We start from the raw sequence: 144,179 nt of genomic DNA, 5'->3' as shown, positions 1-144,179 counted from the left end.
CAGGCAGAGTATGGCACACACAGGCAGCATAGGGCAGGCAGAGTATGGCACACACAGGCAGCATAGGGCAGGCAGAGTATGGCACACACAGGCAGCATAGGGCAGGCAGAGTATGGCACACACAGGCAGGGTAGGGAAGGCAGAGTATGGCAGGTTTTTTCTGTACTACCGCCATTAATATGGGTATGGTCATGTGATAACACGGGTGTGGTTTCAAGTGTGTGTGGGTTAAAAAAAAGGAGTGGTCAAAACCGGCTTCCATTATCGGCCCTCCGCCATGTAGGCCGGAAAAATTCCGGCCCTCGGTACCACAGAAGTTGGACAGCACTGCCCTACATCATACTAAAAATTAATTTAAAGGTGAACAACCCCTTTGAGGAAGTGTTCGCTCTTTAATATCTATAAAATACTTGCTCTCCAATGGGTGATGTTAATTTATCATACAGACAACCATAGGTCTTATGTACTAGGGACCTACTGCTTTATCAGATACAGCCCACCTGCATCTCAACATTGTCCTTTCTACATAACAGCACCTATCTTATCTAACTTATGTACTGCTCTACTTATATACTATCAAAATTACCAGTCACACAACATAAAAAAACCCTTGTCATGCTCTATGACTTGGATACCCTCCTAAAGCTTAAAAAACTTAGCTGTGATTTACTTATTCTCTGAGACCTGGCAATGCTATATCATTGATTCCACCCTTACATGATAAGCCTTTGTAACTATGTAGTTTTTTATTGGAACTAACTGCAGAAGATAGGGTCTACATCTTAGGTCAGGAAATAGAAAGCTTTCTTGCTTCTCAAATAAACAGACATGCATGGAAATCAGGGTCCTTATTGACCCCTAAAACTGTTTAATTCAGGTGTATCTCAGTAAACCATGTTGAAATAGCATAGACATATTCTAAAAACCTTTAAAACCATATTTATTTTTGTTACATAGTTGTATATCCAAACAGATGTCTAAATGAGTTTACCTTGAGTGAACTATGAGCACAGTTTCAGATTCATTTTTTTTTTATTTATTCAACTTATAAAAAAACATAGAAAAAAAGATTCTCTTTACTGCTTGAACAACTGGAATGAAATGTGTTGGAACAGATGGCCTGGGAGCCACTCAAAATCAATTTGTGGCTTGAGTTTTGCCCATTGGCTGTGAAGTGAAAATCTACAAATGTTGCAGAAACTTGGTAGAAGGGCAGGACCTTAGTTCCACTGTGACCCCTAATGAATCATAACATCTTCTTTTGCAATAAGCTGCCACTAGTGCTTTTAGACTGAAGCCAATTAATAGGGGGATTTTACAATATGTTTGTTTTTTATAGAGAGGAAATAACATTTCTTAGAATGTTTGTGTTCCGTGAATGTGAAAGGGTAAGTAGATCAAATAAGCACACTTCTAAGAAAATGCATTCTAAAATGGTCAGTATATCTATTAAAGATGGATATATATATATATATATATATATGTGTGTGTGCAATGCTTGTTTTTTTGGTCCCCTGTACACATGCTGCTTGCTCATTGTTTCATATCATGTACTTATAATGGGGGGTTTTGTTTGTTTTTTGTTGCTATTGTGCCCGCCATGTTAGACTGGTAAATAAAGAGGACTAGAAAACTAGGGCAATATTAGTTTTTAATAAGACCTATATCTTACTAATAAGACATATACACAGGTATATACAGTATATATATAAAAAGTTGGGTTTTAGCAGACAAGGTGTTTAAATCACCACTATCCAGCCTGCAATTGGATGGGCAACACTGCAGGTCAGCTGGCACTTGCAATTACTACTCAAAACCATACCAATACACAGCCCATCTCCATCTGTAAAGGGATATTTTCCATTCCCTTATTATTGGTTCTTTTCCTTTGTATACATGTGACTGAAAGAAACACAAGATAATAACAATGTTGTTGATTATGTATTTGAAATCCCAAAACTCTGGTGAATTCTTTAGAGGCATGTGTAAACAGAAGTTTCTTTTCAGGTCTTCTGATGCTTAGCCCCAGAAATAATAGCTAACTGCAGAAAGATTAAAATAGCTGCTGACTAGTACACAGCTTCGTGCAGGAATTACAGTCTTGGGTGTGATAGCCTTTCATTAACATCAGCACCCCAGATAACGATACAGAAACACTGTTGCACTTTATTACATTCTTGCTGTCATTTTAATTGCTTCATAATAGGCTTCCATAATAATACATGCCCTCAGAAAATTAGAGCGGAAATCCCTACAGTGGCATTCTCAAATGCAGCAAATGTGCCACATCTAAACTGGTTTGTTTTGGGAGGTCATTTGGAGCAGATGACTTTTATAATCGGAGCAGAGGAGAGGCACCTTTTCTCGAGAGATAAAGACAGCTTCCTGTCTACTAGTGATCCATAAAATCATTAGAAATCTTATCTTGGCGTCAATCAATTGTAAACAAAATGCGTAAGCTACACAGGAGGAAGGGTATAAGTGAATTACACATGTTTTATTGGGTTACGTTTTCTTGTAAAGACCATATCAGAAAACAAAATAAGATTAGATGGCAGAAAATAACTGTTGCTGACATCTCACCGAGAACTTCCTTTGGAACAACGATGTCTAACCTGTGGCAATTTTGCTAGGCGTAAAAAGAACTCCCAGCATCTTTTGTCTTTAATCAAATGGTAAATAATGTAGTTCAAAGATTTTAGTTTTGGCAAACACATACATTCTTCAATTCCCATTAAAATCACCTATTGTATGAGGAATTTGCATTGTTTTAAGCCTATATCATGCTTTGTACTACTACTATGCAAAAGTGTATGCTGATTATTTAAGCACTTTCCTAGATCTCCAGTAAGTGACACTGAGTCAAGGGCAGAATAAGCCTCTGTTTATAAAACAACAAAACAGTAATGTTGGCTACTTTGAAGCTTTATTCCAGGTTATTCAGTACTGGAAATATATCTATACATTGCTTCAAAATGGTTTCTGTTAGGAAATGTGTCATAACATATTATAAAAGTTGTCAATGTGGTAATGGAACTGTATTCAGAATAGAAAATGGTATAGAAATTGCATTATTGTTCTTCATCTTTCCATGTAATAAGAATAACACATTTTTACTAGGTCAGAGCTTGTGAACAATTTGGTTGTAGAGGAAGTCAAAGTCCTTAATAAATAGGGTTAAGTAAGAAAAAATGGTTGAAGTCAATGTTGCATCACTTTAAAGCGAAGTTGGGAAAATATGGTAATAGTTAAACAGATTCAAGGCTTTATAAGTAGGCTCTGAAGTGACCTGAATAAAACCTAAAGTTGAGGATAGAAGTCTTATCACCAGGAATTGCCAAATAACTAAACTATTTTAGCTACCATTATATAATGCAGGCATGACCACTATTTCAGAGACAAGGCCAACAATATGACAAATTTGCTGACAAATCTATTGCTGAAATGGTTGGTATAGTATTCCTGTGTGAGGAATTATAGGAGGACTTGATACTCCTACTCTTAGCATACCCTGTGTCAATATTTTATAATTGTAGCTCCTTGAAATGTTTTTTTTTCTTTCTGAACACCCAAAGTCTCCTCATCTAGCTACATTAGACCTATCCATTATTATACATGTTTCATGTAATGACTTAATGTGCTACATTATCTTAGCAACCAAGCGAAAGCACCTGCTTTTACTGTCTTCTCTTTACTTGAGCAAAGGTTAATTATTTGTAGGAAGTGCTTTCCAAACTGTGAGGCTGCCCCCCCAGATAGGTCCAAAGCAGTGGCAAGGGGGTCCGACATGAGTGTCAGTTATGGAGAGATTTCAAGGCACTCTTGCAAGCCCATCTTTCAAATCAGATAGCATGAGATATAAGCTGAATATTTAGTTAATAGCCTAGATATTCATAGCCTTGATATTCTTTAAGCTACAGAAGATTTGCTGTCTTATATTGTAATCGTGTTATGAGCTAAGTGAGGGGCCCTGACCAGATTTTAGACATGCACCATAAAAATATAGAAAACACTGTTCAGTTTGAAGGCTCCTTCAAAATAAATACTATAAAACATAACATCAGTGATAGCAATATAATGTTTATGTAGGAACAGAAGCTGAGCGGCCGATGTACTGCACACTGGCATTATAGGAATTTGTGACACTGCAAGAAGCCGAAGGACAGGTAATTCAGTCTTTAAATGGTTTTACTGCTTTTGTAGTTTCTTGGAAAGCAGTGAGAACACAGATGAAATAATAATAAGAAAAAAGCTTTTCCAAGGTCTCTAAGTAAATGTATTGTCTTTCACTAAATTGAATAAGACAGCTAATTCCCAGATTTCAGTCAGGCCTTGCAAGAGTTGATGCATTTCTAGGCCAGTGTTTTAACTTATTGTCAAGGTTTCCTCCTAAACATTTAAGTCCTCCTTCATTAATATCTGTGAGTAAGGAGACTTGCAAAGCCACACAAACATTGCCTTACATTGCCTACTTCAAAGCAGCACTAGTGAGAAATATCACACTCAGCTCAGAACCAGATGACCAGATTCTGTAAATAGCAGACACTTATTCTTTACTGAAATTTCTTTATAGTTGAAGCCCATATTTTTATAAAATGACTGTTAACACTAATAATGGCATAGAGTTACTAAGGGTGTATATAGCTGAGTCAGTATAGTTTGTTTAGCATTTGCTCAAAGTTTAAATTGCAAGCTCTATGAGACAGGTCCCTTTCATTCAATAGAAAGCTCTATGCAGATTATTAAAATTTATAGGGACTGCATTCCATATACTGACTCGCAAATGGTGCTGTAACTATTAGCACTCCATAAATAACTGTCGGTGCACACTGGGTTAACACATACAGTAAATGCCCACTACCAGCAAGACAACAGACCCAGTTAAAAATGTGCACTCAGGCATAGTCTGGGCCTTTAATTGCAACTTGTGGATACACTGCAAGCCCCCGTAAAACCCCCATAAAACCCATAAATCAAAAACTGGCAGTAGATACCATCCAGAGTGTGGGTAAGTTGGGGCTTTTCTGTTGTGGGATTTTAAAACAGTTCTCCTGCCCGCACATCTATGATATAAATTGCAGGTACAATAACAGTTCTCCGGATGTATGGAAAGCCCACATATCTGTAATGTAGACAGGAGATGCTGCTGATAGTAACTGTGCACAGTACTTAGCATTATCATTCCATCTCACCACTCCCTGCAAAGCAGCATCATCTGTTTGGATTGTTAGCACCTCAGCATGATGGTATTACAGATCCACAGCCAGACCCACTGGAATATTTCCATCACTGCCTGTTTAAATTGACATAGTGCTGATGTGCGTTTTCTCCAGACACCTGGGACCCTCAAGGTACAATGATTCTGCATCACCACAGCAGTGCCTATCAATATGGGGTCTCTGTGCATACTTTAGATACTCTTCTATGGAGGTTTTATGTCACTTGCACTTTAGAGGAGGGTCTTGTGGCATACCTGCCAGTTGCAATTAGGCCCAGATATGGGCACTATTTTCCATTAAGACTATGATTGAATGCACTTTTTTTTTACTGGGTCTGTTAACTTGCTGATAGCGGATAAAGCTCTATGCAGGCATCCTATTTGCCACTATATACAGCATATAGCATTTCTAAAACCAGGAAACCAGCACATTTTTACTGTCTTCGGATTCAGCAATTTGCAAGAAAAATGAAATTCAAGCCTGCCTGGAAATCTCTGCTGTATCACTAAACAAGGCAGGGTTAAAAGGTTGCTCCAACATATTGACAGAGCTAGGAAGTACAGGATCGTTTAACAGACTGGGTTAAATGAGTTAAACATGTATCGCAAACTGTTTACAGTAAACATGTTGAGTATACTTAATAAGATGCTTCTTAGAAGCAAGCAGTGCAGTTAATTGGAAAGAGGATGATGTGCAAGGCTTTTATTAAAGTAGAAAAGGTGCCCTGGCCCAGGTGTATCTTCAGGTTGTCACTGCCAATGTCCTGCCATAGTCTATATAATTTCTTTACTTTATCATCACACATCTCTTGCTATCATGATTTTGCAAAAACCCTTAAGAATTTGCTAGAATATAGTTTCATTTTAGGGATAAAATAAGAATTGTCCCAATAGTCTTTGTCCAGAGGTTGACTGTAGCCCATCACAGGTGAGCAAATGAGAATTATGAAAACACTAGGGCATTATATGGGGTGCAGTTTTATTTTATAGAAACCACACAGCTGCATATATTTTGCCTTCTGAAGCCCACAGTTTCCTTTTAAAAACAGTGCTATGACGTCTGTGGTTGTTGCCTCTCCAAAGCACCCACTGGTATGAACCTGTAGCACATTCCCTGAATCCACACACATGCCATTAATTAAACTAATTGCCCACTTTATTAACTGTTGTATCAAAGCAATCTGATAATGGATCTGTATAGGCAGCCTTAATCTCTTATATACCTGTGCCTGCCCTGCCCCCAGTGACTTCAGACATGGGTGTGTTGGAAGCTGCAATATATAAACTATTGCAACATGCTGATTTGGCTAGGTCTTAGCTGGAGGAGGGTTGGGGCGGACATGTCATCAGCAAAAGCTGCCCCAGTGGGCCTCAGATACCCATTCTGATGCTGAAACTGTATGACAAGCTAATGGTCAGCATAGGGGCTATGTAATAAAGCACATAAGGGGTCATTTACTTCACCTAGAGGACTTAAGAATCACTTGTGCGATGGGGTAAGATACGTACTCTGCTTCTTTTCGCCGGATTGAAAATTCAGAGTTTAAAGCAGAGTTCAATGTCAGGAGGTGAAGTTAGTCCTGCCCATACCACTTGCACTAGGGCTGCACCTCCTGCTCCTTCTAACTTGAATGATGTAGTTGCCTGTGCCCATTCTTCAAAATCACCACACAGTGTGCAAAGTGCAAAAAAATCCTATTTCTCATGTATAACCAATAGCAGCTAATCAGGTGTTAGTATTTAAACAACTAACTGTTAAATGCAGCATGCTTATTGGCTGCATATAGGTTACTAGACATTTTTTTAAACACCCACCCTAGGATTTCCACATTAAAAAGTTAGTTTTTTGGGGGAAACTCTTAAAGGAGAAGGAAAGGCTAATAACGAGTTAATCTCAAGCTGTAGGCATACCTTCAGTTCTCTCAATAGTGCCCTTAAGGCTTGCCATATTTCTCCCGTTCAGATGATCAGAAGCTTCATAGAAAAAACGCTGAGCTCTGTAAAGAAAATTCCCATAATGCCTCACTCCTGCACCAAGATGAAGACCGGTGTACATACTCAGTTCGTAAGACTATGAGGAAACTGATTGGCTAAGGGGGGGGGGGGGGGCGGAGGGAGTTCTTAGCATTCTTGAGGGAAGGGGGAGCAGTAGAGGGGAGAGAGCTGTTTGTCTCTGGCACAGGAAAACAAAGAAATTCTGTTTCTTTTGAAAGAGTGCAGCGTTTCTGTGAGTGCTTATGGCTGTATTTACATTGACCTTTATGATAAAGCTTACTTAGTTTTTACCTTTCCACATAACACTGGTTCCAATTTCTAGTAAGGGACCATTTATTTAATTTTCTTTGACCTTCTGCCAGTAATGAGAAAGCCACCAGTGTTTACTATGAACCCCAAGTCAGATGATCTAGTAACCCTAACTCATATACGCACACAGAACACTAAAAAAGGGAACTTCAATACTTGCAAATCAGAGAGGATTCAGCGAATTACAGTTCTGCATCAACTATAGCACAAAGGTTGCCTGTCCCTAATCTGAACATAAAAGCTACTGTAAAGGGAATGACTAACTACTTACTTGGAACGTCATTTCTTGTTATGGTGTTTCATTTTCTAAAGAGAAATTGAATGAATAAAAGATACTGTCGTATGTGTAATATCTCTAACCCTCTGTGACACTGCCATTCACATGAAAAGCATTTCCATAAGGTTAGAGCAAGCTAGTTAAAAAGTAATTAGTAGGAATATGTTGCTTTGTGCTTTCAAAGTGACAAAATCAGATCAAAATCTTTAAGGAAAATTTTTTATGATGCAAATGGACCCATGTGTAATTGGAAAATGTATTTCTGATGCGATAAAATACTTCAGAACCACAAAGTATCTCCAAAGCATTTAAATGAAGATGAAATTTTGCATATTTTGCCAAGGCAACATTTAAAGGTACAATTCCGTATAGGAACCACATGTTTCATCAGGCCAATGTCTAATGTCTGTCAGTGGGAATTTTTTTCAGACATAGGCCATGCAACAACTGCAGATACAATGGCTGCTCAGGGGCCCAGGGGTACAGAGTGTTTGGTGGGGGACTTAGCTGCTGTGCAGATTGATTTTGTGTGAGAGAAACAAATCATCTTCAATAAGGCTTGTTTTGGGTTGTGTGTCTGGGGGGGAGAGTAATTCTGTTATGGGGTTCAGTAACAGGACAGGTAGTAAAAAAAGCAAGCTGCCTGTATTATTATAATGTTACACTGATAAGCAGTCCAGGCAACTATTGGCAAAGGCAAGCCAAGCACACTAGGCTTGGCTAGAATAGGCTACATGTCGCATTGGCCTTACAGAAATGTTGCTGTAATGGTGAATATAAAAAAATGTAACCTACTTTCCCTTTAAATCTTATTGTTTTTTTTTCTGTGAATAACGCAAATGACACAACAGATACCATTGTCTTTCAGCCTTTGCAGGAAGGTTCACTTTTAAAACCAGGGACACTTTTAAAACCTATGGCCAATTACAGAACTAACCTGGAAAGGGGTGTCTATATTTAATAGGGTTGTATATAATGTTCTTAGGGTGTCAGTACCTGCTGCCTCTCACTGTATGCAATGTGCTTGGTGTATCAGCACCAACCCTGTCTCTCTGTATATAGTGTGCTTGGCTTTCCTTTGCCAATAGCTGCCTGAGGGCTCTGGCACACGGGGAAGATTAGTCGCCCGCGATTAACTCCCTGTTCGCGGGCGACTAATCTCCCCGAGTTGCCTAGCCCTGCCATCCCACCGGCGAACATGTAAGTCGCCGGCGGGATGGCAGACGCGGCAGGGCGATTTCCGGAAGTCGCCGAAAAAGACTCGTGAGTCTTTTTCGGCGATTTGCGCGAAAGTTGGAGTTAATCTCGGGCGACTAATCTTCCCCGTGTGCCAGAGCCCTGAACTGCTCAGCAGTGTATCATTATAATAATACAGGCATCACAAGCAACTTGCTTTTTCCCAATAGATAACTGCCTTAATTATAAAAAAAAGTATTGTTTCAGCCACAAGAGAAATTGTATCTTCTGCTGGCTTTATCTTAATCTAGCGATTACACACACAGGCCAATCAGATAGCAGCTTTCAAACCCTATAAGTAAAGCAGGTGGGAATAGATTTTAAAGTATTCAGGCTAAAGCCAGCAGAAACCAACAAAGCAGCAATGTTTATGATAAAAAAGGGTAACAATTTCGGCAAAGATTCTCCTAGTTTTCGCGCCTGTGGGTACTCTTGATAAAGTTTTATGACCTGGAGACCAAACTCACAAACATCAAAAAGAACAGTTAAATAACTGAATTTACTTGATAAATTCCCAGTGTAAATCAGAACTGTGTCCGAAGCCCTGCTGTTCAAAGTGAACCCAAAGAGACTTAAATATATTCCATTACCTAATCTGGATGCTGCAGAATGTGCGTAGCTACTGAAATCATTATTCCCATATGCCGCTTTTTATTTGAGAAGTTTGATAAGCTGAAAGCTTATCTTTTTGCTTTGCATCTCTACTGAATCACATCTGTGATATTGTGGCCCCTCTGGGCATTCTGAGGAAAAGTTCAGAGACACTGGGATGAAATTGAAGTTGTCAAATAAACACGCATGTTTCGACTGATTTATCTAGAGATGTGCACATGTTTAGGTGAAATATATATACATAATCTACATATTTATGAATATGTATGAAGGGGCCTTGGAAAATAAACTACGAGTTAATATTTGGCCAGACATTCAACTGGTTCCTGTTCAAAAATGCAATCCAGGGCTCCATTCTGGTTTCCTAGTTCCATTTTGAAAATAAAAGGACTACAAAAGGGAAATAGTGCAGTAATTTAAACCCCAGGCATATAATGAATAATGAAGAGCGCCAGGCTTGTTTATCTACTATAATAATAAGGCCAAGAGAAGAATTAGCTTTATTCTATTCCATGACAGGAAACTCCTCCCACTTTATACAGTGAACAGCCCTGTTTTTAGACAATCTGATAGCAAGACCAATCAGACTGGTCAACTAAACCCATAGCTGTTCAATCTGGTTAATTTTGGACAACTGTTTTGCATGTGTAGCCAAAGCACAATCATTTTAAATGACAAATCTGATATTGCTCATAAACAGGACGTTGTGAAACAATCATATCTGTATGTACATTTTTCTTGCAGATGATTTGTTCAACTTGATTTGATCATTTCCCCTGTGGGACCCTGATGGTCAATGTGTATTAATATGGTAAAAATTAAAAATTGTCGGTGAAAAAAAGCTTTACCTCCTAGTTGTTGCTCTGTGCTGCAACCAAATACAATTGTAGACATCCAAAAAATAGGAAAAAAACACTTGATAAAGGGTATTGACCCAAAACGTCCTGTTACCACTACCCATAATAAATGTTTTGCAGCAAACCTGCTGAAGCTTTTTTCTTATTTTTTTGGATTTCTACAATTGTATTAATATGGTAATTTTTTGTGTGTGATCTGAAGTAAACTGCTGCCTCGGGCAGTGCTGACCAGTGCCTCCATGTCCCGCAGTCGCCCGAAGTTGAAGGACATTGCAGTGACACGTATGCCATCCCACCGGCGATTTCATTCTAGCCGGTGGGATGGCATTGCGCGGAGATTAGTCGTCCGTGACAACGAAGATTTGTCGCTGGGCAACTAATCTCCCAGCGTTCCCCTGCCCTTACCTACCTGAGCCCAGCAGTGCCAGGTGTTTCTCTCTAGAGGCAAACACACCAAAGTTGTTTTCTTCAGGTTTTGCTGAAAAATCTAATTTATCTATGCCTACACAAATTAGGAAATACAACTAGGGACTTCTAGAGAAAGGCAGAGAATAAAACCTCTCTCTTGCCCTTGCTGTAACTTGATGGAATACAATGATATATTGTCTTAATTGTTTGAATTGACATTGGACGTAAATTTTTTGGGGCATTCCCATTGGTTGATGTTCCTTTAAATATGGTTCTTGTTCTTAGTGTGTACCGCCTATAATTAAGTGTTTGACAACACAAAATGTGTAAGGTTTTATATGGGCTTGTAATTTACCTTAAATAAAGATATTATTATGTCGAAATTGTACTCATTATGTACCTACACGTTTTTGTGCTTGTGGTTTAATCAATTCCCCTGGCTGTAGTTTGGGGCTCTGACACCCAAACCCCACTTCTCTACCGGTGAGTCCACTGGTTTATACACATCTACGGGGACTTTCTTGGGTTTGCAGAGAATGAATACTAACTAGAATATGGGTGTTCTTAATGTCTGTTTTCGGTATCTATCCTAGTATGCCATTTCTGTATGACTGGTTTGGATTGTCCCAACGAGCAGGGACAATTGAAGTGGTTCTCATAGTAGCACTAGTACAGGGACCCTAGTGAGTATGGTTGTATGGTTACAGTGGGAAAGTTCTGAAGAGATTTTGCTTATGAAAATAGAGAGTGAAATTGTGAAACTAAAATCCATCCATGGGAAGTTGAACTGTTAAGTATCAGTATAATGTAACAGCTGTGGGTAGTGCTTTTTGTGTTTTTTTTAACAAAAGTTTTGTATTTGTTCAACAAAGGCTGACTCCCTGCAAAAGATGAAGAAATGTAAAACACACCAATGCATTATGATGATTTACCATCAGATCACTTGATGGTCAATGTGTATTAACCATCAAGTCTATCTCCTCTGAAGTGAGTCTGAAAATGAACCTGAGCAGCACTAGTTTAGATAGAAAGGTAAGTGAGCAAGTACTGTATAGGAAACATCATACATTGTTCTTAGGTTCAAATGCACAGATTATCTTTTGACAATAAGTTATTGTTAAATAAATCTGTGCTTTTTTTGGCTTGACTATGTTCCTAAGGCAAAAACCTACCTCACCTTGTGGCAGAATTCCCCTTGGATTAGGTTAAAATGGGTTGCTACTGCTACTGCGTGCATATAACTGTTAATGTTTTTGGAAACACGCAACAAACAAATGGCTTTTTTTATCAAGCATGTACAATTATTTATGGTGAACTAACAGTGTAAAATAAATGATGAATCTATAAATCTGTGTATTTCCATGCAAGTCATGTGAAATGTCTTCCATCTGGGAAATCCTTTAGTACAAAAAAAACTGGTCACACTTAGTGGGTCATTTATCAACACTGAGCAAATTTGCCCATGGGGAGTAACCTATGGAAACCAATCAAATTGTTACATTCATTGTTCCTCCTGCATCTGACTGGAAAAAGCCAATCGCTGATTGGTTTCTATGGGTTACTGCCTGTGAGCAAATTTCCCCAGTGTTGATAAATGAGCCACACTTTCTAAAGGTTTTTTTTTCACATTACTAGATTGTTTTAATTTACTTCATTATTGTTAACCAACTCTGAGTGGCACATAAGTCTGCAGCAATGAATTTTAGTGGAAGTTATCAAAGCAGCTAGGGCTAACAGATGATTTTATATTGCATTTTCCAAGTGGCCTGGGCTTTTTACACTGGAATTTTACACAGAGTTACAGTGTGTTATCACCAAAAATTAGTACAAAACCTTATGAATATGGAAGACCTGGGGGCTGATTTACTTACCCACGAACGGGTCGAATGGAGTCCGATTGCGTTTTTTTCGTAATGATCGGTACTTTGCGATTTTTTCGTATGTTTTGCGATTTTTTCGGATTCTTTACGAATTTTTCGGATCCAATACGATTTTTGCGTAAAAACGCGAGTTTTCCTATCCATTACGAAAGTTGCGCATTTTGCGTAGCGTTAAAACTTACGCGAAAAGTTGCGCATTTTAACGCTACGAAAAATGCGCAACTTTTCGCGTAAGTTTTAACGCTACGCAAAATGCGCAACTTTTTACGCAACTTTCATAATGGATACGAAAAACTCGCGTTTTTACGCAAAAATCGTATTGGTAACGAAAAATTCGTACAGAATCCGAAAAAATCGCAAAACATACGAAAAACATACGAAAAAGTCGCAAAATGTTCGTTTTCAAGTCGGAACTTTTCCAATTCGGGTCGGATTCGTGGGTTAGTAAATCAGCCCCCTGGTGTTTAGATGGTGACAAATGAGTTTGCATTAACTTACTGAGGCACAGTGAGCAAAGTGCAATTTTGAGCACTATGTTTTTTTCTTACAATACACCATTTATTCCCAGAATTGTGACATCATTGTGGACGCAAATGGACCATTAAGTTGTGCTGTGCCTACCGCAGTTGGATGCAACTGTGCATGTTCTTTGTTGCAAATTGGGCACAATTGCACCAAATATTTTCGAAGTCTGTCACTTCTTGTGTTTGATGGTGTAATATCTGGTGTTTGGAGTGCCCTATTCATTTGATGCAAGTGTGCTGTGCCTATTGATGCTGGGTGCCGAGGAAACCCTGGACCTATCCTGTGCAGCAGCGCTCCATTTGGAACAAAAGGCAGGAAGGACTGATTGGTGCAACTATACAGAAGTGCAATGAGTGCATTTTGATATAAGTACCTTTAGGGTGAAGACACACAGAGCTACTAGTAGCAGCTACTTGTCACGGCTACTAAAATAGACAATGCTGATCATTTATTTTGTGTATTTTGTGTTTTAGAAGAGGAAATTCTCAGTATTGTCTATGGCCTATGGTGTATTCAAGTGATGTTTTGCCCTGCCATACTATAAAAAGTTTTCAGGGTGGTTAAAAAAAGAGACATTTTAGGTGTAATTACTCACCAATCCACAGTGTGCAAAGGCCTATTTTAGGTGCAAATAATTTTTACCAGCAATACAGTTTTTTTCCCCACAAGTCTGGCGTAATTGCAGCCGCAAGGTTATTTACATGAATTAATAGTAGCGATGCATTAAAACTTGCAAGTGCAAGTGATTTGATGTAAATTAGATGCTACTGCACTGGAAAACTTTGGTGTTTGCCTGTTATCATCTCTGGCATCAAAATGACTGCCCAGTTCTTTAGGCAATGTGGGAAACCCTGGCTCTACCATGATCGTTGAGATGGCAGTAGCTCCAGGGTTTAAATGGTAATTATAAAATTGCATGAGCTGACATCATGACATAAATTATTGCAGTTATAAATCGCCATGCCATTATCACAAACTCAGTAAAAACCCTTGTGCTATTTAAGCAATATTATTGAAAGGGGTTTTGGATTAAGGTTATGGCCCTGAATAAGCAAATAATATTGGCTTATTAATACTGAGTGTAAAACATATAGAACAAAATAAACATGAATAAAGTAGATCAAGTCCCAAAAGCAAATAGTCTTTTGGAATCCGTCTTTGTTTCTTACACTATATTGCTGTTTTTATGTAAGAGCAAAGCAGGAAATTGATACTGAGCACTTTAAAGTTAATTAAGCTTAAGATATATTTCAAGTATATTCCTCCTCTGATACCAGTGTTAGCAACAATTTCCTAGGTATTAGATCCCTAAAAGAAAGGCAAAAGAGTTTACTTATTTTACGACTTTGTGTCTTGTAAAATTAGATGAAATCGAAACTCATTCTAAATGTATGCAGTGGGGACTAAATTAATTAGAAACTTGCAGACAGGCTGCTGTTATCATAGAGCCACTTAATCACAGCAACAGCTCTACAGAACACACGTAAATCATGAACCAAATTTGATATTTACAGTATGGAACTGCACTGTTTCAAACCTTTAGTACATGATAGATAGATAGATGATAGATAGATAGATAGATAGATAGATAGATAGATAGATGATAGATAGATAGATAGATAGATAGATAGATAGATAGATAGATGATAGATAGATAGATAGATAGATAGAAAGATAGATAGATAGATAGATGCTAGATAGATAGATAAAAAGAAAGATAGATAATAGATAGATAGATAGAAAGAAAGATAGATCGATACTCGATAGACGCTAGATAGACAGACAGACAGACAGATAGATGCCCAATAGATTCTAGGCAGACAGACATACTTAGATAGATAGATATAGAATGCTTTATTATTAAGAGGCAATATGAGAAAGTTTACTGTATGTATAAACATAAGTTCAGTAACTAAAGTTGGTTTGTAATATTTGCTTGTCTCGTTTCAAATATACAAAGGCAGTCATGAGTGTTTGGCTCCCTGGCTGTGATTGCCATTCAGTAGCATGTGCACTGGAATCCAGGAGCAGATCAGCTTCCAGTGGTAAGGCTTGGTAATGACCACCATTGAGCAAGACACTGGATATGATGCATTTAACCATGTTTCCCATAAAAATGATCAGTGCCCCAGAGGCCACCGCTTTAGATTAGAGGAACGAAACTTTCATTTGAAGCAGTGTAAGGGGTTTTTCACAGTGAGGGCAGTGAGGTTGGGGAATGCCCTTCCTAGTGATCTTATGATGGCAGATTCTGTTAATGCCTTTAAGAGGGGCTTGGATGAGTTGTTGAAGTTCTTGATACTAAAATCTACAGTTAGCATTGATGTTGGTATATATGGTATATGTATAAATAGGTCACTATAGGTTTGTGTGTGCTGGCTTTTCTTGGAAGGGTTAAACTTGATGGGTTTTTTTTTCAACCCTATGTAACTATGTAACAATGGCAGCCAATGGACAACACTATATGAGTCAAGTTTTGAGAGGCCCAGGGTGTTTTACACAGTTGGCCCATGTGTTTGGGAATGGGGAAGAGGCATGGGTTGCCTTTACTTTTAAGAGGAGTTTGTGGTTTGTCCCACTCTGCCACACACTCTGTCTTACACTGGATCTTCAAGAAGATCTGGTTTGGGGCGCATTGGTGAGTAAATTGCATTTTTATGGTGGTGTTCCTCTAGAATGGAACCAGTGAATATGGGTCCCTGGTTTAGGTAACAAGCAAGTACATTCTAGTAATGCGCAGAATTAAGTATGAATTAAAATAACTCTCCATTTATAGATTTGACTACCATTTAATGAAAAGCACATATTGCGTTTGTTTGACATGTTTATTTAAGAAAAAAAAACTCCCTACTAAATGAATAACTGTATTATGTAGAATCACTGTGGGAGGAACCACCTACTTAGCTCATGAATCCTTGTATACAAACTCCTCCAAATGATTGTGCATGAGAACACAAAAAGCACATAAAGGAAATGAATGGTACAAAGCTGACTCCCCTTTATAGAATTTGGTGTAAGAAGAGCATTAAAATATGTCTTCTGCAGTATTTATTTTTTCTGAACAGAACACATATTCAGAGGGCACCTTGTACTGATATTATTATATGCTAATCCCCCCCCCCCCCAAAGCTTGTTAGGTTAATTAACAATTTTGTAGGTAACTGGGGCTCATTTATAAACAATGGGCAAAGTTGCCTAAAGGCAGTAACCCACAGACACCATCAGTGACTGACTTTTTTCAGACAGCAGGTTGAACAATGAAAGCAAACATTTTATTGTTTGGCATCTGTTACGGCCCAGATGCAAATTTGCTCAGTGTTTATAAGCAGTGTCGGACTGGGGTGCTGGGGGCCCACCGGGGCTGCTACCCCTGTGCACAGCATACTGCTCTCCCCCACACACATAGTTTAGACTACCAGACAGGGGGGAGCGCAGGCACAGGGGTGGCGAGGAACGAGCTGGCTGGGGCTGCAGTTGGGGAGTGGGCTGGACCAGCAGGGGCCACAGGGTTTTTTCCCGGTCTCGCGTTGGCCCAGGCTGACCCTGTTTATTAATGAGCCCCACTGTTGCCCTAATACACCAAAACAGCACCGCTTTCTGTAAAGTTTCCTCTGGATCCTTACCAAAGACATTGCTTGCTCAAACTCTCAAACTCTTTTGCTGTCTTGCTGTCACTGATTCTGAACTATATGCATTTTTTCTTGAACTAATGACCGGGCATCACAGCTAAGACTGCGGAGACTTGTTCCCTCCCTTACCGACCTATTACCCTTATGCAGACACGTGACACAGGAAGAAGTACACTGACACCAACATTTTTTGTGGGTAGGGTTCGGCCACAGCTTTATTAAAAATAGATACAACCGCAAAATAGTCCTCGCCATGTATTTCAAAAACTTTTCAACTTCACAAGAAACTTAATTGTTATTATAACGGATGCCGGCCACTGCAAACGCAGTGGGCATGTGGAAAACACTATCCCCGCCTTTGCTGTGACATATTACGATTTTTCAATCATATACCGATCTACATACCCTCTATATAAATATATATATATATATATATATATTTTTTTATAACACAACCTGAAAAGCAAAGCATGAACATGCGAATTAAGCAAAATACTGGCCTACTGATACGCTAACTAGATGCGCTAAAATAGGGTGGGTGGGAGGGAGATGATCCTACAAGCTGCAGCTGCTGCTGGTGAGTGAGGCTCTGCAGGGTGAAAGGTAGAGCAGGGGAGGGGGAGCAGTAGGCGTTTACCATTCTTTCCCGCCTATAACAGGAACCTTAACCCCTTGAGTACTGGAGGGAATTTTGGCCCCTTGCTATCTCCTCAGTCCCTCAGCGCTTTCCTTAGTCACTTCAGCACTGTCCAGGAATATACACTTGCAAACACAGTTGCCCCTAGTTCATTTCTCCATATCACTATAAACTTATAAACTTAGCTTCCCTATCATATATCAAAACAACAAAGTCTTGACCCTTGTCAATGCTACAAAAATTATGACAATTTAGGACAAAGGTTTCTTTCTATATTCAGGGTGTCTAATATTGGAAAACTGCATCTGACCACTATTTTTATGCCAAAATGTTTCAAATGCTGCTATATGCACCCATATCCTTAACTTTCCTGCAGAACTCTGTTTAGTTCCAGCTTTATTGGCATTGTTTTTAGGGACTGATACAAACACAAAAAAGGCAGTAAGGGTATAAGCTGCCTTACTTTACAAAAAAGAAAGGCAAAAAGTTAAATGAAAAAAGTAAAATCTCTCATCTCAAACCTCAGTCCAGGTCACAGGCAATAGCCAATCCAATATCAAATAAGGTGAGAAAAAAATCAAAATAAAAAATAAAAAATCACAACAGCAGCAAAATAAAATTAAAAATTGTAAATTTTATTAGGACATATTACATTTGTAGCAAGTGAAAAAACAATCAAAAACAAAGTGAACAAATATGCTGACCCTTGCAATGAAGAGAGAAAAAAAAGGGTCAGCATATTTGTTCACTTTGTTTTTGATTGGTTTTTCACTTGCTACGCTTTTTAGATGTATTTGTATTATTTGTTGTATTTTATCTTGTGACTGGTCAAACACCCCATAAAAACTTTTTAGTGGGGATGTGACCTTTAGATTATGAGTAAGTGCCCTTCAGGCATGAAACGCGCCAGGTAATATGTCCTAATAAAATGTATAATTTTTATTTTTATTGTGCTGCTGTTGTGATTTTTTCTCACGTTATTTGATATAGTTTTTAGGGGAACCCAATCTTTGGCTATAATCCTGCTATTGGGGGCAAAATGGCCAATGGACTTCTTTAAAAGAGATTATAGCACAAAATAAATACTAAGGGTCAGATTTATCAAAATGTTGTTTAGAGCTTAATACATAATGAGCTTATGAGTTTAGAGTTTAATACATAAAAACGCACCCATGTTCTGTTTATTCCTATGGGATTTTAAGAAGCATATTTATTAATTGGTGAGTTCTAACTTTCAACCAATGATAAATATGCTTCTAAATCTCCTATATGAATGAATAGATTGCAGGCAAGTTCTTATGTATTAAGCTCTAAACTCACATTTTGATAAATCTGACCCCTAGCCTTTTTTAAACCTGCAATCTGCATTAGTTACACCTTCTTAGAAAATGCAGGGAAAAACAATGGGAAAATAATAATATCACTTTTTATTGTATGTTAATTCATTATATTAGTTATACTGATATTTACATGTTCACTGCTTTAGCTCATTGCATCCCTTACTGGTATAGCTGGCACCCTACCTTTTGGAATGAGGATCATGCTGACATTGCAACTGTGCCTTGATTTGTATGTTTTATAGACATGACACATTGTAAGAAAAGCAGCAGGGTAGAAATACACAAATTAATTCATCATGTTTCGATATTTTAGAAAATGTTCCATGTTTATGTGTAGAATAAATGTTTTGAGTGGTTTTGTAGGTGCTTAAAAATAAGTAAATAGGGGATTTGTCATCTGGTTTTATTAAATTACTATTATATTATGTAAATAGCAGTGAAATGTGATGCTGATTAGGTCATTTGTTTTTCTTTGAAGGCAATAACTAGAGGGTTGTGCAGGGCTTGTGGAGCTTTATAAGGCTTCCTACTGCAGTGCTTGTGGGACCATGATTGGCTAGATGCTGCAGTGCTTGTGGGACCATGATTGGCTAGATGCTGCAGTGCTTGTGGGACCATGATTGGCTTCATGCTGCAGTGCTTGTGGGACCATGATTGGCTTCATGCTGCAGTGCTTGTGGGACCATGATTGGCTTCATGCTGCAGAGCTTGTGGGACCATGATTGGCTTCATGCTGCAGTGCTTGTGGGACCATGATTGGCTTCATGCTGCAGTGCTTGTGGGACCATGATTGGCTAAATGCTGCAGTGCTTGTGGGACCATGATTGGCTTCATGCTGCATTGCTTGTGGGACCATGATTGGCTTCATGCTGCAGTGCTTGTGGGAGCATGATTGGCTTCATGCTGCAGAGCTTGTGGGACCATGATTGGCTTCATGCTGCAGTGCTTGTGGGACCATGATTGGCTTCCTATGGCAGTGCTTGTGGGGCTTTAATATGTGTCTTTCTGCAGTGCTTGTGGGACGTCAATAGCCATCTTTCTGCAGTGCATGGGGGGTTACAACAGGCTTCCTGCTGCAGGCTTACAGCTATACTGCCACAGGCCTTGCCAAAGCTGGGAAAGGTTTATACTGCTTGGCTGGTGTTTAATGATTCTTTTTTTTTTTATATAAATTCTTTTTATTTTAATGCAGTAAAGAATACAAAATACAGAAGAATAATATGTTACAGCGCATGCAACATTTAGTGGATGTCATGAGCAGTGTAAAATCGTTGCATCACAATTTACATTGTCACAATGTTCAGCTGAGTTTAAAATAAAACATACTTAAAATGTATAGGAATAAAAAATTTGCACCCGAGTTTCTTGTCTCGCACTCCCCTTTATTCTGCAGGTAGATTAATTGGTGGATACCAGGAGGTGGTGTGAAAGCAGTTATGTATTTGTGCTTTATTGGTAGTGTGTCAATGTAATTGAAAAGAGTGTTTTAGTATAGTTTTTCTTTTGTAATGATGTCTCTATCCTTTCCACTGGTATAGCTTGTTAGGTGTTCAAGAGAAACTATATATATATATATATATATATAAAAGTTCTTAATGTCAAAATTAATGTTAAGGTAAAATAAAAGATCTACAGCAGTATGGGAATAAGTACTACTATGCTGGGAGCAAAAAGGGAATTACTTTAACTGCTAAATGCAGCTGCAAGAAGAAAGCATAGAGAACCGGGCAGAATATAATGCAAGGTATATACTAGAGAATTCTTCTGCATATAAATAGAGATTCCTCACAGGCTCTGCTAGGCTACTACTAAGCTGAAGGATGCATATCAATGAATAGCATAAACACCAGCCAGAATATTACTGTTTGCATTTCATAATCAGGTGTAAAACATAACTGTATTAAAAAAAATTGGAATTACATCATGTACATTAGGAATACTTACACAGCTGTTCACTTTAAGATAAAACTATTGCATTCAACAGGCATCAAAAAATAAAGCATGACTTCAACTGGTCAGTGGGTCCATTCTCCTTTTTAAGATGGATAGTTACAGTCCTGGCACTTTTTAATTATGAGCTGCAGTGGTTGGTACCTGACAGAAGTCAAAATCATTATATAAGATTACAATGACATATAAGTGATTCAAACCAGTTGCAAATATCCTGTATTTCCTGATGTGTATGAAATGCTGCCTTCAATGTACAGATAAATATCCCCTTTAAATGAAAATATCTATATTTGCTGTACTAATGTTTTGCTTCTGCTTACTTTTCTGAGTTCTCACAAAACTATGAAATGCAAAAATCTTTCACATGCACAGAAACAAAAAAAAACCTACTTGAGAATCAGACAAGGACAAATACCAAACTATATTTATAATAGCTATTCATGAATAACTAATCTCTGAGGCCTTATTCTAAAGGGGAAATCCAATGCACCTCTACAACAGCTGGTGTGCATAGCAGGTGTGCGCCAGGCCATCTGAAAGACTTTGGAAGTACATTATCCAAGTAAATTACAAGGAGAAATCTAAATCCTCACTTCAAAACTGGGAACAGAGGAATAAAAAAAACTGCACAGCAGCAAAACATTTAGATTGCACAGATGCAAATGAATAACGTTTGTATAGAAGAAATGGAAAATGGAAAGAAGCATGATTGCTTGCTCCACCCAGGCAGTAGATGGAAATTCCACTCTCTTATTTGAGCAAACCAGTGGCATCAATGAAACCATGTCATTCCTCAAGAAATTCTCAATTCAAATTTACCTCAAAAAAGTGTCAATGAAATGTTACCCATAGTATAAATTCACTCGGGTAAATACCGGTTGATAGTGAACTAATAATAGGGAAATAATAACACTCGCAAAAACTCTGGGATTGAATCTATCCACTGCCAGGATGGATTTCATAATAATAACACCTACATGGAATTATGAAGCCACTCCTGAAGGAACATGGTTAAAGGGAATGTAAACCTAAAATAAAATTACATATGCACATAAATTCAAAGGAGAAGAAAAGGTAGAATCACTGGGGGTGCCAAAATATTAGGTATCCTCACTCATTGTAATCCCTTACCCCGGGCTGGTGCTTTTGTTAAAGGAACAGTAACACCAAAAAATGAAAGTGTTTTAACGTAATTAAAATATAATGTACAGTTGCCCTGCGCTGGTAAAACTGGTAAGTTTGCAACAGAAACGCTACTAAAATTTATATAAATAAGCTGCTGTGTAGCCCCGGGGGCAGCCATTGAAGCTGGGAAAAAGGAGAAAAGGCACAGGCACATAGCAGATAACAGATAAGCTTTGTATATAATGGGGTTTTATCTGTTATCTTCTAAGTAACCTGTGCCTTTTCTCCTGTAAATGGCTGCCCCCGTGGCTACACAGAAGCTTTATTTATATAAACTATAGTAGTCTTTCTAAGGAAAACACACCAGTTGTACCAGTACAGGGCAGCATTACATTATATAGTAATTACTTTTATACACTTTCATTTTTTGGTGTTACTGTCCCTTTAAGAGAAAACTGAACCAGCCAAGGGAAACGGCGAGACAGTGATCATAGGCGGAGGGTGAATTTTTTGTTTGGGGAGGCTAAAGATGGGCCATACACAGACTGACCTACAGCTAATGTGAGACTTAGTGGATTCACTGCTGGTGTAAAAAATTAACCTCCCAACTACCTATTGTGGTTCCCACTGACTTCCAGGAATACTGCGCAAAAGTGCGGGTTCGAGGGCTTTTTTTAACCCTAAAATGCTTAGGATGTAAAAGTATTCATACAGGCTCTTCTGTGAGGGGTTCTTAATACATTTGTGTTTGTGATCATTTAGCTTAAAGGGGTAGTTCACCTTTACTTCACTTTTAATATGATGTAGACATTGATATTCTGAGACAATTTGCAATTGATCTTCATTTTGTATTTTTTGCAGTGGCCCCCACCAGCACATCTGAGTGGTACAGCTCTAGCAGGTTGTACTTTGCATGAATGGCTGGACCTAGTGGAGGAGTGGCAGGAGTGCCGAACCGAAGCGTCAGAGCAAAATCAAAAGGCGAGAGAGTAGTCAGGCAGGTGATGAGTCAGTTCAGGCAGCGAGGTTCAAATCCAAAGTCGGGCTCGGTCAAAATCAGAGTCTTGGTAACAGGAATAAGTGCTTGGTGTTTTTCAAGAGAAAAAATCAGTTCACAGTGATTCCAGGCCTCAAACGTGCTTTGAAGTGCAATGCGCATGCGCAGAACGTCAGGCGCACGCCCGCCTGTGGCATCACAACAGCCGCGCACATGCGGCAAACAGAAGAATGTCCAGAGGCGCCATTGTGGATCCTGGTGGTCGGCCCCGGAGGACAGCCCCAGGTACCCTACAAGTTGCCACCCGAATTGTACAAAGAGAGGGGTTCCCTACTCCCAGTTCCTTCGTGTTATATAGAATAACCCAGACCCAGCATGCAAGGAAATACAGCTACAAAAATTGCGTAATATACTTATCGAACGTAGTTATCACCCCAGAAAACAAGATGTTGCCAATTGAAGACACTCTCTCAAGATGTTACTTTATTGTCACAAACGTTTATTTTTCTCTACTTCATATTTTCCTAAACACCCACTAAATCCTCCATCTGTGCTTTACGCACCCTGATTGTACTGCATGTCACAGCTTGCTGACTGAATCCTCCTTTCCACATTTTTATAGTGGTAAAAGATACCACATACAACATCACTTAACATGTCTTTCAGACTATGTTATTTATTTTATCATTTGCCCCTGTGGACTATACTATATTGGTAAAACCATCACCTCCTTCAGGGATCGCATGGCAAACCATTGCAGCTCAATCAGAGAGGTATTGGAAAAGGGTAAATGAGACAAACCGGTCGCTAGATTTTTTTCTTGAAAAGGACACTCACCATCAGCTCTGAGATGTATGAAACAAATGCACGCCTTCAACCAGGAAGGGCAATAGAGCACAGCAAATTCTACAGATGGAATGCAAATGGATATTCACACCAAACACTCACACCAAACGCCCCCTCTGGCCTAAATGAAGGTAATAGCTACCGCTGCTTCTTGTAAAACTGTATTGAACTTTATAAACTCATAGTTGCCCTTTTTACAATGGTTACAAATTGGTGCATTAGTTGCTGGCAAGATATTGTATGTCATATGAAACCTAACCAAGTCCTTTTAGACTCTGAAGCTGGCCATGTACTAAAAGAGGTGGGCAATCAGATGATCTGTTCATTTGGCCCAATATTTGACTGATTTTCACTCAGATATCTGTTGGGCAGGCATGTTTAAGGGCCCCATACATGTGCAGACAAGACTTGGTCTGAAGGGGCCAAATCAGCAGCTTAAATATGCCAATATAGGTCACCTTTACACATCAAAAGCCACACCTACTTTCTGGTTAGCCTCACAATTCAGGGCACAAACTGTATAAATAGTTTACCATTAAAGGGAATATAAAGCCAAAAAATCAGTTGATGTAAATTGAATCAGGGTACATTTCTGAGCACTTTGGCAGTATACATTCATTTTCTATAGGTTTCTCTAGGTTTCTGAAAGCATTCTGAGACTGCTTATACCAGGCTTTTGGCTCAACTGGGAGCCAGCAATGCTTGGGCTAACTGAATCCAGGAAGTGCATAGACAGTTGGGGTCTCTCTGAAACTCTGGGCCTTAAAAAAGAGCTGTTGAGCCAAGCCTGCCTAGCAGTATAAACTAGACAACCGCAAAAGATCCTCTGCACTCACCCATTATCAATATGTATATATAGAACATTAAGACATTCTGTGCATTAAGCTACCAAGAAATGCCCTCCCTTTAAACAAAACAGGGATTGTTTGTCCATATATTGCAATATACTTCAAGCTGCCCAACTACATCAAAGTCATCCCTTCTGGCCAGTCCTACACTGACTTATATAAGTAATTTAAGATTAGTACTGAGCCAAGGGACTAAGTTTTACCATTAGGCGGGGGTGGTCACAACCTCATTGCACCCCCGCCTAATGGTTTACAATTTAGTGGTTGAGCACAACTTTCCCCTTTTTTCCCCCTTCGTCACTTGTGTTATTGTTTATACAGGAGCAGTGGCCAGCTCCATGTTGTAGCCCCCACTCTTGCCAATAAAAGGGCAACCATATGGGGGTTTTAACCTTGAAAGCAAGAATGTTGCAGGTAAAACTTAGTCCCTTGGCTCAGTACTCAGGACTAAGGTCCAATCTCTATCAGAGAATTCACCAGACTTTAATGTTCACTTTTTTATTTAAAAACAATTGAGTCTCAAAAACTTGATTGCTTAACAACATGAGAAAGAAACTTTAACACAGCACAATCACATTCTACTAATCATCTAACAAAGGACACTTCATATTGACTTCTACATGAACTCGCCTTTATAGATGCTGATGCCATCTCTAACCCCCTGCAGTATCCTCTCATTGTGACAAAAAGCACATGTTTGCTAATGGGCAGTGTTTTCTGGCGTATTGCCATCTTCAACCATATTTGCCTGGTTAGTTTCTAATTTACTGTTCTACTCTTCCCAAGAAGTCAATCATTTCTTCTGAGATGAAATCTGTGTTGGTACATTCTCGTAGTGACACTGAAAACATCAAGGCTGTTATATTCTGGGAAAGCCTATTACTGCGATTTATTCCATTCATACTGATATTGATCTCCTTTATGTACATCATTTCTGCCATATTAAAGATCCATACTTCAGCAGGTAAGCTCAATACCTTCTCCAGTTGCTCTTCTCATCTCACAATATTCGGTCTATTCTGTGGAACAACCATAGGCTTCTATGTGAGTCCAGAGATTGAAGAACTCAGAAGAGCAAAAGAAGTTTCTTTCTCTGCTGTACACTGCTCTGGTTCAACCTGAGGAACCAACCATGTTGGTAGAGCTATTAAAACATTCTCTCAAATGTAGGTTTAAAAAGCAGGCTAGAAATATCTTTCAACTTTCAAATAATTGTATTTTAAAAATTGGCGTTAAACTAAATATTGGGGTTCTAGTTTTCACTAGTAAGAATGCCTTTGCTTTGTTCTATGTTCTATAATATGTATTCATAAATTAACATACATTGAGCTCATCTTATTTGTAATTTCAAATATAATTACCTCTAACATATACAGCCTCTGTATGAGGCTCAGGAAGGATAGCCGTGGTAAAAGAGCACTTAAAGAAGAGGGGTTGTCTCTGAAAATTTTGCTGGGATCTCAGCTTCAATAGTTTTTGCGCAATGCATTGAAGTGTGAATGCCATTTCAAAATATTTTGTATTGGACTAATAGTTTTTGTTAATGCAGTTGGAGTAGCAAATAGAGCTCCACTTACAGAAGGAAACATTTTTGACTGTGTGTAAGGATTTATGTATTGTAGCTGCAGTGAAAGGTTTGCGCAGGAGACAAGAATAGTCAAATGGAGCCAATGAAAAATTACTGTATTGATAACAAGTGTTCTTATGTTGTAAAAAGGAAAGCCACCATCAGGGGTGAGAGGGGGTACAGTTGTGCTGGGTCAAATGAAGATTTTTTCCGTAAGGCGGCCTGTTTATGTTGGCAAAGTTAAGCAAATACTTTATGTAATTTACATAACTTCCACAAAGCTGCCTAGAAACTTACGTAACTTGTGTATCAAGCTAATGACAATGCAGAGAAACTTGACAGGGGCAGACATGGGGCAAATCCCATTTACTCCCATGAATTAAAGGAGAAGGAAAGTAATTTTGGCATTTTACTGCCAATAGATTTGCCACATTAGTGTCAGCTAGAACGCTATAGTTATTCAGCAGAAAGCTTTATTATACCTGAGTAAAGAGCCCTAGAAACTCCTTCGATAGCAGCTGCCATTTCAGCTTGGTCTTGTTAGCTTCCTGCTGTAGTTATATCCATTGAAGGCTCAGATCACACATTCCTAAGGAAGGGGGGAGAGAGATCTTATGCATTCTTATGGGGGGGAGCAGAAGAAGGGAGGGGGAGAGGGAGAGAACTGAGTAGAATCAAGCCCCAAACCTGAAGAAGCCCTAAAAGAGAGGAAGTCTGATACCAAACAACAGAGTTCACAAAAAGGAAAAAAGAAATCCTGTGTTTCTTTTGGTAGAGGACTTAGTGCAGTTTCTGATAAAGCTTTTTACCTTTCCTTCTCCTTTAAAAAAGTTTAGGTAAATTCCACTGCCCCATTATTGTATCTAGTAGAATTAAGTCTAAAACAACTGGACTTTTCTGAGTTTTTTCCTGTAGTACAGTCACAGACTACCATCAAGAGTTTAAACACCGTGGAATTCCCTACCAGTCATTTGAACTGAAGAAGCCACTTGAGTGGTGAAACGTTTTCAAGAAAAAACTCGGAAAAGTCCAGTTGTTTTAGACTTAATTCTACTAGATACTGTATATCATTAGACATTAGACATGGGAATGAGAATCTTCCCATGAATGAGAATCTTCATAGACATATTGCCCCATTATTATTTATTTTAACTATTTATATAAACTGCTTTTTATAGAGTAACATCAGCTGTTTATATTGGGAGTTATTTTACTGAATGATATGACTTGATCCCAACTAAGATATAGGGGCCCATTCATGAAACCACACTTTTTTTTTAGAAAAAAATTGTATTTTTTCAAATTTTTAGAGATTTTCATATTGACCACGATAATTTTTCGCAAAAACTACGACTATTTCGGAATTCATTCAAGCTTTGGTATCGTGACTATCTTTTGGCCAGGTTGGAGCTGTAGAGTGCCATTGAGTCTTATGGAAGGCTTCCAGAATCATGCTTTGAAGTTTTAAAGCCAGAAAGGTTTTCATGCCATTTATGATCGTTCAGATATGAAGATTTTGTGACTTTCATATCGCAACCACAATATTTTCGTATGACCAAGAATTTTCATGCAGTTTACGCACATCAGAAATTATTGTTGTTGCTCCAGTTGTGCTTTTAATTAGTGAAAATTTGTGGTTCAATGAATGGGCCCCATAATGAATCCTTATTGATAGAAAAACAATCTTATTGGGTTTATTTAATGTTTAAATTATTTTATTAGTAGACTTAAGGCAGGAGATCTGAATTATGGAAAGATCCCTTATCCCCCAGGTCTTGAGCATTCTGGATAATGGGTCCCATACATGTATGTCACTTTAAGAAGCAACTTAAGTTTTTTTATATGGTTTTTGTCACTGTATTTTATTTTTGCACTTTAAGAAGCACATTTATCCAAATGTGAGTTTAGAGCTTAATATATAAAAACTAACTCAGGTTCTATTCATTCCTATGGGATTTTTAAAAGCATATTTATCACCATTTGATAAAAACATTTCTAAAAATCCATAGGAATCAGATTTCTTTCATTAATTTCAGTGGGGAAATTTTAACTGCAGCCATTCTCATACATTTAAGCTCAGGGTCCCCAAACTTTTAGGTGACTATGTTTCAAGTTTAGAAAAGTAGGTGGAGCCAACAACAGCCAATCAGATTTTACTTATTGATTTTCAATGGGGAAATTTAACCTGCTGCCATTTTCACAGTATTAACGCTAGACTCCTCAAACTCTTCATAGATGGTCACTAGAGGACTGCAGTTTTATGTTTAAAAAAGTGGGTGGAGTCACAAACAGCCAATCAGATTTTAATTGAGTTTCATTTTTTTTTAATTTAAACAGCTGCCTTTCTTACAGCATTATTAGCATGGTTCCCACAAGTTAGTTAGTGGTGGACTGCAGTTCAAAGTTAGTCAAAGTGGCCGGAACCACCAACAGCCAATCTGATTTAGTGACTTCACATTTTTTTCAAACCAACATGACGTGTGTTCTCAAGCTTCACTTTCTAGTTACTTTTATTATTTCCTAAATTGCTTTACAGTGTAAGGGAATACAAACTAAACAAAAAGGTTTTTTGAAGCCTGGGATAAGTAAATACAATTATAAATGGCAATAGTGACATATAAAGTATACAAAATTCAAAACCACAGTAAATGTACCTAAAGAACTTGTTGGCCCGGGTGTGCAAACCCCGGGCCCGCCACCAATACGTACACCGCCAAAATATGATCAAATGAGATTAAGTCTCACCAAATTCAATGTGTGGTCCGGGTGCCTCCAGCCCCGAACCCGTAGCCTGGGGAGCAAAGTCCAATCCAAAACAAAAATAGCTTTAGTCAGCACACCGGACGACCATGGTCTAAAACAGAGCTGTCCAACTGGCGGCCCGCGGGCCGCATGCGGTCCACGACCCCCCTCTGTGTGGCCCCCCACCTGTCTGGCTGCTTTGATGGCTTACCTTTGTGGAAGCTTTAAATGGTATCAGTACTGAGATTAAATGGCCCCCTGCATGGTTCACACCTCATATTCAGGCTGGAATCCCCCTGTATTATTTAAATATGTAATCTCCTGTGTTGTTCACACCTTTTAATCCTTGCATTGTTCACCCCCTGAAGTGTTCACACCTCAGGCTCAGGCTGTAATCACCCACATTGTTCCCCTGTTCACACCTCAGACAGACAGTAGGAGCAGTGCCAGCATTGTGTCAGTGTATGCTGTCTGTGTGTGCCATACACACTGACAGCATAGGGCAGAGAGAGTATGGCACACATAGGCAGGGTAGGGCAGGCAGATTATGGCACATACTCTGCCTGCCCTACCCTGCCTGTGTGTGCCATACTCTGCCTGCCCTATGCTGCCTGTGGGAGGTGAACCTGGCAGGGGTTTGTTCTGGGAGTTTGTTAGCATTTGAAAATAGTCATTATATGGTCCCTAAGATGTGTAATTATGTGCTGGGGGTTGCTGTGCTATCCACAGGGGAAGAGGAGGCATAGGGATTTAAGGTTGTGTCTTAATATGACATAATATAATGCTTTCACATATGAATGAAGGGTGATATCCCTACAGTGAGCACCAACCATTTGGGGTTTTGCTGTGTTATCACCATTAATGTGGGTATGGTCTTAAAAGCTCTTGTGATAACATGAGTGTGGTTTTAAGTGGGTGTGGTTTAAAAGGGGGGAGTGGTCAAACTGGCTTCCATTATCGGCCCTCTACCGCGTTGGCCATAAAGATTCCGGCCCTCGGTACCACAGAAGTTGGACTGCGCTGGTCTAAAACATCAGCCTTTATTCATTCCCTTTAAAAACATTAAGTCTAACGCGTTTCGTGCGCATGGGCACTTAATCATAGGCCTATGATTAAGTGCCCATGCGCACTAAATGCTTTAGGCTTAATGTTTTAAAGGGAATGAATAAAGGCTGATGTATTAGACCATGGTCGTCCGGTGTGCTGACTAAAGCTGTAAGGGAATACAAACACTAGAATCAACACAAACATGTCAACATGTTGAAATTACATAGACAATAGCTCTTTAAGAGACCCTTGCTCATTGTAATAAGGTAACGGTAATCTATGTGGTAGAGTTCCATTAATCTAAATATATTGGCAGCAAGTTTGCAGTGAAAAGTTCAGTAAACCAGTACAGTGTGTGAGAGAGACCAGAATAAGGTCATTAGGAAGATGGCAAGTTGCTGTGGGCTTAGGTTATAAGTTTAGGTGAAAATAATCAGGTTTAAATGAATGTCTGAAGGCATATACATTCTGACAATGTCTAATTGGATGGAGAGAGGACTCCAGAGGACTAATGTCTAACATGTAAATGACTGAAAGTGTGTAGTTAAAGAGGTAATATATAGTGGTGTGGCATCAGTGTTCATAACATATTGGAATGGGATCAGTTTAGACAGGGGGGTCCGCAGACCAGTCATTCTGTATGCTGTTATTTTTTTTAATCATTTTCATATGGGTTTTTCATATGGGTTTGTATTATACAGAATATGTAGGAGAACTAATAAGTACAGTCTAACAGATGTTTTCTTATTTTTTCCAAAAATCAAGGAGGTGGAAGAAAGCACAATGCAGATGTTGTGTATACTTTGCTGCGACGCCCAGTATCTCTCAACAAGTACTGAAGGCCCTTTGATATAGTGTAATTGGTTGCATCCACTAAAAACATTTGGTTTTTTGGAGAATGTTCAAGAAGTGTTCAGCTTTAGTGGTACTGTCACATTGTAACTTCATTTTGGTGTTGCCATTCTCTGCTCAGTGTTGGTCTGAGACTCCCAAAATCTCCCTGTGCTTCTTTTCTCTTGGACAGTTCTGAAGGATCTCAGCTTGGATTTACTGTTTTCTATTATGCTTACAAAAACTACATCCCACTTGATGCACCTATGCAAACAACACCTCAGTTTGAACCAACAATCTAAACATTGACTATTACAAAGCATTTATGCTCTTTGTGCTCTTTATATATTGTTTACATTTGTTTATACAGGAAATCCTTGTGTAACACATCAATATTTCAGCTAAACTCTGTAGCCCCCCCATCTTGGTTCTAGGTCATGCTACAATATATCTACAGTAAAAAGAGGTAAAAAACTACCAGTGTTCTCCATAAATTTTCTTCACACTTGGAACACTGACATCAAGCATAGAATGAAATGCAGGCAAAGGTACATCAGTGGGTTTCTAACATCTATAAAAAGAAATATGCAGGGCATCTACGCTGATACTGAGTATAAAGTAATGGTGATAAATGATTATGACACACTTTTCCATAAACAAAGAAAATCAAAGAAATGGCCTGTAGCCAGGAATCCCTAATGCATAAATGTTCCTAGGAACAGTAAGATTAACACTCGAGAACATTTGTCTGCAAGAAAATAAATACAATCTCTGGGTGGAAGGTCAATTAAGGTATATGGTAATGTGTGCCTTTACAGCATTGATCTTAAGAGCAAGATAGATGAGGGAGCAAGTTGGCCTAGACATTGGGCTGGAACAAGGAGCCCAAGGCTTTGCCCAAGGCAAAGCACTTTATCTTTCCTATCAATGATAAAACACACTGCTATAAGCTCATAAGGGAAAGTATTCACATTGGATGCAAAAATGTCCTAAGAGAGTAACAGTAACCACAGTGTTTATCCTCATATTATAATATAAAAACATATAAAGATTTAATATTCTTTTAGAATGTGTTTAGAATATTATTTCTTAATGTTTAGTGCGCAATGATTTCTATTTCTCCAGGTGACTCCTGTTATTCTATCCAGATGTAGCTTGGAGAGAGTCTATGGGGGAGATTTATTAAGACACAAACGCTCGGAGCGTTCATTCCAACGCTCAGAGCGTATTTTCGCCGATTTTTTCGTGCTTGCGCGACTTTTTCGTACACTTGAGCAAAAAATTCGGAAAGGTTCTGCCGCTGTTTACAATTGTTCGGTGCAAAAATTTAATAACTTCCAGATCGCCAATACGATATTATTGTGACTAATAAGATTTTTTCGTAAGCATTTTCGTGATATTTGCGATCTTCAGAAATTTTCCTATCCAATACGAATTTTTCCCATTCGGGATTCAAACTCATGTTTTAATGAATTGGCCCCTATGATTGTAAGTGCAGTGTCAGAGCAGCTGGGGTAATTTACTTATGCCCCTTATTCATTCATTGATAAATCCACTGATCACTTCTACCTGGGGGAATGGCTCTGCTGTGTGTAATGTCACAAAGGGAGTGCTATTGGATTTGGCTATTACAGTCCCGGCACCCAAGGGGGTTAAACGAGGAATTTAATATGACATGTTTTTTGTAAGTACAGGTTATTTATTATTGTATGCTTTTATTACAGATAAGTAATCCTTTTGGTTGTGCCTCAGGGATAAAAACTTTCTTTCTGCTGCATGTAGGGTAAGATTCCTGTTTCTTTGAAATCAATTGATACATGAATTGAAACATGTTTTTAACTGTTACAATTTTAGCTTAATGTTAAAATGTTTTGTATTTTAGTATCCAGTGGGACCTGCTATTCTTTTCAACACTTGATTTCAGTCGGGTTAGGAGACCTGAATTTTGAATTATGTTGTGTTTATATGCACTATTGCACTATGTATACACTATTTATAATTGGTATTGTTTATTATGTTGGAACATGGATTTAAATGTGTTGGTAATTAATTATGCTAATTATGTAAATGATTTGGATATATATGTCGTCACTTTCACAGATCTGTATGCTTGATAAAGGGGTTGTTGTGCCCCGAAACGTTGCACCTCCGCATTAAAGATTTTTATAGGGCTTGTCCCTTTTTTGCAGCTTTGAGTGCCAGTGCTTTTTTGTGGCTATTGGAATTGGGAGGGTGCCGATCCCTCCAAGCAGTGTGCACCGAGCGGGAAATTTTTGGAGAGCTAGGGTGTGCGGGTAGGATCTTCTGTTCTTCTCTGCTGTGTATCTCACAATACCAGCTTCACATCACAGTGTCAGGGGGTGCAGGCCAGCCCTGCACTTAACGACTGCCATAGGGCTCCCTAACTTGCTTGTCTGAATGATGCACAAGATAGGGGATGTGTAGGGGTGGAAGGGGGAAGCCTCCCCTTTCCCCATACCCTGTCCCCAGTGATTACAACATTATTAAATGCAGGCAGCACTGGCTTGACAAATGCAGCAGCAGGTCTCTGCACTCTGAAATTAAGTACTGACACCTGTGGCAATTTTGGAAAACAGTGTGGAAATTGCACTTTGGGGTTGGCTATATGTAGAAAAAGCCACACTCATTAAGAACTATTTCTGAAATTACATAAAAGAATGGAGCTTATCAACTAGTAATAATAACCAGCACCAGTGGAATACGTCTAAAACTCCACAAAAATAAATGGGCAGCCCACCATGCTGGCCCTCCAGTTAAATCAAGGTAAGATTTATTCCAAACCCCTGACATCAGTTTCCAGTATTCCATCCAATCCCCTGACAGCAAAGCTTCTGACACCAATAACCAAAGAGCTACCAGCTGAACTACCATCTAAACTACCTAGCAGGCCCTGTCCACATCAACAAACATTTCCTGTTTCCTGACTAAGATGTTCATTCTGCCAATATGTTGGCAAGCCCAAACCAAAGTACACTAATTCAGTTAATAGGACATGAGGGCAGGATGCTTCTCAACCTGGTGCCAGATTGGGAAGGGACCCACACTTCTACCAAGTATCTATTTTGACACCTGAATAAAGGTATATGTCCCATCTCCAATATCCTTGCACTTAACATTATAATCTTTGCATGGCCATTCTAATGTGGACAAGGCTCCCAGACCTTAATCCTTGGCATTTAGGGAGTTCCTTACTTTAAAGTAATCTACTTTGTACCTGCTGTCTTTCATTACACCTAGTTTAGAGCAATCCAGATGTAGCCTTCATCTTATGGAAGAAATATGCCATATAAATTTAAACTGCCAGTAAATGCCTTTACAGCAACCATCCCCCCTAAGGCCTAGGCCTTTTTATACAGTTTACATATTTATTAAGGCACATTCTTTAACAATTTAAGCCTAATTTTTCATACTGTATCAAAATTCTAGGTCTTAGGAAATGAATTCTTATGGAAAATATCTATAATTCTATGTTGTGTAATAAAAGTGTAACAAAGAACTAGAAACCTCTAGTGTTGCTGAAAAGCAAGTCAGGCATACAACGGAAAATTCCTTAAGGTCATATATATGCTAGTGTTTAGCCCTGTGTTTATGTTGCAGTAACTTCCAGTGCATTTAAACTCATGGCAGATGGACAGATAGCAAAATAAAAAAATAAATGCATATGCTCAATTAGATCTTTACATGCAAAAACAGATCCAGATTTGCCTTTTCCACCTGATGCAAGATCTTGTCTATTTGCTATGGCAACATTCTAGTTGCTGTGCTAAGCATATAATAAGCATACAGTAACTTTTACTGTACTCCCTTTACATTCTGCTCTGCCTGAGCACTGGGGTGTCCGGAGTCTGCCACCTTAGGGGCCTCCATCCAAGTTGCAACTTTCTTTACACTGAGCCCGATGCCGCTGCTGTTATGCCTGTGTGTGGATGTGCTGCCTAGCTTCTTCCATGAGGCACACCAGGCTGTTAGGGGAGCACTCACATTTCCCAACAGGAATAGTGTCTGGGTCAACAGAGTGTTTTTTCAGCACCAGTCAGACCTTGTGTCTGAGAAACACATCTGTATTTTACAGATTTTGAGGCCTAGCATATCAATAAGTTAACCTTTTTGGCCATGTGAATTGTGCCTGTATGAGAACAGCATGGTGAAAATACTGATGTAGCACTATGTGGGGTTGAGTGGTGTGTATGTTCTTAACCCAAATAACAAGTAGTGACAAAAAACACTCTTTTTTTATTGCTATATTAAATCATTACATCAAAATTTTGTTGGTATTGGTTTCCTTCCTGAAAATAAAACATTGGATTATTGAAACATTGCATAATAGTTACATAGCTACATTTTTAAGTTGGGTTGAAAAAGACCAAAGTACATCAAGTTCAACCCCTCCAAATAAACCCAAGTGCACATAAATATACATACTTACACCAACGTATCTATACACTATAAATAAATGAATAAAAATAACTAATAACCAATATCTGTACTAATTGTAGATTTTAGTATCACAATAGCTTTGGATATTATGCTTGTCCAAATAGTCATCCAAGACGTTTTTAAGTGCATTTATAGAATTTGCCAACAATATCACCTGGCAGGGTATTCCACAGCCTCACTGCCTTCACTTTGAAGAGCAACTAGCGCTGTTTCAAAGTACTGTTCCTCCAGCATATTGTACTTCACTGCAATGCTTTCTCATGCATAATAGAGAACATCTACCCCACATTGCTTACCATTGGTGTGTGATTTGCCTTGAATTAAACAGCAGTGCAAAGTTCTTTCACAGTATCCAAGGTTTGTAAGGCAGTCAGTACCCACTGCAGGTGCAAATACCTTTAATGAATAGGAATATGAATTAATACACAAATGGAAAAGTGCGGGAGTACAACTACACTTATGATTTTGCCAAAAGACTCAAATCTCTTGGATGGCCACAACAATCAACTTTTTGGTATTTATAAAGCCAACATATAGCAATTTTGAATACTAAAAACTCAGTCCAGTGGTTATTTGCTCTTGAAGATGAATGCATTTAGCATGTAAGCGATGACTATTCATGTAACATTAAATACAGTACAGAACAGTAGAGAATATAATGTATTTAAACTATGTGAGACTTATAATGTATATAAACTGACACTTAACACCAGGCTGCATCTTAATCACATTGATTAATTCAGTGGCATAGACAGAATTAAGGTTGGGCGTTGTATCCTATTCAGTTGATAATTACAGCTGCATGAGTCTTTTGACCAAGGTCAAATAAATTGGGGCCGGTGCTTTTGCTGTTTATTTTGTCTGGAAGATAGCTGAATCTCTGTGGAATGGTTGTACACATATAATAAATATTTGAAAACCACTGATCATTTTTTAAGGTGCTCAGTAGCAAACTGATGAGCCTGCTATATATACCTATCCTCAAGGTATCATTTATTATTCAGTAAATAATGAATGCTACCTATATATTTAGCATAATTACTGATTCCTTGTGAAAAAGGGAAATGATTACAATCCTGGCTGGGTGCTAGAAGCCTGTCTACTGCGTCTGCTGCGTATAAATGACATTAGGATACCTTGGCAGACATGTAACATGGGATGGCATATTTACAGGTAGCAGTTGTTCTGGGTCATCGTTGCAGTCACGCTAGAAGATATGATGTGATGAACTTAACGTGCTTTTGAAAACATGATGTGACAGCGTGACGGCCTCTGCTATCCTGATTCAGTCACTCACACATATCACAGAGCAGAACTGACAGAGGAACATACAATGCCCTTTTTAAGTTTAGAGACATCTGAAATGGGTTAAGAGCTGATATTGACTGCTTAACCATTATATAACCTTCCCATCATATTTCTTTGAGAAAAGTAATGATGGAGTTCACTGTGCGCATTTGAATACAGTATTAACTATACACTTGTTATTGTGTTGTTTTGCCTTATGACCAGTCATTGGTCCCAAACATTTCTCCTCTTTTTATTTTACTTTTTGCTTCATCAAAATAATCATTCTGCAAAAATATAGATATCTACAAAGCACCAGACATGGACCCTGGAATGAGTTATAAAGCTATTATTCAAGTTATTAGTGGGAAACTATATTCAACGTGCCAGAATAAATAGTTTCATTTATAGTCAGATATGGATTTTTTTTATCACTTTCTTCACCCCCTACCTCTTAGTAATAATGTAGAAATCCCATCACCAGAGTAATATTTTCTATCCCATTCTACATCTGAAACCTTTCAGATACTTGCCAGGCACAACATCATTCTGGCCCCAAACAAGGACCAATCAACTGCCAATTTTGGTCAAAAAAAGGTTAAAGCAGCAGTAAATTATATCAGTCAATGCCTCCTTGAACCTGTTGATGAATAATGATTCTAATTATAATACATTTAAAGGGAGCATACACGATTGAGTAACTGTATCCCGCAATGAAGGGTGTTTACTCTCAAACTGTTTGCATTTACCTGTCATGGGTTAGGTCTACTTATCTGCTTAGAGGGTAAGTTAAATGCCAATATTAACAAAATCATTCACAGTGATGGTCTTTATCCTGAACTGATGCATTTTACTCCTTATTGGACAAATCCCCTATCCATAGGGCTTGATTGATGAATGGACTAATAGACATCATACGTGATATAAACCATGTCATGGCATAATAAATATTCAGAAGCTAAGCAAGAGGCAGAGATCCATCTACACAACACAAATGACTTTTCCCTGGACAGAGATTTTGTGTCTTTCCTGCAGAGATCTGGACACTTTAAGATTTTTTTCCAATGTGTAATGAAACAGAGCATCCAATTACGTAAAGCCATTTTTCCTATTGTAGCATTTAAACATTAAGGGGGAGGTGGAGGAGGTTGCACAAACTGGACCCATATAATTTCTGCTTAAGTCTATGTTCTGCTATTTTACAGTTGTGTTGGATGTCAAAATGATGTAATTTGGGTTGCGACAGCAAGAAAAGAATGACAGGCTGTACTGAATGTGAATTACACTGCAATGCATTTCAGCATTATTATATCTTTCTGCCCATCCAACAGGCCACCTTTTAATATCCATCAGCTAAAGATGTGCTATAATAGTTAAAACTCATAAAACCTGCCTTGAGCACAGATGTCAAGGCCCAGAATTAAAAACCCTGGTATGTGGGGTTGTTGCCTGTTTATTATGTTACCAACCTGCCTGGCAACAGTAATACTTAATGCCAAAACTGGAAAATAATTGACACAGGCTTATATTTAAAATGTGAAAATTATACTGTATTTGATATAGTCTGTAAATCTATTAGCAAAACATTAAAATAGAATTGAAACTAAACAGAACGCTCAGTAATGTAATGGCTTGTGGCTGTCTAGGCAAGTGTCTACACAAATATTGTTACATTGATAAATATGATTTTTCTGTATTGTTTTTTTTTAAATTAATTTATTGTTTACAGCCCTTAATGTCAACTGCCACTGACTGAGATTATACTCTAAAGAGAGAAGAGTAAAATGATGTTTCAGGATACCTGAACTGAAGCCATACACTGACTCACTTATTCTGTAGCTTGTACATTGCATACAGTATACAACCTTTCACATGAGACATATGGGTTTTTCCCTGAATGGGTATCTTACTGTAAAATGTAATGTCAGTAAATGATCCTCAAATGATATTTTGCCTGTCAAAGTTCACTTTACACAGCTACATAAAAATACATTGGGATTGGCTTTGCACAAAAGGACATGGTTTTCAGTGAAATTTACTCAAATTACTGACATTTTCAGAATTATATATTTTTCTATTTACACAGTTAGGACTGAAAAGAAATGGATTTGCCCTCCAGGCAATCCGTCCTCTGAAACTGTAGAGAGGTTATGTGTAAGTGGAAACAAGGGACTGCTTCTGTAATGTTTTCCTATACAATCCTGACTAGCAGGCCAAAGTGTGCAAATGGAATATCAGCAATAACATTCTGCATTCATGTATTCACTATACAGGGTCATACATATTAAAGAGCAGTTGGCTTGTGAGAAATTCCAGCTTTTTTCATTGAATTCTTGCCTAGTGGAGGGCTTTTTGCTCCTCTTAGCCCTTCTCACCTTAATCCACTAGATTTTCCATGTGGTTGCTTCTACTTTCTCATGCCTCACGCTCCATGCAAGGTTAGAGTTATCCTTCCACTAACAGTCTCATAAGATAAGCTGGAATTTCTCTGTGACATTTTTGTCTTGGTGACTTTTTTTGTGGCAAATTTTTGCTATAGTGTTGTGAAAAATTTGCAGAATCTGCAGATGGTAAAATGTGGAATTTCTCTGCCTGGCAAAAATATTGCAGGCATGGTTGACAATGATAGCATGCAGAAATGGAATAAGGCAAAGTCCAAAAAAGGGTTAAGAGGAAACCAGGTCCAATTCCGGCCTTGGACACAAATCTTTGCACCAAAAAGTGCCAATGTCAGCACCCACATCTGCTGTATGTATTTATTAAAGGATATTTTAGGCACCAATTTATGGGTACAAATCACAGTTTCTGTTGAGAAAACAGAAACCCTCTCAAAGTTTGCACCAAGTCTACCAAACCATATGCGTTGTTTGACTTATTAGGTAACTAGTAAACACTGCTCAGTGAGTGGTAGCTATGGTTTACTAGACCCTTGTGATCTTTATTACATTTTCCTTAAGCGCATGTTGGTTTTTAACTTCAGTTTAAGAATATGTCTTAATTTGCTAACATTCAGAAATTCTGCAGTTTAGCAAGATGGCTTCTGTATATCTATGAGCTGCTGAATAATATGTCTTTTTTTAGGAATAACTAACAATAACTCCAGTGTGAACATATTGCCCCAGATACAAAAAATACATTTGGCATAAAATATGATTTGTTTGATAGCAGCAAATGTTGCATAGTAGGCATAGGGCGACATTTTGGCAGAGGCTGTACATCATCTTATCTTTAACTAGGCTGGAGTTTTGGGTGTTAATGAAATTCACAGATTTATCAAACGCTTCCATCTGTTGACTGACAGCTTTTAAAACACAAATCAGATTGGCTGAATATACTTTGCTATGCAGTCTTTTCAAGGGAATTAATTAACTCCAAAGTTGCTATGGAAAGTTCAGAAGTATTTCTGTATTATAAAGGAACAATTTTCTAAACTAGAAAGGGAAGTTTGAGAATAAACTTCATGTTGGTTTGAAAAATGCGAAGTCACTGAATGAAATCTGATTGGCTGTTGGCTTCACCCAGTTTTTCTAACACAGTTATATAGTAAAAACCACTGCAAAGTTTGGGGGCCATGGTTTTAATAGTGTCTAAATGACATCTGATTGGCGATTGGTGGCTCCATCTACTTTTTCTAACCTGGAACTGCAGTTTCCCAGTGACTAACTCTGCAAAGTTTAGGGACCCTAGGATCAATAGTTAAAAAAACTGCAGCAGTTTAAATTTAACCTAGTAAAATTCAATAGGTGAATTGTGATTGGTGGGTGTACCCCTTTTTCTAAGCTGTCGTCAAAGTCACCCAGTGACAAACAATGGGCACCCTGGCATATATAGTGTGAGAATGACAGCATTTTATATTTAAATCAATGAAATTCAATGGATGAAATCTGATTGGCTGTTAGTGGCCCAATCCATTTTTCCTATGTTTGAACTGCAGTCCCCCAGTGATCAACTCTGCAAAGTTTGGTAAATTGTGATTAGCTGTTGGTGGCTCTGCCCACTTTTTCTAACTTTGAAACGCAAATATCCAGTGACGAATGCTGCAAAGTTTAGGGATCCTGGCGTTATTACTGTGAAAATGGCAGTAGGTTTAATATCCTCCACTAAAAGTCAAAAGGTAAAATCTGATTGGCTGTTCATAGCTCCGCCCACTTTTGGGTGTCAAGGAAAAACTGTTGGATAGGCCAGTTTGATTGTAGCTACATTTTATTCGTATGTACGAAGGCAGTATCCAGACATTCTTAAATGAGAATTGTCTATGAGCTGATACTACTCTGAATAACCCAAAGCATGTTTGTCTTATAGTCCTGAAACAGTCTTATCAGTAGTTAGCTTTGTTATCTCTAAGAACAGACAAAGAGGCCCAGTTGACCAACACCCAACATGCTTTTCACAAGTTTGCGGACTCATCATAAATGTTTTTACAACAGCAAACAGAAACATTCTTATACAATGTATTTCACAACCCTTCTAATATTAAATGATATGAACAAGATGGAGAAAAAAACAAGATGGTTTCTTTTTTCTCTGACATTCCTCCCTGTTGTTCAAAATCTTGAACATATATATTCTTCTTACCCAGAACTCTATTCCGCTCACCTATAAAAGGTTAAGTGGCAGTACTGAGTTGCCTTTTTCGGGTTCCCATCTAAATCAGCAAGTTCTTCATTACCCTATTCATACAGGAATTGGGATCCTGCTATGGATAAGGTCGGCCAAACACAGAAGGTTGCTGATCAGAAGAGGCTGTTGTATATTTGATCCAGGAGCTAAATGGGTGAGCGCCCTCCCTTCAGCTGCCCCTCCATGTAACCTCTGGATAAAATACTGTATTTGCAACAACACAACCTTGCTATAATATATAACACAAGGCCCATTGCAATCCCACACATTTAGTACCATAAAAACTTTTAAACATTTGATAACCAAATCCTTATGATTCCCATAAATGAGAAAAGGTTCTGTAGGGCTCAATTGGGTCATGTGAGTCCCCAATCCAGGTACAACTCTCCTTACCTGCGATTGTATAAACCCCACCCTCATCTATTAGTAGGTAATCTAGGACCATTCTATTCTATAATGCCATCTTCCTGACTTAGGCCAATTTCTCATTTATTATTTTGATGGAACTTATAGTTTCATTTATTATACCATCCCTTATACTAGCATACTTAATTAATCTATTGACTATTCTATTCCTATCCAGGCAAGGAACCACATCCATCCTTTATCTGAGGTGGAAAATAATTCCTTTTTTTATTTATTACCCTGGAATGGATACCTTGATTGTCTATGTATGAGATGTTCAGGTATTGTCTGATAGCAGGTACAACTCTTCCAATTGTGCAATTTCCCTACGCTCCCATAGGGAGCCATGAGTAAGCTCACAAATATAATATAGTTCTTATCTAAGTACCCTAGAAATGATTGTACCGTGATACCCTGGCCAATATCTGAAACCATCTCATATTATCTGTCACCTTAGACTTAAACTCTTATCTTTATCTTCTCCTCGGTCAGGGCAGGAACACCTGGAGACATAAGAAGTATACATTTTTCCCACACCAACATAATCATTACAATTACCCTGCATCTTATCACATTTTTTTCCCATAAAATACATGTAGAAATTCAGAATAGCATTTTCACAATCTGTGTTTCCTACATGAATCTTAGGTAAGTACATTAAGTGATTATATGATTAGCAAACATGGATCCTACACATATGGTGGGTGTATCTAGTAACCCTGTTATTTCCAAATATGTTCCCCAATCTTTAATTGCATTTTAATACTTATGCTTTGTGTCTATTGCAACTTCATAGCTATAATCTGTAAGAATAAGATCATTGATAGAGATAGGTATCCCTACTAAAGGTATCCCCTTGTTGTTGACTGGAACATGTGAACATCTCCAGCAGTCAGTAGTATTTAACTGCTTTGCAGCCTGCTGGTGTAAGAACCATATAGAATTTGCCAACCCCCCTTTACTGGTGTAAAGCAATGATAAGGACCTTTACCCAGAATAACAAACACAGAGTCATTATTTTATAAAAGTCCTTTTCTTCCTGATGGTTCCTCTTCACCCAGAGTAGGCCCACGCTTAGTGTCAAAACCTGAAACTGGGACCGTTGGTTAACAGACTAGTGGGATTATTATTACCACTCTCGTCTGACTTACTTTAAAGATGATTTTTATCCTCTTGATTCTGGAAGAACTGAATCAGTCTCCTTAGTTGTCTTTCTGTTGATGTGATCTCGTTGGGGGGGTTGAGTGTAGGGACAGGCTCAGACTCTGTCACTGGAGATAACACTCTGCTCAGGCTCTGTCACTGGAGATAACACTCTGCTCAGGCTCTCGCAGGACTTCGTAGGGGAAATACCTTCTTACAGTGTCAGATGTGTATTCAGTTTGGCTCACAAATCTCTTTATCACCACCCAATCTCCTGATTGGAGAGAGTGAGTTCCAAATACAGTCTCTGAATCTGATAAAGAATAGAACACTTTTCCATACAAGTTAGTGAGCTGCTTATACCATTGCTTAACATAGTCAGTAAGAGAAACATATTCTTCCTACCAATATTTGAATAAACAACCCAGTATTTGGTGGTCTACCAAAAAGCAACACAAAGGAAATAACTGTTGGGGACCCTTAGGGGTGTCTCATAGATGACAATGCAAGGGACAAAGCTTCTACCCAAGTTAGCTTTACCTGTTATTAGTTCTGTGGCTTTTGTTACTGCCCATGCCTCAAATCACCCCAAAACATATCTATGCATACAAATACATAAAAACATTTAAATAGGTGAATACAATCTATCTGTAACCTTTGAAACTGATAGAATGGTTTAACCAGGTGTTATAAATATGATTTTTTCACAAATCCAAAAGCAAACCATAATTTGTTTACCATAAATATAATTTCCCCCCTTTTGGAGACATGAGATGGGAGGTGCAAAGTGTTTTACTAACAAATTAGATAAACGGGAGGTGCACACAAACAAACATAATCATGTTTCCAAATATCATCTTATCTCTTATAACATTTACTGGTCCATTTAATATGGACTTGTGCTCCAGCCTTACTTTTGCAGCGTTTTAAAAATTTCTAAAGACTGTGTGACTGGTGTATGTGGCTGTCAGTTGGTGTCCCTGTTAGAACCATACAAGCAGCCTGTTTGTCAGCAGTTTTATCTGCCTTATCATTCCCTGCAGTAATGTTATCTTTCCCTTTGAATATGCCTACAGCCTTTTCTAACAATTACTTAAAGTGACATTGACACGTTTAATTTTGTGAATCTATACTTACTTTGATAGCAATAAAAACTGTTATCCACAAAATCACTGACAAACATACCAGTTTAGCAATATATATATATATATACCCATACATACATACACTTTCCATGGGTGTCTATATTTCCCTTCACCAACTGAGTGTTAAAGTTTATCCCACTTAGCCCTCAGTCTGGTTCTTAAAGCTACTACTACTGTCAGAACTACTCCCTTTATTTCTCTCATTTGGTCATAACCCTCTACTTCTCCCTCACTCCATGTCTTCCTAATCTTAGTTACATTGATCCCTACTGTGTGTCCCAATTCTAATAGAATTTCAGCATCCATCTGTTCCAATAAATTTTGACTGAATTTGTATAGGGTATCCCATTTGAGTGTACACCATCACATGGGATAGCCATACCAATCTGTTTTGTTAATTTAGCCCATTTGTCTATTTAGCCACTTACCCACTGGCCATCTTTCATCACTGCCTCCCGGTGACAGTGATGACTCAGGAGCTCCTTTTCTCTCTCTGTTCCCGGAACAGAAAAAAAATCACAAGTCGGGGTCTGGCCACCCCTCGGTTTTGGGTAAAATGTTCCCATATGGAACTGGGCTGGAGACGATCACGCTCCCCCCTTTTACACAAAACAAAAATCTATATATTCCCAATATACAGATTTTCACAAAAGTGGGTTTCGGTGGCTAAAATTCACATACAGGTTAACCCTTCATTTGTTCCCGCCAAAATTTCCAAAACAGATAGATACAAACAAATCCCATAAGAAGTGTTAGAACTAATTTCATTTGTATAACCATAACCAATGACTACACTCTATATCTGATGGTAGGCAATCCTTACTAGTATCATTCTACAGTAAATCCTTATTAATATAGTTACAGTGAGAGATTAATTAAAGAACAATTATCCCATGAAGGGCAGAGAGAGAGTTCTTATCATTAAACAAAAAACACTTTCACTGACACATTAGTACATTCACAGTTACCTAAACATGAACACAACATGTAACGGGTTATGCACATCTGTTACACTAACTCACAAGGGTTAGACACAGACTAACACACTAACTCACAAGGGTTACACACAGACTAACACAGAGACAAACAAACAACTTACGGCTGGCCTATCCAAGGTTCGTAGAGTGGGTTACTCTTGTAGATACAGCCAAGCGAGGGAATGAAAGTGATAGCGAGAGCTTATCAGAGACAAATCTTGGTCTCACCTTTATTGGCGCCTAAGGTCTCGGTATCCAATCATCTCCTCCTGTATGGCTGTCCTCCAATTTCTCCACTCCCAGGTTTACTTCGGCACCAAAGCTGTCAAGGAAAAACTGTTGGATAGGCCAGTTTGATTGTAGCTACATTTTATTCGTATGTACGAAGGCAGTATCCAGACATTCTTAAATGAGAATTGTCTATGAGCTGATACTACTCTGAATAACCCAAAGCATGTTTGTCTTATAGTCCTGAAACAGTCTTATCAGTAGTTAGCTTTGTTATCTCTAAGAACAGACAAAGAGGCCCAGTTGACCAACACCCAACATGCTTTTCACAAGTTTGCGGACTCATCATAAATGTTTTTACAACAGCAAACAGAAACATTCTTATACAATGTATTTCACAACCCTTCTAATATTAAATGATATGAACAAGATGGAGAAAAAAACAAGATGGTTTCTTTTTTCTCTGACATGGGCATCCAACTAATATCATATTTTCATATCATATTTTCATTCAGGCTCATTCAGGCTGACCTCATGACTGTGTGATTCAAGTTTGGTGAGTGTAGCCTCAAAGCTGTAAGTGCGGCAGCAGTTTCAATTTCACCATTAAGCCAATGGGTGAAATTTGATTGGATATTGTTGGCCCCTCCCACCTTGGGTGATCCAACAAATGTCACTGTTTCATTCGGGGTGACCCCATGATTATGTTATTTAAGTTTGGGGAGTGTAGCTTCAAAGCTTTAAGTGTGGCAGCAGTTTGAAATCTTCCCTGTCAAAGTCAATGGGAAAATTAAGGTGTCACAAAAAGACGGGGCGGGATCGCTTAGAAAAGCACAAGTAACCTGCTCCGCTATAGGGCGAAGAAGTGTGGAGAGTTTGGGTGTTGTACCCCTAAAACTGTAGGAGGAGTAGCGTTTAGAAAATGGGAGGCGCTAAGAATAAGAAGAAGAAAAAGCTAAATAATAAGTTATTCGACCCAACATAATTAAAAAGTACCCGCCCCTTTTAGTTTAATGTGAGTTCCATAGGGCTTGAACAAATTTTTGCCTATTGTTATAATTAAGAAATATGTATGTTTTGTTTTTGTTATTTCTTGCACTAAATAGGGAAGAGATTGAAAATGAAAGTACTGTTGGAGGAAAAAACTTGATTAATCATATTTTAAGTCCGCTGTATAAGGAGCTGCACCTTGTCATAAAGCCTATCAAAGTCTGCAGCTGGGAAAAGGAAGGGGTTTGTTTATTCAGAACTTGTTATATGTCTTTAAACAAACTCTCCTGATTAAGAGGGAGTAGTTACTTAAGGTAATAAAAATCTGCCTGAAATATTTGGCCTTAACTACCAACAAAACTTCCATTGCTGTTCATTAGCTTAGAGCAAATAATACAACTTTATGTGGCCAGAGGGGCCTAGATATTTGGGTGGCTGTAAAACCAGTTGTAGCCTGCATATCATCCTGAAGAAATATTTTTATGTGGTTGACATACCAATTACTTTAAAAACAGTGTCAGTATACCTTTAAATTACTGGGTAACATACTGTAAGTCAACAACTGATGGTAAGATCTTAAGTTGGCTGCAAATGGCATTATTGATGTCTAAATTTAGGCTAACAGAAATCTTCTTTCAGGTCAAGAACATAACATGCTTAATAATACTAAGATATGAAACACAATCAATATTCTTTTCAGACATGTCTGCTGACACGTTATCAGAGAGATAATGATCCGGTCAGGCTATTTGCTACTTTTTCCTATTAGTCCAATTTGGAAAATTAAATAAGGGGGGAATGCACCATTTTTTGTGCACTTTGAGCACAAGAGATTGTTTAAGGCAGGGTGCAACATGCAAAAATGCTGCCCTTCTACCCATAGTCTTCAAAAATGATCCTCATGGAGTCTGTTAGCACCTCTGTGTTACACGCAAATATTGCAAAGAATCCTCTCTCACTTGGTTAGATGTGTGAAATGTCTCAATCTACACAAATAATTTTTTGGTGTTTTGCATTATTTAACGGTGAGTTTCCGTATAAGGTAGTCCATGACTATAATAGATTGGGGACTACATTAGTACACAGAGTGTCTCACTACTTTCTGGGAGGACTCTGGGTCTTACCCTAGAATAGTATGTAGAAAGTATGTGCAGCAGTTGTGCATAATTTAACTGTACAATCTGATTGAAATGTATCAGCAATATCTTGGAGCATATCACATGGTCAGTGTGTAACCAGTTTAGCCCAGCAATAGGAAAGCATTAGCAACTGTAACCAAAATCATATTCCAAAATTAGTATTCTGCTGTATAAAGTCTCTCTGCTGCCTATTCTCATATTGCATTAGACTATCCACCTATGGATATATTCTGATTATGGAACTCACTTAGCAATTGCACATTTTCGTAACTGACTGACATATCTATGACTTCTGCCTTGAAACACTGATGCATTTTAGTCACACCATTTTGTGGATGACTGGTCTTGGATTTAAGAAGATCTACAGTATCTTTAACTCCAATTTTGATGCACCCACAATACAACATATTGGATGGTCCGTTGCAGCAGGACACAAGTCTCCTATAATTCATTGTAATTGTCGTTATGACTGAAGCATATTAACCATGGCATTTTAAAATCAAGGGCATAGAAATACTTTGTTTTACTCTTAGTAGAGGGCAACATTTCTCCTGTCCTTTTTATTTGTAAACGTAAGAAATGTTATTGGTGTCGTTAGTAGAGGTGTCAATGATGCAAGGAAAAAGGCAACACTGCCATGAAATATCTCATAAATTGTGTCCAGAAATGAGAAGGGTAGCTGCAGTTAAACTCTGGGATGTACTCCAAAATGTATGAAGCCAGAGAGAGATTCATGTATATGCCATTGATACTGAGCAGTTTGTGACAAGGATGTTTTCTAATTTTACATATTACTACAATATTTATGATCTTAAAGATCTCAGTGACACATGCACAGTTGTTTTATTAACAGTGTGTGGGGAATAAATTGAATAAATAGAGCTGAAATGACTGATTGCATTGACTTTCAACTAAAAGCTCTAGTGATGATGCACAAAACAAGGCACCAAGTTGTCAATCCAGCGATTAAGGCGTTTAATTTAGCGCCACAGAACTGGCAATAAATAAGTATAAAATGGGTTATCTTTTTCATTAGGAAAATGGGTAATGTACAAGGGATCTGTGGGAGGTAAATCTCCACTGGAGTGTATTTTCTCCTGCTAGTATGTATCTCTGTATGCTTCCACATAACGTTTAGTCTAGGTTCAATGTTCATATTGAGTAACTTATAATATTAAGCTGTGGAAGAGTCACAGTGCTGCTATCTGATAGCATTTGCCATTTAGGTTGCATTGGATGTAAATTGAGTTGCCTTTAAAAGGTAGCAGACTGATTGATTAGAGTTCCCCTGCTCACGTGTCTTTTTATCATTTATGTAAACTACTTGCTTTTCTTCTAATATTGAGCTGGTTCTGTTTATACCAACCTTGGGTTTCAAATTAGATTGTAAATTTGGGTAACTGGCCAGTTCAGGAATAATAAAACATTCTGCATCTGGATGACCAGTTTTTCAGAGCTGTCTTGGAATGTGTGAACTATGCAATCCTTATGAATACCACAGCCCTGCCCCCTTGACATCACGCCCCCCCCTTGATATCATGCCCCACCTCCCTGCCCAGAGTTCCCGGGCACGTGAGGTGGCAACCTATTTTGAATATTCCATTCACTCCTGAAGGCCCTTTTACGAAAGACACACTATCATTATATGGCAGCTAAAGAAGCACAGTCAGGCCCGGATTTGTGGCGAGGCCACAAAGGCCCGGGCCTAGGGCGGCAAATACACAGGGGCGGCATGCCGCCCCGCCGCAAGCAAATGTTAACATTTTGCTCCCATACGGAGCAATGGGGACATCTCCCCACTGCTCCGTATGGGAGTTCTAAGTTAGGCGCTTGCGCATGCGCATTAGCGATAGGGGTTGTTCGCGCATGCGCAAGTTAGGCGCATGCGCATTCGCGTTTACGCGGCGGGGGTGGGGGGGCGCCGAATGGGGGCGGCCTTGGGGCGCCCCAAGTAGAAATCCGGCCCTGAGCACAGTCGCAAATATATCCCATCTTAATACTAGTTTGGAAGGCAAAGACCAGGGATGCTATAAAAATTCAATGAATTTAATGTTCACCCAGTGAAGAAAACAGCAGAAATTTTTAATAGTAGATTAATTTTATAACATAAGCAGCAATATCTGTATAAGGGATCTTTCTGTAATTTGAATGATTATACATTAAGGGGCCATTTAGGGCTCTGGCACACGGGGAGATTAGTCGCCCGCGACAAATCTCCCTGTTCGCGGGCGACTAATCTCCCCGAAATGCCATCCCACCGGCGAAAATGTAAATCGCCGGTGGGATGGCATACGCGGCAGCGTGATTTCAGTGAAATCGTGGAAGTTGCCTTGAGAGGCAACCGTGTGCCAGAGCCCTTAGTTGAGATTTTTTCAAGATTGCCGAGATCATGTCGAAGTCAATGGCAGATGTCCCTTCCCTTTCCTGAAAGATTCTTCTTTTGCCTTGTAATTTTAGAGGTTTCAGATATTTGACTCTGGTTTTTGTGCGACAATACATAAAAGTTTTAGTTTCAGCAACTTTTTCAGATTTTTTAGTAAATGTTAGACATTCTTGAGTGAGTAGTCACTTTTTCAAAACTAAAAACTAAATCTGCCCCTAAGTCGACAAACATCTTTTAAATGTCACATAAACCCAATAGGATTGTTTTGCCGCTAGTGATGAGCGAAACTTTACCGTTTCGCCTTGCTGAAAAATTTCCAAATTGTTCAAAAGATGTGCAAAACGGCAGAAATGTTGCACGGCAAAAAAACTGTCACACGCATCAAACATTTGTTTTTAGGCCCGTTATGCGCAAAAAAATCCAGCAATCCTACTGAAAAATTTTGCCTATCACTATTTGCCACCTATATGGATTCATACAGCTCAGTTACCATCAATTACAAGGCACTGTTTTATTATTACAGAGAAAAAGGAAATCATTTTTCACATGCACAGTAACATGCAGGGTCAGACAGTAACCTTATATATATATATATACATATACAGTAATAAGGAAAGCATTCACATGCTTTAGGTAGGTTTATCCTTTATTTTCTGAACACATTTCCTAATTATGTTAATAGAAATCCACTTGTCATATATTCATTCAGTGACCCCAAATAATTTCATTAAATTGTTGCCTGATGTTATCTACCAACAGCTCAGTCACTAGAAGGTTCCTCATTCACTACAAAGGGCTTTCTGCATGACCTTTCAGCCAGCTATACAGTTCTTTGCTCTGAGAGGGATGAATTAATCAGAAATGTGTTATTTTTACAGAGCAACATTAATACATTATTCAGTTGCCATCCATCCATCACTTGGTGAACCTCGCGCTAAATGTCCCAGAAGAGGAGAAAGTGACAAACGTTATATGCATCTGTAATAGTTCCAGGGAGTGTTGTATTCGGCTCCTGCCCTGTATATTTTGGATTATTCCCAGATTCCTTCCTTTTCTGTTGGGGTTTTAAAATATTAGATGCTTACAGTATTTGGCTGTATAGATGATACATGGGTGACATGTCCATTTCAGACATGACCTTAGAGATCCTTGATATAATCATGTATAACAAGGGATAACATAAAAGAGTATGACTACACTGACTAACTGCACGGGCCTTGAAAATATGTGTGTCCCCAGTTTTAGTGTATTTGTGGATCATTCAGCTTCTCCCGTCACTCTCTGTCACTTGGTAGTACACACTTTAACTGACTACATGACTATTCTCTGTGCTGTAGGCAATGCAGTGACAGGTGTGAATTTATGATTCAGCTCTAACCTATAGCAACCAACCAGTACCATGTTATGGATTAATAGACCCAAGAGAACCTTGTGTCTGTTATTCCATTATTCTCCATGACTTTTCTATGGGATTTTGTCACTCTCTGCTGTGTTTAATTTGGAGCTATATTTTTATCTTATTTTTCATGCATGTATAACATTAATAAAGCACTGACAGGACTTCAGTTACTGACCCGTCAAGCAATGTCTTTGGTTTAGGAAGTTACAATTATCACTTTGTGCTTTTTTCTTCCAACATAATCCTGAATCTATTTGCAGAATACACAAATCCAGGGAGAGGAAGAACAAAAATATGCAGCACTTGGCAATGTAACAGCAAGAACCATTGGGTAGGTATATATATACATATATACAGTATATATTTTCATATTAAGCACTGTCTTTGTGTCAAGATTTCATAATATGTGCTGTAATGCCAAACTGTCACAAATTTAACACAAAAGCTTTGGAACTCATGTGACACATCTGGTGAACACTATAAACTAGCACCTTGATTCTAATGCCACCATTGCCATGGTTTCAAATGTGCATCAGCCCACAGAGGCCTATTTATCAACTTTCATTCAAAGTTTCATTGATAGAGTTTAATTGCTTTTTTTTTAGTTAATAGTATATTCATTAAAAAATGGAAATAAAACTCAATAAATACATTTGGCATTAGGGAAAAACACAATCTTGGTATTAGGGAAAAACACAATCTTGGCATTAAGGAAAAAACACAATCTTGAATCTTCATAAATAGGCCCCTTAGTGACAGGGTTGATGCAACTTATCTGCATGATGTAAGGTGTGCTTTTCCCCAGGATAATATACTGTATAAAGCATGCATGCACAGACAATTCATATAGAGAGAGCACAAACTCTAAAAATAACTTTGCTCACTTTGCTTGTGCAAAACTGGATGTTGAGGAAGGGATGCATTTTAATTAAATGTTTCCCTGTACATAGCTTATAGTTTTGGTCTTGTACAAGTTGTAATTAAGCAACATAAAATAAATGAATAATGAACAAAAAAAAAAGTGGATGAATAATGAACAGCTTACATCTACAAAGATCACTCTAAAACTAGGGAAGTTTGAGAACAAACTTCGTGTTGGGTTGAACAACGTGGTCACTGAATGAAATCTGATCTGTTGTTGGCTCCGCCCACTTTTTCTAACCTTGGACCACATTTATATAGTAAAAACCACTGTGCAAAGTTTGGGGCCCCTGGTTTTAATAGTGTCTGAATGGCAGCAATTTAAATTTCCCCACTGAAAGTCAACGAGTGACATCTGATTGGTGGCTCCACCCACTTTTTCTAACCTGGAACTGCAGTTACCCAGTGACTAACTCTGCAAAGTTTAGGGACTCTAGGATTAATAGTTAAATAATGGCAGCAGTTTAAATTTAAACCAATAAAAGTCAATAGGTAAATTGGTGGTTGGTGGGTGTGCCCACTTTTTCTAACCTTGAGTCGAAGTCACCCAGTGACAAACAGTGGGCACCCTGGCATAAATAGTGTGAGAATGACAGCATTTTAAATTTAAACCAATAAAATTCAACGGATGAAAGCTGATTGGTTGTTAGTGGCCCAACCCACTTTTCCTATTTGAACTGCAGTCCCCCAGTGACCAACTGTGCAAAGTTTGGGGACTCAGGCATAAAAATTGTGAGACTGACAGCATTTTACACTTCACCATTGAAAGTAAATAGGTGAAATGTGATTGGCTGTTGGTGGCTCTACCCACTTTTTTCTAACTTTGAATGGCAAATACCCAGTGACTAACTCTGAAAAGTTTAACAACCCTGGAATTAATACCTAAAAAAATGGCATCAATTTAAATATAAACCAATGAAATTTAATGGGTGGAAATGGATTGGCTGTTGGTGGCTCCGCCCAATTGTTCTAACCCTGAATATGTAGTCATCCAGTGACTGACTGTGCAAAGTTTGGGAACCCTGACATAAATAGTGTGAGAAAGGCAGCTTTTTAAATTTAAACAAAAAAAAAAATACAAAAAAAAAAATAAAAAAATAAAATCAATAGGTGAAGTCTGATTGGCCCCACCCACTTTTAAAAACCTAAAAATGCAGTCCCCTAGTGACCCTGGTATTAATACTGTGAGAATGGCAGCAGGCTGAATTTCCCCATTGAAAATCAATAGTTAAAATCTGATTGGCTGTTGGTGGCTCCCTCGGAACCGCAGTTACCTGGTGACTAGTTCTGCAAAGTTTAGGGACCTTAATACTAATATTTAAAGAATGGCAGCAGTTTAAATTTTAACATACAGTATGAAGTCTATAAGTGAAATCTGATTGGCTGCTGTTGGCCCACTTTTCCAAACTTGGAACATAGTCACCCAGTGACAAACTGTGCAAAGTTTGGAGACCCTGACATTAAACAAGTGAGAATGGCAGCAGTTAAAATTTTCCCCACTGAAAACAACGAAAGAAATGTGATTGGCTTATGGAGGCCCCACCTACTTTTTCTAACCTTGAGTGCGTAGTCACCCACTGACTCGCTGTGCAAAGTTTGGGAACCCTGGCATCAAACCAAATACAATTATTATTTAAATACAATTTAATAGGTGAAATCTTATTGGCTGTTGGTGGCTCCGCCCAACTAACACTGCAGCCCCCTAGTGACCAACTGTGAAAAGTTTGGGGACCCTGGTGTTAGTACTGTGAGAATGGCAGCAGGTTAAATTTCCCCATTAAAAGTCAATAGGTAACATCTGATTGGCTGTTGGTTGCTCTGCCCACTGTAAAAAAACCCAAAAACCTTGAATACGTAATCACCCAGTGACTGACTGTGCAAAGTTTGGGAACTCTGGCATCAAACCAATAAAATTCAATAGGTAAAATTTGATTGGCTGTTGGTGGCTCCGCCCACTTTTCAAAACTAAAACTGCAGTCCCCTAGAGACCAACTGTGAAAAGTTTGGGGATCCTGGTGTCAACACTGTGAGAATGGCAGCAGATTGGATTTCCCCATTGAAAGTCAATAAGTAAAGTCTGATTGGCTGTTGGTGACTCCGCCCGCTTTTCTTTAAAAAAAAACAAAAAAAAAAACTTGAATGCGTAGTCACCCAGTGACAAACTGCAAAGTTTGGGGACCCTGACATTAAACATGTGAGAATGGCAGCAGTTAAAATTTCCCCACTGAAAACAATGAAAGAAATGGGATTGGCTTTTGGCAGCCCCGCCCAGTTTTTCTAACCTTGAGTACGAAGTCACGCAGTGACTGACTGTGCAAAGTTTGCGAACAATGGCACCTAACCAATAAAATTCAATAGGTGAAATCTGATTGGCTGTTGGTGGCCCGCCCACTTTTTCAAAACTAAAACTGCAGTCCTCTAGTGACCTACTGTGAAAAGCTTGGGGACCCTGGTGTTAATTCTGTGAGAATGGCAGCAGGTTGAATTTCCCCATTTAAATTCAATAGGTAAAATCTGATTGGCTGTTGGTGGCTCCACCCACTTACAAAAATACAAAAAACCTTAAATGCGTAGTCACCCAGTGACTGACTATGCAAAGTTTGGTAACCCTGGCAACAAACCAATAAAAATCAATAGGTGAAATCTGATTGGCTGTTGGTGGCTCTGCCCACTTTTTCTTACCCCTGGTGTTATTACTGTGAGAATAGCAGCAGGTTGAATTTCCCCATTGAAAGTCAATAGGTAAAATCTGATGATGTTATTACTGTGAGAATGGCAAGTAATAGGTAAAATCTGATTGGCTGTTCACAGCTCCGCCCACTTTTGGGCATCCAACAATCATCATATTTTCATTCAGGCTGAACCCATGACTATGTGATTCAAGTAGTTTGGGGAGTGTAGCCTCAAAGCTGTAAGATTGGCAGCAGTTTCAATTTCCCCATAAAAGTCAATGGGTAAAATGTGATTGGCTATTGTTGCCCCTCCCACTTTATGTTTAAAAAAAAAAAACAAAAAACAAAACTTGAATGTGTAGTCACCCAGTGACTGACTGTGCAAAGTTTGGGAACCCTGGCATCAAACCAATAAAAATCAATAGGGGAAATTTGATTGGCTGTTGGTGGCTCCGCCCACTTTTCAAATCTAAAACTGCAGTCCCCTAGTGACCAAGTGTAAAAAGTTAGGGGACCCTGGTGTTAATTCTGTGAGAATGGCAGCAGGTTAAATTTCCGCCAAATCAATAGGTAAAATCTGATTGGCTGTTCACAGCTCCGCCCACTTTTGGGCATCCAGCAATCATCATATTTTCATTCAGGCTGAGCCCATGACTATGTGATTCAAGTTTGGGGAGTGTAGCCTCAAAGCTGTAAGATTGGCAGCAGTTTCAATTTCCCCATTAAAGTCAACGGGTGCAATTTGTTTGGCTGTTGTCGGCCCCTCCCACTTTGGGGTCATCCAACAAATGTTGCTGTTTCATTTGGGGTGACCCCATGATTATGTTATTCAAGTTTGGGGGGTGTAGCTTCAAAGCTGTAAGTGTGGCAGCAGTTTAAAAATCTTCCCTGTCAAAGTCAATGGAAAAATTGGGGTGTTCAGAGAGGCGCCACAAAAAGACGGGGGGCAGGATCGCTTAGAAAAGCACAAGCAACCTGCTCCGCTATAGGGCGAAGAATTGTGGGGAGTTTGGGTGTTGTACCCCTAAAACTGTAGGAGGAGTAGCGTTTAGAAAATGGGGGTGCTAAGAATAAGAAGAAGCGGAAGAATAAGCCAAAGTCGAAGAACAGTATGTTGGGGTTTTCATCCCAACACAATAAAACGTAACTAGATGCATAATGAGGCACAAAATACTGACACGCATTAAAAAGTGATATAAACCCAGTTCTTTGATAGTAAGACATAGGACAGGTAATTCAGTAACAAGTGATGCCTTTCTTAAACTCAGATTTTAATAGATATTTGGAAACAAGGAAGTCAAAATTAGTACAGGTATAGAATATACATGGAACTTTATGTAATGTGGTGATTGTATGAGTATCATGGTTTCTTTTTAATATGTGGTTTGTTTGTGTAGAAAAAAGACATTTAAATGTATTCCTGGAAGACCAGAGTTTTTCTACATAACTCCATTTGAATGTATTTTAAAAGTACAGGTATGGAACCTGTTATCCAGAATGCTTGGGACCTAGGATTTTCTGGATGAGGGGTCTTTCTGTAATTTGCATTTCCATACCTACAAAAAAATAATTTAAAGATGAGATAAACCCAACCAGAGTCAGACTGGGGGACTGTCCTGCAGGTACCTCCGCTGGCCACGTCCTCTAACCCACCCCCTCACAGGGGCTCCCACCCGACGTCCTACCCTGACCGCGCAGAAGTTTAACGCATCAGGGGAGGACCGGTCGGCAGGGGGAATGCCGGCAAGGGTCGGGTCTGGGCCGGGGCCCACCGGAATTTTTTCTTGTTGTCCCGGCAGCCTAGTTCGACTCTGAACCATTTGTTGCCAATAAGCATTATTTATATCTTAGAAGGGATCAAGTACAAGGGTCAGTTTTAAAAATCAGTTTTAAAAATGTGAATTATTTGATTAAAACAGAGTCTATGGGAAATGGCCGTCCCATAATTCAGAGCTTTCTGGATAAAGGGTTTCCAGATAACTGATTCTATACCTGTACAAGGTTAGGCCTTATTAAGACAGAGAAAATGCACATTAGTCAAAAAGGAAGAATTGTTTGTTTAAACAGGACCCTATGGGAAACAACAGTCCAATTCTGTAATTTAACATCCACAAATCATATACAGGCTAATAAACACTATTCAAATATGTACTCAAGGCCCGAACAACTAAATAAATATATGTCCTCATATCCCTTAAAATAAGGGGCAGATATATTAATTAATAAACTGTTTTTTTCCGTGACTGTGTTATTCCCTAATTGTATATTAAAGAAAATAGTCCAATGGGTTGACCATAACTGTAAACAAAAATCACATTTTTAAAATCCATTTTCAATAATGCTGAATATATAATTTCTGTTGGCTTCTATGGCATTTTGAGAGGTGGCAGAGTTTTCCATTTGAGTTTTTCCATTTGTTTTTCTTTGATAGATTTTGAGTATTCGAATTTTAAAAACTCAATCACGACAATGTTTTTTTGCCGCCTAATGTCCAGCTAAAATTTGGATAAATGAGCCTGTAAGCCAAAGTTTGCTGAATTTATCACATCAACAAGGGGCAGGTTTATTTCAATCGATGTTCATATAATCAATGGAAGAAAACATGAAAGAGAGCTTAATCTGGCAGACGCTTTCTTCCACTGGTTTCAACAATCACAAACAATCTGCCCCCATCTCATAACCTTGCCGGAGGAAAAGACTGCTTTGCTTTTTCCCTAAATAGAAGCTGACCTGGCAAGACACCATGATTAGAATATGTTTGGGAGCAAGGATTTAAACCAGCAAAATTTCCCATAAGGCCAGAGTTAAGATATGTATAACAGTAAATAAAATTGGCAGGTCTGGGCTACTTGGAGAATAAGTCAACTGGTAAGGTTATAAAAACTAGATAGGCCAAGCTGAACCCAATATGAGCCAAATAACATTAAGGGCCAATCCATTTGTGAGACTCTGCTTAAATAAATCATAGCTTCCTGCTAAATGTAACAATGGATATTTTTATTTGGTCATAAAAATGAACTGGCTTTAGGGTATCTATGGAGTTAAAACAAAGTTTTTTCTGAAGTGTAAATAAATATAGATAAATTAGGCTTAATTGATGCATATAGTCATATATCCATTCCCAGATATATGTGTTCTTGAATCAATAGCACCCTCAGCATGAATGACAGTAAAAAATAAAAACGTATCTACCCAAGTACAGCTGTACAAAAATAAATATATACATGTGTGTATGTATTGGGATGATGAAGGTTTTAGTAGTTTGTGCAGCAATTATTTTCCCAGTGAAAGCAGTGGTCAGGGGTGCAGTTGCTAAATGCAAGTAACAGTAGTGTTTACAAGTTGCCTTCTAGTAGATCACTCGGCGACTTTGTAGACAGTAAGCATGAGAGTGTTGCTGATGACTCGATATTTTAGCTGTTAAGGATAATTCATCTTCTCAACCTGTCAAACAGCTCTCTATGTATCCATGTAGTGTGTGCAGGCTTGTGGATTAGCCCCTCTGCCCTTTCTAGGCCACGTGGGTGCACCTGTCCCTAGTGTCCTGCTTACACTGATTATGCTGTCATTCTCTTCCTATCTATGCACAGCGGTGTCAGCTGCAGATGGAGCAACTCCAGGAAAAGACTTGTCCTTTCCAGCTTCCAGTAATGCTTGGAGTTAAAAAAAAAGAAAATCACTTGTTCAGTCTTTTTTTTTTTTGCTGCTGCTGTTCCCGCTGATCATCTCACCTTAATTAATTAAGGAATTTATCTAACTGTTGCTATGGGAGCATCCCAGCTTTATTCACAATAATCTGTCAAATTAGACAGCTATCCCACTTCCCATTTGCCCCGATGCTGAACCTAATCTTCTGTTGTATAAATTAAGTTTGTTTTTCTCATTCGGGATTGCCAACTCATCAATGTTGCAGCCAGCCAATGAAAGCTAAGACAGAAGCGAGATTGCATAACAGGATTTATTATACTCCTTAATCTTAAAAAGCCCTTTTTAGACCCTCAGTGGCTTATTTGTAGTTTATAATGCATCTTTCTGAATACTGTAAAAAAAAAAAAAAGGACGCATATCTTCAGTTATGATGAATTTGGTTAGATTGGTAGTTTCATGGCTGAGACATAAAGACACACATTCAGTGTGCAAAGTGCAATTTTGGACACGAATCACCATGGTTTTTTTTACCCACAATGCAGTGCTTCTTTATACAATTCCAGTGTAGTTGAAGCAGTGTGCCCAATTCTTTAGGTGCAAGTATGCTTTGTCTTTTGATGCCAGCTACTGTGGAAACCCTGCAGCTACCATTGCCTTTGAGGTGGTGGTAGCTTCAGGCTATTCCTGCCTAATAGGCACCTGTACACAGTTTGCTAGAGGAAACCATACAGACCCAGCAGTGCCAAGTGCAACTACGTGGAAGTACAAAGAGCTGATTTGGTTGCATCTACCTTCAATGAGTTGCATTATTTTGAGCAAAGACTTTGGCCTACTTTGTGTGACTGCAACCATGGTTGAGCTTCATAAATGAGCCCTACAGGATCCCAGTTCTGTCAACTGGCCAATGTGATCTACACAAGGCAGGCAATTATGTGTAAAATCTTGCATGACATTGTGGGTTGCTTATGGTGCACATTTCTAAAGAAGTCTTCCAAATTGCCTTAAAAGGACCATTTTCTGTTGTGGCCAAGAATCACCTTATTCAATATACATGTGGTATTATTTAAAGGAACAGTTCAGTGTATTGGTAAAATGGACAGACTGCACAAAATAAAAAAATATTTGTAATATAATTAGGCAAAAATGTAATCTATAAAGGCTGAAGTGAGCAGATGTCTGACATAATAGCCAGAACTTTACTTCCTGCTTTGAGCTCTCTAACCTCTTAGTTAGTCAGTGACTTTAGGGGGGGGGGGGGCACATGGGACATAACTGTTCAGTTAGTTTGTGAGCACGCAGGTCAGATTCAAATGCAAACTAACTGAACAGTTATGTCTCATGTCCCCCCCCCCCTCAAGTCACTGATTGGCTACTGACTACTTACAGCTTAGAAAGCTGTAATGGGTGAAGTAGTGTTCTGGCCATTATGTTAGACATATGCTCACTCCAGCCTTTATAGATTACATTTTATCTATTATGCCCATTTTCATTTTACACTGAACTGCTCCTTTAACCCCAATAATGTTGGCAGCCAGCTATTTCACCTGTGCAATGCTTGCCATGAAAATGTCAGACTGGGCACAACCTTGATTGCTTCTTAAGACTCCCCTATACATATTCTTTATCCCCTGTTGTTTCTTTTGGGGCACTTGGAATTACCTTTTTATGTTATCTCCCCTTATGTGAGTCAGGTAAACAGAGTAGACATCCCCTGTAACATATTTTTTGTTGCAATAAAGTTGCAGCTACAAAGTCAGCCATATAAACAGGACATGACTGTGGCTGAAGATGAGTCATTTTGTATTGTAGCATTCTGCATATGTAACTTAAATATAGGAGAAACTGCCTGGGGAACTGACAGAATCAGTGATGCTCAACATTATGTTATTTTGCCCTACGGTGCATTCATCCTTAAGACAGCAGCCTATCTCTTTTCAGACCTACAGTGTTGCTTTAGGCATTGCATCTTTATTGAAATTGAATGTGAAAAGCCTGGTATTTGGAAGCAACTGCTGCTGTCCGGAGAAGGATTACAATTTAAATTGAGGTGTCAAAAAGTTGTAGATTCATATCAGACCTTTTTTTTCTATTTTGCACTGGGAAGGAAGCCCACAGATTTAAGAAAAAGACAGGCTCTTCTTTCCTAACGCTTGGAACCCTAATAATAACAGCCTTGTAAACAGCCTCCTGCTATGATTGGTCTTGACATTTTAATTTGCTGCTTGTTAAGAGACCATTTTCACAGAATTGAACAGACTAAATTGGAATGCGTTTGAACATGTTATTGCAGTGGCTTTCCTAAAATGGCTTATCCTGATCCTCAAACTTTTGTCAGGCAAAATATATTTTATAAAAAAAAAAAGAAAAGAATATGGGACATTTCCATAGATATATACAATTTACGTGCCTTTCAGTTTAATGCTTTCTAAACAATGCAGTTTCTGTCAAAAGGAAACAATGCAACCCATATTAATGCCGGCTGCACCATGCCTCCAGGCAACAGGGGTTAATACAAGCAAAGAATCCTACTGTCGCATCCACTGAGCACTCCTCTGTCATCCTCTACACCCGGCAAATGGCTGGTGGCTGTTGTGGGATGCTGGATTCTGTAGTTCTATAAGGGCTGGAGAGCAATAGACTGTAGATCTCTGCCTCCATGTTTGTTCTGTTAGTTTGTTCTGTTCTGTTCCATAGTTCTTAAGAATTATAATCTCACAGCACAATTCTGCTATTCTTATATATTTATAGAGCAAAACGAACGAACGGACGAACGAACGAAAAAAATCTTACAGCACAATCCACTCTGCTATTCTTATATATTTATAGAGCAAAACGAACACAATATGTAAGTATTAAGCAATAAACAATACTGTGTTAAGCAATAACATTACATCAGATATCATGATTGAATGGACACAAAATTAAAGTGATACTGTAAATTTTTCTATAATATTTCTCAAAAAAAAATCTAAACATTTAAGTATATCCTACCATGATCCATTGATAATGTTTATACTGTATGCTATAACATCTTAGCCAATCATCTATGAGTTTCTGTATCAACTTAACTGCATTAGTGCTTCTTCAGGGAGCATGAAGTAACATGTAAACGACTTGCCTCAGGTCTAGTAACCTATATAAAGCAGAGAGTAGTTTTTCTATCAGGTAGACTTGACCTTCTAAATGGTCATGATAGGTTTCTAGACCTGGAGCATAATGTAGTCATGTTACTATATTTGTCATAGTATGAGAAAAACATGTGTGTAAGCGTAACTTATCTCTCCAGTTCCCATCATCCTCAGGCAGCCAGAGGGGTAGTTCAGCATTAGCTGTAGGGCTATTTATCTGACAGCCCTGCTCTAAGTACCTGCTAATATAGATTATTTCTAGAGGACTAACTTTTCATTTTAGCAATATCATGTGACATTCTCTAGTAAGCTAATAACAACCATCAGTGACCTCTTTATCGCAAAATGCAATAATATAATTTTCTCCTTGGGTGCCCATTCAATGCATAAATACAACTCATATTGATGAGATGTCAGCCTTGCTTATTATGGTTTATACTTTTTCATAACATTTTATTCTATTCCTAAGAGCAACATATGATATACAAAATAAATTCTGACAAGACACAAAAAGCCAAGAAAGGACAAACAAATGAGGGAGGAAAGAAGGAAATTAGTAAACCTTGGCTGGATTATGTACATATATGGCATCATTTAAAATGAATGAATGAATGAATCAAATTGTTTTTCAGCTGAAAAGATGAGAATGCAGAGTTGCTGGGTATAATTTATAACCATAAATCTCATGTTATAAATGTGGTGCATATCCAAGCTTTTGTTCTAGGCAGCTGCATTGCACTTTAGCAAAAATGTACATATACTACCCTTAAATATCTCAGCAGGTCCCCAATTGTCCAGTTGCACCATGAGTTCTTTGGGGCATTCTTCCTTATGACTTTCTGGATCTGGATACATTCAGGGACATACATAGTACATATTAGCAGTTGTTTCAAACCATTCATTAGCCATTTTGTCTCTGTTCATACATCCAGCAGTACAAAACAGTGAGTACTTGGAGTTGCATCCAGGGAAGATTATACTGAGGTTGGGAATCATTGAACAAATTGCTTTTTTTAGGCTCCTAATATTCTTTGTCTCTTCAAAGAAGAGTAGAAGCCCTCCCGGCTTGATCATGTATGGTATACCTTTATCCTATTTGTCTTGATGCAATTTATATTAACCGCGTTAATGGAATTCTAAGCAAGGCACTAGCTGGCATCGAGTCGCTCTTGATGATATTTATGGGTAGCTTTGTTTAATCAACATAATTATTTTTGAAAGTTAATTTTAAAGTTAAAGATGCTGTTTTAATGCTTGGCTGCTTTTGCCGTTCAGACTTATTACAATAGATGATTTAGGCTTTAATGGTGTCTATATTTCAGCGCTGCTCTGAAGAAGAACTCCTATTGTCCTTCTAACTTGTTTCACTTAGTGCTGGGAGAGAATAATAAATGAAGTAGCCTATTGCTCTTCGGTATTTTTCATATTCATCTTAACTCCGCTGTTATTAGATGAAAGCAGGATAATGATAGTGGGGGGAGTTTAAGGGTAGGGCAGAGCATGCTCTGCATTTCCTTACTAATAAACTGACTTTAATATAACAAGGTGCCGGTTATTTAATGTCACAATTTTATAGAACATATCTACATTTCTAAAATCACACTACTAAAATCCTTTTGAATCTTTGGTTGCCTTTTCATAAGGTTTAGAATGAAGCACAATTGAAATCTTATTATAGTTGTAAAGAGCTTGGCTTCACTAGCAAAGCACAAGCAGGAAGATAAGGAGAATATGAGCAGTTCTTAACACATTTTGACATTATTTTTTTTCACCGCCTTGTAGAAAACGCTGTGATGCAGGAAATTCTGTGCAGTGTAAAATGTTTCCCAAACTGTCAGGCCCAAACCATTCATCCGCATCTTAATAAAGGTAATAAAAATCTGTTCTTCCTTGCCAGACATTACTACATTTTGTGTTGTTAATGCATTATGTTGCCCATGAGATACCTCCTACACGTCCCCGCTCATTAGCATGTCTGAATCACAAATAGACATGGATATAACAATGATAAAAGAGACATTATTTACCTGTTGCATTGATGTGCATTGCAAAAATGCTCTTGCAATTGTCACTTAGGTTTCAACATTTTGGCTAATTTTGGCCTGCCCAACTGAAAGCCTTTTATGGCCCCCAGTCTGCTCAGAGGTGCCATAGACTTCACTATATGTAGTGTAGTGTGTAATCAATCTGGACAGTACTCTCCTATCCATAAATGTTCTGCAAAAAAGCACTTCTTATCTTATAAGTTCTTATCTTATATATTAGTTTCTGTGTGTGCTTTCAGGCACAGTAGGGGTAATTTACCTTTCCCTGGGATACAAGTTCTTACTTAAAGGAACAGTAACACCAAAAAATGAAAGAGCTTTAAAGTAATAAAAATATAATGCACTGCTGCCCTGCACTGGTAAAACTGGTGTGTTTGCTACAGTAACACTACTATAATTTATATAATAAGCTGCTGTGTAGCCATGGGGGCAGCCATTCAAGCTGGAAAAAAAGGAGAAAAGGCACAGGTTACATAGCAGATAACAGATAAGTTCTGTAGAATACAATAGCGTTTTATCTGTTATCTGCTATGTGCCTGTGCCTTTTCTCCTTTGAATGGCTGCCTCCATGGCTACATAGCAGCTTATTTATATAAATTATAGTAGACTTTCTATAATACAACTTTTACCAGTGCAGGGCAGTACAACACAACTTTTACCAGTGCAGGGCAGCAGCACATTATATTTTAGTTACTTTTATACACTTTCATTTTTTGGTGTTATTGTTCCTTTAAAAAGTGCTCACTTAACATGTGCTTACTTATAAAGCACGTGTGCCCCTGGGAATACACTGGATCTCATTGCTGGGGTCCAGGCCAGCCCTGTCCATACCACCTTACCTACAGGGGGTAATTACAGGCCCACATTGCTGTCTACTCTCTCTGCCACTCCTTAACTTGCATGTCTGAATGATGTGCAGGGGCAGTGTGTTTGGACACCTACATGCCACCCCCTGCCACCCCTCAATGATACAGTATTTCTGGGTAAAACTGCAGGTCTCTGCGAAACAGGGCATAGACCTTTAATTGTAGTGTGAAAAGTGCAAAAAAACCTTGATGATTGCTGCATTTTTTAGCTTTACAAACCGCATTCGTTAATGTAAACATTTATTGACAACGAGTCCGACCAAAGGCACCAAACTTTACAAAAGCAACTACTTTTTTTTGCAAACAAATTATTTTATTCTGCCAAATATTATGTGCTCAAATGAATTATAAGACAGAACTTTTAACCTCATTTGGAAGGATACTAATGACTATGATTTTGATTAAAAAAAACACCAGTTTATCTGACCAATTAGATTTTGATATTCCACAGGGTACATCCAAATGCAATAAAACAATTTAATCAACCATCCTTTTACCTCAAAATCATAAGTATGACCTGACCAGTAGTACTGAAGAACTGGACAAAGGTTTTGCAATGCAGAGTACTTTATTAAAAATATATTATACTATTAAAGATGTAACAGTATTTCTTACTCTTGTGGAAACATTTACCTATAACTAGATATTCAGAGCCATATAGCTAGATATTCAGCCTGAAGATGTTGTTTTGTTCTTATCAGATCAGTGCAAATCATGGAACAGTGGCTTCTGAGATTTTATCAATATGATGCCACATGGCATTACCTCACATGCTATTTTGTCTCTATACTTAGTGGCTTTCTACATCGGGAAATGGTACTCAAAGAAAAATTGTGCTTGTAACGAAAAAGTAACATTAACGTTTCATGAACATTTTGATTAAAGAATAAGAAGGAAAAATGTGTTTGTTATTCACTATACATACACTATTCTAGTATATGTATATGTGTATATATAGTAAATAATGAATACAAATACATTTCCTTTTTCTATATGTAAACTGCTTGGCAAATCAGAATATATTCCAGTTATTCCAGAATATTCCAGCATGGAATATTCAACAACAATAAAATAGTACCCAAACTAACTTTTTAATCTGATCAATTTTTTAGAGGTCCCTGGGGGTCCCATTAAAATAATAAAAATAAATAATCTGGAATCACTTCTTGTTAGCATATAAAATGTGTTTTTTTTAATGCAACATAAGTCAGCTATGCAATAATAATAGCTTTTATGCATTGTTTCCATTGCTAAATTAAATATATATGCATTTTTCTTTCATGTTGCCGCTGAGGAAAAAATAATGGTCAAAATATAAAAAGCCTCTTCAATGTCTAGTTGTGCTTTCATCAGCTAGGAATAGAGAGCTGAAGCAGTGGAGTACAGAGATGCTCACATTCCATTTATGCCCTCTGCAGATTCTCTGTGGCAGAAGAAAGACTAATGGTACCCATTGAGAAAATGACTGGAGCACGTGATGTAAATAAGAAAGGCTTCTCTCATGATAGAAATTATGGGCTTCCTTATCAATGACCAGCACAATGTTAAGCAATAGAAAGAAACAATCGGTGTAACAGGTAATTTAACCACGGCTGTTCCCATCAATCAAAGGGTAGGCGCTTTCTGTGGTTTAAGACGCTCTAAATTCTTCTGCAGAATACACGGGCTTCTACAGGATATTAAAAATCTTATGATCCACAAGCGAGTCATAACCAGCAAACCAATTACATTTCTCTCTCACTCGTTATTCAAAGCACATACAGTATAATGCCATGCAGACAGGGAGCTGACATTTGCAGGCAACGTGTGCTGCTTTTTCTCGTGCTGTGATCTTTAGGCCTTTTTAAATATTTCTTTCCTTGTGGGGAGTGTTAACTTTGCAGCAATGCAAATATTAGTTTATATGGGATGAATGAAAGCCATGCGGTCACATTTTATCTCAGGCTATATATTCTATTATTCAGTGCACACACATAAACTAGTTTCATTTAGACAAGCTTGTCAAAGTCTTGTAAAGCCCTTAATAAAACGTAAATTATTTGTATTGCTATAAACATAGTGGTTTGTTCCTGCCTGAATGAAATATCTGTATGAGCACTATCTATGTTTATATATATATATATATCTATGTATATGTTTGCTAGGTATCTATTTATTTATCTATCATCAATATGTCCATCTATCTTTTATTTATCATCTTATCTATGTGCTCGCAAATAAAGCACTTGTGCCCTAGCGATTGCTCTGCACCTCACCCCCGTGCAGAGAACTATATCAGAGGCCCAAGCCCACTCTGTCCATAGGGAATGGGGTAAGCACAGGCCCTATTGTGGCTTGCACCCTCTGCCGCCCCTAACTTGCATGTCTAAATGATGTACAAATTAGGGAATGGGTAGGGGGCAGTTGTGGGCATGCCTACATGCCCCCACCCCCCACCACTAGGTCAGCACTGTATTTGTGAGGAAAGCTGCAGGTCTATGCCCTCTGAAACTGAGGATACAGACCTGCAAAGGGCATAGACTATCTATCTATCAATCTATCTATCTATCTATCTATCTATCTATTTATCATCTATCTGTGCTCACAAATAAAGCACTTGTGCCCTAGCGATTGCTCTGCACCTCAGCCCAGTGCAGAGAACTATATCAGCGGCCCAAGCCCACTCTGTCCATAGGGAATTGGGTAAGCACAGGCCCTATTGTGGTTTGCACCCTCTGCCGCCCCTAACTTGCATGTCTAAATTATGTGCAAATTAGGGAGTGGGTAGGGGGAAGTTGTGGGCATGCCTACATGCCCCCACCCCCACCACTAGGTCAGCACTGTATTTGTGGGGGCAGCTGCAGGTCTCTGCCCTCTGAAACTGAGGATATAGACCTGCAAAGGGCATCTATCGATCTATCTATCTATCTAGCTATCTAGCTATCTATCTATCATCTATCTATCTATCTATCTATCTGTTTGTCTATCTATCTATCTATCTATCTATCTATCTATCTATCTATCATCTACTATCTATCTATCTATCTATCTATCTATCTGTTTGTCTGTCTATCTATTTAACTATCTACAGTATAACATATTATCAATGCCTCCTTTCAGTCTTTGTTTACAGTTGGCCATTTTTTACCAAATATTACCAAATGTTGCAGCATGGTTCAAAAAGTGGGGGGAAAAAAATCAGTTTAGTTCATGAAAACCTTAAAGTGGGCCAGCAAGTCAGTTTGTCTCATTTGGTTTCCAAAGAAACATATTGAACCTAATGTATTTTTTCACAAATATATACATCTGCAGCATTGCATCTAAACCTAATGACCATTTTTTAGGTTCACCGTATTTATCTATACGTGTTTCTCAGACTTTTTGGATGCAGGATCAATAACTTTCTACTAGGTAATCAAAAGGATTTATATTATAGTAAATATCAGCAGTTCTTTCAGTTTAATGTTCTTTAGTGTATTTTCTATAATTCTCTCTTGTAAAATGCTTTCTTTTTTTAAAATGACCCCATACTGCTGTACCATTTGTTTCCCCATGATGGCAGTGCTGTTTTAAGTTTATAATTGCTCTGGGTCATACCATTTAAACACATAGACAGGCAATAAAGCTTCACATGACACACAGCACAACACCTGCCAGTAAAATTTTAAATCCCCCTTATTATCAGTAACTAATTAATTTGCAAAAATTGTTAATATATTTACTGCGTCTCCCAGAAAGCATTTGCAAATCATAGACATCCAAGACTAACTGCCATTTAAAGCACAAGTTCTTTATCCAACTGATTGCAAGTCCAAAAGACCTTGGAGACATTTGATGACCTACTTATCTTTATTCTACAGTTTTAATTGCATACTTAGGGGATTAAACTACAGTCCTTACTTCCTTTAAATTTTACATCTCTTCTACCAATACATTGCATTGGGATCTATAGAATTGTGATTATAATTTATTTATAATGACACAAGTCTTCCCTATTGTTCTCTTTTATAAAAAAAAAACAAAAAACAAGGAAAAATACACAAATCTAAACTTTTAAAGAGCCATTAAATGCCAGTTGTGTTACAGCTTGGTCTATATTGACAGTGTTGCTTATTATGAAATACAGCAACCAAATGATAAAAAATACAGTATCTTCTGGCCAGCTCTGAGATTGAGGCTACCCAGCTGATTATTATGTCATATTAACTTCACACCCATCCTTCATCAGCAAAGTTCTATTTCTCCAGAGATTGCCCAGAATCTATTTAATAAGTAAAAGCATATCTCCTTTATCTCCAGATTTGAAGAAGACTTCAGTGGGGCTTTCATGAGATCAACCATGTCTAGAAGCTCATATACAGCCACCACCAGGCCTTGCCCACAGCTACTACCAGCACAATAACTGAAACCAATGTTGTTCCATAGACCTTTCTTTTGGGTCATGATTTTTTTAAAAAAAAAACTTTAACTTGAACTCCGAATAATTCTCCAACGGGCTCAGAAATATAAGGCAAATTACATGTACATTAACATTAATAAGACAAAGACAAAACAAATAAAACATGATGAACATATTGCTAAGATCTGTTACTGTCATGTTACATATGCATTGTTGTTTAATGCTTTGCCTTTCATTTCATTTGTTCCCATCTCTCCAAGCTGTGTGGTTAACTCCACCCCCAGCAGTATCTCTAGACTCCATTTTATGTACACACATATATTTGCTGGAGTGGATCATATTATGATCTTTCGACCTATCTTTAGTGTTCACTGTTGTCAAGATCTTCACAGTTTGGAATAAACTTCTCAATGATCTCCAAGGTACCATTCTGATTGAGTCAACTGTCTGCCAACACTACTGAGGTTGTAAGTTATTGCTATCTCAAGACAAATAAGTTATAGAGATCACACTTGCAATGCTTAGAATGGAGAGGCAGAACAGTCAAAAGATCTATTGATTAGTGATGAGCGAATCTGTCCCGTTTCGCTTCACCAATAAATTTGCAAATCTTTCAAAAGATTTGCAAAACGGCAAAAATGTTACGCGGAAAAAAAAATTGACGCCCTTGACTATTCTTTCGACGGCTGCGACTATTCTTGCGACAATTTGGACGCGTGACTATTCTTTTGATGCCTGCAACTATTCTTGCGACTATTCTTGTGACAATTTGGACGTGCGACTATTCTTTTGACGACCGCGACTATTCTTGCGCCAATTTTTGGACGCCCGCGACTATTCTTGTGCCAATTTTTGGACGCGTGGCTATTCTTGCACCAATTTTTGGACGTGCAGCAAATTTTTCCGCGGCAATTTTTTTCATCCGTTTCGCGAAACAATCTGCCAATGGCAAAACACTGAAATTTGCTGCGAATCCATGCCTGGCGAAACATTTCGCCCATCACTACTATTGATAGCTCTGGAATATAATGTGAGATGTTATACAAGGATACTAGGAATACAGCAACTTAGGCTAATGTCAGACGAGGTGCAGGGCTGATATATTCAGCAAGCGGGAAATCGCTTGCCGAAAATACCGCCCTACTCCTCCTACATGTGCCTGCACCGGAATGAATGAGATACGCTCAGGTGCAGGCACATGTAGCTGAAATACGCATAAAAACGTGAGACTTTCAATTCCCTCGCATTTTTATGCCTATATCAGCTAAATGTGTCTGTATCGGAGTGTATCTCATTCATTCCGGTGCAGGCACATGTAGGAGGAGTAGGGCGGAATTTTCGGCAAGTGCTTTTCCACTTGCCAAAAATATCAGCCCTGCGCCTCGTCTGACATTAGCTTTAAAGACAGTGCAGCACCACAGCCATTGTCGCACAAGTCTGTATATGCCAGCAAACTTACCTCAACATAGCACACAGCAGCTTTTATCAACACTGCAGTTACTGTTTAAAGGAATGTTATCATACATGCATGGTATAGCTGTTTGCTTCAGCACATGGTATTGCCTCCTGCCTGCAGTCCTGTAAAGTAAGTGACAGTAAGTAAGTGCCTTGCACACACAGGCCCTGCAAACCTCAGCTAAATTGATACATTCCTCTGCTGCTGAAGGACTTTAGCATTAGCTCCTTCTCTGCCAGCACAATGTCTCAGCACAGCACTACACATTCTGTGGAAGCTGATCCATAACAAGAATTAGAAGTCCTTTCAGATCAGGAATTAAACCCTGAACCCAGTGCAAAACCAAAGCGCACACCCAAATTGACTTGGAAAGCTCAACAAACCTTTGAGACTGATAAAGAATCTTTGCTTTCTAGTACAGGTATAGGATCCATTATCCAGAATGCTCGGGACCAAGGGTATTCTGGATAAGGGGTCTTTCCGTAATTTGGATCTCCATACCTTAAGTCTACTAAAAAATCAATAAAACATTAATTAAACCCAATAGGATTGTTCTGCATCTAATAAGGATTATTTATATCTTAGTTGTGATCAATTACAAGGTACTGTTTTATTTCTACATAGAAAAAGGAAATCAGTTTTAAAATTTTGAATTATTTGATTAAAATGGAGTCTATGGGAGACAGGCTTTCCGTAATTCGGAGCTTTCTGGATAACGGGTTTCCGGATAAGGGGTCCGATACCTGTATTAACCAATCATGGTCCAAGACTGTTAACTGTATGTCTGCTGTTTCCCAACCTGCCTTTGATCCACTGCAACTTGAAGGCACACTTAAACAATTAATTGCTACCTATGAGAGTTACCAGCAATTGTGTTTTAAATATGCCAACTTTTTGAAGTGGTACAACACTTCAGAGTCACAGAAAGAAGCAAAGGAATTTTATGAGTTGAATCTAAACAGAGACAGCTTAGTATCTCAAACAAAGACAAAGGCAGAAGTGAGAATCACACAACTTCATGAATCTAGATCTCATCTTTCTGTATCTGGATCTGGAAGACACTCCACAAGCTTATTAAGGCACGTGCAGACGCAGAAGCTGCTAAGATTCAGGCAGCTTTCGCCCAAAATAAGGTAGAAATGGAAGCAAAAGCGGCACACAAGAAAGCAGAAATGGAGGCAGAAGTGGCACACAAGAAAGCAGAAACGGAAGTAGAAGCCGCAGAAATGGAGGCGTTCGAAAAGCAGTGTGAGCATGCCACAGCTCTGGCAAGGCTGAATGTTTTAGAACAAGAGGCTAATAAGAGTGAAAGAGATTGTGGCAGTCTAACAGACACAAAAGGTTACCTGGAATGCATTACCAACTATGTCTTAAACCAAAGTAGCACACATTCAGTTGCATCTGACACAACTGGCTCAGATACTTCTCCAAAACTACAGCTCCAAGTCAGCATGGCTGCATCAATCAGGACTATGGCTGCATCTCAAGACAATCTACCTATTTATGCTTCAGTACATCCAGCCACTGCTTCACAGCTGCAACCCAACACATCTATGGACTCTAAGGGCTCTGGTACACGGGGAGATTAGTCGCCCGCGGCAAAACTCCCTGCTCGTGGGCGACTAATCTCCCCGAGTTGCCTTCCCCCTGCCATCCCACCGGCGAACATGTAAGTCGCCGGCGGGATGGCAGACGCGGTGGCGCGATTTCGCGCAAATCGCCGGAAAAGACTCGCAAGGCTTTTTCGGCGATTTCCCGAAATCGCCCCGCCGCGTCTGCCATCCCGCCGGCGACTTACATGTTCGCCAGTGGGATGGCAGGGGGAAGGCAACTCGGGGAGATTAGTCGCCCGCGAGCAGGGAGTTTTGCCGTGGGCGACTAATCTCCCCGTGTACCAGAGCCCTAAACCAGTGTCAAGGTTAAATGCTTATGCACCAGCCTTTGTTTCCAACTCTGTGCCCCCCGAAGCCATAAATCCAAGGCCTGAAAACACAGATTTGTCACAGTTTGGTATATACAGTACATGCTCCGCAGAGAACTTACTAAGACAGGCCTCACTAAATTTGATGACAAACCTGAAAATTACAGAGGTTGGAAATCCACCTTCAAAGCCACAATGAGTGAACTAGACATCACAGCTACAGAAGAACTTGATCTGCTCATCAGGTGGTTAGGTCCCCAGTCTATTGAACGTATTAGGAGACTCAAAGCAGTGCATATTGACAACCCTGCCGCAGGACTTAGTGCTGCTTGGAACAGACTTGAGTGTAGCTTTGGCAGCCCAGAAGCAATTGAGGATGCCTTATTCAAAAGGTTGCAAGATTTCCCAAAGATATCTGGCAAGGACAATTTAAAGTTTCAAGAGCTCAGCGACCTTCTTTTGGAGCTCCAACTCGCCAAGGCTGATATTCATCTCCCTGGCCTTAGTTACCTCGACACCGCCCGTGGAGTCAACCCAATAGTTTCCAAGCTACCATACAGTATTCAGGAAAGGTGGGCATCACTTGGATCAAAGTACAAGGAAGTGAATCAGGTTTCATTTCCTCCCTTTTCCTACTCCTGTGAGTTCATCAGGAAAATTGCAGACACTAAGAATGACCCAAGTTTCTTCTCTGGGGAATTCAACCCTCCCGGTCCACCTGCTCCAAAACCCACAAGCACACGTATTACACACAGAGACCACAGGCATCCAGTGTCAGTAAAAAGGACTGAAGTTCTATCTGTACCTACTACAGTCCCTCAAAGGACTGATCAAGGCAACAAACTTGAGAACCCAAATCGTCAATGCCCCTTACATAACAAACCACACCCGCTCAGGAAATGTATTGGCTTCAGGAAAAAACCCCTGCAAGAACGCAAGGAACTCTTAAGAGAATTTGGGATCTGTGAGGTTTGATATAATATCCTATATTCTCATATCGATATAATCATATATACATATATGCATGTAGTTTGATAACTTTGATACACTTTGATGCTTAACATATCATACTCCATTTTAGAAATGTATCTCCATTACAGCAACCAGCAAGGCTTGAACATCCCATAATAGTTGTTTTTCTCAAATAGTACCCTTGCACAGCTTGCACCTTGCGAAATATATGCCTTGAAAAACAACTTAATCTTATCTGTGCACTGAAGCATTTTCTACTCCTTGTGTCCTCCTTAAAATTCCTGTCCCACATTAGCCATGCTTGAAGGCCATCTCAGAAGCTAATGAAGTAGGCCATCTTTTTGAAGCTAATGAGGTTCTTTTTTTTATAATGATTCCTTTGAATCTGCACGTACACAAGGGGTATAAAAGCGATGATCACGTAATAATAAACTGAACAAGTTTGAACTTCCATTTGGTTGTGTCCTTCTTGTTCCCGTATACGTCTTGTCCTGGCAAGAGGTCTCCCACGGATTACTAAATTTACAGTTTGCGGTCAGGAACACTTACAGGATTTGCTTCAAATGCTGTGCCTCCACAGAGCACTTTGCTAAAGACTGTAAGGCTACCATTAAGTGCATAGAATGCAACAGTAATGACCACGTACAAGCACTTTATCCACTTCAATGCAGTCCCTCTATGTCCACAGATAACCCTCCTGCAGCAAAGCAAGGCGGGAAACGGACCAAACGGCACCTCCAACCCCAGTATCCTCTACATGTACTATAGTCTGTGGAGAAGGACTTCATGACAAATCCTGTTCAAAAATATGCTTGGTTCGTGTGTACCCCAAAGGTCAACCTGAAAAGGCTGTAAGACTGTATACAATTCTGGATGATCAGAGTGACCGATCTCTTGCAAGATCAAAGCCTTTTGACCTGCTAAAAATAAAGGGAAATGCTCTACCCTACACCCTGGGCACCTGTGCCAGGACTACAGAAGTCTCAGATAGGAGGGCCAGTGGTCTTGTAGTGGCTCCTCTGAATGGTGGTAAAGAAATACCATTACCTACGCTCATTGAGTGTAACCAGATTCCAATTAATAGGGAAGAGATCCCTACCCCTGCAGCTGTCTTTCATCACCCTCACTTGAGAGATATAGCTGATCACATACCTGCTCTTGACAGAAATGCTGACATCCTCCTGCTACTTGGCAGAGATATCCTAAGGGTACACAAGATCCGCCAACATATCAATGGACCACATGATGCCCCATATGCCCAACGTCTGGATCTAGGCTGGGTAATCATAGGCAACAGCTGCCTGGGAAAAATTAGAAGGCCTACTATGGTTTCTTCCTTTAAGACATACGTTCTGCCAAATGGACGCAATACTTGTTTTGAACAGTGTCCAAACCACTACTGTGTGAAAGAAAGACTATGCAGTGAAAGTATGCAACACTGCATCACACAAGGTGATAACCTCGACACCACAGTTTTCGATGTATCCACTCGAGACAATGAGTTGGACAAGGAGTTCCTGAAAACCATGAACAAGGAGTTTTACCATGATGACTCCAACAGCTGGGTAGCACCCCTACCATTTCTTGTCCCTAGAGGGAGACCTAAACAGGAAACCTGAGGTGAAAAAACACTTTGTTGACTTTATGCTGAAGGTGTTTGAAAGAGATCACGTTGAGCCTGCACCACCACTAAAGAAAGGAGAGGAATGTTGGTACCTTCCAGTTTTAGTGTGTACCATCCTCGTATACCAGACCAGATCAGGATGGTCTTTGACTCAAGCGCAAGATATGGAGGTGTATCCCTCAACGACCTTCTTCTCACTGGACCTAGTCTAAGCAACAACCTTGTAGGAGTTTTGCTTCGTTTCAGACAATAATCAGTTGCTGTGATGGCTGATGTTCAGCACATGTTTCACTGTTTCATTGTTTTTGAAGACAACAGAAACTTTCTCAGGTTCCGATGGTACCACCACAATGTTCACAAATGACAATGGAAACATGTACAACACCTTGCAGATGTGTTGTGGAGTCGTTGGAAAAAAAATACCTTTGCAACCTTCAAAGGCGAAACAAATGGCAAACTAGCAAACCCAACCTACAAGTAGGTGACATAGTTCTGCTGAAAGATAAAAACACTCACTGTAATCAGTGACCTATGAGTCTGGTTTCCAAGACTATACCAAGTAACAATGGAAAGGTGAGGAAGGTCAAAGCCATTAAAGAAGGCTCACCTAAGCTCTTTTTTAGACCTATTAATAACCGTTCTTCTTCTATCCAAAGATGGGGATGTGTCTCCAAAATAGAATCATGAACTTTCTTCTATTCCTGGCACCATCTAAAGCCTCGGGACATGGCAACAAGTATTAATGTCAATGTTTGCATTATCTTCCTTGTTCTTCCCTTCCTTCTTGTTTTTCAGATGCTCCAGGACAGAGTGAGCATCGCATGTGTCAGTTGTTTAATGGTTTGCCTTTCATTTCATTTGTTCCCATCTCTCCCCCCATAGTTTCCTAATTTTTTTGTCTGTGTGGTTAACTCCACCCCCAGCAGCATCTCTAGACTCCATTTTATGTACACACATATATTTGCTGGAGTGGATCATATTGTGATCTTTTGACCTATCTTGAGTGTTCACTGTTGTCAAGATCTTCACAGTTTGGAATAAACTTCTCAAAGATCTCCAAGGTGCCATTCTGATTGAGTCAACTGTCTGCCAACACTACTGAGGTTGTAAGTTATTGCTATCTCAAGACAACTTGATAAGTTATAGAGATCACACTTGCAGTGCTTAGAATGGAGAGGCAGAACAGTTACACTTTCAACATTTGCACATCCAGTGGTGTAAATTAACCTTTGGCCTTCATCAAAAATAATTTTGGGCCCCAACACACAGTAAGATTTGGGTCTTACTGGTGGCTCCCTTCTCCTGGGCCTCACCATTGCTCCCCCTATTGCTATGCCATTGTGCACATACATAATCCACAGTAGTTCTCTGTTTGTGAGGTATAATAAAGGAACCCTATATAGAGAGAGAGCTGAAGGTATATTTATTTCCCCAACTTATGTCATTGTTATTTGCTGGGTCAGCATGCAGTTGTAGTATGCCTTAGCTACTATTTCTTAGGAAGACTGGCTATAAGCACATTACCACCTCTCATAGGTATTCTCAATTGCAAGGAGCCAGAGACAGCATAGCAGAGCAGTCCAGGAGTAGTGAGACATCACATCATTGTGACGTGAACAGCCAAATAGAGTCATGTCCAGAACTCTCCATAGCCGGGGGAATCCCTAGGTTTTACTGAGAGCAGTGGTATAACTAGCTTGCAGCAGACCCCGCAACTGTAGGGGGATGGAAGTCTGGCAGTGAGGGAGAGCCCAAATGTTTATGGGCTTTGCTTGTATGGTTCCAACTCCCATGCCACTGGTACCACAAGTAAGTGACTGAGGAACCAGGGAACCTGGTCCACAGATAGCTGCCCAATTTTTCATTTTTTTTTTCAAATAACTTTTTATTAATTTTCAGGTTTTTGGGGGTACCGAAAGAAAAGGAGGGTTAGGGTAAAGGTAAGTATTACAGTTTAAAGACATATAGATTAGCACACATTTCCCCATAATGCTGTCTATGCAGAAAACATGCCATTATCCTTTACTGAACCTTTATTAAAAATAATATAGTTTAGATCTAATTATAAATGGGGGACATTGTAAAGATGGCAAATAGAGCCAATTTTTATCTAAATGTGTATCTATTATCAGAACCAAATACAGTTTGATTAGCTGAAAGCTACAGTTTATGCCCAACAATTATACAAGTAAAATGCAGTTTAGCACATCTCTTTTGATTGAAATTGGCCTCTTTGAGAAAATAACTAGAGATGAAGTATCATGCGTCTGCAAATGAAAACACAAATCCTTTGCATTGATTACCTTGTGTTCTTTGAGTAGAAGAAAGAAAGCAGCATATGGCAGTGAATTCACAGCAAGGTATGATCACATTAAAAAATCGAGTTCTACTTCAAAGCACCGACACCTGTTCGGTATCCTGCTGGGAGAGCCAACATACAGAATTACACTAATGCATGTGAGATAGACACTGGCTGCTACATGGAAATTGTGGTATTATCATCTCCCTAAGTTCTGGCTGTCACTCCATTTGCTTGAGCCTGTTGGTGCTTAAGAAGAGATCACTTGAGGCAGTGCATTAAGATTTGAAAGAAACAATATATTTTGCAATTACCCTAGCATATGCGAGCAGCAGTGCACCTCTCTGAAGGTAATTACAAATCAATTATATCAGAGTTACATGAAGAAATTATAACTGCACAAAAATTGTACAAATTAAAAAGCTTAACTGATATGGTTTTTCTAGGCCGAGGAGGATTTGCTGCTAACCATGTGCCTGGCTGTTGTACAGTTTAAATCTGATTCGGTTAAAGGGAACTTATCACTGTATTTTATGTGTTTCTACACAATATATTTGTGTTATATGCTGAGTGTTTCTGTAGTCTATACTCATGCCCTACTCCCAGCAGAATGCATGCAGTCTTAACTGTGATACAAGTTGACATGCCTGCCTGGGTTTCAAATACAGATCTGATAATTACTGACAGTGACAGCCAAAGGCGGAGACTTCCATTCCCCTCCTGCATCCATTGCAAACACAGATACTGCAGGTCTGACCAAATATGCCCATACTCCAGAATTTTTCTTTGGTTTCTTTGTTATGATTGGGAAGATGAACCTGATATATGTCACCTCTAGTGGTGAGTGAATCTATGCTGTTTTGCTTTAGTGAAAAATTTTCAAAACTGCTGAAAAACTCATAAAGCGACAAAAAATCAGTGAAATTCGGCTACCACACACCTTTTTTTAACACAGTCATGGATTTGCAGCGAATCCAAGACTGGCAAAAACATTCGCTCATCACTAGTCACCTCCTCTAATTTATCCTCCTCCATCAGCATCAACTCTATTTCACACTCTTCCCTTCATCCCTAGTTTCTTCATGGAAAACATGATTTTAGTGTAATTTAGTGTAAATTAGTGTAATTCTATTTCCTGTGCACCTAAACGGTAAGCAGCCTGAGCTTAGTCAAAGCAAGTTTACTTCCTACTTTGTACTTGGTGATGCTTCATATTGGTCTTTTCAAAAGTCTGCACATCTTGAATTATTCTTGTGAGTCAGAGAGACCTGACAATCAGCAAATGGCCTTTGCATGCAGTTTGACTTTTCATTGTGTTGCTAGTTGACTGAAGACCAACAAACATATAGCAATGGAGTTGGAAAGCTGGTTACCAGTACGTTTATTTGTGTAAGTGAATGTACCAGTACCATGCATACTGTACCTTAGCTTTAGCAAGAATAAGGCAACAGATGTTCAGACATTTGAAAGTTCCAATATGCAATTAGTGCTGAAAAAGAGAGAGACTTTTTGGATGCTAATTAATGGTCTTAAAGGAGAAGGAAAGGCTAATAAAGAGTTAATCTCAAGCTACAGGCATACCTTCAGTTCTCTCAATAGTGCCCTTAAGTCTCCCCAAATTTCACCTGTTCAGATGATCAGAAGCCAAACAGGAAGAAAAACGCTGAGCTGTGTAAAGAAGATTCCCATAATGCCTCATTCCTGCACAGACACCCACACCATGTGAACATGCTCAGTTAGTTAGACTTAGGGGCTGATTTACTTACCCACGAACGGGTCGAATGGAGTCCGATTGCGTTTTTTTCGTAATGATCGGTACTTTGCGATTTTTTCGTATGTTTTGCGATTTTTTCGGATTCTTTACGAATTTTTCGGATCCAATACGATTTTTGCGTAAAAACGCGAGTTTTCCTATCCATTACGAAAGTTGCGTAAAAAGTTGCGCATTTTGCGTAGCGTTAAAACTTACGCGAAAAGTTGCGCATTTTTCGTAGCGTTAAGTTTTAACGCTACGAAAAATGCGCAACTTTTCACGTAAGTTTTAACGCTACGCAAAATGCGCAACTTTTTACGCAACTTTCGTAATGGATACGAAAAACTCGCGTTTTTACGCAAAAATCGTATTGGATCCGAAAAATTCGTACAGAATCCGAAAAAATCGCAAAACATACGAAAAAGTCGCAAAATGTTCGTTTTCAAGTCGGAACTTTTCCAATTCGGGTCGGATTCGTGGGTTAGTAAATCAGCCCCTATGAGTCAACTTCCTGCTCATCGGCTCAGATCCACATTTCTAAGTGGGGGGAGTGAGTTCTGGCACAGGAATTACAGACACAAGAAATCTTTTCACAGAGAAGTCAGTGCTGCGTTTCAGTGATTGCTTATGGCTGTATTTACATAGACCATTCTGATAAAGCTAACTTAGTTTTTACCTTTTTTTTCTCCTTTTAGGCTAATTTACTATCTGTGGGGAAGGGTACATAGTCCAAAAAACAAAAGCAAAGTGCCTTAAGGTCCCCATACACGGTAAGATCTGCTCGCCAAGCCTACGGGTGGGCGATATCGGGGAGCTTGAACTTAAAAAAAAAAAATAATCCGATCGTTTGGCCCATCAACGAGCCGATGCGGCCCCCAATTCGACTGAATCTTTTAACCTGGCCGATCGATATTTAGCCAATTTTAGGCCAGATATCGGTCGGCCAGCCCGCTCGTTTCTGCCCCTACACGGTGGGACCGATATCGGAAGCTTCTATCGGCCCGTGTATGGGGGCCTTTAGTCTCGTGGTGAGCGCCAGGGCCTGCACTTCTCTGATGAATATATAGCAGGGCTGTATTCATGAGTTAAGGACAGGGATAGGCAATTAGGCCCAAACCCTACCTGTCCCCTAATTTGCACCTCAAGTGCAAGGAAATCTCAATATTGAGAATGAGCTATGCTTATAAGGGCTTATTTTAATAATATAGGTGCTAAATTACTTCATTACCCATAGCAACCAATCAGGTCATAGCTTTCATTTTTAGGCTGCTCAAAACAGTTTCTGATCGACTGCTGTTGGCAACTACACTTATATAATTTAGCACTCATGTTTATATAGGAGTCCAGTAACTCTGTTTATTCCATATAATAAACATAATATACATTTATTCCAGTCTGATGTGGCAATCCCTGATGTAAGGCATAACCAAATGTTCTTGATTCTTTTTTAGTACTTCAGTTTTACTGAAAAAAAGGTCAGGCTTTAATTTCGTCAAAATAAGAGAATCTGCATTTTTTTTATTAAAAATCTGGGTTCATTATTTTGTTTAATTTATTTTTCCATTTTCCTGTTGATTACAGAAGAAGGAAAAATGAGTTTCTGTGTCTGTATGGAAAGCAAGGTGGAAGGGTGGATGTAATATTCCTGGAAATTCTTATCTCACACACACTTCTGCTTCTCTATTGTATGTAACACGGGCTAACTATTGACTATTAATATTACTAATACTGCCACATTACATAAAGCATTGTACTGGCTTTGGGAAGTGCTATACACACGGGTTGCCTCTTTCAGAACAAAAATAACTACAATGTAAAACCCACAAAAGAGGCTGACATTTAAAGTGTCCCGTAGTGAATTTGCAGGCCTTCCATTTCATTATCTCTTTGTGGCATTCCCCATCAAATGTGACAGCTGCCTGCCAATGAGGAATAGGAACGAGGAAGGATGTACACGTTGTTACCCTGACTCTCCGAGCCTGGCACGGAGAGATTTTATGCCTGTAAATACACTTGTCTCATTTTGTGAATGTCATTCGCAGCCCCAAGTATCTGAAGGCTGTTGAATACATTATACTAGGCTATCTTGACTTTAGATTTGGTACACAAGATAAAAACGTAATTTAGGCAAGAGATTGCTAGTAAGCATAGCCTGAAAATATTTACACCAATGTTATTGAGGTTACTGCAGCAGAAACAACCAGCAGCCATTAAATAAATATGTATGATAAAGTAGGTTTCTTTAAAAAAAAAAAAAGAATGAACAATGATTTTTGTCTCTGTATGTAGCCAGTCTTACAGCATTTCCATGTATAACACCTTTCTAACGATAAACCTGTGTGACATTACAGGTATGATGGTATAGGACACAACCTATGCACTTTGGCACACTATTTATATACAAAGCAAGATCTTGATCATAATGTGTAGCCCTAAAAATAATGCCTGCTCCAGAAAGGCAGTGACTGTAGGGCTCGCATGGGCTCATTTGTGGCCATGCAGTCTGGAACTTGCACCACTAGAACCATATGAATATTTTTGCTTATGTGTGCAAGTTTAAAGGGGTGGATATAGGTGCAAGCACCTTCGTAAATGGCTTTTTGTCTGGGTGACGGGCTGCATCCTGCATTGCTCCTGCAATCATTAAAGGGCCCTACCATGTCTAATAATTAAATTTGTTGTTTAGTGAACAAGTTTAGGCTTTAATTCAGATGTCCACATTTCGAAATACAGAGAATTTCAGAAATCTAGTTCGCAGTGGCCAGTTTTTGGCTTATGGTCAGAAAACTGGGATGCCTGTGATGATGCCTCACATGGGGTGCCTATGATACATACACTTTTAATTGCCTGCATTCAATTGATCTAAAAAAAATCACAATATCAGAATTTATATATCACCCTATTCACTGCAGGCCCATTTCATTTTTTTTACAGGTCCTGTATGCAGACCTGCTTCCAGTAAAGCGCTGAGAGATGGACAATATAGGTGGTATGGTCACATAAAAAAAAATATGAAAAAACAAAACAAACATAAAACACTGTTTCTCTGGTCCATCTCCTTTTTCGATCTTTGTCAAACCCTTGACACTTTGCTTAGGAGAAAGAAGAGTGTTTGGCTGTAATGGAAGTCATACCTCATATTGACTTGTGGCAAACTGAGATATAGTATTAAGCAGAACCTGACTGTAGAGAGACACAGCTCTGATTCCTGGCTCTGTGTAGTTGGCTTCCTTTGATCGTATGCTGTGTGGTAGTTTCATGTATCCTTGAGAGATGAAAAAAGGCCCTTGACAAGTGTTGAAAACAGCTCCATTCCTGTCATAAGTGTAACCACTGACCAAACAAGATTAGAAATATACAGCCATCAAAAAGACAAACAATTCATTCGTAAGGGGTTTATTTATGCAGCTTCAGAAGCATTCTCGGAGCTTTTTTACTTCTAAAGGCAGTTTTAAAATCCATTCTTTTTCATAGTTTCTTCTAACAACCAAATGGTATGCTAGCAATAAAGTAAAGTTCTAATTTAATAACCACAATATGATAATTGTATTGAACTGGGGGGGGGAATTATTTTTACAGCTCTGTCTATACTGGAAACCATTTATAAAGTTGGAACAAACAGAATTGAAATTACTTTGATGTTTGTTGCAATTTGACATCTCTTAAGATTGCTATGACAGCCACATTAATGTTTCATATATAAAATCCTGAGTACAGGGACACCTTTGAAAAGCATAAAGCAAGTAACCTACAAGGACCAGATAACTCTTTCATTTCAGTGTTGTGGCAGACCTTTAAGGGACAAAAAGGAGCTATGATGGACAAAATATGACAGATTCTGTATCCTGTAACCACAGCATGACTTATAACAGAACTCTGATATAAAGAATTACTGTACAAACTTACCTGGTGGCTATAGGTTCCCTATAGGTTATGTAAAAGACTTTAAAGAAGGGAAAATGAAAAAAAAAAATCATAATAATGGATGTCATAAGTTAAACTCTTTTTGAGTTGGTAGCTGTTATATAGATAAAGAAAGGCAACAAAGACAAGAGACATCAGGAAAGACTGCTTTAGATAAAAGGTGACCATACAGTATACTGTACATTCAGACTCATCTGATAGCTCAGGTTACTGGTGAAAATACAGTAGAAAACTAGAAATGGAAAAGGTTGACTAGAAACAGAAAGTTTATTTGTTGTCCAATATTGTATTAAAGCGGATATATAAAGAAAGAAGCCTTAATTTTATAAATAATTATATAACATATGGAGAACTTCACCATGTATTTACCAAAGTTTTAAAAATATGAAACACTTAAATGAACCTACACAAAAACTAAACATAAACAAAACAGCCCCTAAGAACTGTAAGCTAATATACTGTTGTACATCTTTATAAGATATTGGCCAATTGAAAGGGTTCATACCAGTCAAGTACACATTAAGTCAAGTATACATTATATATCATACCGAAAAACTAAACTGTGACCCATTTCATTGTTGTTTAAGTCCAATATGCTACAACAAAAACAAACAGAGGCTTAGATATTCCATTAGGACATTTTGCACGAAATCCAAAGACCAAAGAAAGAAAGAAAGCTCACAGCAGGGTAAGAAGTACAAAAACAGGTATAATTCCTCATGTTATTCATACTTTGAACCCTGCCCTGCAGATACTGGTCTTTTCTCTACAAAATGTACCCATGCACCCCCACATGAATACATCACTGACTGTTTTCAGCAAGTATGATAGGCAGGCTGGAGGATGGTGCCTTATGAGTGTTCTAGAACTTGCTTCCAGGGTACTGATAATTAATTAAAGCTGAAAAAATGGCAGAATAGTCTTTGTAAACTTGATTATTATTATTTATAAATAATTCCATACCTGTAATTAATGTACCAGTCTACCTATCTGTACTTCTGTATAACACAGAAAATGATGCCAGTAGTTACTCCACGCTGAAAAAATCCATAGAAACCAGAGGTCAAATGGGTAAAAACTGTAGAAAATAACAGACTTTTTTAACTTGAGTTTTACAAACTTATTGTCTGCTACACAATTATTTACAAACATTTTCTTACAATTTATTTTGCCGCATTTAACCTGCTTTGAACTGTGTATTTATTTGTCATATTTCCCCTAGAAACAGTCCCCCCTTGCCATGCATGCTTATTTTGTGATCCCCAGCCAGTGGCCGTGGGCCACCAAATTGCCACAATCCTTATTTGGCACCCCAAAGAACTTTTTTTTTGTGTGGCTCACCAACACTTTTTACATCCGAGTGTGGCTCACAAGTAAAGTAGGTTGGGGATTCCTGCCCTACCGGGAATAGCACCACTGTGACTGTGCACATTTTATGACTTAATAATATAGCCACATCAATATGTGTAAGCCTTACCTGCATTTAAAGCATCAATACACAGGGAAATACTGTCTTTTTTGTCTCTCTCTTACTTCAAACCCACAACAGCTAGATCATTTTGTAAAATAAAGGCAGAATATATGTGTCTATTTGCCTCATTTGATACAAGCTAACATCTTGCTGTACACAGTATTCCTGAATTCTTCTCTCATTAAGGATAAAAATAGCATACACTATTTGTTTTTCTATAAAGTATATAATAGTAGTTTAGATGCTATTCTTTTCAGTAAATCTTTTCAGTAAATCATCATTTGTAGCAAACCTTGCATAAAAATAACGGTTTGAACTAGCAGTCAATTCAGTGACTGTTCTCTGATTTGCAGAGAATGTCTTTCAAATCATCCTATTTCTAGAAGGCAATTAAGCATTTATTAACAGATAGCTTCAAATGCCCAACTCATGTATGCCTTTTATTCATGGGGCCCTAAGCAACCCCACTGGGAAGCTACCCGTGCATAGATTATCAGAGATCTAGGAGATGTTAGTAAGAATACTCAAGAGGTCCTATTTATCATGTTGTTTTAAAAAGTGTTGATCAAATACACCCCACATGGCAGGCATCTCTACATAAAATCCAGCCTTTTTATCAAGCTGGGAATACATTTTATATGACTGCACTGGAATTTTCTTGCAGACAGAATCTTTCACATTGACTTAAATGGGTTACTTCATGTCTGAGGAGGTGCAAAGTAATGGAATAAATTATAGAAATTGGTTGGTATCAAAGGAAATAAACACCTTTAGTAACACTGTGCCTAGGTTTTATTAATGGTTGATTGCAGGGAGTGCAATGGACATTGTAAAATCACACATATGGAGAAATACACAGCTGTGTAAACAATTTGTATGTTTGAAACCACTATTTACACTGGTTTACCGCTTAAACCATTTTACACAGCTTGATAAATAGGTCCACACTTCTCCAGTGCTTAAAAACTATCTGATCTCACTATCCTTACATGCTTAAGTAGACTTCCAATGCAAAAAATGACCTTATTACCTGTCCCATAATAAGCCAATAGAAGTCATGTTAAACAAATTAGGGTTAAGTTTACTGTTTAACTTTAATTTTTTGACAGGCAATAAGTGCAAAATTTCTTACATTGACTTGAAATCATCATCTCACAGTGGGTCTGAAATCTGAAATCTATCTTTATTTTAGCTTCTGATACTGTCTCTAGTTTACCTCGACTCACATTTCTATGCTTTTCAGATGTTATTACAGCAATTTTTGTATCCTAGCACAGCGCTACATGAGGTCTGAAAGCCTGGTGATTATACTAGGAAATACAGAGCTTGGAAGAAAACAAGGCAAGGAATTGGCGACTGTGTAATTTCCCTTACCTTGAAAAAAGGTCAACCAGCAAAACCACATAAGTGGCACTTCATAGAACAAAAGAGTGCAGCCCAAAAATTCCTCATGAGTTTATGTTCAACATGGTTTTAGGTCAAACCTTAAATTTTTTTAATCTATAGTAGTGAAGGTATTATATTCCCATTAATCTATAAGTCTAGAACATTAAACCTATATGTGAAGCTGTGGGAAACCTAAGAACAAATCTATCCTACTCTGTACTGAGAAATATGGAGGTTAATTCTCCAAGGTAATTTGAAGGCTTATTCTCCTAGGAGATGTGATGGTTAATTCTCTAAGGAGACAGTGGACCTAATTTTATTTAATGACTTTTTCTGCAACGACTTTGTCTGTGTAGAATACATTGGCGTCAGTGGACATTTTTCCGCAGCAAACTTTTCACTGCAAATTTTTTCACAGGCAAATTTTTGCGGTAGTTTCATAAAAATATTCTCCGATGGTGAAATGCAGAATTTTGCCTGTGACAAGCAGACATATAAACTCTAAGTGCTGTAGGTTGTAAAATCTACAGCTTTCAAGTTACAGAGATACCGTAAAATCTACATTTACATTTATTTTTTCATACAAAGGCTAATTAGAAATTAATGCTATGCACAAAAGAATTTAAGCCAAACGGCCACACTTGGGGATGTAAAGGGATGGCTTGGCAGTGTCTGGTATATTGTAAGCATGAGGGTTCCTTTACAGACCATCACTCAAACCGTACATACATAATGATTTTATGTTCACTTTGGTACTAACATTTTAAATACAACACATGGACATGGCTTATCCTTCACATTAAGATTTACATCAGCATTGCACAAATATGATATATGATTTATTCTTTAGTATAATCTAATTATACTGTAATAGAACACAATGCAATCTATCAGTGGGAATTCTGTGGGATAAACAAGCCACAGTCGATAGTGTTAACAGCCATTAGAATAACAGAACTCCATATGACATTTCTTTGTGCTGTGCGAGAAACAAGGAATTATGGATTTATCCATTTTCATGTGAATATACATAGGAGGTAGCCATATTATCCCCCTGAGTACAAACTGACACCATTACTGTTCAAATTTGTTTTTGCAATATTTTGTGTTTTAAAAATGATTTTTTCAGGCTATGAGGAAAGCAAATAAAATAAGTCAAACAGGGCCATTAACTGGACTGAATTGGTAAAATATATTCATGGTTTGTGAAGGAGAAACAGAGAGACGCATTGTCCCAGCGTCAATCATTTTTTGTCCATATATAATATACAAGAGCCACGAATATCCTGTAAAATATGTCTTTAAAAAATGATACTTATTGATGTGATCAATTAAAATCAGTGCTTACTAATGTTGTGTAAGATCACATATTACAATTTGTATACTATAAAAAAAATGTTTCCCCTATTGTAAAATATGAAGATATTAAAAATCACCTTGAAGTTTTATGACCTGTATGAAAGCATTCAGCCTGCGGCATCATGCCTTTATATGGTCATGGGACTCCTTGATGGGTTCTAATATCCTTATATTTTGCAAGAGTGGATCATTTCTTTATAATATATATATATATATATATATATATTGTGACATGCTGAATGCCTGTACACGCAATTTTGGGGGAATTAGCAATGGTAGGCAGGCAGGCATGCAGGGGATCTGGAGCATAGAGACAGGGACACCACATCTTCAGGAAAAACTCAGGTTTATTTAGAGCCAATTCCTCCCAACAGAAACATAAAGACATAAGTTCATAAACAGTTCAGGGTTTTGATATGTCCCTTCTTCAGGGTTCTCCCCTTCCAGGGTTATTTCCACACTCTGGAACACTCAGGCTTCGCACTAAGCCTTGCTGAGCCCTCTCAGCACTCATCCGTCTGGTCGTGACTCCCTCTGCTTCCTGCAGTGGCAGGTGGCACCCCCAGCTCCTCTGGGAGTTCCTAACACAGGCAGCCCTGCTGCTCTGTGCCCTGCTCTGAGAGTGACCTTCTGAGTCAAGAATCAATCTCCAACTCTCTCTCTGTGTAAATCACACAGCCCTATTATTGGCTGCTCACCTGCAGCCTAATCAGGCAGCTCCCTACAGCTGGCCAAATCAAAGCCTTAAAGGGAGATTTGCTCCAACACAGCATCACCTGCTGTAAAACCAGGTATTTTACCTGGTGCCATTTGTACCCCACCTTAAACACTGGTGGAAATAAACAATGCTCTTTCTAATTGCATCTCTCACAATATATATATATATATATTTCTTTATATCCCACTTTGCCTTACATTTAAAGTTTCAGCTCTCCAGCCATGATTACACAGAGCCTCTGTGTCAGTCGCACATGAAACTCCAGAAATTACGCCAGGTAGACTTCTGCACCATTGCATCTATCTTGCAACAAAATGTGCATGCAGTTATGCTCAACTGGCACAACTATGGTAGGCACAGTGCAATTGGATAAAGAGTATCTCCCCTTTATGACCCCAATCACAAAATGACAAGTTTCAACCCAACTTAATTATGTATCTATGTTATCCACCCATTTAGACTGTAAACTCTACAGGGCATGGACCTCCATCATATGCTCTCTCTCTTTAAATTTGGCACTTACACCTCTGTACATTTATACTTATCTATTACAAGGCTATGGATACATATGTGTCAGCCCTACATAAATAATACTTAATAATAAAGTTAATAATAATGTTTGCACCAGAGACCACAGGAGCCAATAAGCAGGTTGTAATCACTTGTCAGCTGTATTGTAAGCTTACATCTTATTGGGAGCTGTTAATAATTGGATATGGAGCAAACATTGAGACTGTTATTACATTGTAGAATGAATGCACGGTTTAGATGGGGAATAGTAGTAAGTGACTGAAGAGCGCATTCTCACAGATGAATGCATGCATGCTGAGTGCGGTTTATTTTCCTTCACACTTCCAATGAATCTCTCCAATTGTGATCCCCATTAAATTAAATAGCCTCAGTTTATGAAAACAGTTTTTAATTCAGCTCTGATGAATACTTTTTACATATTGAATGATTATCTGAGCTGATAATATACCTCATTATCTGAAGATAAACTGTAAAAAATGGCAGCAAAGCTGTTAGATGGCAAGTATTTTGTTCCACAGCAAACCTAAATGAAGTATGACGGCACTTTCCTAGACATGCCGGGAAGATGCTGACACGTTTTACCCTATAAAGGTGCCTTTCCCTAGTTTGTAAAATGAAATGTCGTTTGAAAGCCACAGCTTTTTTTTCCCCTTCGATAATTCGCAGCGAGTTTCATTTGTATGTACCGCTTCAATTTGCTGGCTGGCTGTAGAAGAAAGATGTTACTTGCTTTGATGCCTTAGCCGGCCGACATGCAGGAAATGTAACAGGAAAATAAAGAATTCAAACTGCCTCAGGGCTCTCAAAGACTCCTGCTCACTGGAGCCTCACAAAGGCTATAGAAATGAGTGTCTCTTGCTGTCAAAACCCAAGGTGTTAATGATACACTAAACTAGATCTTAACCACATCAGGTACCTATAAATTACATCTGGAATTTATGGGGCTCACATTTGTTGGATTAAAATGTATTTAGATGTTGCATAGACTGGTGTCTTCTGGCACAGGAACAATTAAATGGCTTTAGTGCAGGTACAACTGTGTAAATCCATTCATAATTAAACAGAGTCCATGTCTTTACCAGTGGAATGCTGCACTACATTAAATCCTGCCACCGCAAGTCTTAAATGTCTCTCTCTCATGTCTCTCCTTGTATGTATTTAGCAGTTAGGAGATGAGACAGTGATAGAAATTGATTATATAGTGCAGTGGTTTCTGCTGTAGCAACACAAGGAAATATACTGGTGTTAATGAAATCCTACAAATTTATCGTCTTGTAACTTTTCTAGCATTAAATATGTGTAGAGACTCATAGGGTTAAGAGTCCCTATAAATCCCAACACACCCTTATTCCAGTATTGCTGGCAGATGCCCATGTATCTATTTTTACTTTTCAGATTATTTCTATTATTGGCCCATAAGCTTGTCACCGCTTCCTGCCAAACTTGAATATAGAGTTTGGCTAGGGGTGGATCTTCCTCTTTTGGCCAGTAAGTGTTCTGCTCTAGAGAGACGCGCTAGTGAAGTTGGGGAGCAGGGACCCCACAAATAAGGCTTTAGTTAGTGACAGAATAGAAATTTTGATAGCTCTTTCTAGAAAAGTTAGACAGATAGATCCAGCTATTAAGATCAGCTCTGTGCTCAAACAAGGATTAATAGCAGGGAGTAGTACTCCCCTAGGCTCTGCTTGCCTAAGTGAAGGGGCCACAATACTAACAAGGGAGGCATAGTTTTGTCCCTGGTCCATGTCTGCTGTATGGGATCTGGATCATATGAGGCAGTGAAACCCTAGAAGGAAAACCTTATACTTCCCTAAGCTATGTCCACATGGTGTCACATTGTGCTATCTCTGCCTACTCACTGCACTGACATTTTTACCATCTCTGCTGCTGCCATCTTGCCTTTGTGGCTAATAAGTATATTTGCCCAGTTCTGTTATGTTGCTGCAAGAAGCTTCTGGCGTTCTTTATTATTTTAGCACACAGCATAAGTGAGTTGTAGTTACATCTCCCCTTCAATCCTTCCACATAGCGAAGGGCATCCTTATGTGTTAGAGTCCAATGTAACTGATGCTCTATCTAAAATCTAGCTGGACAGGCCTTTTCTAGCCAAGATAGGATTACATATGTTTATCATTATTGTATAATCATTATTACTACAGGTGATTGCCATCACTATCACTGCGCAAGTGTAATGATTAGTACTGAATTCGGATGACCTTCGGGCTCCTTAAATCAACTTTTCGATCTGGATGGTAAAGTAAATCCACATATGTCTATGAGAAAAAAGGCTGCTCTAATCAGTGATTTGCAGAACTCTCTCTCCTCCCTAATGCCACTTATGAGAAAATGCATGTAAATAATACTTGGTGGAGAGCACATCTGAATAATTCAGCGTAATTGAAATACAAAGGTAGGGAGTTAATAAACGCACGGGGAATATGCTTTTATTTTCCTGTACAGCAAATGCTTTGAAGAAAACTGTCAGTGAGGCATAACAGCTAATTTTAGTCTTGTCTGCTGCTTAAGCTATTATTTACCTGACGGTAAAATGGCATCAAGTTAATTACTGTAATATAGGCATAATATGTATGGTTTATACAAATTAATAGGGCTTGTCTCAGCGTCTTTATGCTGGCTTTTAATTGGAACATTTCAATATAGGGTTGTTCTAAGTGGATTGTAGTGGCTAATAGTATGTTGGGTATTTCAAAATGGTGCCAAGTTCTTCTTGTTTTGCCATCAAATAAAACAAATTCAAACACCAGAAGTCATAGGTCAGTTTTATTAAAGTACAAAAAGATCATATAGCATTTGTGTGTCTGCATGCATTTTTGTTTATGCACATAACAAATGCCAAAGGTCATGAGCTATCTGTTTGTCGCCCATTAGTTATTTAATATGTTTAGTCTGGTTCTTCAGAATCTTTAATCAAAAACAAAAAGATGGCAGATGGATCTAGGAATAAAAAGGTATCTGATGAGCAAGAATAGTTAACTAGCTTCCTAACAAGATCTTTATGGTGTAAAACCTTCCTGAAATGAAAGAATTTATATTCAGCGTCTAAACAACAAACTTGCTTTTAAAACTTTGCAAGCTTATCATATAGAGTTGGTATAGATTTCATAGAAAGGTCAGAGCAGTGAGTATGGGTAACTTGGTCCCAACGAAGAGTTTAGTGGGGTATTTACCCTGAGGTGTAACCATGCAATGAAAAGTGTGTTTCCTTCTTAGTCCCGAACTAAAGAAAATGTATTCATTGACACACTGACAGTCAGAAATTTCAAGGGTAATGGGGGTTGTGAACCAAAGGTTGAAGCAGGAACCAGTAGATTTGAACATGTGAATATGTTTTCTTCAAAATATATTCCTAGCAGTTTTCTTTTCTTTTTACATTTTCTATACAGTCTCAAAATATGGGACCTCTCTTTGCATTCCCCTAAACAGGGCTGAACCTATGGCATCTGCGTTGCTAGACCTTCCTATGATGGGACTCTGAATACCATTCTGGTTTCCAGTGCTTGAAGTACCCAAAGTCTGCACTTCTATGCTCCTGATTACTACATCCCTAACCGATGGGGTACCCACTAGTAACTACACCTATTCAGTTCTTGGTGGGCTTAACTGCCCAAGCTAACTGTTTCTGTCTGGCTTACACTGCTAAAGAGTGTTGTTACAGAAATTATTCCTATCTTAGACCTAAACTTTCTCACTATGAGTGCTGCTGTTATATTCTGTCTCCTGGATTCTTTCTGTTCACTTTTTTCCATGATGTTTCTCTGCTCAGAAAGCTCCTTCCTTTTCATAACCTTTACAGATCCTTCCCTAGTGTTCTCTATGGGTTTCTAATTTCTCACCTGTTGTGCCACTCTCCTGTTGTCTGTTGTCCATGTTGTGATATCAGGACACATGTGATGACACTGGGGCACGTTTTGAAGCTGTTGTATAATTTGTTGCTGCCCAGTCCTGCTTTGCCACTATTTTGGCTTTAAATTCCATTTTTCACATTATACCCCCACCATTACTGGCTACTAATTCTTCTGTTCCTTCTCAAGTCTGTTCTAATGTGTTTTCTGTATTAGGTAGTTATACAATTTTTGCATAAATGTAAACTATTACCTATTGGTAGAAACCAAAAACTGTTTAGATTTAACATCTTAAGTCTATTTCTTCTTTTTACAGCCACAATTAGGGATACAGCATGTGGGGTTCAAGTTAGCGAGACCTGAGGTACTGCCAGTATGGAATCTGTAATTGATGCCAGGCATCTGCAAAAGTCATAGACTAAGGGGCACATTTACTAATCCACGAATCCGAATGGGAAAGATTCGGATTGGAAACTAACATTTTGCGTCTTTTTCGTATTTTTTGCGATTGTTTTCGTCACCGTTACGACTTGCGCAAATTGTCGCGACTTTTTCGTAGCCGTAACGATTTGCTTGTATATTGTTGCGACTTTTTCGTATTGAGCGCTCGTAAACGGCGGGCAAACCTTTCAGACTTTGCATGATTTTGGAAGCCTCCCATAGGACTCAATGGCACTCTGCAGCTCCAACCTGGCCCAAGGAAAGTCAGGATACTGAAGCTTGAATGAATCCGAAACTTTCGTACTCGGCGCGACGGCTACGAAAAAGTCGCGACAATTCGCGCAAGTCGTAACGCTACGAAAAAGTCGCGACAATTTACGAAAAAATCGTAACGGCTACGAAAAAGTCGCAACAACAATTAATGAAAAAATCGCAAAATACCGATCATTATGAAAAAAACACATTCGGACGCTTTTCGGACGTTCGTGGATTAGTAAATGTGCCCCTAAGTGTAAGCCAATAACTGGACACAGGGGTTCCCCCCTGGGAAGGGGGGGGTTTGTTCATGGGCTATCTGGGCTAGTGCTGGGCATGGAAATATGCTATTACACTGATAAAAGTGTAAAAATGACCCCCATTTCCAGCTACGTAATGTAACACTGAAAGGGAGGGGGTGATATAGCTCTAACTTGCAGCTCAGCAGTAAAGTGTGACTGAATTCTGAAAACAGATTTCAATGCAAGATTCTGCTGGAGAAGCTCTTTTAACTGATGTGTTTTGAAAAAAACATGTTTTTCCATGACAGTATTACTTTAAGGACCAAGTCATATTACCATCAAGACTTGACAATCCTCATTACAATCAGTGATTATATAGCGTACATTTCCCTTTTGTGAGAAGCTGCAGAAAGAGAACTGCACGTGCTGGACAGAATAGTGCTTCCAACAGCACTGGCAGCAGATTTAAGATTTATGGAATTCCTAATCATGTCCTTAGTTTGCATAGGAAATGTACATTTTTATCAGTCCTATACATCCTACTGAAACATGATTCCATTGTGTAAATCATGTTCTAGATTTTGATAAATGGATGCAAGTTCTCTTGGCAAAACAACATCTTTCCATGAAGAGCAATTTAGAAACCAAACGAAAGCCCTTAGCAGGAAAGCACACTGCGTGGCAGGATGTGGTTTTTAGCCACTGGCACAGAATAAAAGACATTAAACACTGGGAAGCTTGAGACAGCCCTGTTTACAATTTAAAAATTAATATGACTTGGCAACTTAGCAAGTAACCATTTTGTGCATTGTGCATAAATCTAGCCCCTGGCCTGTCAGAACAAAGGTCTACATGGTTTGCATATGATTCCACTTTATTGAGGATTACAGGGAATAGCATTTAGGTAAACTGTATTATATCTATTATTATTAGCTCACTGAACTTTCCAGCAAGCATGTATTATTAGCTAAGATAAGGCTCATCAGCTCAGTATCTGAGACTTTTTTATTGCAATATTAAAATAAAATGATACTATAGAATTCAGCGAAACGCAGTAAGCTTGTGCATTTGTTATTATATTAAATGATTACTATGGTTTTACGTACCAGTTTTAGGTTAAAGCTGGAGACATGTAACTATTTATGTTTACAGAATGCACACCAAACCTACATCACAACTGACCTGGGTGCTACCTAATAAATATATATATTTTTATATATATATATATATATATAGATAAAGGTATGAATACATCAAAAATCCATTAACCCCCCCCCTCCAAAAAAAGTTACTAACATAAATGTTTTCCAGCCTTATGCAGAGATGATTGTTTTTATTGTATCTGCGAATGCTCTGCTACAGCAAAGAGTTACAAAAAATATTATATAATGATAATTCTGTGAAATATATGTGAGGATAAAATATCTACTTGGAGTAAGTTTTGGGTTTCTCATAAATAGCAATCCGAAGCTGTGGGTTTCATGTTCTATGTTACTGGTTTGCTTCAAAACGTTGATTGTAAGAGGCAGAAATTGTTTATTTTGTATAAATAGGGGTATTTTGGCCCCGGCACTAAATAGTGCTGTTAGGTAGTGTATAGCCCTGAGGAGGTTCTAAAGCAGGTTCTCCTCTGTGGCACTTGGAAAGGATTTCTCTAGAAAGGGTATATAAAGGGAGAGTGGTGTGCAATTTTCTCTTTAGCTGTCAAAGTGAATGACACCGGGAAGCTTAAGGCCTACTTCTTTGGTGAAGGTACAAATACGGTTAACTAGTTGTAGACCAGATTTCTAAAGCTTACTTAAGGTGGTAAGAGGTAGTGGTTGGGAAGCTAATCTAGCAGTTGAAGCTCCAACAAGGAGCAAGATAGTGGCCAGTGCCGCAGCAGTACCTCGACAGACAGGGACCCAATGAAGATGAAAACATGGGACATTATAGGTCCTAGGACCTGACCCCTGTGTTTGTAGTCTGTGAAGTACAGAACCCTGTCCCTGAAGAGGAGGGACAGGAGGGTAGGCCTGGGTACTCTTGCTTTGTTTCACTGATATTTGGGATTTGTGTAACAATCATTGGAGAAGCTATACTAGTGACTGTGAAAAAAATTGCTGCAGTGTTCATCTGTGAGATCATGTGAACCTCCAGTTTATTCTCCTCTACTTTGTAACTACCAGTCTTTTTTACTGTTGAGACTGTGGTGTGTAACGTAAAGGGTTGATTAGGCCAATTTTTAATAAATGTTGTGGTGTACCCCATTACAAGCTCATTTGTATGTATATATTTATAAAGGACTACTTATGTATGCAGCTCTGTCCTTGATTGTTTTTGTATGTAATCTTGTATGTTTAATGTATACACTTACTTATTGTACAGAGCTGCAGAATATGTTGGTGCTTTATAAATTATTGATAATGATAATAATACAAAATTTCACAGGGCTATTTGAACATCATGCTTTGTCACAGCAATGTTGTATATCTGTGAGCTCAGGCCTGCAGCCATTACATTGCACAAACACATTGTCCTGACCTCTTGTCTATCCCAATTTAACATTTTCACTACCTTTTATGATTTCATTATTTACCTTTCACAGTCCCTTACCTTCCACCAGAAGTATGGTTGTGCTATTTGTACCTTGAAGTTTGGTGTTTACTGAGTCAGACTAACTGTTGGCAAGTTGGGTTATGCTCATGTTTGTAAAAATGGGAATGAGGGTCAGGTTATGTATGAAGACATCAGGTCTGCAGGCAAGACTGATATATCTTGTTTTTACCGATGATTATTATGTGTAGCAAATCATTGTGGGCAAAATCTCCAAGTTAGATTTACATTATGTCCTTAAGATCCTTTGTTCTTACTGCTAAGCCAAAACCGTGTTTCTAATTTTGATGAAAGGAAAGGTCTGATTATGGGTTTGACTTGTCTTTTGGTTAGCTTTTCTTTTGAGTATAACAAGATTATAGCATAGCAGCAGTGGTTTTCGGACTTTTTGTTTTAGGACGCCTTTTGACGTTCAGTATTTGGTTAGAGCTACCCTTAGCTTGTAATAAGGTTACAACACACAGATATATCTCTGTTCAGCCAGTTTCAAGAGTATCTAGGACTGCAAGTCGTTGTCACCCTAATTCTCTTCCTAAGTGATGTTCAAGCTGAGTATCTCTGTGACTTCTTACTGTAGCTATTATTCCCAAATCTCACCCTAAATGTCATTCATGCTGGCTTCAAAAACATTTCACAGTAACTCTGTCTGTCAGATTCCTGTGCTTGCTCACAACTGACCTAGTCTGCCATTTGAGCTGCTCAAGCACGTTAAAATAGGCCCTTAGCAATTTATTTTTTTTCAAGTGACAGCTTTGCAGCAATGTTGCATAGGTTTGTAATGCCTGTTCATAGAGAAAAAACAGGGACATTTTATAATGTGTGGTAGTTTAAGCTGAGAATATCTATCAGATAGTGGTCAAATATGAGCTGTAAAGAGTAAGGCTGCTGATGTATATTTGTAATTCCACAGAGTACAGTCTCTGAAGTTTAACTCTCATGTTGCTATGTATATCTGTAGCTGTTATGAGCAGGGCTCCCTATAAATGACTAATCACATGTTGCTACAGTATGTATATTCAGAACTTCAATGACCAGGGCTTCTTATGTGGTTCTGTCAAATATTTTTCTGTATTATTTGTCCTACTATCTATCTATATTGGTAAATCTACTCTTATCAGTATGTTTATTTGCAATCTCTATCAGTGAAATATGTGTAAGCCTATTGTAAGGATAATAATCAGAATTAAATTCATAACACCGATCTAATTCGTACCTTGGCTTCATATAAGTTTAAGAATCTTGTCCTTATATTGTTTTGCTTTTTATACAGTGATACCTTCTGCAGAGCGGCTATTGTTTTTTATGCTATATGTGACGCATAACTCTGTGGTTCTTTACCCAAGTCTAGAGACGGATCTTTGCCGCGCGCCTTGCATTCCTTCTGTCACTAGCTTTGCTTTGTTATTTGACACACAATAAACTGTCGTCTGCGGGTTTTCTTTATAGACATATTTCGCAAATGTGGAATGTTTCAATAAAAGAAACCAGAATTTACAGAATGTATTTTATGCCATGTGTCAGTCTATTCTCAGATGTTTTCTGCACATTGCTAATAATGGGCCTATAGACTTTATTGGGATGTGCTTTCTATTACAATTCCTTTTGTGATTGCCCTGAAAATGGCATCATATCAGCACAGAGACCATACCATGTAAACCAGCTGAATGCATTACAAGTTTTCCTTACAGTAAACCTAGGTTACAGTATATGTATTGCTTCACCCATAAGGCACTGCCAATTTCTGCCATAGAGATCATATGGGCCTAAATATGAGAAGCACCACCTAACCATATTTTTTAATAAGTGCCCCCATCCTAGCAGTGTGTATGCATTCATGTGTTTTCCACCTATGACATATCTAAAATTAGGCTGTCTCTACCCTGCCCCTTGCCAGCCTTCCGTTCACATGTTGCATGTTAATTTATTAATGGATTGCACTGGGAAAAGCTTCTAAAAGACAGGGACAGGTAAGGATGGAGGGAACTAATGAAGTTCAGGCCGGTTCTGAAGCCTGACAGCTGCCTTTTCATGCTCTACAATGTTTCTCGCTCGCTTGCTGTGATTCACCTGCCTGGAAAATGCATAAAATTAACAACTGCTTGAATAGAAAGGATTTCATTTCAATACAAAAGAGAATGTTGGTTAATGGTTTGAAGCATTCCTGCTAAAAGGAAGCTGGGTTAACATCACAATGTCATGCTAGATAATTACATTTCTCAGATGTTTCTGCATTTGTGAATTAACTAGCTGGATAACCAAATTTATTTTCCAATATGCTTTAGGCAGAGGTGTTTATATTCATTCATATGACACTGAAAGGGTTAGAGGACTAGTCCACCAGCCTTTTAGTGCCTGCAATGTACACAGCACATACATCCTGCGTCAGTCCGTAATTCTGCGCAAGATAATACATGGACTTTACAAAAAAATAAAAACCGAATCTCGTGGAAACTATCCCTCTACTTAAAGGGGATCATTTTAAGAAACTAGAGATCAAATGTATTATTCATTGATTATTTCAGTATCACATGTTCAATTTGTATTTGAAAAGAACAATAAATATGGATACTTATAACAGTTTTCAGCATACTCTTGCTGCACATCGCTTAGATCAGGGGTCCTCAAACTACGGCCCCCCAAAGTCATTTACCTGGCCCACGCCTCCACTGCATCCTCACCCCTGGCTACTACCTGTCTGCCTCAGCATGGTTTTCAGCCCCAACGCGTTACGTCACCACGTCCCACCGGCTAACACGTCCAGCATCATTAGTGTCTGCCAGTGTGATGTGGTGGCATGACGCACTGGGGCTGAGGACCATGCTGAGGCAGACATTGTAGTAGCCAGGGGTGAGGACGAGTAGGGGCTGGGGGGGGGGGAGCGTAGTTTGTGGACTAACTATAGTCCGGCCCCCCAACAGTCCGAGAGACCGTGAACTGGCCCCCTGTTTAAAAAGTTTGAGGACCCCTGAGGAACTACAGAATCTACGTTGTTGGAATGATGCTAGTTTGATTTTGTTGCTATAGATTCTACAGTAGATGGCACATGAAGGCTTATATTGATACACTGCATTTCTCAGTATTCAATCAGTATTCAGAGCTTGCTATTGTCATCTGATGCAACCTCAATGCTGTTCCCTCCAACTTCTCTTCTCTTGTGCTTGCAGTGGGTTGATGGGGTGAGTACAGCGACCTCTTTGCTACAAAAAATGTGATGTTAAAAAAGATGGAAATTGGAAGTCACCATGGAAGGTTATTTGCCAACAAAATGCTGCCTGATACATATTTCTAACCTTGTCTCATGGCTAAAAAGCTCCTGTCTGCCCTGAAATGTGTGAAAGCTAAGTAACTGAATAGCAAAAAAACTCCCGGTGGGCCCAGGTGTCAGTGGGCCAACCTATTCCTAATCATCTGGCTTATTTCATGGATATTCTCTATTTCTATTAAAGTATGTAAACAAAAGAGACTAGAAGGATAAATGAGGCTGAATAAGGGCAATAGGATAAATAATTTAGGGATTAGGCGTATGGTCTATGGTCTATGGTTTTCTGGTGGGCCCCTGGCATCCCATTGCCATACAATATGTATCCATTATTTCTTTAATTTGTACAAACTAAAATCTTAAAAAAAAAGCGTAGGACTGCAGTGTTGGTGGTGATACAAATGCAGAATGCTTGTGGTAAAACATGTTTACCATTGCAAGTTAAATATCATTTATTGATTGACAGTGTAATGAGCAGTAAACAGGCTTGAACCTTATCCTTGGGAGCAGATTTTTACTTTTCATAATTGAGTTTTTTTATTCTGAAGTCTCTCTCCTTAATGGCTCTTCCCAATGTGCGACTGGAGAAGATTTAAATAACAAAGTTGAACTCCACTTTCAGCAGTGATTTAATTTTGTGTCTGAAGCCAGAATAAAATGGACTCTGCAGGGTGTTCTATACAGCAAGCTTCAGACAGGGTTACATTTCAATTGCATTGAAAATGATGTGCTAACCTTTCATAGCAAACCAATCTTCCAAGTATGAATAAAGCTTAGCCAGTCTAACAAAGAAAATCTAGGACAGAGCAAACAGCAAAACAATGCAGTATGTCTGAGCGTTCTAAAGATTTGATTGGGAGCATAGCATGTCTTTGTTAATGATTCCGACTTGTATTTTGTTAACTCACCAGTTCAGCTCTTAAGCATTATTGCCCTAATGAAGCTACTTACAGTGTGTTTATGGTCATTTATGGTTACACAGACAGTACTGTTTTATATAAAATGCTTGGCATACTGGCAAATATAACCCACACTGGTTATTGCATGTATTACATAAACCCTTATATCACTGTACCCACACTTTACCACACTCTTATTAGGCTAGTTGTAAGTTTTGCACATATTATTATATTTATTTGTTTTCCTGTTTCATTCAACACCTGACTCTCTACCTAACAGCACCTATCTTTCCTCTCTGTTACACTTCTTCCTATGTTATATCATTACTCTCACTCCTATTATTCTGTCCCTTCTGTATTCCCTTTCCTTTTCTACTCATTATGTTGGGTTGAAAAACCCAACATACTGTTCTTTGACTTCCGCTTTTTCTTCTTCTTCTTTGAGGCTACATTCACTAAACTTGAATTACATAGTCATGGGGTCAACCTGAATGAAAATGGATGCCCAAAAGTAGGTGGATCTACAAACAGATCAGATTTTACCTTTTGACTTTCAATGGAGGAAATGCAACCTGCTGCCATTCTTACAGTAATAACAACAGGGTCCCCAAATGCTTTAAAGTTGGTAACTAGGGGACTGCAGTTTTAGGTTTGAAAAAGTGGGTGGGGCCACCAACAGCCAATAAAATTTTACTTATTGAATTTTACTGGTTCAATGCCAGGGTTCCCAAACTTTGCACAGTTTGTCACTGGGTGACTACCTACATCCCAAGTCTAGAAAAGTGGGCGGAGCCAACAGCAGCCAATCAGGTCCCCAAACTTTGCACAGTTAGTCACCATGTAACTGCAATTCAAGGTAGAAAAATTGGGTGGAGCCACCAACAGCCAATCAGATTTTATCTTTTGACTTTCAGTGGAGGAAATTCAACCTGCTGCCATTCTCACAGTATTAAAACCAGGGTATCCAAACTTCACAGTTGGTCACTAGGGGACTGCATTTTTAGGTTTGAAAAAGTGGGTGTGGCCACCAACAGCCAATCAGATTTTGTCTTTTTAATTTTTGTGGTTTAAATTTAAAGTGCTGCCATTTTCACACATTTAACGCCAGTGTCCCCAAACTTTTCACAATTGGCCACTGGGGGATTAAGGATAAAGGTTAGAAAAAGTCGGTAGAGCCACCAACAGCCAACACATTCATGAAAACAAATGGGATAAATTCGGATTGGATACGATAATTTCTTAAGATCACAAATATCACTAATATGCTTACGGAAAAATCGTATTAGTCACGATAATATCGTATTGGCGATCTGAAAGTCAAAAAATTTCGTATCCGAACGATCGTAAAATGCAGGAAAACCTTTCCGACTTTGATCCTTCTGTGCATGATTTTGGAAGCCTCCATAAGAATCAATGGCACTCTGCAGCCCCAACATGGCCCAAGGAAAGTCACCATACCGAAGCTTGAATAAATCCAAAACTTTCGTACTTGGCGCGACAATATGAATTTGTTGCACAAATTTTGTCGCAAAGTACGAAAAAGTCGCAAAAAATACGAAAAAGTTGCGCAGGTATGAAAAAGTCGCCGAAAAATATGCCGATCGGGCACTCGGAGTGTTCGTGGATTAGTAAATCTCCCCCTAATTGTATAAATGCCTACCAGTCATTTAGAATTATATCACTGATGTCTTGCCAGCTGAAAAGGGGCATTAATTGGACTCTCTATACACTTACTGTTTTTCTCTATGGTTCACCGAAAAATATTATTAATCTACAGTATGTCACATGTTCCATTGCAGTGGGCAGGATTCTGTGGGAAAATGTGTTAGTGACTCTTTAATTTGTTATTGCTGCTCGAATGAACTGAAATATTAGGAATCAATGCTGATGTGTAGATGATCTAAATTATTAAAGGGGTTGGGCACCTTAAATTTTATTTAAATGTGGCGTAGAGAGCAGAATGCTAAGCAAATTGCATTGGTCTTCTTTTCTTTTGGTTTTTGAAGTATTTCTATTTGTGCCTGGTTGCTAGGGGCCCAAAGCAACTAGAAAACAATTTTAAAATCATAAAGATGGATAGTAGAGATCCTGAAAAGAAAAATGACCCCTGACAACCAGACAGCAAGTTATTTGCCCTGGGCAAAGTGATGATCAACTCCATTGATCCCTTGGAAAGCTGCATCAGTCTCAAGGGTCTTTACATATTGCTCTGCTTTAACTGTACTATGAGTGTTGGGTTTCTTTGCTGTATATGATGATGGTGTCAAGTTCGGTTTTGGACATAACCAGACCCTGATTTTGAAATTGGCACCTTATCTAACATTGTTGACAGAATAAATTTAAACCTTCCTAAAACCCACCTAAAAAAAACAAAAACAAAATTGACTCATCGTGACATTTCAAAGGATCAAGTCCTTAGGCTTCTGAATAGTCTATTCTGACTTAGTCTGAAAAGGCTTTGTGGGAACTTCTACTTAACCTCCTTATTCTGGGCTTCAAAAAACAGCCATCAAGTTCTTCTTTCTGCAGAATTCAAAGTAACTTCACATTGGTTTACAGATAATACTCTTTAACTAGCTTTCTTACATATGGCTGGAAATATTTATCCATGTAAAGATATCCACGCCATAGTTTAACACAGACATATATTGAAATATGGACACATTGAAGCTTGGTGCTAAAGGATTACTTTGTAAAATCTATTATGGGACCTTTCTGGGCTTCCCAGGAATGTCACTGCTCTCCCCCGCATTTATAGCAACTCTTAGCTATCATGCAAATCTTACTTCAGATGGTTTGCCACAGGTCTGAAGAAGTTTTCCATTTTACTGAATAACTATTACTGTCTAAATAATATAAATAAACATGTGGATAGTTCTGGAGTAGCTCTGATACTTGGTTTTTTATTAAGCTTTGGAATCAGAACCTAAGCATCAGCTTGTATGAAAAAAAGATATATGCATATATGGGTGACTTAATACATAAAAGGCTAAGTTAAACTGGAATAATGATAATAAGATATGGAAAAACTTGAAAATATTGTTATTATTGACAAATAAAGAAAAACCTGGAACAAGCAGAATCTGAAACAATGATCCATGTAAGGTTGCCAGAATTTCTAAGGGAGATCTGGGTATGCATGGGGACAAAAGTACATGAAGCAGACAATGCACAAATAAAAAACATTATAGGCCATGACCACTTTTATATCTATTTTTCTAATTTTTTAAAAATCCCCTTTGTTTTGGCCACTTTTTCGCCACTCACTATTTAAGCCACAACTACTCAAGGTCAAAGTTACATGTCGTTTCCTGTTGTTTTAAAAACTACCTTTTCATTGTGCATATTTCCCCAGAGAATTACTCTTGGTTTCTTTTCCATTTCCCCAGAGACTAAGATGTTGAAAGTGGCCTGTCCCTTGCAAATGGGCACTAATAGGAAGAGAATGATTGTGCTTGTAGCAGGACCCTGTGGAGTAATTATCACAACAGCAACTCTTTTGAAAAAAAGTGACTTTCATTTTAGTCAGTTACAGTACAGACAAAAAGGAAGCCAGTTTTTCTTCCACAAAACAGATCAGCAGTGTGACAGCCAAGTTACAACACAGACTTTGTTTCTCAGGACAGGTTATAGCAGTGTATACAACATCAAAGTTCTCAGTGTGTCCCATGCACCTCTTTCACACAGAGTGACTGACCAGCTAAGTATCAAACCATGCTGAATAGGTAGCTGAGATTACTTAGGGCCAACTGGTCAGCCTGTGGCTTCACACTCTGTTAGGGTTCCTACACATGAGCATTTCAGCCTGTGTTCCCCATGTGGAGGTTCTTAAATGAGTTTCACACATGAAGAAATGCAACCCAGTCTATTCTACTCGTTCTCTCTCACTGTGGCACAAGCAAGTGCCAAATACTGTATGTATCATTGTGGGAATGTTAAGGTTTTCATAGGTGTGCTGGGCTTAGAGTCCAGTGTAGTATCAGGAGGGACAAGTGCCACTAATTTCAAGATGCTTCTAAACTTACTGCATAGTGAATTAATTCTGCAAGCAGTGTGTGTTCTTGCTATGTTTGCTTATATTTCCTCCAGGTATAGTGTTTTTTTTCTCACACTCCAACAAGGGTAATTGGCTTATGATAAAATTGTCAACTGTGTGTGAATATATTAGGCACTTGTAATCTCTACTGGGCCAGGAACTGATTTGAATGAATGCATAATCTCTGTGGTACATAATATGTTAAAGCTATATAAAGGATATATATATTTTGCCCACCTTTAATTACTCCCTTACCATTCTCCCACAAACACTAATTACTGGTTTAGCGATTTTCACTACATATTGGCAATATCTAACTGACAGGACCTCTTGCTATCAGGGTCTTCTGCCTTACCACAATGAAATTGCAACAATGTGTATCTGCTTCAGTAAAATATTATTGTGTGTGTGTATGTGTGAGAGAGAACTGGTATTCCTTATGTTTCTATCTGCATAACCCTTTTTTCCTGTGGTAAAGAAATGATGGCACTATACAATTAATAATATTCTCTGCCTACACTAAACTCTGATTCCAACACGCATAACCAAATGAAACATAGCGCAATCTCAAAATATATGGGAGATTTTCTCATTGCCCACCTTTAATTAATAGGAATATTCCTTCTATTTTAGAGGTGTATAATGCAATGGCAAATTCAGTATTTTTGGGCTGTTTTAATTAAAATTTCCCCAAAACACATTACTTATACCACCATTCAGCTGCTGGCTGCTTTCCCAAGCTCCTAAGAAGATGTCAGCAACTGGCACTGTAGAATGCCATATATATTTATCATGGGCTACACATAATGAGAAAGATTTAAAAAAGAAAAAAAAATCTCTATATCCCATTAATACTTTTTTATTTAAATTTAATTTAATTTTAAACAATCACATGGAAACGGTTGCCTGCTTGGAATATTCTTTAGAACTTTAATTTGAATTTAATACACAATGCAAACACCATCTGATCCTGAACTCAGCTGGAGCAGATTTGGGAGATTTCAGAACACCTGAATTCTTTGGCTCCGGCACTGCAAAGCTATGAGATCCAAAGCCGTGACGGTTTAATATGTCTGCGCGCCTAACCTCAGCTCAGCGAGGCTCCCTGTGCAGGACTAATAAATGGCTATTCATATTGTTACTGTGCGCGACTGGGAAATGGCTCACTTAAACTTTCAACTAATGTCTGTAAAATATATGCAAATGAATAGATTTGTAATTGTATCTAATAACAAGACACTGACATATTGCTCACAGAAGCTCTGATTTAATTTTATTTGAGCACACCACACTTACTTTTAAAAGGGATAGCTTTTTAGCTATTCATGCTCCCAAGGGGCCTTATTAAGAATCTATTTTGTTCTGCAATTAGAAGCTCTTATTGTGAAACATTGCTGGGTCTTAAGAATCACACTGCCGCCTGGATTTATATTACACGCAGATTTACTTGGCAAGCTCCAAAAGCGGTTCTGGTGCTTCGCTTTGTCACTGTAATATTTGAGACAATAGGGAAATTACTTAAATGCAAAAACAAAGGGAATGATCGTGTCCTGCATTGCTTACCATTTATGGTATTGTAAATCATTGTCCCTAGGTTCTTGTCTAGCCCAGCATCAGTTCTGCGCACTCACTGCAGTGTAAGGACAGGGCTGTCATTAGGGGTTGGAAGCCTGGTGCAAAATAGATTTGAACCTATGGTTCTTCAACTGTTGTGGAACTTTCCAATAGAGCTACAGGTTTGTAAAGATATAAAGCATTCATCTTATCCTACTATTGCTGCTATTATTCCTGACTACATATGAAACCCTGAAGGACACTAGAGGTTTTAGAGCCTCTTGGGTTGTGGGTAGTTCTGCCTATATTTTAATTTTGACTGTCCAGAAGCAACTCTACATGCAGGGCTCAGAGCATCATCATCTCTTTGGACTCCTTAAATTCAGCTCTGTATGGGAGAGACTCTATAGCGGCAGTGAAAGAATGAGGCCCAATTGGCTACCATCTTATGGATTCTATTTTGTCTGAATCTTTAACAGTAAAATTATGTCAAATGCAGAGTTACATTGGGAGCAGAATCATTAAAATTCAAAGCTTAACATTTAAATTGGCAGATTCCTCTGACTATATTCCCTTCCACCACATCACAAAGAGATCTTTACATTTGAGATAGGAATGTTTTGCTGACTGTGATACTGTTTTACTCCTACTCATATAAAAAACACATGGCTTCAACGTCTTTGCGCAGGCTTTAATTAAATGTCGAGGGTTAAGGCCGGCTGTTTTTCATTTGGAAAAGTATGAAAGTGAAAATATTTTTTAAAGTCTAAACAGCCCAAAAACAACAAACGGGAAGGTCAGATGAAAGGGATGAAAATATGATACCCTTGTTTTGAATGGCATTCAGCTGGAATGGTTTGCTGAAGCCAAATATGTTTTCAAGGGTGGATTTCTTTGAAACCTATAATACAAAAAATGAAAGGTCCTAAGGCTAGAGAAATTAGAGCTTTTACAAATTGTAGCATCTCCCTTTACATTTCTACTGCTCTGTGTATAAATATTGTTCATCCTATTTATAAACAATATCATTGCAGAATATGTTAGATAATCCATGACAAGCAAGTTTTATCTTACTGGAAAGCATTTATTTACTGATTGTATCATATAGCCTCTTGTATTGACCCCAATTGGGGCAAACAGAGGTTAGTAAATCAGCTGTGAGTTAATCTGCTATAAACTGTATGAAGATAGTGGGCACAAAAGTACAGGGGTTCTAGGTCCAATGACTGAATCCTGTTCAAGTCTCTATTCTGCTCACACTTCCTAAACACATTGCATCAAATGTCAGACTGTTTTATCTCTCCCCCTGCTACACAGTTTCCTGTATATAAGTGCAAGGGTAAGTCATGAACCGGCCTCATAACCCACAGCTGTGATACTAGAGTTTCACTGAACGGAATTGCATTCATTTTTATAATACCCAATCTATTTAAGTAGTTGCATTTTATGACATTGCTTTTTATTTACTCCCTTTCGTTCTTTAACCTTTATTGCCTGTCATATAACAAAACACTAACAAAGATATATATATATATATATATATATATCTTTATATATATATCTTTATATATGCACATTCTGACTTCACTGTGTAATTTATGATGCAATATTTTTGCAGCCACTCCAATATTAGAAGTATTCTTTTACTTCAGTTTGTGAAGATTATATCAGGTGACCTTCCATAGACATTTTAAGGTAATAAGAATGTTTTCTCTCCTTGGAACTTCTATAGACCAAACTAATGATCCTATAGATACATCTCACTGCTTTCTAATTTACACAAGAAGAATAACTTGCCAAAGATTAAATGTGTGCATTTAGATTTTGTATATCATTTAAGCCCTTAATATAATTCTGTTATGTGTCTTTTTTATTGCTTAAGTGAAAGATTGATTGATTGACTGATTGATTATGAAATCAATCAATTTCTATAAGAAAATTAAGTTTAGTGTTGCTTACAGTGAATGTAAGTTGAAAAATAATGTGTTTTGTGTAATATAATTTGACATATATCAAGCAAGAGGATATCTAATAACATATAGAGAAGAAGTTGGATAGTTAAAAAACACAAGAAAGGTTAGGATAAAAGTGAAACATATGTGTGTCAGCAGCATGCACGTAGAACTAGAAGCCAAAACAATTTTTGAGTTTGCAGAGTAATGTAATATATAGTGAAACTACAGTAATCAAAGTACAGGGTGATGTTTTCTCAGTTCTGGTCAGCCTCTTCTCAGAGCAGGTGACTTCCTGATCCAACCTTTACTGTCTCAACAGTAGGGGCCTTAGGTGGCACAGAAACTGTGTATAGTCTCTATTAAACTCTGTGGAATATATCAGTGCTATATAAATGTGGCCCCTTAGACCTGACCAGATAAGTCATAACTCTTTGTAACTCCCGGTAGAGCATGTTTTACATACAACTCGTTCTCTTACATGGGCCCTTGCTGTACTAGAGAGGGAAGGGTTGGCAACACTAAATTCACAACTTAATTTCTCAATAACTTGTATGCCCATGGTTCAAACAATAAGTCTTTATTGACTGGATGTTACACAGACTCTGATGCTTGTATTATCTGAACAGTACCACCTTTAATCACTTCACAGTTACTTTAGACACTTTCCTTTCTATGTAAAAAAAAACACCTACATATAGTTCTTTAGGTACAATTATGCTGTGAGCCAGACCTCAGAGTGAAAACTAACTTGAAGGCAACAAGTGGCAACAACTATGCAAATATCCAAGGATGCAAGTACCTTTAATAAATAGGGTCAATTTGCACAATGACTGCATCCAGTTTTGCATGATTAAAACTGTGGTTGTGGTCATAAATAAGCCCTTAAGGCTACATTTCTCTCTTTTTAGGTCATGTAGGATACTTAAAAAAAAGTTAAAAAACAGATAAAGAAAACTGACAGTCTTAAAGGGGTTGTTCACATTTGAGTTAACTTTTAGTATTATGTAGAGCATTATATTCTGGGACAATTTGCAGTTGGTCTTCATTTTGTATTATTTGTAGTTTTTTATTATTATTATTATTATTATTATTATTATTATTATTATTATTATGTTCAGCCAATTTCCAGTTTGGAGTTTCAGCAGCTATCTGGTTGCTGGAGTCCAAGCTACCTTAGCAACCAGAGAGTGATTTCAATGAGAATATGGTATATGAATAATATGGGACTTGAATAGAAAAATAAAAATATAAAAAGTAAGAGTAACGATAGAACTGTAGCCTCACAGAATAATAGTTTTTTGTCTGTCGTGGTCAGTGACCCCCATTTGAGAGCTAGAAAAAGAAGGCAAATAATTCAAAAACTATAAAAAAAATAAATAATGAAGACCAATTGAAAAGATGCTTAAAATTGGCCATTTTACAACATTCTAAAAATTGACTTAAAGGCGAACAACCCCCTTTAAGGTAGCCATACTGAGGATACCAAATGAATGGCTCTTTCCTCAATTTGCCAAGCTTATGCTAGATGAAATCCGATTGATCTGATTGTTTGGCCCTCAGGCCAACAATCAAATCATAATGGCAGCAATGCAGGTAACTAGTATAGGACTGCATCAGCGCATTGATCGTCGGGAACATCAAAACGTTTTTTCCTGTGGACCCCATAAAGGAGCCAATAAGTTGCTGACTCTGTCGAGAAGGACCACGTTTCCATTTATCATCATGTTCATGGTCACCTTTAGTTAAATGTATCACTATTCTACCAGTGAGTGTGTTTTTGACAAAACTTTACCTGTAGTAGAAACAAAAGTAATACACTATTGCAGTAATTCATGGCAACCAATCAAATGTTTGCTTTATTATTCTTCCTTCACCTGACTGAACATAGCTAATAACTGATTAGTTTCTATGGATTATTGTCCAGGTGCAGAGCTTCCCAGTGCTAGTAAATAATCCTGACTCTGTACCTGCTAACCTGTTTATGCTGTACGGTGTAATATATTGAATTTTCTCAAAACAAATATAAAACAACTAAAAAAAAAATAAAGTTTGATCGTGTTGCTGACTTTGGATAACATCTACAAATCAGTGAAATAGGTTACCACATATAAATGGAACACGAAAGCTCATTAAACAAGCAAAACAGAGAATCCAATACCGCCGTATATCAGTTAAGGAGAACCGCCTTTTGTTCTTTGTGCTGAGAGAGAAGAACAGAAGTTTACAGCAGTTGGGAAGTTGCAATTCAGTGCAGGTTTTGTTTAAACAAACCGGGATCCCAGACACATTTCCTCTTCTCAGCATCTCTGTGTATGTACAGGTAAATTGGCCTTTGAGTTGTTCGCAGATGATAGATTTCGGTTAAGATGGTGTATATGTGTTGTGACATGTGACATGTCAAAAACCCTTGATACATTTTATGGCAGCTTACCAAGTAAGAACAGGATTTTAGGGCAGCAGGTAGGGGAGAGAGATGGAAAATTCTCAGAAGTAATCGTTTTAATTTTCCACATCTGGATGTACAAGTGAAAGATTCCATTTCTGTTTCATTTATCTATAATAGCTATTTTTGACTAAAGATTTTAAAGTTTTAAAATAATTAGAAATGTACATTTAAGGATGTCTTGTTTACAAGAGCTGCTAATTTTGTGTAATAAAACAAAATTCTAGAATAAAGGTGATTGTTGCTCGCTGGAAATTCTGTTATAAGAAAATTCAAAATACTTTAGACATATAAGAAGACTAGGTGGCGATTTGTTCTTTTAGACATGTCACCACACCCATGTTATTGCATGACCATAGCCATATTAATGGTGGTAGTACAGCAAAAACCTGCCATAATCTGCCTTCTCTACCCTGCCTGTGTTTGCCATACTCTGCCTTCCCTACCCTGCCTGTGTGTTCCATACTCTGCCTTCCCTACCCTGCCTGTGTTTGCCATACTCTGCCTGTCCTACCCTGCCTGTGTGTGCCATACTCTGCCTTCCCTACCCTGCCTGTGTGTGCCATAATCTGCCTTCCCTACCCTGCCTGTGTGTATGGCACACACAGGCAGCATAGGGCAGGCAGAGTATGGCACACACAGGCAGCCTACACTGACACAATGCTGGCACTGCTCCTACAGTCTGCACAATAACTATATATTAAAAAACCTTTTAATTGCAGTACCACCACAGTATATGTTCTTTTTATAGTGTGTAGGGTTTAATTGTGGGTTTCTACTGCTCCTACAGCCTGTCTAAGGTGTGAACAGGTGAACAATTTGGGTGATTACAGCCTGGGCCTGAGGTGTGAACACTGCAGGGGGTGAACAATGCAGGGATTAAAAGGTGTGAACAACACAGGGGATTACATTTTTAAACAATACAGAGGGTTTACAGCCTGAATCTGAGGTGAGAACCATGCAGGGGGCCAGTACTGATACCATTTAAAGCTTACACAAAGGTAAGCCATCAAAGCAGCAAGACAGGTGGGGGGCCACACAGAGGGGGGTCGCGGGCCGCCAGTTGGACAGCACTGATGTATAGAATTGTAATTGTCGTAATATTGTCTGAAGCAATAGAGAAGGTGTATTACGATGATACAAGACCAGAAGGAGTTCACCCTTGGTATGCCAGGCTAGGCTATGGCACGTGCTACACTGGGGCCCTCCTCTAATAAAGCATCTAGTGACATGAAACGAAGGAGGGAGGAGCTCAGGGACCATGGAGCACTGAGTTCCCTCTGTCCTTTTGGAATGGTTAATTTTTTTGAATGTTTGGATTTATGATTGTTTTGTGCACTAAATAAACATTTCCTGTGTGGTACTGCCTACAATTCGTATTACTTTATAGTAAGAGGATCACAAAAAATATTATGGTGTTTAAAAGATGAAAATTAATGGGTGCCATGAATTCTTTATGCAGCAACTTAAGGGTCAAAAGACAACTATGCTGTATAACTACAATAAAACAAGCAATTAGGAAAATTATCATGAAACAGTGGGGAATAATTCACTGTAACCTTTATCAAAAAATATGAGCAATGTTGTATGGTCTCACCCAACAAGGTCTGCTAATGGATACTGCTTATAAAATCAGGATCCATTCTTTAAAAAACACCTTCCTTATTACTATGGCCTCAATGCTAAGTTGCTAGGCATGCACCTGCGTACAACTAGGGTAATAACTCACTAACCTCCTGTTAGTGCTTTGGACAGCTAAGCTACCCTGAAGAGAGGATTCTACCCCCTTGATCTTTCTTATAAAGCTTTGGAATGTCACCACCATTTTTACCCTCAAATACAGAGGATGTTGAATCATAATCTGCTGGACCCTATGCAGTCTGGTTTTCGGCCTGCTCACTCCACTGAGACGGCCTTATGTAGAGTGGCAAGTGATCTCCAGACTGCCAAGGCCAATGAATGTTTTGCGGAACTTGCGGAAAAATTCACTGTGCGACAAAAAAATTGTACCTGCGTAAAAAAATTGTTGCGCGCATGAAAAACATGACGCAAATCAAAAAAATTTCCATGCGTGACAATATTTTTTCGATGTGCAGCATTTTTGCCATTTTGAGAATTTTTTGCCTTTTTCCCCAGTTTTTAAAAGATTTGTTTTAAAAACAAATTTTCTTGCAAAGCGAAACAGGACAGATTCACTATAAGGCATAATATGTAATAAAAAATTTATATAAAGATGCCAGTTTTGTTTTGCCCTATATTTTTTTGGATAAAAGATATTTCCATCTATTAAAAAAATCTTCAAATGTTGAATAAACCAATAGGATTGTTTTGCCTCCAATAAAGATTAATTATATGTAAGTTGGAATCAAGTACAAGGTACTGTTTTATTATTACAGAGAAGAAGCAAATTAGCTTTAAAAATATGAATTATTTAATTAAAATGGAATCTCTGGGGGATGGTTTTCCCTTAATTCAGAGCTTTCTGGATAACGGATCCCATACCTATACTAGATTTGTGCCTAATTCTACTTTCACATTAGTAGCACCTTTTCTGTAGCATTTTATCAATACAAATTGTTTCCATTCTGATTCTAGACCAACAGAATTCTCTTACTTGAAGAGTCATCAAGGTAATAACATCATATTGATGGTGAAAAGCATGCTGAATAATTACAATACTTAAGGTTTAAAACCCAAGTAAAATATATTAAAGGCGACTTACAGAAACATGAATATTTCTGCCTAGTCTTGCTTGGCCTGAAAGCTGTTTAGTGTTTTTGCAAAGCCAAGTTCTCATTTCAGAGGGGCAGAAACAAATAATTCATTTTAAGGTGGTTGTAGTTTGTAAGAAAATATGTTTTTTTGTTCTTTGCTTCAATGATGTGTGGGTGTATGGAGCACTGATGTTTTCCTTCTACATGTGCCAGATTACTTATCAAAGCAAAGCAGCTTGGGACAGTATTAATAAACATCAGCCGAAAGATAAAAGAGGATAATTAGCCCCCACTCAGCACATGCACACAAAACTCTTTTCACTCATAATTGAAACATCATTTGAAGCTCTGTCATTAATCCATTTGTAAAGGGTACAACCAATTGAAAATCATTATTTGGGGGTGTAAGAGAGTAAATAAAAGGCAGGGGCCAACCCTAAGTGGTAAGTCCATGTATATTTGTGATATAGGCCCATTTATTAAAGTACGATTGGTTATGATTACAAAAAAAATCATATTTTTTCTAAGTTTTAGAACTGTGCGTATTTTCGACAATATTTTTGTTAATATGCGCAACTTTTTTGTACTTTGCGTCAATTTGTGCTTGCTTTCTGGATAACGGGTCCCATACCTATACTAGATTTGTGCCTAGCTCTACTTTCACATTAGTAGCACCTTTTCTGTAGCATTTGTTACAATTGTTTCCATTCTGATGCTAGACCAACAGAATTCTCTAATCATATCATATTCTCTAATCATATTTTTTCTAAGTTTTAGAACTGTGCGTATTTTCTACAATATTTTTGTTAATATGCGCAACTTTTTTGTACTTCAAAATTTGTCAACAAAATCGTATTTGTCACAACGAGTACAAAAGTTTTGGATTCATTCAAGCTTCAGTACTGTGACTTTCTTTTGGGCAGGTTGGTGCTGCAGAGTGCCATAGAGTCCTTTGGAAAGCTTCCCATATTATGCATTGAAGTGTCAAAGTCAGAAAGGGTTTAGCGCCGTTTATGATCATTGGGATACGAAAATTTTGTGAATATCAGATCATCATTCGCAAACAATCGTTTCTAGACGAAAATTTCTGAACTTTAGGATGGTAAGTACGAAATTTTCATATTCAAACGAAAAGAATTTTAGTAACATTTGCGATCATCAGAAATGATCGGATTTCGTGATTCGGATTCGTACATTAGCGTGTCTACACATTTACCTCAGGTACTAATAAGAGTTAATTATCAAGAAAAGGCTACATATGCAGTGCTCATTGCAAAATTATATTTTATTTGCACATGTTTTGAGCCCCAGTGGCCTTTTGCAAAGTGGTAATTGCCCACAGTACATAAAGAAACTTTTAAATACAGGAAGTGACATAAAGGTTCATACAGTCCACATATTATACAAATTCAATACAAGTGATGAAGACAAGCCCCATATTCCAACGATGAGAGTTGTACATAGTCCATTTCCTGGTTACCTACAAAAAACCAAAGTAACTTAAAAGTTACTGCCACAATCAAGGCCTACCAAATACTGGGATATATAGACCCCTCTACAAAATTAGATTAACTGCAAAAGGCAACAAGCACTTGCTTTTTACTAACTGGATAAATAGGAAAGAAAATCTGCTGTACATTACCATACATTACCTTCAAATGTTGAAGAAAGGATTATTAGAAATAATTGCAGCATATTCCTTTTTTAAAGGAGAAGGAAAGGTACAATCACTAGGGGGGTGCCAAATGTTAGGACCCCTCCAGTAATTGTAATTGCTTACCTTGTACCCCAGGTTGGTGCTCCTGAGGAGAAAACCTCACCATCCCGAGGTAGCTGCGAGCGATCCTCTTCCGTCGGCGCATGAGCAGTAGGGTAAAAATGCCGACATTCTTGATAAAGACAGAATAAGGAAGAGGATCGCTCCATCCCAGCGGTTTTCTCCTAACAGGAGCACCAGCCAGGGGTTTCAGGTAAGCGATTACAATCACTGGGGGGTGCCTAACATTTTGGCACTCCCCAGTGATTGTACCTTTCCTTCTCCTTACACCATTTATTATTTAAAGCTTTTGGCACTACAGTGTCTTTATCCAATATAACTCTTTTTATACCTGAGAACGTTTTAAATCACCACATCTGGGGAGTTCTTTACTACCTCTAAAACCAACCATTTTCACTGATTTTGACTGTGATTCATCTCCTGGAAATATCTAGACACAGACGTAGTGGTGGCAGTATTTTGTACAAAGTTGCAGATATTTCCTCTTTGTTCTTTTATGTGCATTTTGACATGCTGGGCTGTTTGACTATCACATATTCCATACCACACAGGCATTTCAACATATATCACACTGTCACATGTAGAATAATGCTTTAGTTGTATAGGGGTACCTTGTGTGAGGTGGTTAACCACACTACTTTTAATAATAAAGGTACAGCAAATACAATTCAGGCACGCAAAAGTTCCCAGTTTTGGTTTACCCAAAAATATTTGCACCTCTTTCCTCAGTAATGTAGTACACATATAAAAACATAATAATCCAGCACCTCTTCATGCAACAGCAAACAACTATTGGGCTGAACTTTTGCAAGAGAAAGTGCATACAAATAGGCTTCTGCTGGGTGTTAGTGGTTAACCAAGGTAGACAGGCCAATTTTGGCACTTTCTAATTAAGAATAGAAGAATAAAGAATGTGCAAACATCCATTCAGTGTCTTGATTGTTCTTAATGTTACAGCCTCTAGACAAACATGTGTGTCTGTGTCTTTAATGCCAGGGAAAAACAGAGAGAGAAAAACAGATATAGAGAGATAGATAGGCAGGTTATTCTTCACATCTGCTTATAGTGAATTGGGTGCCCTTTACTTCTTTCAAATTGATGATTTATTGTTTTATTTTACAGATTATACTGCATCACCAAAACTTTCTACATTCTGGTCCCATTAATGTAAATGTTTTATATGTTGATTCCCAGCTGGTGTTGAATACTTGGGCTACAGTTTTTGTATACTAAAGCCTAACAACCTGTCGGTTTATATTTAGTGTTGCTTGTGTGATACCTACGAATCAAATTAGTTTTTGTTCGGTATGAGCAAATACATCCTAGCAAAATGCAAACTAGAAATTGTTACTCTGTTGGTGTTTATATGTTAACTCCAGACAGCTGGAAATTAAAGAAACAGTCACACTTGAAATGTAAATACTTACATTTACTGCATTTAATATTTATAATTGTCTGTTCAGCATCTCCAAATAAAATATTTCATAAGTATAAAAATTATATTTTGTAGGACAAAGGTTTATATGTTGGATTTGCAGAGAGCCATGGATGGCATTTGACTTGTTTATGAGAACATTAATACTAAAAGCCATTGTATTTAAGGTTGCCTGCATGAAAGCCTTTTCACTTTTTAATGTTACTGGACCTGTACATTTGACTGTATATATTTCCATACATATATATTTCTATACATAAATGGACTAATTAAAATAAAAGATGGAGGGAAGAAAGGAGAAATTGAACATGAAATGATATAAAAGAAAAGCTGAGTCATTTTTGAGGCAAAATGTACCCAGAATGGAGTACAAAGAATTGTGCCTCTCCCTGTATGCAGTGCTGCTTGCACATATGGGTATGCCTACTGACCCAGGCACATTTATTTTACAAAAAAAAAATCTATATGCAAAAATATTCCCAATATATGATTTAACAAAAAAAGAAAGGTATGCAGTTGTGGCTATTTACTCTGGTAAATAAAATATAAAACACATAGTGAAAAAAAATAAGAGCAAAATTAAGTTTGTACATAAAAGCATATTATCCTATCAGAAACTGGATTCTGTAAATGTAAACATGCATTCTCTCCCTTAAACTGCATTTTGTCTTTCAAATGTAATAAATCCATGTAACAGAACCAGTGATAAAGTTTCTTACAAAATGAACTTGAACAAAATATTTAATCTTGTATATATTGTATGCCACGCTTCACAGGCTATCGGCTCATACCCCCCTCTCCTTGCTGACATCAACCCACATGTACTAGTGATTCTGAGGTTGACCAATTGACTTCAGTCACAGGCTCCATATGGATGGCGGCCTGTATTCAACATCAGCTAAGCCCCTCCCTGACCAATCTTCTCTGCTCGCTGTATAATTATGCAAACAGAATGTATATTTGTAAACAAAATGTTCTTGTGGCAAACAGCACCCTACATACACCACCCAGCAATGGATACAATAAAGGTAGCACATGATTAATGTGTGACTCTCCTGGCAGGCCTCTTCTATATTACAACACTGTGGAACATACTGGTGCTTTATAAATCCTTGTTAATGGTAAAAATATAAAAAAATTATTTTGCTAATGAGCTGGCTGGCTAAATAAAACATGTACAAAATGCATTCGTACACAGGTGAATGGTCAAATTAGAAAAAAAAGCCAACTGAAGAAAGAGTAGTTCATAAAGTATTCTTGTTGATGTAACTTCTGAAGACAGCATTGAGATACGTAATGTACGTAGGCATATCATACAAACTGATTCTTTGATGAATCTTGTGTTTGTTATTTGCTCTGGTTTTCTGCTGGGAAACACTGACAAATTTACCCTGTACTACATAAACATTTTTTATGCTTTTGAACATTTCACACTGCTTTTCAGCTGGAGATCTTCTAGTTAGGAAATATGAAACTGTTATGCAATCAGGGCTGATTAATGGTACAGCCTTGACTTACAGAAGCCTGTGTGGCAAGAACTGGATTCCTTCACTCACATATTGCATTTCCCTCAGTTCAACAGATGAAAAAAATGAATGAACAGTAAAACCAGAAAAAAATAAAAATATCTTATATGGATTTACATAATCAATTTACATATTGACTAAAAAGATTTCTCTTTATTAAACTGTCCAATTGTTTATTCTGTACAAGTGAAACTGGCACTGAAATATTTTTTCCTTTTGCTTTTTTGAAAGTTGCCTCCATTTAAATGCTTTCCACAAATGTACTTGAATCTATACATACTCTTTGTAGTTGTGGTGTGCATGTGGTGTCCATTGGCTTGTGCTTCTTTTCTGCATAAGGCACAAGGTGCAAGGTACCTTCAGCACTTAATGAATTACAGGTATGGAACCTGTTATCTGTTATCCAGAATGCTGGTTTTTTAGACAAGGGATATTTCCATAATTTGGATCACCATAATTTAAATCTGATTGAACATGATTGAAACATTGAATAAACTCAATTGTTTTCCCAATAAGGATTAATTACGGTATATCTTGTGTGCTGGGATCAAGCACCAGGTACTATTTCATTATTACAGAGAAAAAGGGAGTCTATGGAAAATGGCCTTTCTGTCATTCAAAGCTTTCTGGATAAAAGGTTTCCAGATAACAGATCTAACTAATGGTGTTTCTCTACTGTGCTTATTGACGTGCCAAAAATGACACCCACATAAACATTAAAGAGGCAAATTATGTGCTGCAAGTTATTCATCAGGGCCTGCAGTTATGGTATCTGGCAATTTGGGAGAATGAGGTTTTGGTCTTTGTTACTTGCACTTGTCTTAGTAAACTAGAATCTTTTTTTGCATCATTTCATAAGATAGGTTTATTTGAAAATGACCTTTAATATTAAAGGAGTCCTTCGCCCAAGTCACAAATATGTATTGTTGAATAGTGAATACAAAGGGACCATGCACTGAATGCTTAAGGCCATTTTTAATCAGCAGATGCAAGCCTTAAGGGGCAGATAAGCAAAGCTAATGTATGAGATCAGAACATCTTGAATGACCTGGTGCTCTCAGGGAGAATCTCATAAAAAGTCATTGATCACCTGTTACCATCTCTGGAAGTGTTTCCAATGATTTTCTAGAAGTAATGACAGACGATAAGGCATATTGATTGCTCAGGTTCTCTTTGAGAATACCATGTAAGTATTCTGTATATCGTATAGGCCTTTCATATACACTTCAGGACCACAATTCCCTCCTCACTTTACAGTAATAAAGTTATAGCATTTTTTTACTCAAACCTGCACAATTTTTCATCATCTGCAAGGTGCGGAGCAAAGCATTGCACTGGGTGCAAGTTCTGCAGCATTGAACTGGGCTGGTGGGGCACCAGGAAAAAGCTTGTTGGGCCCTGATCTTCATGGGCCCTCTCAACCCAGACCCACTGTTCACCATGCTGTGACATAGGGATATGGTGGGCGCAGGCAAGGGAAATGAAAAACTACAGGGGGAGTCACAAACCTACCAGCCTAAATCCCCCCACACGTAGGTACGTGTTGGTGGGGGTGGGGTTTAATGCTGGTGGATTTGTGATGATGTGGATGCCTCTGTGGCTTGAGTAGGGTGCCCTCAAGGTGGCAGCCGAGGTGAGTCCCTGACACCCAAGTCCAAAACTGAAATCCTGTGTAAATGGGCACTAAGAGACACAATTTTGGTTTTGCAAATAATTAAGCAGTAAGTGCAGTAAATGTAAATGACCCTTTCAACTGACCCTGTTCTTTGTCCCATGACACAGGCACTGTAATCCAAAATGTACTTTTAGAACCCTATCCATAAAGCAAGGCAGGACTGTTGTTTTTTATGTGACCAACAAAATAAATAGTTTACTAAACTAGGGAAGTATGATTGATATCCCTCCTATAATAACGCTTTTGGTCTATATGCCACTATACTGCAATGCAAACAAACCGGTTATTTCCACTGATTCATGGTTTTTCTTGTTACCTTAAAATATTTTGATGATAGACATTAGCAGAAATAAGAACGTAATGATTTAGAAGTAAAGGAAGTTAATCTAAACAAAATGCTTTACCCTTTCGACCTTCATGTGTGATACAGCTTAATTGTGATGGAAAGATTCTCTGCCGAGAATGAATTCCACCCAGCAGCCAAATTACTTCATATATTACTTCTGCCAGTGCACAGATATTTGAAAGAATTGCTCACAAAGTTAATGTACACTGGGTAATGTTACGGAAAAGGACATTAGAGGTGATAATAACCTTTTGTATTTACAGATGGAGCGAATTGCATTTTTTTCTAATATACCATAATTTGCTATAGGATTGGTTTACACGGGATTTCATCTGCACTTTGGCTTTAACAGATTTATGAGATGAGTTTCGAAACACAGACGTAAAAAATTTGATGGTAGAAAAGAAAGTTTTTAATCTCTTACTGTCTATAAGGTGCAAATGGACAGCTTTTTGGGTTTCATTAACAAGATTTATCATATACCTTAGCACTCTCAAGAGTAAAGCCCAGTAGTAGTATTCAGTAGTAGTATTTATTAACAGCTTTAGCACCTGATTCACCCCAGTATATGGTTCTGCATTTCACTGAACATACAGTATATTATTCAGACCTTAACACATAGAATTTAAAAATATAGAAAAAAAACGTTCCATGTAGGATCCCATGAGGAGCGCATTGGGCCGGGGGCCAAGACTAACCCCAAAAAGTTTTTTAAGTATATTAATAGTAAAAAGATGCAGGTTGAGGGTGTGGCCCCACTGAGTTATTGTAACAATATGGTTACAGGGGATACAGAAAAGGCAGATGTTCTTAACCAGTTCTTTTCTTCTGTGTATACAGTAGAGGAGCCAGTGGGCCAAGTCCCACCCAATAGCTGCACTGTTGCATTAGCTCCAACTACACAGTGGTTGACACAGGATATGGTGCTTAAAGAGTTACACACGATAAATGTAAACAAGGCACCTGGGCCAGATGGAATACACCCTCGGGTACTGAGAGAGCTAGGGGCAGAATTGCAGTGGCCCTTGTTTCTGATATTCTCAGACTTGCTTTCATCAGGTATGGCACCTAGGGATTGGAAGAAGGCGAATGTCATTCCTATATTTAAAAAGGGAGTAAGATCTCAGCCTGGCAACTAGAAAGGGAAGTTTGAGAACAATCTTCATGTTGGGTTGAAAAACATGAAGTCACTGAATGGGCTCTGCCCACTTTCTCTAACCTTGGACCACAGTATATAGTAAAAACCACTGTGCAATGTTTGGGGACCCTGGTTTTAATAGTGTCTGAATGGCAGCAACTTAAATTTCTGATTGGCAGTTGATGGCTCCACCCCGTTTTTCTAACCAGGAACTGCAGTTACCCAGTGACTAACTCTGAAAAGTTTAGGGACCCTGGGATTAATAATTAAAGAATGGCAGCAGTTTAAATTGAAACCAATAAAAGTCAATAGGTGAATTGTGATTGGTGATTGGTGGGTGTGCCCAATTTTTTTAACCTTGAGTCGAAGTCACCCAGTGACAAACAGTGAGTTCCCTGGCATAAATAGTGTGAGAATGGCAGCATTTTAAACTTAAACCAATAAAATTCAATGGATGAAATCTGATTGGCTGTTAGTGGCCCAACCCACCTTAGTATTAATATTTAAAGAATGGCAGCAGTTTAAATTTAAACATATGAAGTCTATAGGTGAAATCTGATTGTTTGTTGGCCCCACCCACTTTTCTAAACTTGGAACATAGTCACACAGTGACAAAAAGTTAAAATTTCCCCACTGAAAAAAAGAAAGAAATGTGATTGGCTTTTGGTGGCCCGCCCAGTTTTTCTAACCTGGAGTACGAAGTCACGCAGTGACTGACTGTGCAAAGTTTGCGAACCCTGACACCTAACCAATAAAATTCAATCTGATTGGCTGTTCGTGGCCCCGCCCACTTTTCCAAAACTAAAACTGCAGTCCTCTAGTGACCAACTGTGAAAAGTTTGGGGACCCTGGGTTAATACTGTGAGAATGGCAGCAGGTTGAATTTCCCCATTTAAAGTCAATAGGTAAAATCTGATTGGCTGTTTGTGGCTCCACCCACTTACAAAAATACAAAAAACCTTAAATGCGTAGTCACCCAGTGACTGACTGTGCAAACTTTGGGAACCCTGGCAACAAACCAATAAAAACCAATAGGTGAAATCCGATAGGTTGTTGGTGTCTCCACCCACTTTTCAAAACTAAAACTGCAGTCCCCTAGTGACCAACTGTGAAAAGTTTGGGGACCCTGGTGTTAATTTTGTGAGAATGGCAGTAGATTGTATTTCCCCATTGAAAGTCAATAGGTAAACTCTGATTGGCTGTTGGTGGCTCCACCCACTTTTTTTTTCCTTGAATCACAGTTACCTGTTGCCTAACTCTGCAAAGTTTGGGGACTCTGGCATCAAACCAATAAAAATCAATAGGTGAAATTTGATTGGCTGTTGGTGGCTCCGCCCACTTTTCAAATCTAAAACTGCAGTCCCCTAGTGACCAAGTGTAAAAAGTTTGGGGACCCCGGTGTTATTACTGTGAGAATGGCATCAGGTTGAATTTCCGCCAAATCAAAATCTGATTGGCTGTTCACAGCTCCGCCCACTTTTAAGGCATCCAGCAATCATCATATTTTCATTCAGGCTGACCCCGTGACTGTGTGATTTAAGTTTGGGGGGTGTAGCCTCAAAGCTGTAAGATTGGCAGCAGTTTCAATTTCCCCATTAAAGTCAAGAAGTGAAATTTGACTGGCTGGTTTTGGCCCCTCCCACTTTGGGGTCATCCAACAAATGTTGCTGTTTCATTCGGGGTGACCCCATTATTATGTTATTCAAGTTTGGGGGCTGTAGCTTCTAAGCTGTAAGTGCGACAGCAGTTTGAAAATCTTCCCTGTCAAAGTCAATGGAAAAATTGGGGTGTTCGGAGCAGCACCACAAAAAGACAAAGACGGGGGGCAGGATCCCTTAGAAAAGCACAACCAACTGGCTCCGCTATAGGGCGAAGAAGTGTGGAGAGTTTGGGTGTTGTACTCCTAAAACTGTAGGAGGAGTAGAGTTTAGAATATGGGGGGCGCTAAGAATAATAATAATAATAATAAGAAGAAGCGGAAGAATAAGCCAAAGTCGAAGAACAGTATGTTGGGGTTTTCAACCCAACATAATTATAGGCCAGTAAGTTTGACATCCGTGGTGGGCAAGTTATTTGAAAGCTTGTTAAGGGATCACATACAAAATTATGTAGTGGAGAATGCCATTATGAGCAGTAATCAGCATGGCTTTATAAAGGACAGGTCATGTCAGACCAATTTAATTGCTTTTTGTGAAGAAGGTTAGTAAGAAGCTGGACAGTGGGGATGCAGTAGTTGTGATCTATTTGGATTTTGCCAAAGCATTTGATACCGTTCCCCACAAACAACTGCTTTCTAAGCTAAGGTCTATTGGTCTTAGTGAAGTCGTTTGCACATGGATAGAAAACTGACTACAGGATCGGGTACAGAGGGTGGTTGTTAATGGTGCATTATCTACTTGGAGTAAGGTTCTCAGTGGGGTCCCTCAGGGTTCTGTACTGGGTCCAGTTTTGTTTAATTTGTTCATAATTGACTTAGGGGAGCGTATTATGAGTAATGTATCAGTGTTTGCAGATGACACAAAACTCTGCAGACCCGTCAATTCTATCCAGGATGTGGCATCCTTGCAGCAGGATCTTGACCAACTGGCAATCTGGGCGGCTAAGTGGCAGATGAGATTTAATGTGGATAAATGTAAGGTCATGCACCTGGGATGTAAAAATATGCAAGCCACTTATACTCTTAATGGGACTGCACTAGGCTAATCCAATGCCAGGCAGCAGCTGCAAGGGCAAACAGGGTTTTGAGCTGTATTAAAAGGGGTATAGATTCACGGGAGGAGGGGGTTATGCTTCCTCTTTACAGAGCGCTGGTAAGGCCCCATCTAGAATATGCTGTTCAGTTTTGGCCTCCAGTGCTCATACGGGACATTATTGAGTTAGAGAGGGTCCAGAGAAGGGCAACTAAGCTGGTAAAAGGGTATGGAAAGTCTCAGTTATGAAGAAAGACTGGCCAAGTTGGGTCTGTTTACACTTTAGAAGAGGCGCTTAAGAGGTGACATAATAACTATGTATAAATATATAAGGGGATCATATAATAACCTTTCTAATGTTTTATTTACCAGTAGGTCCTTCCAACGGACACGAGGGCACCCACTCCATTCAGAAGAAGGGAGGTTCCGTTTAAATATTCGGAAAGGATTTTTTACTGTGAGAGCTGTGAAGTTGTGGAATTCCCTCCCCGAATCAGTTGTACTGGCTGATACATTATATAGCTTTAAGAAGGGGCTGAATGGATTCTTAGCAAGTGAGGAAATACAGGGTTATGGGAGATAGCTCTTAGTACAAGTTGATCTGGAGAATAATACAAGAAGATAATGACACTTTCTAGTCTAATTTCTATCTATCTATCTATCTATCTATCTATCTATCTATCTATCTATCTATCTATCTCTCTATCTATATCTATCCAATTACAATGTATGAGTGCATTTTATGCAAGTTCTATGGCAACCAGCTAGTTCAAACACCTCTGAGCTATAGGGAATAATGAAAACTCACTTACTAGTTTTATTGCTGATATTGAACCCTTTTTTCCTTAGTGTAATCAGGAAAGCAGTCAGTTCTCGGTGGAACTGAGCTGCAATAAAAGAGCTTATTAAACTAGCTACACTGAATATAAAGGGGTCCCTCTGACTCATGCAAGGTATATGATATACTTGACATATAGTACTATTATGAACAGGAAAAGTTCATCACATACATTTCTGGGGAATTTACAGCTAGGCAAGACATTAGGGATACTTTACTTTGATCCCAGATACAAATGCAAGAGTACCAAGTACAAAAGGACAACGCTTGCACGATGTGCAAGTTAAAGGAGTGGTCAGCAGTGGGACGGGTTACAGCTACATGCTTTTCTTCACCTGCCCACATGAATACAGTGCTGCTAAGTGTGTATAATGTAATACACTATCGGCATACTTAATATGACATGCTCTTATTTAATGTATGTTTAAACAATAGTTCCTTGCCTGCATCCCAGGCTACCTCCTGCTCCACTTACAGATGGTTTGAACGTTAATCATGTTTGCGGATCTTGCTTTAGTTAATCCCATCCTCTGCTCTGTTGAACTTTTAATTGTTCTTCATATACCCCATAGCCTCCAGGGATCCTGTTTAAACTAACATTCATTAATTTATTTTCCCAGTCTTTCCTTCTATAAATTAATTATAGTGACAAGCCTTAGTCCAATGTCAAACAAAGCAAGAGATCAAGAGTAACCCTGTTAGGTGGGCATGGAAAGGTGCTCTTTCCTAATGTGTTTAAAAGCCATAAGCCCGGTGCTGTTCATGTTAATTATTAAGATCTTGTCAGTGAATCTTGACATAAACTGTATTATTCAAATACAGAGCATGTTAATCAGATGGGATTCCGTGCATTCAGCATTATTTTAAAGATCATTGGATTGTTAAGTATGGTACATTTTAGGGCCAATATGTCAGAATTCTTTATAAAACAAATATTTTTGCAGAGATGCATATTTTTCAATGTATTATGTAAAGTCAATAGGGTTGATTAAAGTGCGATAAAATGAGCGCTATTTATGGCATGCGTTAAAAATTTTATTGCGTCTTATTTTCCGCGCTAATTAACGCACCGCGCACAAATTGTCACCACGTGTGAAAAAAATGCACGCCATATTAGCCATACACGCCATTACTTTCAGAAGAACTACTGTCTAGAAAATGACCATTTCCCTGCAAACTGGAGGCTGCATCCAACACATACTTGAGTAAATAACACTGCAAAGTCCATATTGTGTTGCCAAAAGCTCATGAACTGTACTGTACTTCTATAATTATCGCCTGCCCCAAGTAGGTGTTAATTTTCACACAGACTAATGCGATATTTAGTGCATCTAAGTGTTTGTGAATCATGTGTTAGTATTATTATTAATACTAACACGCTATTTCTGCAATGCGTTAAACTTAACACATTCGGTTGCGCACTATTTAATGCACACGATATGCGACTTAACACATGCAATAATACTTTAGCGAATAGCGTGTTTTTTTTCGCGTCAATTTTAACACAAAAAAGCATGCGAAAACGCTTATCGACCTTTAATGAATCAACCCTAATGTATTTATTAGGAATATAAGGTACCTTTCTGATGTCTCAGCCTTGATACCTTACAACCTTGTTTTACAATACTTTTCACCTAAAATGGTGAATTAGGCATAACATTTATCTTCTAGCTACGAAAAGTTCTAGAAGCTCTGAAGTGAGACTATCTCTCGAATCTACTTTTTCTTATTTCAAAGTACAAACAGCATTTATGTGTACACTAGAAAATACATTTCTTTTCCCCTTACTTAAGCTATTTTAAGAATAAAACATCAGGCACTTTGCTGCAGTAAAAATTGCGTACCAACATTTCTTCAACTCCCCCCTATCTTTGTTAGGAGGCTAGGAGCATGAACTCATAACCCTGATAATGCCGCAAGATAAATATCTCATCCTAAGACTCAGGATGAAAGATGACCTGCCGACCTACATGCATTTACCTGAGGGCTTGATTTTGCTCACCACAATCTGTAAGACTGTGTTATTAATGAGCAGGGCAATGCCATAATGGTATCTTAATACAAGTGGAATATCACAACATTGTTTTTTAAAAGCAATTTCCAATTTGCTAATAAGAAACACACTGTGAAGCGCAGGAATTTAACAAGCATTGTCTATATTTGTAGCTACATACTGTGCTATGTTGTTTTAAATGACAAGGTAATTAAACATATGGGGCAATGTTACATGTTTGAGAGGAATCAAGCGATTGTCATACTCAGATAAACTTTTAACAGTGGATAGCTGAATCACATTGCTATTTGTTCTAGCCTTTTGTCTGTTCTGCAGCAATGTTATCTCATGCACTGAGTACTGTTCTATTGACTTTTATGTGACTTCTCTTCCAGCCCTTTTTACCTGCAGATAGATTTATCTTTTATCATTATGCCAATGGCACATGGATGTTTCTGATCACTGTAGCTCTGTCAAAGAGAACATCATAGGGCGTATTGTCAGTTAGGCAACAAGTGAAGTTGTGGGGGACTGGAGAACTCTTGATTATGTAGATAGTGGCTGTTAGAGATGTAGAGAACTGTTCGCCGGCGAACTAATTCGCACGAAAATCGGGTGTTCGCAAGTTCGCGAACTTTTAGCGATGTTCGCAATTTTGGGTTCGCCTTAGCTGGAGCCAAATTTTGACCTCTCACCCCAGACCAGCAGATACATGGCAGCCAATCAGGCAGCTCTCCCTCCTGGACCACCCCCGGACCACTCCCTTCCATATATAAACCGAAGCCCAGCAGCCATTTTTCATTCTGCCTGTGTGTGCTTGATGAGTTAGCATAGGGAGAGAGCTGTGCAGGGATTTGAGGGACAGTTTAGGTAGCTTTGCTGACTAGTAATCTACTTTCTACTGCTCTGTATGTAGCTGCTGGGGACAGCTGTCCTGCTGAGCTCATCTGCTGTAACCCAATAGTCCTTGTAAAAGCAGTTTATTACACAAGTTTAGAAATGTAGTGTGATTTCTGCCCTTTACAGCACAAAACGCAATGCTGTGTCAACAACGTATTTTTCAGAGAAATTTTTGCCCTTGATCCCCCTCCTGCATGCCACTGTCCAGGTCGTGGCACCCTTTAAACAACTTTAAAATCAGTTTTCTGGCCAGAAATGGCTTTTCTAGGTTTTAAAGTTCGCCTTCTCATTGAAGTCTATGGGGTTCGCAAAGTTCGCACTTTTTGGCAGAAGTTCGCGAACGGGTTCGCGAACTTTTTTTGTGAGGTTCGCTACATCTCTAGTGGCTGTCAACTTTGCATGCATGGCTAGTGCATATGCTCTAGGAAATATAAATATCCCACCAAAGGAAGTTTGTGGCCTATACAGAGGGTCCATTTCAAACATTTTAGTGTAACATCCCAATAATATACACATGTATCTAATTTAAGTAAATGTAGGGTCCAGTTGCACATGCCCCAGTCCTACAGCTGGAGGAGGATCAGTGGGGCTCAGTTTTTATGTCTCCCATTGGGTTAATTCAAAAAGGACTTTATACACCTCAGGCTCTGTACACACTTTGCCTACTGTACCTCTAAGGCACCTTAAACATATATACCAGACCCAGATAAGGTAGGTAGGTATTTCTATTCAATACTTTATGCATCACAATTTACAGTGCCTTATGTGGTACATGACCCTCCATACTCTATTTAAAGGACAATGGGAGGATTGTAAAGAGTCCCAGAAAGCCTATTATTAACCAACTTTAAAAAAAAAATGGTGATTACATTACAATGATCCGTTATTAAGCTATAAATTAGAAACACAATAATAGTATAAAACATGTTAGCTGCTTAAAATAAGGCTCCTCCAGTGCCTTAATGGTGTCGCACTGAAGCCAAACATTCATATGATATAGAATTATTATCTGAAAGCTCATTATTGCAAAAGTTCAAAAATATGGTAATGCCATCACCCATACTGTTTCATAGTGTTCAAAATGCTTTTGACGGATTTGCTTTTTTCTCAGTAATAATAAAAGATTCACTTAAAGTTAAACTAGCATAAATAATCACTGATCACTGATGGTATAAAATTCAAAATTGTTATAGTTTGCTTAGCAGTCTTAAGCATTGTGCTCCGGTAGATACTGTACCTTTTTGTATCCACAGTCTATTAAAATCTAAAAATTATTTCCAGTGTCATAGGTCTCTGCAGCGTGAGCTGCTAATATGCTATTATGTGTTTGGTGTCTGTTCCTTGGTCTTGTCCTGTCCTGCTTTTATATCTTCCTCCTTCTTTTTTATTCTCCTCCTTCTGTGTTTTTGTATGTTTTTTTATTAGTACATGTCTGTATGATGCAATTGCTTATTCTGCAGCGCTATACATAATAAATGACATACAGAAAAATTGAGTTAATAAACTATTGAAGACCTTGTCCATAAGCATACAATCTATAGGGGTAGGTGTGCCTTTACTCCCTGTAGGTGCCAAAATGTTAAATTCCTTGGTGCAGACTCCTGGCCTTTGGCTTGACTACTCTATTTTCAACCAGCCAAACCATCAGTCAGTGACCATAATTATCGCTCGACCTAACCTGTGATGTTTATGCCTAAACTTGATTGATAAGGGCCATGAAATAATTTACGATCACAAAAGCAGTGAGCAACGTGCAATTTCAGAAGCAATTCTCCATATTTTTAATGGTGTTTAATATAGTGTTTTCCCCAATAATCTCGGTGTAATTGTAATGGCAAGGGATTCCCTGTATCAATAGGCACAAGTGATGAGCAAAATAATTCGACAAGCATGGATTTGTGGTGAATTTCCACGTTTCACCTTTGGCACATTGTTTCACAAAATGGACGACAAAATTTGCTTCCCGTGTCAAAAAAAAAATTGTCACATGCACCATTTTTTTTTACGCATGTTCCAATTTTTTTTAATAAAAAAAAATCAACATGCAAATTGTTTTTTAATGCATGACATTTATGCCATTTATGTCATTTTTCCCCGCTTTTCGAATCTTTTGAAAGATTTGCGCATTTTTTGGCGAAGCAAAACAGGAGAGATTTGCTCATCACTAATAGGCACACTTTTCAAGGATTTGAAAGGACACATCAAGCACCCAATGCAACTATGTAAGTGCAAGGAGTGCATTTGGACAAAAATAATTGAATGAAGTCTTTTTTTGTGGTTAAATATGACCACTTTTGTCTGTTGATGAAACTGACCCTTGTGTGTGTGAGAAGTTACATGACTGGGATATGAAGATGATTATACATTATTCACATTAGTACCTGGCCCAGTCAAGTCCCTTTACATTCTCACAACACAAAGGTCAATTTCTATAGGAGCCAATTAACTTGCCTTTATGGGTTTGAAAACTGTTAGAAAACATTGGTTGAGGAAACCCCCGCAAACACAGGGAGAACATGTAAACTTCTAGCAAATAAAGCATAGGTTGGAATCAAGCTTGGAACCCCAGTTCTGCAATGCTAGTGTGCCGGCCACTGAACAACTGTGCCACTCTTCATAAAATCCAAAAAGACAGAGACTAAAGTGAACAATTAAACATTTTCTTTATATTATAGAATGTGTTAGCAATATATACAGTAAATTATGGATAATATTAACATCTGCTTTAAGTGCTCAAGTCTGTGGATGACATTGCCAAAAATAATTCAAAAGCATCATTATCTCTCTTTAATATTAAGGATCCATTCAGTCTGTTTTTGGTCATTTTATTCATATGAAATTATGATTTTCCTCCTTTACTTTGGGAAAACGATCGCACACATATAAAGATGATTTCCTTTTAACCTTGATGTAATGTGCAGAGAGATTATGTCTGAATATAACTTTTTCATTATTCGGGATATGTTTATAGATTATATCTCTAACCTTCCTTTGGGTTTGATCCAGCCTATACAGTACTTTCTTACAATTGCACTGTGTCGTATGCAGTGATGAACTGTTAAATCCTTATCTGTAGCTTAGTTTTAGCATTGACAAATCTTCCAGATTTAAGGCTTTTATGTTCTTACATCAATAATAGTTCCTACACTATTGAAACTGTATTGTTAAAAAGAAAAAAATTCAAAACAACTGTTGTCACACTAACCCCAGTAAAACCCCTAAGGGCTGCTTGTAGTCTTGTGTTCACTGCTACTATTGTCTGTTTTTATATTTGTCTTTATCATTAGCATTTGTATTTATCATTATCTATGCATCCCTATTCCTGTCTGTGTGTTGACTTCTTTTCAATAGTTCTTCTTCTCGCAATTAACACTTTGATATTAGTTTGTCAAATAGCATGTTGTTTTGAGTACTGAGGCCAACAGATTTAAGCTGAGACTTGGCTAAGAGAATATGCTCTCATTTATTATTGCATGCATTAGGGAAGGCACTCATTTACCCTGTCCTTAACTAAATAGCTTCTAATTGCCTCAGCAATCGTTTGGAAAATGATACTGTTTTCATTGACATTTGGATAAAACACTCTCAGTTGCAGATTGAGTTGCGCAAATTAGAAGAGGACCCATTATACTGAAATTCCTTAGTTTACAAAATTACAAATGTAAATTTCGAGTAATTTGTCAGACTTCTTAGGAATTCGTAAATTAGCAGCTAGATGAATGAAAATCCTATTATTAATCTTGCTTTGCAGTTTACATAGGGTATATAAATGTTATGATATCAGGTGTCACTTTAAATTGTATTCACTATGCACTGCTATTTATTAGCAATAGAACTATACTTTCACCACATATCTGGCTCAGGTGGCTGATGGATTAAAAAAATGTATATTAAGATTTATGAAAGCCATACTTTATCTGCAAAGCTTATATGATGTATGTCTACTACTGTTTTGCTTTTAGATGTGCCATTAATCCTAGGTATTAGTGATAAATAAAAAATTTGTGGCACTGCAGTTTGTCAAAAACTAGAGTTTGCAAATATTATCATATGATGATATGGTTTCAAAAAGGCATTACCAATACTAGCACACTGGCAGTTGAAGAAACAGATCAAACAAGGGAATACAGAGAGATTCCCAGCAACTGGATCCTTTCTCATCAAGCTTTCCTAGCGTTTTTGCAACAAATTGAACAGATGAACACATTAGTGTCTATGGGGTATTAGTGTTCAGGGCACTCATACAGATGCAAATAAAAAAAAGGAATTTCAGTGGTTAAGCTTTAGCTCATAGGATAAACCCATATAAATGGGATTTTCTTGGGATTAGTTCCTAGAATTCCTTTTGTTTATTTACTTAAAGTTCCTAAACCTATTTTGCCAAACAGACTGTCCCTTCTCAATCTGTCAGTTATAGCTTCTATGTCAAGCTGTAACAGAAGTCGTGAAGTATGCAGGCCCACAAGCTCCTCACACTAGCTGGAGGCTTTCCTGTGAGTGGGTACAGGAAGCACAGCAGTAAAGAGTAGCTGGGAAGCCAATAGCAAAGTTCCAGGGAATGAGACGAAAGTGAGGTCAGCAGGTCCGGATCAGGGCAGGCAGCAGAGATTTAAGGTCAGAGTTCAGGCAAAGGCCAAGATCAGAGATAAAATTAGCAGGAAAAAATGCCAGGAGATCAAGGAGAACTTCATCAATCAAGCAGGAAGGAAAGTTTCTAATGCCCTTTTATAGGCCTTAGGAGGAAAGAGATCAGGACAAGACAATTGACGCACGCCAGTGGAAAAATTGATGTAATGGCAATGACGTAGACCTAAATGCACACCCGCACCTCAAGCATCCACGTGCATGCCGCTGGAAGGAGCAGGGGCGGAACTAGGGGTAGGCAGAAGAGGCAGCTGCCTAGGACGCAACGATTGAGGGGCACCAGGCAGGAGCCTCTCCTGCCTACCCCTAGTGCTACTTTGTCATTGCCTCTGCCGCTTGTCATTAGCAGCGGAGGCAATGACCGATCTAATCGCACCGGCCCCCCTGCACCTCATCCTGTGCTTTGGCGCGCATGCGCCATTCGGGGAGGTGGGCGGAGTTGGCCGACCGGGTTGCCTAGGGCGCTTGGTCGGCTTGGCCCGCCCCTGGGAAGGAGGATCCGGTCCGACAGGGAAGGTGAGTAGCCTTACATTCTAATGTTATGTGTAAAAGTGTTAAGGAAAGTGAAGGAGATATTAGACGTTATTAGGATGCATTTCAGCACAATGGAATGATACAATAGCCCCATGAGCCAGTAAACCACATTACTATTATTTTTTAAAGCTTATGCATTGTTCCTAATATGATCTCATTTTAATCAAGTAGTAGCACATACTGTAGCTGCCACTAGAAACTGCATCACCAGTCCAACCACAGCATTGGACATCTCATTGTTGTCATAGGCACGGGAACAATTCTTTAGCCCTCTAGTTTATAAGAGAAGGAACACTACTGAGGCATTTTATTGGCAATAGATTAGTCACTATTAGTAATGAGTGAATCTTTCCCCTTTACTTCAGCAGAAATTTGCAAAACTGCGAAAAATTCACTAAAGTTGAGTACCACGTACCTTTTTTTACATGACCACAATTTTTTTGCGGCAACAGTTTGTGCAGGTTTCAAGAAATTATTTGCCAATAGCAAAATTTCGCTGCAATTCCATGTCTGGTGAAAAAAAAAATGAATCACTAGTCACAATTATTATTATTATTAACATTTATTTATAAAGCACCAACAAATTCTGCAGCGCTGTACAATAAGTGGGTTTCATACATTGGACATACAGAGTAACATATAAAGCAATCAATAACCGATACAAGAGGTGAAGAGAGCCCTGCCCAAAAGAGCTTACAGTCACAATAGTGCAAAGCTAGAATGCTATATTTATTCTGCAGAATGTGTTATGAGTACACAACTCTAGAAGTTTCCTCTGTATGTTTAAGATAGCAGCTACCATTTTAGCATGGTCTGACTTCCCTTCCAGGCAGCAGTGTGCAGGCAGGGAACAGCCCTTAGATCAGATTATATCAGAGAGGGGAGGGGGCGAGGGAGAAGGAGAGAGAAGAGAGGAGCAAACTGAGCAGGCTTGTGCTGTGCCCTGAAGCATTTTACTGAAAGAAGGAAGTCTGACATAGAAGCTCATGTATACAGAATAGAAGGATATAAATTTTGTGTTTCTTTTCGCTGACAACTCAGAGCAGCAGTTCATACAGAGACCTTGCTGATAAAGCTTACTTTGTTTTTACCTTTCCTTCTCCATGTTTAGAGAGTTCCTTGTAAGAATCCTTACATTTAGTTACTTTAACTTATACTAGAAGACACCACCTTTTAGGCAGCTATTAGTATTCTGAGCATTATTTATACCAATAGCCCTAAATAATTTATTCTGTGGTTGCAAACAGGAGCAACATTTTTTGCATATCATATTACTGGGAGAATTAAAAAAGACAGGCAACTGTGGAAAACAAGAAAGTCCACTGTGAACTTAAAATATGTTTGTACAATTGTTAACATCCCCTTCTACATTTCTAATTATCTGAAAACCTGACAGCATGGCTGAAAAGTGATTATAAGCTGGAGCAGTGGCACGCCTAAGCTTGACTACACTGGGTATAAAGTATTCCAGTTTTTCATATTAATGAGTTTTCTTTGTACTCATTTCCTTTCTCTTTTAAAGGGAACTAATTCTCTGTGTAGGGTACAAATAACATTTGTGGATGAATAGTCGTTCCAAGGCATAAAACCTTAATACAGAGTTACAGTAACTTAATTTTATTTTATGCATTTATTTTACAAGACAGGGATGCACAAAATGAGAAATTTCCATCATTGTTTAGGCAGGAAAAGAAAATTATTCCCTGAACACAGGCCCTTTGCAGAGCAATGTAAATCGAAATTAAGCTACATTATTTAGACATTAGTAGGCCTTGCATTTTTTGAACCAAAAAGGAACACTTCCTGACTACTAATCACCTTCTAGATGTTCTACCTTAACCAACATCTAATGTACTATAAATGACCAAATCAGCAGATGAGCCAGTCTGTCATAAAAAAGCATTATATAATTTGATTTCTCCAACAGTGTGGAATCATTACAGTCTATATGTTTGTTCTGTTTTCCCTACCATAGACACATACTAGGTTCACAATCATCAGGATCAGGAATCAATTTGCTTATTTTGGACTGTAGAACCCAGAAAAAAGCTTTAGACAAGCCTCCTGCTACCTTTTTGTAAGGGAATTATAACATAATAATAGAGCTATGGGCGTTTAGAAAAAATGTGGTTGAGCCTAAGATAATCACAGCTTTGGCGGGACTAGAGCAACAAGATGCATTAGTAGTTAAGGGGTAAAAAAAAGGCATTCACCTTTTTATATCTCCTTTGTACAACTGCAATTAGAACATTATGGGGCTGATTTACTAATCCACGAATCCGAATGAGAAAAATTCGGTATGGAAAACGAACATTTTGCGACTTTTTCGTATTTTTCGCGTTTTTTTCGTAAATTGCCGTGACTTTCGTAACCGTTACGACTTGCGCGAATTGTCGTGACTTTTTCATAGCCATTATAAATTTTGTGAATTGTCGCAGCTTTTTCATAGCCATTATGACTTTCGTGAATTGTCGCGACTTTTTCATAGCCATTATGACTTTCGTGAATTGTCGCGACTTTTTTTTAGCCATTATGACTTTCGTGAATTGTCGCGACTTTTTCATAGCCATTATGACTTTCATGAATTGTCGTGACTTTTTCATAGCCATTATGACTTTCGTGAATTGTCGCGACAATTCGCGAAAAAGTCGCAAAATACCGATCATTACGAAAAAACGCATTCAGACGCTTTTCGGACGTTCGTGGATTAGTAAATGTGCCCCTATGTGTATAACTAGCATGTTAAACGTGTACTGTTATTAGTATATGCCTGTGGGTAACCCCCCCCCCCAACTTAGCAGCTGTACAGGGCAGTGCACACAACCCTTTACAGTTTTACAGTCGAGCAATAGTACAAAGAGACAATCCTGCGATTAATACAAATAAATATATACATATTTAAGTATTTACATTTTTTTAAAGAGTTTGAAGACTCATTGAAAATGATGGTTAGAACATGAATTTGATTTTATAGTTTAATTCAATCAAGTTTTTTTAGTAATTTTTTTAAATAAATAAGCAAAAATTTGAGTTTGAGAAAACTCTGATTTTATTTCAATTGAAAAAGAAACCTCTAAAATTTACATATTTGAAAAATGATAGATAAGCCTTTCTGTGCATGTTAGAGAGACACAGGAGGAAAGAGGTCCCTGCCATGCTTATTTTTATTGTTGTTATTATTTTATTCATTAATTGTATTTCTATTTTGGTCTTTTCCAGTTTTTCATTGAAAACCCTGCTTATTTGCTATGGTGTGTCTTGCAACCATGTAACCGTATACATTCTGTACGTCGAATTAAAAGAACAAAACAGTAGATTTTACAAATTGCTTGAATAAAATTAAAATCATCTGCAAAGTATCTTATAATATCAAAATCTACAGGATATTAACATTTAATTTTATAGGGGTGTTCATGTTTACATTCAATTGATGCACCCATCCTAAGCAATGTTTCTGTTGGTCTTTATTTGCAGGTTTGCTTTAATTTGTTGCATTCTAGCCTACAGCCTGCTGTTTCTTTGTCAAGTTCACTTACCCCAGAACCAAAAACAACAGATTAACTGTGAGGTTTTAGTTTTACTGCTAAAATGCAATGCTTTTATGCTTTCTCTGATATTCATTTTCCATTTTGATATGAAACTGCTCTCTGGTTGCTAGGGTTATGAACCCCTAAAAATCATTTAATAGTATAAATTTCAAGTCTGAGAGTGGAACAGTACAGGTATGGGATCCCTTATTCGGAAACCTGTTATCCAGCAAATTCTGAATTACAGAAAGACCGTCTCCCATAGACTCCTTTATACGCAAATAATTCTAATTTTTAAAAATTATTTCCTTTTTCTCTATAATTATAAAACAGTACCTTGTACTTGATCCCGACTAAGATATAATTACCCCTTATTGGAGGCAAAACAAGCCTATTGGGTTTATTCAATATTTAAATGAATTTTAGCAGACCTAAGTTATGGAGATCCAAATTACAGAAAGATCCCTTATCCGGAAAACCCCAGGTCCCAAGCATTCTGGATAACAGGTCCCATACCTGTATAACATAAATAACAACAATTATTGCATGAAGACTAATTGCAAATTGTTTTTGGATTGTGTCATTTACATTATACTGAATAAGCAATAACATGAGCTCATTCATTCGCTTATGTACAACAAGTGCATAAACACTATTTGAACTTCCAGAAATAAATATATATTTTTATGATTCCACAGATTAAAAGAAAACCATGATACATATATTAACAGTATAATGCAACCTCTCCCTGACCTTGTTCACGTCGAAGAGATGGATTCTGGGACCTGAAGTCTTTCTGCTTTCCATCGTGGGTGCTATATAGATTCTCTGGAAAGCAGAATGACTTCATTCACCATGTTCTCAAAACATTTACCATTTTCTCAAAACTCCCTAGCAATCACTTCTGACGTTTTTCATTAGTCCTCCTCTGCTACAACACACCCCTGGCTTATGCACTCTGTAGTTCTTTGGTGCAGGGACCTCAAATTATATATTGAAACTACTAGCAGGTAGATAGTTGATATCATATTAAATGACCTATTAAAGAATCGTACCAAACTGTAATATATAAATATTGCCCATCTACATTTATTACCCAGAGCCCCAAACTCTGCTACCAGCAGGAGCTGCATCTACCACCATGAGAGAAGTTCAGCAGCCCTGCTGCTGGTCCTGAATCTGCAATGCCTCGATGATAGGAAATCCAAGCAGACTGTCACCTAGCACAAACAGTAGTAGCGTCTGTATCAATCAACCCACCATGCAGTCAAAGGAGAGAAACTCCTTTCTCCCTCTTTTAAAATTTCCTGTGCAGTACTTTGGCAAAGTCCTACCGCTGCTGTGACAGATACAACTTAAAATACATTACCATATAGCCACTGTTTTGATCCAGAGGAAGGCAAAAAAACCCAGCCTGTGCCAATTATGCCTCAAGATGGAAAAAATTCCTTCCTGACCCCCATGGCAATAGGAAAATTAAGGATTTGACTTTCATTTAACATAAATGATACCATGCAGACCCTCACATTTATACTGTATTTATTTATACTGTGTTACCAAAGCCACAATATAACTGCATACAGGAAAACATTCACATTCTGTTATTAATAAATAAAATGAGAGCATAAAGAAGAGAATATCCTGGCATTTTTTTTAAATATGCAAATAAGAGGGGAGGATGGGTGGGATGTTTCTACTTGTTCAGAAGATAGGAAGTGAACTGCTTCTTTTGTGACATCACACCCCTATCCTTTTCCACCCCCAGCCCAGCTTTCCCCCTCCTTAACTTATTGCTTCTCACCCAATCACAGCTGCGCCTGATTCTGCCAATCTTTGAACATAAACCAATGTAATCTGGCTGCTGGTCATTTTTGATCCCTTGTCATGCAGCCCCTGTGTTTATAGTTTCATTAATTGGCTGTTGGGATCTAACTTGTATGTGTGCCCTTGGTTTGTTTGTGTGCACTGTGAATCTTACACAGTGGCATATACTACTGTTTTATGCAATATATTTTTAAAGAGACCTACATTGTTAGGGGGTATAGTTTTCCATTAAATTGCCCCCTGCTTATGCCATGTAAAACACTGCATAGATTTGGAGTTACATAAATAAATAGAATACTAACACAATTGCTGAAGAAAAGATTAAGGCAAAACACACATTAAAAAATCAACGCCCATAAAAGATAGTTCTGGAGACCTGAAAACATATTACAAGGTTCTGCGTTTGCCTCTGATGTTATTTCTGGGTTCTCCAGGGATGCTGAAGCCTTCAGATCATTCATTACATTTGGCTTAGAAATAATACACAACTACATATAAAAAAGCACTGGCTAGGTTTGTAATGTATATATAATATATCCAGGACAAAACATGTTGTTTCCATAGAAACACTATTTTTTGAGATTTGCAGCAGAGTTTCTTGGGTCTTTTGGTTGATAGTTAAGCTGAACAGATATATCTTTACCAACAATATATATTAACGTAAACTTGTGTACTTGAAACAAAGGAAACCAATTGAAAATAGAGATCATTCATGATCAAATATATATTTTTCAAAAAACATGACAACTTATATTCGGGTGTAATGATGTGTTAGGCCCATCTGGAGAACATAATTGTTAACCTTTGTCCCTTACTGTTCTATGAGCTCAGAGCTACAATAATCTCCCAATGCCCCAGAGATTCTGGCCGGTAGAATGAAAATCGCCACTTCCTATTTTTACCATACTGCACTTGTTTAGTGTCCGGCCTTTGGCACCCCCCCAGTAAATATTTAAACTACATTACACACGGAGATGAGTAGTGCTCATATAATGTAGCTGATACTTAAGTGTCCCGATGGATGTTGAATGTTCAGAGCTTGATTTGAAAGTGCTGGATTTGCATTCCATGCCAATTTTGCATATTCTTATTATATGAAATACTTTGCATTCAGACAGTGTTCTGGTCATATACAGTAGGCTTTTCTTTGCAAGCTGGATTATGAAGTGGAAATGATGTCAGGTGCCAGTTCTGATACTGGTATCTTTGGAAACCCATGCTTTGTGAAGGTATAAATATGCCTGTTGTATGTTTATTCATTTTGCCTTTCTCTTGAATATGTGTGGAATCTGTTATCCAGAAAATGCAGCATTACAGGAAGGTCATGGACTCCATTTCAATCAACGTATTTATAATGTTTTAATGAGTTCCTTTTTCCCTGCTGCATGAACCCATGTTGGTGGCAAAAACAATCCTATTGGGTTCATTTAATGATTACAATTTTTTTAGTAGACTTAGGGGCTGATTTACTAACCCACGAATCCGACCCGAATTGGAAAAGTTCCGACTTGAAAACGAATATTTTGCGACTTTTTCGTATGTTTTGCGATTTTTTCGGATTCTGTACGAATTTTTCGGATCCAATACGATTTTTGCGTAAAAACGCGAGTTTTTCGTATCCATTACGAAAGTTGCGTAAAAAGTTGCGCAATTTGCGTAGCGTTAAAACTTACGCGAAAAGTTGCGCATTTTTCGTAGCGTTAAGTTTTAACGCTACGAAAAATGCGCAACTTTTTGCGTAAGTTTTAACGCTACGCAAAATGCGCAACTTTTTACGCAACTTTCGTAATGGATAGGAAAACTCGCGTTTTTACGCAAAAATCGTATTGGATCCGAAAAATTCGTACAGAATCCGAAAAAATCGCAAAGTACCGATCATTACGAAAAAAACGCAATCGGACTCCATTCGACCCGTTCGTGGGTAAGTAAATCAGCCCCTTAAAGTATGGAGATCCAAATTATGGAAATTATGGACCCCTTATACAGAAAATCCCAGATTCAGATCATTCTAGAAAATAGATCCTATACCTGTATTCTATTCCTTATTAAGACCCCATACTATACATCATAGTGGAACAGTGCTTTATGGTTCTAGATTCAGTTTTAGTGAGGGCACAAGTTGTAAGTATGTTTCACCATACAAGGTAAATGGCTCCTCACTGAATTAAAACTAATTTGTAAGAATGTAAAAATGACCATAGATTGCTTTATAATCTTTAGAAAGTCTATACTCATGTAAATTGAGATTCGGCCTTAAGCCAATAAAATTCTGCTTTTCTGCATTTATCATTCTAACTTGGCCCAGGTGTGGCAACCAATTAGAAGCTATTTTTTACTGGTCTCCTGTTTAAATGGGTTATGGGTTACTGCATCTGGGCAAACTTGGTTCAGGGGTTAGTGTTGATCTATTTTATTAGAGATACAGACTTACTGGGAAACCTGTCATCAATTAACTAATGAATTGCTGTGTGATGACCAAATAGAATCTCTCTCTCGTGACTGCCATGTGTAAGTACCTTGGGATATTTTTTATTACTATATACATGAGTAGTTTTTGTACCGATGTCCACAAGTGCTTCTGAATGAAAAGATGTAATAAATACAACTGCAAAATAAATAATATACAGTATATCTTCCTTGTACAAGAGCTAGAATACTCAAATTTAGTTGGGTTTTTAGACCAAATGAATCCTACGTTTATTGGGTAATATATCCGATAAACAGAATTATGGTTATAATAGTATCTCTGATAAAATACTGTGTTTTATCACCAGAGAAACTGTATTTCTTAGGAAAATGGGCTTCAAAACTGCTGAAATTACATTCCCTGTAGGTCTGGGAGCTTTGAATAATAAAATCAGGACCATTATGCACTTTGGTCTGTACAAATATAAATTTTTCTTAATGTCATAATATCCTTGAAACACGACAGAAATAGAATTTGCTATTGAGTTCATATAAAGGTTTTTGTTCTGCATACTGATTATGGCCCAGGAGACTATTACTATAGATCACTTACATAACTTTAGCTTTTAACAGTTAGTGGTGAGATTCAGCAAGCACAAATTAGCAGGTTGTGACCTTTCCTAGGAGAGTTCATAGAATTTCCAAAGGCGCAAAGTATTACAGAATAACTAAACACTTGTACCTAAGCTGAATGCCAGGTCTTAGCTCATCGACGTATTGTACACAATGCAGCTTCTCCATGTAGAATCTCTAGCTTTCTATTACTGCATGTAAGGATATACCCACTGCATGAAAGGATATACTCACTGCATGTACCAGGGAATACCCTGGAAAAGGTAGACCTCTCCCAGAATGCTCTATGAGACCAAATATTAAGAAAAACTAGGTCGTTGTTAACTCAGGTTGAAAAGCAAGAACAATTGTTGAGACTGCAAAAGTGGTAAGATTCACAGTGAGGGGGCTTTCCAAAAAGTGTGTGCATCCTAGTGCAGTTTGGAGAGCAGAGGAGAAATAACAAAAAGAATGTTAAGAATGTTAAAGACATTTAAATTTACTGTATAGAATTTCCCTAATAGTGGCTGGGGCTCTTTAATAGAGCTGGTTTCCTAGTCAATGGTGCCAATGGACCAGGCTGGACTTAAAGGAGAAGGAAAGGTAAAAACTAAGCTTTATCAGAAAGGTCTATGTAAATACAGCCATAATACAGCTATCACAAGAAACACAGGACTTCTTGGCTGCTTTTTTGTAAACATGTTCTTCGATATCAGATTTCCTCTCCTTTAGGGCTCCTTTAGGTTTGGGGCACAAGTCTGCTCAGTTCTCTCCTCTCTCTCTTCTCCTGCTCCCCCCTCCCAAAAGAATTCATAAGAATGCACTCCCCCCTCCCTTAGGAATGTGGGATCTAAGCTTCCAATGCAGCAGGAAGCTATGAAGACCAAACTAAAATGGCAGCTGCTATCTTAAACAAATGGAGGGAGCTTCTACGGCTCTTTACTCAGGTATGATAACGCTTTCTCAGAATAAATATAGCATTCTAGGTGGCACTTAAGTGGTGAATCTATTGGCAGTAAAATGCCAAAATGACTTTCCTTCTATAATTTGGTTATATATGTTGAATAATCCTGTCAAGTTGAAAAACCTGCTATAAATAAAACTGGCACAGACCTGCTTACAGTTGCTCTGGGTGTCTTTGTCTCTTCCTCCTTCCTTATCACTTATGCTATTTGAGTGAATCCCCACAAAATAGATAAGCCTAGAGAAGCTAAGAGAGATTAGAAAGTGAATGAAAAGTGGCATTTGAACACTTGACGTCCTGTCTGACACTACTGAGGTATCCATAATCATCTTTTAAGGTCGGGTTGGTCAAAGGAAACCAGCTGTCATTTATCAGATGAGCTTGTAAATGCCAGTTACTGATAGCAACCAAACTGACTGATTATTTCAAATAGTTTTTTTTCTCATTGGGACAAAAATATGTAAAAGATTTTATGGGAAATATGCTTTAACTGGCTATAATATCATAGCTAAATAAATTTGCTTAGGATTTGTTTCCCTTGTTAGGAACCATTACTAAGTATCTACAGCTGGCACTTGTGCGTGACACAGGTCGCTCAATAAATTCAATGCATGCTTTTTTTCAACTACTGCTCCCTAATTACATTGATATGAAGACTGCTTATGTTTATGTGAGTTTCTCATTCTTGCAGTCCTTATCATATCTTTAAATAATGGGAGGGTGTATGGTGCTGCTACTTGTCTATGAAGCTGCTAGCCAGGCTGCCAATAATGAGGACTATACTGACTTCTCCATTAATGAGACACAGTAAGAAGAATGCAGAAAAAAAATGTGCAATGTAAACAGCTTTTTTCCCCCTCTGAGCTTTAATATAGATTTTTCAAGCCTGTAAAAGTATTTAGTGACCCATCCACCAGTGAAAAAAGCCTGTGAATTTTAGAGTTTTGCACCACTATATGTGAGAAAATGTCTTACTAAGAAAGTCTTTGTATTGGTGCCAAAAATATACCATGTGATGTGCATAGTTAAAATTTGAAACCTAATAATTGTGTAACAATATAGGATATATAGTTTTGCAATTAAAGTTTTTATTTTTATTTGTGAAAGTTCTGAACATTTTTCAAAGTCCATTTATAAAAAAGTATTACTTTGCCCCAGATGTATATACGCAGTAAAGCTTGTTTATCCCTGTTTGTTGCACTTTTTGGCACAGCACTTTGCACTACTAGAATGATGCACAAAGCTATGCCTCTCTCTAAGTGTATTATTTCCTGCCCTTGGCAGGTGGTAGGTGGAAGATGGCACATACCCTATAACACTTCCTATGCTGTGCTTTATTAAGAAACTCAAACTGGGGTGCACCAGGGCAGCATGGCCGAGGACTCTCTGTAAATTGCACCTGAATATGGCAGGTGCAGAGTGCAGGTTTTCCCCCAGACACAAGTACTAAGTACATAAGAACTAAGGGGAACAATCAGGGGCAATCCTGTGCCCTGTGCCCTGTGCCTTTAGATGCTGCTCTACACTCAGCGTCAAATGGGGGCTTGGAGTGGGAACATCAGAAAGGCTGGCTCAGGTGGCACAGGGCCCAGGATTGTCCCTGATTGCTCCCTGCACTAGAAGAGCTGAACTTATTATTTAAAAAAACTGATTGTCTGCTCTTAAAGTTACCAGGAGTAGCTTTTTAACTTACTGGGCATTGCAGCCTTGCCTCGAGGCAACAGCACCCCTGGGAGCAATTGTGGATAATAATAACTTGGGCAATAAAGTGAACCTAGTTTGTGATTGCAAGGTGCTTATCTGCAGGTATAAAAAAACCTGTCTTATACCGTTCTTCAATTGATTCCCATTCCTCTATACTTGCTGCTTGAAGTTAACTTGGAATTGAGACCTGCCTTGAGGAGATGTTAAGGTCCCCATACACGGGCCGATAGTAGCTGCCGATATCCAGTCGGATTGGGGACCACATTGGCTCGTTGATGTGGTCCCCGAACCGACTGCCCCATGGCCGCAAATGTAATTCGATCGCCCCAGGGCCAAACGATCGGATTATTTATTTTTTTAGCTACTTGCTACCCAATATCGCCCACCCGTAGGTGGGGATATCGGGTGAAGATCCGCTCGCTTGGCGACATCGCCAAGCGAGTGGATCTTATAGTGTATGGGGACCTTTACTTCTAGGGCTCAGTTTGTTTGTTGCACCTACATATGCAACTGAATTGCACTCACAGACTGTTAAAAATAAACTGCTGAATGGTTGCTGTGGATAACTGTGGATAACTGTGGATAACTGTGGATAACTGTGGATAAATATAGAGTATGTTTTATCCAACAAAATGCTGTTATGGTTACACACAAAATTTCACCTTCATAAACATGATACACCATTGTGTTTACAGAGGGATCATTTCCACTTCACCTAAAGTCATAAGCATGGCCAAAATGCATAGTTCTCTGTTACTAGCGGATGACACCGGCTACATTTTAATCCAAAATTGCAACATTGCTTTACTTTCGAGAGATATTTTTACACAACCCCACTGCAGTTTTTTTGGTTGAGATTTGCAAAATGGGAAAAAAATCAAAGCAATGATGAGCAAGATGTGAGCATTCTATATAGTACAGTATCTCTGACAGGCAATTTTCTGGCCCGACCAAACAATTTCTGGACTCCCTGCACTGGACTGAAATGACTATCTTGCTAGAATGGCAATACAGAACAATTTTATTATTTATTCCACTATCTGAGTCTAAGGGTTATGGCAACAGAAAGGAAATCACAGAAAAAGATGCTGAATTGACAAGATTTTTTTTATCTCCTGAGCCATTTTTCCACATGGGTGATTTTTCTATTTTGCAGCATGTAATTAGCAAACACTTCACATGCTCTCCTTTGAGTGACTTTATTGTGTCTATACTGTTACATTTTGTACTTATGCTATCTTCAGCAATAGCTTGTATAGTGATTTGCA

This window comes from Xenopus tropicalis, chromosome 4 (genome assembly GCF_000004195.4).
Source record: "Xenopus tropicalis strain Nigerian chromosome 4, UCB_Xtro_10.0, whole genome shotgun sequence".
NCBI classification, from domain to species: Eukaryota; Metazoa; Chordata; class Amphibia; order Anura; family Pipidae; genus Xenopus; species Xenopus tropicalis.
Note: the sequence above shows the minus strand (reverse complement) of the source record.